General features: G+C 41.1%; 3 protein-coding genes across 3 annotated transcripts; all 3 read right to left on the bottom strand.

Annotated features, from left to right (window-relative positions):
- Positions 1-29,833: 29,833 nt before the first annotated feature.
- On the bottom strand, positions 29,834-53,574 carry TXN2 (thioredoxin 2). Its single transcript, XM_060776976.2, has 4 exons — positions 53,462-53,574; positions 47,551-47,828; positions 44,994-45,117; positions 29,834-30,550 (listed from the first exon to the last, which is right to left on the bottom strand). Exons 2-4 carry the CDS (start codon positions 47,826-47,828, stop codon positions 30,434-30,436), a joined length of 519 nt encoding a protein of 172 aa, XP_060632959.2. The 5' UTR covers positions 53,462-53,574; the 3' UTR covers positions 29,834-30,433.
- A 3,378-nt stretch (positions 53,575-56,952) lies between these two features.
- FOXRED2 (FAD dependent oxidoreductase domain containing 2) lies at positions 56,953-78,752 on the bottom strand. The gene is made up of 9 exons (XM_060776977.2): positions 78,533-78,752; positions 76,000-76,550; positions 74,760-75,011; positions 72,741-73,007; positions 71,532-71,698; positions 69,555-69,720; positions 68,105-68,346; positions 60,491-60,661; positions 56,953-59,639 (listed from the first exon to the last, which is right to left on the bottom strand). Exons 2-9 carry the CDS (start codon positions 76,524-76,526, stop codon positions 59,377-59,379), a joined length of 2,055 nt encoding a protein of 684 aa, XP_060632960.2. The 5' UTR covers positions 76,527-76,550; positions 78,533-78,752; the 3' UTR covers positions 56,953-59,376.
- Positions 78,753-84,388: 5,636 nt separating this feature from the next.
- EIF3D (eukaryotic translation initiation factor 3 subunit D) lies at positions 84,389-97,563 on the bottom strand. Its single transcript, XM_060776981.2, has 15 exons — positions 97,439-97,563; positions 94,582-94,715; positions 94,302-94,347; positions 92,952-93,088; positions 92,455-92,540; positions 90,974-91,046; positions 90,715-90,827; positions 89,522-89,654; positions 88,355-88,502; positions 88,021-88,151; positions 87,361-87,446; positions 87,103-87,232; positions 86,151-86,293; positions 85,577-85,857; positions 84,389-84,524 (listed from the first exon to the last, which is right to left on the bottom strand). Exons 2-15 carry the CDS (start codon positions 94,702-94,704, stop codon positions 84,511-84,513), a joined length of 1,644 nt encoding a protein of 547 aa, XP_060632964.1. The 5' UTR covers positions 94,705-94,715; positions 97,439-97,563; the 3' UTR covers positions 84,389-84,510.
- Positions 97,564-144,179: the final 46,616 nt, after the last annotated feature.

Raw genomic sequence — 144,179 nt, 5'->3', positions numbered from 1 at the left:
GGTGTTAAAGGAAAGTGCTGAGAGTGCCTTGGACTGCGAGAAGATCCAACCAGTCCATCCTCCAGGAAATAAAGCCCGACTGCTCATTGGAGGGAAGGATACTAGAGACAAAGTTGAAGTACTTTGGCCACATCATGAGGAGACAGCAAAGCCTAGAGAAGACAATTATGCTGGGGAAAGTGGAAGGCAAAAGGAAGAGGGGCCGACCAAGGGCAAGATGGATGGATGGCATCCTTGAAGTGACTGGAATGACCTTGAAGGAGCTGGGGGTGGTGATGGCCGACAGGGAGCTCTGGCGTGGGCTAGTCCATGAGGTCACGAAGAGTCGGAGACGACTGAACGAATGAACAACAAAGGTTTTCTGGACCTGTGGGTGTGTGACTTGCCATCATTGCTGAAGTTCTAGCCAAACTTCATAAACACTACATCAAAAACACTCTGTCATAACCCCAAGTAAACAAATTAGAAGTGTATTGTTGAAGGCTTTCATGGCTGGAACCACTGGGTTGCTGTGAGTTTTCCGAGCTGTAGGGCCATGTTCCAGACACATTCTCTCCAGACGTTTCGTCTGCATCTATGGTAGGCATCCTCAGAGGTTGTGAGGTCTGTTGGAAACTAGGAAAGTGAGGTTTATATATCTGTGGAATGTCCAACGAAGGATTCCCTTAGGCAGGAAGTAGCCAGACCTTGAAACTGCACGGCCATTAAATGCTAATCAAGGTGGGCAATTGCAACATTCTCACCTGCTTCAAACAGACAAGAGGTCCTTCTCCCACTTTGGACATTCCACAGATATATAAACCCCACTTGCCTAGTTTCCAACAGGCCTCACAACCTTTGAGGATGCTTGCCATAGATGCAGACAAAATGTCAGGAGAGAATGCTTCTGGAACATGGCTGCACAGTCTGGAAAACTCACAACACAAATTAGAAATGTTTAAAATATTTATTTACTTTTCCATTGAGATGGCTTCTAGTTGAGAACTATTATTGTATTCAGGCTCTGTCAATCCATGTTAGCCCAGTTATCACCACTGACCACATAAGCAACCCACATAACTTTGGGAAATTTAGTTGTCTTCTGTAAGTAATGTGGATGTTTTATGTTCAGGTTGTATGTCATATTATAATTTTTGATTGATTAAATTTCATTTAATTTATAGATGTTAGGTTCTAAGTTGTTTTCACATGTGGGGTTATTTTGGATTATTATGTTAGTACTTGTTATTTGACTGAGGTTTGCCTTTTTGTATGTTGGAATCCGCCCTGAGTCCCATGGGGAGATAGGGCAGAATATTAAAAAAGTATTACTACTACTACTATTCCTACTATGACATCTGCCTCTGAGCAATATATAAGAAGCCTTCCAATCTGAGGAGCAAATTTAATGTAGGTTATATAAAACCTTGGAAACATATCTTTTTTTGAATTACAGGTCAGAACATACATAACTCAGCACCACAACTGTTCATGGAGTTCAGGAATTGTAGTATCCAGTGGCACAGTGGGTTAAACTGCCAAGTTGCTGAACTTGCTGACTGGAAGGTCAGTAGTTTGAATCCAGGGAGTGGGGTGAGCTCCTGCTGTTAGCTCCAGCTTCTGCCAACCTAGCAGTTTGAAAACATGCAAGTGTAAGTAAATCAATAGGGACCATTCCAACGTGAAAGTAACAGCACTCCATGCAGTCATGCTGGCCTCAAGACCTTGGAGGTGTCTACGGACAATGCCAGCTCTTCACCTTAGAAATGGAGATGAGCACCAACCCCCAGAGTCGGACATGATTGGACTTAATGTCAGGGGAAAACCTTTACCTTTACCTTAGTGCCCTAATAGAAACATTTCTCAGTTCCTAGTTAAATCACTGTTGACAGGTTTTGTTTTCAAAATACAGGTTCCATCAATGGGAAGGGGACCGATAATGTACAGGATTCCCTTTTGGGCATTGAAACTGGGGTATACATTGCAAAGAAGCATCTTACTTACATTGCATTGCATCAGATTACCAGTCCCAACTTTAAAAAGTGATTTTTCTCAGAGCTCTACCAAGAAAACAAAGGGTTACATTTCTCTTCCAGTGCCTACTCTTGATGATCATTTGCTTTGCCATATGCAATTTTCATTTTAAAAGGCATTGAATGTCAAGACTCTTTGACGTCTTGTTAATTTCTCCTTTGACAGCTACATTCATTTTTTTCCACACCTGAAGCAAAACCTCAAAATTACCCACCTTTCCCAATTGCATTTCTTTTCCTGAACACTGCCAAAGGTGAAAGGAGGCAAAAAGAGGTTTGTTGGTATTTGTCGAAGGCTTTCATGGCCGGAATCACTGGGTTGTTGTAGGTTTTTTCGGGCTATATGGCTATAAGGAGAGAATGCCTTTGTTGGTATTATTTGCTGTCAAGTTGATTTTGATTTACAGCAGTTCAATGAAACAGAGTCCTCCATCAATTGTCCTTCTTGGGTCTTGCAAACTCAAGGCTGTGGGTTGTTGTAGGTTTTTTGGAATGTATGCCCATGTTCTAGAAGCATTCTCTCCTGACATCTACATCTATGTCAGGCATCCTAAGAGGTTGTGAGGTCAGACCTCTGAGGATGCCTGCCATAGATGCAGGCGTAACGTCAGGAGAGAATGCTTCTAGAACATGAACATACAGCCTCAAAAACCTACAACAACCCAATTATTCTGGCTATGAAAGCCTTCCACAATACCTTACATCACATTACAGATGGATTGATTCCATCAAAAAAGCCACAGGTGGAATCAATCCATCTGTAATGTGGTGTAATGTAATCCTCTTTTTCTGCTGCCTTCCAGTTTGTTGGAAGATCTTATCCCAGATTATCTGTTTATCCCAGGTTATCTGGCAGTGGGGATTCATATATTTCAGTTTATCTGGCAGTGGGGATTCATATATTTCAGTTTAAAGCATATAATCTGCTTTATATCTAAAGATGTGGATGTTCCGCTGTGCATTTGACTAGGCCATTACCTCGACAGCTGGTCCCAGCTAGGACCCAAAATCTTGTCCTCGCACTTCACTACTGTTGTATCCAAAGTTATATTTATCCTTTTTATATTGCTCTTATCCTTACTGCTGCTATATGACCTATGCACTTTATTCACTAGCCCTATCCTCTACATTGTTTTGCACCCATACACGCACCCATAGTGAAACATGAATTATACTATTGTTGTTGGTTTCGATGCTTGTTTTAGATATAGTTATAATGTTGTTTTAATGTTGTTTTATATTTATGCTATGCATTTTAATGTGTTATGTTTTAACTCTGTTGATTGGGTTTGGCCTCATGTAAGCCACCCCAAGTCCCTTCGGGGAGATGGAGGCAGAGTATTAAAATAAAATTATTATTATTTGAAACACAACAAGATAAGTACATAGCAAACAAGATTCCTATGCTAGTTGTTGTATTGGATCACACGTCGGACACTTCCCAAGTGTGATGTATCAGCGAATAATGCATGCAGCTCCCAGTAGGGTGGACATTTGCAGCTGACATATGTTAATTTTGTTAGCACTGATTGTGTTCAAGTGCAAGCCAAGGTCGTTAGGCACTGCACCCAGTGTGCCAATCACCACTGGGACCACCTTTACTGGCTTGTCCCAGAGTCTTTGCAGTTCTATTATTATTATTATTATTATTATTATTATTATTATTATTATTATTATTTGGCATCATCCTGGGATAAAGGGCAGTGTGGAAGAGCCCTCAGACATGGAAATCCACCTTGGGCATATTTCACACTCAGTCTTGGAATATACTGTCACAGAGTCGACTTAAGGCTACCATAAGTCAGATATGACTTGAAGGCATGCAATAACAGCAAGAGTGATAACAGTGGTTGCCATCTCTGAAAGATAATTCTTCACTTCCACCCCAACTCTTGGTCAATGCCGATGCATGGAGGCCAAAGACAGTTCAAACCATAGCCAACCTGCTGAATTTAATGGCTCAAGAATTGGTCAAAAGGAGGCTACCAGCTCAATTCGACTGATAATAGTGACAAGGTTTTTTGTTTTATGTATTGTCGAAGACTTTCATGGCCGGGATCACTGGATTGTTGTAGGTTTTTTCGGGCTATATGGCCATGGTCTAGAGGCATTCTCTCCTGATGTTTCGCCTGCATCTATGGCAAGCATCCTCAGAGGTAGTGAGGTCTGTTGGAACTAGGAAAAAGGGTTTATATATCTGTGGAATGACCAGGGTGACTTTTGTCTGCTGGAGCTTTTTCCTAGTTCCAACAGACCTCACTACCTCTGAGGGTGCTTGCCATAGATGCAGGCGAAACGTCAGGAGAGAATGCCTCTAGACCAGGCCATATAGCCCGAAAAAACCTACAACAATCCAGTTTTTTGCTTTCCTTCCTGCGTCATCCTTCCAACCCCAGCTGTTCCCACTTGAAGGAGGACAAAACTGGGTGTGTAGAAAGTGCTAGTCCTCTTCAACTACAATTCAGCAAGCAAACCAATCAGTTTCTATTATTTAGAATGGGGTAGAAGGTGACATTTTGCCCACAATGGGCTGCAAAATATTTTGAGCCAGCCCTCAATTCCTATATTTCCTTCATCCTGCAGAAATACCCCCCAAATCTCCCCTGTGACTCTGATGATTTTGAGAGCAAGCAGCTTTGCTGCCGTATTCCTTCTTGTAGCCGGAGATTAAGGGGACGTCAGAGTCAACATCTGCAAGGGAGATAACATTCCTGTCTAATTAGTGGAATAGGAGCAGCGAGGACTTCCTGTTTTCCCCCTTCTCCCAAGTCCTCATCCTCAAGGGCAGGGAAAACAGCTCAGCCTTCACGCAGGCCTCCCGATGTGATGTGTCCCATAGAACGTTGGATTGGAACTCCCTGTAGGCATCTCGGGGTCTCTCGTTTCCCACAGTCTGAGTTCATCCTCTTACCACAAAGCTTGCAATTGCTATTAAGAAACATATTTGTAGAGTGAAGCAGTTTTTGAGTGTTCTGGAATACTAGACAAGCCTGTTCCAGTGCTGGCTTGGTTGCAGATATCTTGGCAAGGACATTTTGTTATATTTAGGACATCATTGGGGTGGGGGAACCCCAGATTCCAGGGCCCAATCTGGCTGCCTTGGGATCCTAATTTGGCTCTCTCAGGGTTCATCAATACTTTAAATTACTGTAGTTTGACACTTTAAATGCCATGGCTCAATACTATGAAATCATGGGAGTTTTATGAGGTCTTCATCCTTCTCTGCCAAAGAGTGCTGGTGCTTCACCAAACTACAAATCCTAGGATTCCATAGCATTGAGCCATGGTAGCTAAAGTCATGTCAAACTGCATTAGTTTGACAATGTCTATGTGCTTCTCTACATAGACTAAACACCTCTTTACTCACCTCATAGGCACTGTTCTCCTGACTCATGACATTCATAATAATGTGCTTGCACCGTGGTCCTGTGAGTTTTTATCTGATTCAAATAATCTTGCCTTCAAACCTGTAGTTTTACAGAAAATCTGGATTTGCAGATGTGTGGCTGGCCCTCTAGGCAGTATCACTTCACTATGGAATTGGGAAGTGGATCTGGTTGGTGGGAGGTGAGCATTTCCATCAGAAAGTGGTTGTTTCCCGGATTTAATTAATTTTTTTAACTTTTAAAAAGACTTTTGTGAAACATACTAATATTAATATTACCTCACATGTGCTTAACAAAAAATACATATATTTGCCTGCTAATGGGGAGGAGGGAAGCAGAGCATCCATGGCTACATGGTTAAAAGTAATGAGAAGGATTGGAAATGTGGATCACCCATAAAAGTGAGGTGAAAATGTGTGATTGGTCATGTCAATCTCACTACAGTGTGATCTGTCTAATTTTAACAGAGTCATTGCAGAGTCAACATGGACCGGGAAAATGTAGTGCCAAGCAGATTTTTTTGTCTTTGTGGACAAACCTCAAGACTTCTTTCCTGTGATATTATTACCTGGTAATTTCTGAACTTTTATGAAGCTTGCTCCCCAGGCTAAAATGTTAAGATGTCTTTCATAAGGCTTAATTACTGCTAGTAAGAGCTTTGAACTAAACTATGTTGGAGGCGGGGTTGATCTTACTCTTTCTATCTTTGACATCACATGTCACTGGATTGTAGCCTCTGAAAACATGAACTGAAAAAGATTTTACACCCATGGCATACATTAGACCTGCACAATATGTTCTTCTTAAGGTTCTTTGGGATCCCAACTCCCAGAAGCCCTAGCCATTTTGTCCAATGGCCAGGAATTATGAGAGCTGAAGTCCAAAACCCCTTGAGGGCTATAGGTTGTGCAGGCCTAACACACATGCACATATGTCAGCTGCAAATGTAAATTAGCCATGCCTGGAAGTACTGGAGAAGCTGTTTCTTCCAAAGAAAACAAACAATTTGATTTTGCCTGTCTTGTAATTGACTACAAAATGGCTTAGAGTAGTCTTAATTCTCCTATAGATCTTTGACATTATGTTTAAAATACTATTTAGTGAAATTCAAAAGATAGTCTGGGCCACATGGACGGGAGCCTTTGGCTCTCCGTGTTTTCAGCTTCAACTCCCATCAGGCTCAGGTAGCATGGCTAATGAATTTGGGCTGACGCAAAACATCTGAAGAGTCAAAGAGTCTCCATATTTGTCAGTGTGTAGCAATGAGATTTACTTCCTTCCATCAATTTTTTAATACAAGTTATCTCGTATATGGTGTTTTGGTAGTTATCTTGAAGCAGGCTTTTTCTTTCCCCGAGCAATTGCCCAGGGGCTCAGCCAAAATGCTCCGTTTCAGTTCAAATTGCGGACGCAGATGAGTCAGGAAAGACAGCCAACTGGGTTCAGCAAGAATATCATAGTTTATTTATAGCAGCTGCTAGTGGCCTTCCGACACAACATGGCGTCTCTGGGAAAGCCCACCAGCTTCAAAGGTAGTGTTCCTTTTATACATCAAAAGGGGTTCGGCTTTAAGAGCCGCCCCGAAGATTAAATCATTGGTTAAAAAAGCTGTCAATATTATAATTATATTAAGCAATTAGCTCATATATTTTTAAGTTTCGCTTCGCAATAAGCAAGCCCCTTCTTGGAAACATCTCAAGATGCCGACATGCAAAATACAGCTGAAAACATCTGCTGATCTTGGCAAGTTCTAACTTTAGCCTTGGCTATTTCCTTTCTGCAAAGTTGGCAAGTCTCATGACCGATTTTTCACCCTTTCAAAAAAACTCATCTTGAGTCTGTCTTTGTCTCCCATATATGGTCAAGTCCATCCGTTCTCTTTTCTTCATGCAAACCCCGACAGCTTTAGTAAAACTACAGCTGTGCTTTTTACCTTTTCTATAGCTGTACCTTTCTGCCTTATTCCCACATGTTTTTGTTTTGCGAAGCGGTTTACAAAAGCGAGAGCAAATCAGCAAGGGTTAGATATTATGGATCTCTCCAATTATGCCTTTTAATGAGAGCTATCTTTTCTACCGAAGCTGCCTGATGCATATATCTCTGGCAAACTTGAAGCAAAATTGGAAAACAGCACATTAGCAACAAAAAGACAAAACCGCATAGCATAATCACAAGTATTATTTCTCTAAGCCATGATGCTGAAGGAAGCAGAGACGTTAACCATGAGAAAGGTTGCCATCCATCTTCCTTTACGTTATGATTTATTAACTCTTGCAATTTTTCCAAATCATCTTCAATTGTTTGGTTCAGATTATGAAATTGGACCACGCACTGGCCCTTTATTATAGAACAGAATCCTCCTTTTGTTGCCAACAAATAATCTAGGGCTAGCTTGTGTTGCATTGCCATTTGGCTTAGTTCTTCAATTTCTGATTGTAATTGTCTAACTATTTTTCCTGTGGCATTTATGCTTTTCTCTAATCTACATGTGAGTCCCATGATACTCTTTCTGTTTTCTTGGGCCATTATTCCAGGATAGGACCCGAGGGTTAGGAGCCCTGTTATTAATCCTCCTCCTATCCTTGAGCCTCCAGTTTCGGACAGTTGTGAGTCTATAATCACTTCGTCTGAGCACTCAGGTCCTAGGGGTGCTATGGCTTTCAAAGATCTCTGAAGCCTCCTAGGGTGTTTAAGGACTCGTACAGGGAATGTCAGGTATCCTACCCCAACACACTGGTTTCTTCCTGGATGAAAATTGGTTGCCCATTTATCAAAGAAAAACCACATATTGGGATCTCTAATATGCCATCCTGAACAAATACTGCCTCCATTTCTCAGGGATGTGTAATTTGACTCAAACAGTGGGTACTCAGGGTACAGTTCCTTCCAGTCCGTGTCGGCCAGATTTTGTTTGTTAACATATGTAGAGTTATAGGTTCCATACAAATAAAACTTGTCCTGACAGTGAGTGTAATTTGTCAACCTTGTTAGGAAGGCTTTTCTGTGCTCCCAGCCTTTCCATTTTTGATTCCATGTACCCTTGTTTGCACAACAAAAACACATTCCTCTCGTGGTGGCAGTATATCTTATTCGTCTAAATTTAATGTGTTTTAATCCATCGGGGACCTGAGAAAATATGGTGGGATTTTGAATAGTTCCTTGTAACCCCCCGAGCACCACCTGGGGGTCAGCTATTAGGGTAGGGAGGAAAGAGAAGTCACCTACTTTCTCTGGATGTTCATATAGGAGGGCCACATCTTTTCCATGCTGATCAAACATGAATCTAGCATGCTCTTTTAGCCAATTTCCCTGTATCATAGTGATCATGTTTATAAGCATCATATATCCAAAAACCGTTCGAACTCCTATTGGTTTTCTAGGGCATCTTTCCCTCCTCCCCATTATAATCTCTATCCACCACTTCCAAGATAGGGCTTTCGTTGGGCCACACTGCGTCATACTTGACCTGCGACGATCTGTTGTTCCCGAAGAGGTCAGCTTCATGGCCTTGTTGACCCCTCAGGGAGTTGCCGGACGATCCTGAGTCTCAGGTCACTCTGATCTGCCTTTTTTATCTCCCACATGGGGGGTGCCAGCTTGGCACGGGTGTAATGTATCCAAGGTTTAACTTCCTTCACTTTAATGGCAGTAGGGGTTGATATCAGCACAGTATAGGGCCCTCTCCACTTAGGTCCTAGTGGGTCAATCTTCCACTCTTTCACAAGCACCTCGTCACCTGGCGAGAAACAATGCAAAGGTGTGGTAGGATAGGGTGGATTTAACTCTGAAGTATATTGTGCAATTTGTTTTATCTGTCCAGCCAGGGCTTGCACTTGTTGAATGGTTTGTTTATCTCCAATCACATGTTGGTCTCCCCCTTTGTCCAGTATCGACCTCAAATTTAATGGTGGTCTGCCATATAGTCTCTCATAGGGGGTCAGACCTGTTCTTTTGTGAGGGGTACACCTTACTCTCAATAGTACCATGGGCAGTATTACAGTCCAACCCAGCCCTGTCTCTTGACAGATTTTTGACATAGCAGTCTTTAGAGTCCGATTCATTCTCTCAACTTTAGCTGAGGACTGGGGCCTATAAGCGCAATGCAATTTCCATTTTGTGCCCAATATTTGACACAGTCCTTGAATCACCTTGTGTACATAAGCTGGACCGTTGTCAGACCCTATTTCTAATGGTATTCCAAATCTGGGGATTATGTCCTTCAAAAGTGCTCTTGAAACTTCTACTGCCTTTTCAGTTCGGGTTGGGTATGCCTCTACCCACCCGGTGTAGGTGTCCACAAAAACAAGCAAATATTTGTAGCCCTTTTGCGGGGGCATCTCAGTAAAATCAGTCAAAATTGCCTCGAATGGGACGTTGCCTATGTGTTGAATTCCTGGTGGCTTTAAGGGTCCTTCTCGAGGATTATTCTTGGCGCATGTCCAGCATCGGTGTGCTGCTGCTGCTGTCAGGCTATGGAGTCCATCAATGTACATTTGCCGTTCTAGCAGCTTAGCTAAGGCTGTCTTACCCAGGTGTGTGTTGGAGTGCATATGTCGGACTATGTGCCACGCCATATCCTTAGGGACATAAACGCGGTTATCTGGCATCACAATGACCTCTCCCTTCCATTCTCCTTTTTCCCCCAAAGCCCAATTCTCCTCTTCTTTTGTGTATATAAATTTTTCTAATGGGGGATCTCTTATTACCGTCACAGCCAACAGGTGCTGCTTATTGTGGGGGTGCTTAGCTGCCTCTCTTGCGGCCAAATCAGCTAGTCTATTACCCTGTGTCACTGGGTCTTCTCCCCTTTGGTGTCCTTTGCAATGCATTACAGCCACTTTGTCCGGGTCCCATACCGCCTCCAGGAGGGCCACAATCTCAGCTGCATTTTTAACGCCCTTTCCAGCCGACGTAAGGAGTCCCCGCTCCTTGTACAAAGCTCCATGGGCATGGAGCGTAGTAAAGGCGTACTTTGAGTCCGTGTAGACATTGACCCGTTTTCCCTTTGCCAACTGCAGTGCTCTGGTGAGGGCTATCAATTCAGCCCGTTGAGCGGAGGTTCCCGGGGGGAGCGACTCTGCTTCCAGAATCTCTCCCCCCCCCTGTACCACCGCATATCCTGCACGCCTCTCACCGTTCTCCATGAAGCTACTGCCATCCGTGAACAGGGTCATGTCTGCCTTGGACATTGGTACGTCCTTTAAGTCAGGTCGGCTGGAATATACCTGTTCCATCACCTGAATGCACTGGTGGACTGTTTCCTCTCCTGGGGCAGGCAACAAGGTGGCCGGATTTAAGGTGGCACAAGTTTCTAGGGTCACCATCGGGTTATCACACAACACCCCCTCATATTTTGTCAGTCTCTCATTTGTGAGCCAGCGCGGTCCCTTGGTGTCTAACAGCGCCTTTACATGGTGTGGTACTTTGACGGCCAGTGGCTGTCCTATAGTCAATTTACTTGCTTCTTTTATCAAATCTACTGCTGCTGCCACTGCACGAAGGCAGGGCGGCATTCCCTGTGCTACCGTGTCTAACTGTTTTGACAGATAAGCCACTGGTCTCTGCCATGATCCTAATGTCTGGGTAAGCACCCCTATAGCCACTCCTTCTTTTTCAGACACGAACAAGTCGAACGGTTTTTCCAAGTCTGGGAGCCCGAGCCTCCATTCCTCTTCCATGGGTATTGTCAATTCCATTTGGCCATTGTCTAAAAATTGGATTTGTGCTCTTAATTTTGACAAAATGTCTCTTCCTAATAATGACACTGGGCAATCAGGGTGATATAGTAATTTATGACTCACATTATGGCCTGCCAGATTACATGTCCGTTCCTGTAGAAAAGGGCATTTCTGAATTTTTCCTGACAGCCCCACCACTTTGGTGACTTCTGCGCTGGTAGGACCAATAAGTTTGTTCACCACCGATCGTTCTGCCCCAGTGTCCACTAAAAAGTCAACTTGCTGGTCCCCTACTTCTATAGTGACCATCGGCTCCCCGGGGTCCAGCAAAACGAGAGCCTGGTCGGTTCATTCCTCTTCCTCCGCATCCTCCCATTCTTCTTCTGCTATTGCAGCCACTACTGCTTCCCTCTTCTGGTGTGGAGTATAGCCTCCACTGTCTCTTCCACATCCTCTATCTCTTTCTCTGCCTCTGTCTTGACCTCGTCCTTCGCCTCCTTCTTCTCCTGACACCTTCTCTGTACATTCTCTCTTTTAGTGCCCATAGCCACTGTTAGCGGGGGCGCATTGGGAATTGCATATCGCTGTCCCCGGTAACTATGTTCTTCCGCCGGCTCTTCTTCCTGGGCAAAGACCTTAACCTTGACTTTCCTTTCTTTCTTCCTTATCATCATATACTGCACTTTTTTACACTTCCGGACCCAATCAGGATTTTGGGTCACCACGTTGTCCCAGGCATCAATATAAGTATATTGATCCAGATGATGGTTAGCACAAAATTTTTCTACCTGCCTAATCTTCTTTAGGTCCCACGACCCCTCTGCAGGCCACCCAAAAGGAAAGGTGGGCCATTCTCCTATGCACAGATTCCTTAATCTGTGGTCCTTAAAATCCCCTGGATCTCCCTGACTCGATGCAGCTACAAACTTGTCAAAGTTGTCTAGCATACACTGAAGCGGAGACACTGTCTTTGAGTTCCTCCCACCCATGGCCTCTAGTGGGGAGCAAACCTTGACCTAGACGCCCGGACACTCGACGGCACGTTTTAGGAACTGCAAGGTTTGCCCCGTCCTCCCACTACCCCACGGGATACTTAGTGGTCCCCCTTCCCCCAGCGCTGGTGTGTGTTACCTAGTGTCTTACTTGACCACTTATACTTGCCGGGTCTCTGTAGACGTTGGAACAACCTTCGTCCCCCGGACTTTCCTCCTTTTGGATCCTTCTTATCACTCCTCCACTCCCAGTTGATTTCTTGAGAACCCGAAGAGTTGCGATTTACCTTGATCAGCAGCACTGACAGAAGAGGGGAGTGTCGCAGCCGGCTATTAGTAGTCGGGGGCCCCCTTTGTCTCGGCTAACGACAATCGCCTCTCGCGCCCCTGATGCTGATCAAAAATCGTCTTGCCAACAAGATCCGTCTCCCCCGACTCTGGCCCGTCTGAATCAAATCTCGGTGGAACCTCCAAAAATGAAGCAGGCTTTTTCTTTCCCCGAGCAATTGCCCAGGGGCTCAGCCAAAATGCTCCGTTTCAGTTCAAATTGCGGACGCAGATGAGTCAGGAAAGACAGCCAACTGGGTTCAGCAAGAATATCATAGTTTATTTATAGCAGCTGCTAGTGGCCTTCCGACACAACATGGCGTCTCTGGGAAAGCCCACCAGCTTCAAAGGTAGTGTTCCTTTTATACATCAAAAGGGGTTCGGCTTTAAGAGCCGCCCCGAAGATTAAATCATTGGTTAAAAAAGCTGTCAATATTATAATTATATTAAGCAATTAGCTCATATATTTTTAAGTTTCGCTTCGCAATAAGCAAGCCCCTTCTTGGAAACATCTCAAGATGCCGACATGCAAAATACAGCTGAAAACATCTGCTGATCTTGGCAAGTTCTAACTTTAGCCTTGGCTATTTCCTTTCTGCAAAGTTGGCAAGTCTCATGACCGATTTTTCACCCTTTCAAAAAAACTCATCTTGAGTCTGTCTTTGTCTCCCATATATGGTCAAGTCCATCCGTTCTCTTTTCTTCATGCAAACCCCGACAGCTTTAGTAAAACTACAGCTGTGCTTTTTACCTTTTCTATAGCTGTACCTTTCTGCCTTAATCTGAAGGAAGACGAGTTTGCAAACTAAATGGCATCAGAACATGCTATACCTATACTTTATGTGCTTTCAAGTCATGGGCTTACAGCAATCTTATGAATTTAATAGAGCTTTCTCATACAAGGAATATTACGAGATCATTTTGCTAGTTATGTCTTCTGAAATGAAGTCGACGTCCCTTGGTATTCATTGGTGATCTTCCATCTGAGGGCTAATCAGAGTAGATCCTGTTTAGCTTCTAAGATCAGACATGATACCATGCCTTTTATTCATGGATGATTTTGTATTTGTGGAGCAACAGCCCAAAATAATAGTAAAAGGTAAAGGTTTCTCCTTGACGTTAAGTCTAATCGAGTCTGACTCTAGGGAGTAGTGCTTGTCTACATTCCTAAGCCAAAGAGACAGCATTGTCCATAGACACCTCCTAGGTCATGTGGTCAGCATGACTGCATGGAGCGCAGTTACCTTCCACCGGAGCGGTACCTATTGATCTACTCACATTTGCGTGTTTTTGAACTGCTAGGTTGGCAAAGCTGTGCCTAACAGCAGGAGCTCACCCCGCTCCCCGGATTCGAACCACCAACCTTTCTGTCAGCAAGTTCAGCAATTCAGTGGTTTTACTTGCTGCACCACCAGGGGACCCAAAAGAATAGACAGTGTAAATCTCAAAATTCATGTCCCAAGGCTTAACCCAGTTTATCAGGCAACACTTCTGATGCTTTCCAGTTCTCCTGGCACATTCAGGGTGTGGTGGAATTGCCTTCTTTGGAGACTTTTAAATAGAGGCTGGGTGACTATCTGTCAGGGGTACTTTGTTTGTGCCTTTCCTACATGGCAGGGGGTTGGACTACACAACCCATGCAGTCTCTATTATTCTAGTATTTTATGCTTTTTATAATCAGACAGGGCAAACTAATTTCACTCTTTTTCCACCCTGGGCATAGGTGTAATTCAGAATAAGTTATGAAATACCTCTCCTTACAAATAGACCCTTTTTCATAAACTCCATATAGAAATATGAAAGATGGGCCTTTCTTTTAGGTCCCAACATATACTTGTCCTCCTGATGCACTTGATCTTATTTCCAGCGGGAAATTAAACCCCATAGCTTGTCCCTCCTGTACATCCCACCAGATAAATCACTCCAGTTTTCCCATCTCGCTCTATGTCTCTTGTTTTTATCCTTGCATCTGGCCCAGCAGACTTTGATTAAGTCTTTGTCCTTAATTTTTATTTTACTTCATATCCTACTGTGTTGTTTTTCTTTTATTTTTTGTGTGTTTTGGTTTTTATAGCTGTATTTTATTTTAATTATTATTTGCTGTATATATTTCGCTTGTTTACTGTATTCTTTGGGCTTGGCCCAAAGCTGCTCCGAGTACCTGAGGGGAGATGGTGGTGAGGCATAAATAAAGTTTAATAATAATAATAATAATAATAATACACTGAAAGAGCAGTTCTGTCCCCAACTGTCCAAGTTATATTGATGAAATACCACAGCAAAACGTATGACAATATTATACCAGCAGAGCTATTACCCAAATTCAGAGTTAAATTATGGCATGTGCATCCAATGCTCTGATAAGTTTTGACACTCAGCAACCCATATCCCAGGAAAGAAAGGGCTGGAAAAGTAGAGGATGGGAGAATGTGTTGGGTGGTTTGTTGCCCAGGGGCAAAGATGTGCAATTTTACACCCTGAACAATATACCCCCTTGTTTCTGGGACTGCTAAAGCAGACACCTGCAGAACTCCCTACAACCAAGAGGCTGAAGGATGACAAGGGCTTTCCTATATATGTACTTCAGAGTTTTGTTTTTAATCTGCAGGCTGGTTTACATTCTAGTTAATCTCCTTTGTTCCTTGCAGAGTTAGTGCTGAAGCAAAATATTTCAGCCTCAGAAAGGAGGATGTGGTTACTTGCCCTGCCTCTTTCAAGATGTATTCTCATCTTTCAAACATGTTTTTCTAACCAGCCAAGGGGGAGATTTTCTGCATTAACCCTGAATGAGCTCTTAGCCTCCTGCAGAGAATAGTTTCCCCTGTGTTCGTCACTCATGGCCTTCCAGGGAGGAGGCAAGATCCTCCGGGTACTCAGGTTTTTCTGCAGGATGGATTTGCTAGCCAGAAAGCCTATTTTAAGGCACGGTTTATTTCTGTAGCACACTCCTGTTTCAAAGTATTTCACAAACATCTGCCAGTTGGCACTGATCTCGGCAGCAGTTGAGGTTGCAAAATCATTTGTTCTCTCCTCCCATCCTCAAACCCCACACGCTGTTTCATGGGAGAGCGGCATATTAACATTCACCATTATTTTTTATCTCTCTCTGCACTCTCCAACTCAAGGTGAACATTTCTGGAACAATCTAGAAAAAATGCTTCTAAGACCGTTTAAATATAGAAAAGCATTGTATTTGAAAAACCTCCCTTTTCTGCACTGCGTTACAACAAGTTGCAATCATTTTTCTAGCCAGTATGTTTTTAAAGAAGGAACTTGGCCTATGAAGAAGAATCCCCACTGCGCCAAGCTGGCCTTGCCAATGGCTAAAAATTCAGATAAAGAATAACACAGTTATATCAACATTAGAAGACTTCCCTCAGCATATGTGTGTCCTGTTATTAACAGTGAATTCTTTTATTGCGGGGGGGGGGGGGTACTGTCAGAGTCCCACCATACAAAGTGGAATGCAAACTCCACAATAAATCTGAACATCTGTGCACCTAAAAGCAAAGTTAAAGCCATTAGATATATTAACAGGTTAGTGTATACATGCAAATGATTATTGCCATAGTGAAAACAGAACCATATTTTTATGAGGATCAGTGAATATAATCTGCTATTGGGAAATGTAGTTTATTTGCATCTTCTTTGTGAGTACTGTCAGCCCAACATACTTTGCTGCCTGAAGGGCAAACAAATATTTTTATTTATTAAAAAAATAAAAATGGCATTATGCCATAAAAGAGATAAAATTTTACATTTATTGAAAGAATAATCATCGTCATCACAATTGTAGAAAAGAAAAATGTTTAGATTATTGATGTCGCCATACCAGGTGACAGTCAAATTGAGGAAAAACAACAGGAAAAACTCATCCGTTATCAGGACCTCAAAATCGAACTGCAAAGGCTCTGGCATAAACCAGTACAGGTGGTCCCAGTGGTAATCGGCACACTGGGTGCTGTGCCAAAAGATCTCAGCCGGCATTTTAAAACAATAAACATTGACAAAAATCACGATCTGTCAACTGCAAAAGGCCACTTTACTTGATCTGCGCAAATAATTTGAAAATACATCACACAGTTCTAAATGCTTGGGAAGTGTTTGACTTGTGATTTTGCTATACGAAATCCAGCATATAGATTTCGTTTGCTGTGTCATACTGTGTTTTTGTGTCAGTAAAATAATAATAATAATACACTTTATTTATATTCTGCTTTATCTCCCTGGAGGGATTCAGAGTAAATCACAATACATACATGAGGCAAACATTCAGTGCCTTTTTACACACACAGTGAACATCGACATACAACACAGACAAAGGTAAAGGCCTTCTCCCTTTTTCCTTCTCCGGCACCTGGAGGTAATGTTCAACTCTGGCCATTTTCCATGGACATCTCCAATTGTGTTGCCCGCATGTCTGCATATCTACATGGGGTGCCCTTTTATCTTCTCACCGATACCTATTGATCTATTCACATCGTATGCTTTTGAACTGCTAGGTTGTCAGGAGCTAGGGTTGACAATTGAGAGCTTACCCCGACTCACAGCATCAAACTACCAACCTTCTGGTAAGCAGCTTTCTTGCAGCTAGCGGTTTAACCTGCTGTGCTATTGGTGCCCCAGTAACTGAACTATGGGAAAGAATGTAAAGGAAATCCAGAACCCAAGTAGTCAGAGGTAAGTCATGCGGTGCATCTGCAGCGTAGAATTAGTGCAGCTTGACAGAATATTGTGATCTGATCTATCGTTAACTGCTGTGGCTCAATACTATAGAATCCTGGGAGTTATCCTTCTTTTTCCAAAGCCTGCTGGTCCCTCAACAAACTACAAATCCCAGGATTCCATAACATTGAGCCATGCCAGTTAAATGGTGTCAAGCTGCATTAATTCTGCAATGTAGATGCATACATGGTCACTGGATTGCCAAAAGCTTGTGAGAAATGCTAGTTTTTATTTGACAGCAAAACAAGGTCGGTGTCAGCATCCAACTTCACAAGAAGGTTACCACAAAAGAGAAGCAAGGCATACGGCTCCCACTTGGTGGGGCACAGAGCATCGTCTTCCAAGTTGATCTAGGTGCGTGGGCTGGTAATATACATTATGAGAACACATCTTCCTACTCATAGTTTGGAGACTCAAATATCAATCATACATCACTTTAGAATAAAATGTATTCAAGATCATAACACAGAGTAAATTCCAATCCATTTGATTACATAGAAACATAGACTTGGAGGAGGCCACATGGCTCATTCAGTCCAAACCCATACTTGCCCATACTTCCAATTGTATATATATTAAATCTAACTTTATGAGACCACTATCACACAATCTTTAACTTGTTCCTCTTCCAGCTTGTAAACAGCCCTGAATTGAGATTTTGAGGGGGGAAAGATGTGTATAGATGATGCTGATGCTGACAATGACAATTTAGAAATATCTCCATTGGAAAGAACCAGTTGCTCTTGGCTTTCCAGGACATGTATGCATATTAAGTTTAACAGTTACTTGTATACACTAGTGAAAGAAATCACCATGTGGATGACACCACTGCTTCTTATGCATAAGTAACTGCCATGAGAAGAATTTAATTATGTGTCAATGGCATGCTGCCATAACTCTGCATGGAGAAATTATACAACGAATTGTCCATTTACACATATGAATTCATTTCAACATATGCAAATTTGATACAATTGCCAGGCATCTGACAAAAAACAAAACAAAAACAAAACCCAGACATTATGTATTTGCAGATGAGCATCCTACAGACAGGAGGTGTTTCTTCCACTGAGATAGGCCTGTGATTGTATTACATTGGCATTTATGTATATTTTTATGGGATCCTTTCTCAAAATGTTTTGGATGTGCTTAGGCAAACAAAAAAGGTTGCTTAGAAATATTGTGATCTGATCTATCATTAAGTACTGGATGAATTGGTTCTGCAGTGCTACCAGAATTACAAATCACTTAATTTACATAGGTGAGTCAGGAACACTTCCATACATGGCTTTTGTATCATGCAATCATACTGTTTTCAATTATACCAGGGCTCTGGGCAAAGCATGGCCTGTATGTGGCTCTTAAAATCTACTTTTGTGGGCTCAAAACCCACCCCATCCATGCCTTAAGTTTGCTTAATTGCACAAAATTGTTTTTGCCCTGATAGCATGTATGAAGCCTTCAAATGCATTTTAAACATTCAAAAAGACCCCTCTCAAACAATGCAGAACACCACGCTATCCTCAAATACTTCGATTTTCCTCTGCAAGCCCTTGTACCCCCATACATCGTGAAAGTGGAGAGCCCACTACATTAAATCATAGAATCCTAAATTGGAAGCTACTCCATTCTGTCATGAAGCAACACACAATCAAAACCCTCCTGACAGATGGCCATCCAGACTCTGGCTATTGAGATGTTGGCCATGATACCCTGACAGCAAGCTGGACCTACATTTTGTGCAATGATCAGCTATAGAGATCTCATGCCACCAAAGCCCGGGCAAAGATGAACTGGGCACTAGAGACAACCTGGCAAAGAGCCTTGTTCACAACCATTGGGACAAGAAGAACATCTGTTGGAAAGATTGCATTCTCCTATACAAGGCTGTCTTTGTTCAAAAATGTTTTCTCTTGCTCCTAATGCCATTAGAAGCACAACACATCAGAGAGGCTCTCAGGTTCTGGAAACCCTCTGCTAAGGAAGACTAGGAATGTGTTATTGAAGGCTTTCATGGCCGGAATCACTGCAGGAGTCCACCACATACCATGCAGCTGTGGACAATTCAATAAGGACCATCAAACACAGTTCCCAAACATGAATCAAGGAACATAGAAGGCACTGCAGACTAATTCAGCCTGAGAACTCAGCCATAGCAGAGCACCTGATGAACCAACCTGGACACAGAAATGCTGGACCATGCTAGCAACCACCATATTAGACTACACATAGAAGCCATTGAAATCCACAGTCATGTGGACAGTTTCAACAGAAAGGAAGAAAGCATGAAAATGAACAAAATCTAGCTACCAGTTTTAAAAAGCTGTAAAATCAGGACAGTAAATAAAGAACAACACTCAAAAGCAGGGGAATTCCAGACAAGAATCAATCTGGGACAGCTAACACCTCCAAACAGGCAGCAATCCCCCAGGCAGCAATCAGCCAAGTTTTGAAGCTGCAAGATCATTAAATGCTAATCAAGTGGACAATTGCAATATTCATACTTGTCTCCCGGTCGTGGGAGGCTGATTCATGAACATACAACGATATCACTAAAAGACTGTACAGAACTTATTTCATACTGCTTAATTTTGTGATTACTGTGAATTGAACAGTCTAAGTTTCACAATTTACCTATTTGTTGGACTTATTCATTATCTTATCCTTATAAGTGGATTATTTGTGTTTAATATTCATACTTGCCTCAAACAGATAAGAGTTCTTTCTCCCACTCTGGACTTTCCACAGATATATAAACCTCATTTGCCTAGTTTCAAACAGACCCCTCAACCTCTGAGGACGTCTGCCATAGATGGGGGCAAAACATCAGGAGAGAATGCTTCTAGAACGTCGCCATACAGCCCAGAAAACTCACAGCAACCCAAGACTAGGAATGCACCTACACTGTAGAATTAATGCAATTTGACACTACTTTAACTGCCATGGTTCAGTGCAGTGGAATCCTGGGAGTTGTAATTTTGTGTGGCACAAGCACTCTTTGGCAAAGAAGACCTTTAAAACTACAACTTCCACGATTCCATAACATTGAGGCATGGCAGTTAAAGTAGTGTCAAACTTCATTAATTCTATAGTGTAAATGCATCCTCAATTGCCCCCTTCATTGTGATTCTACTCTTGTCAAGTAAACACATTTTTTTCAGGCAAGCCTTTTCCCAAATACCCTGTGACCAATTTAATTGGTTTGGGTCTGGAGAAATCTCGAGAAATGGGTTCAGTGGACCAAGTGACTTTTAGACTGACCACACTCAGTGACAACCCTATGATAAGTTGTTGACTGTTGAAAGGGAAGAAAATAGTAAATGGAAAGGGGAAATAGAATGGAATGTCCTGGGTGAAGGTGTAATTGTCTGCACACCAAACGGCCACTCCACTCTGCAACATTTAGTAGCATGAGGTTCCATAGGTCCTCCAGCTTCATTTCAGTTGTAGTCAGCTCAATATGTGTTTCAGCGTCAAGAGTGAGCGATACCAAAGGTTACAAAAGGGACAGGAACTTTTTAAGTGAGCTATTTTGGGAACAGTGAGGTTTCAAAGTCAGTGGTGCATTGATACATGAGTTCTGATCTCTGAAGCAGAATAATCAAAGGCAACATTGTAATGGGGCTATTAAGCAGCAAGGACTTTTCCCTCCAGTAAAAATAGAACAGAAGTGGCACCTGCAAGAATTGTTGCAGTGACCTCCAATTTAATATTTGTAGAGTTGGACGAAACCCCAAGGGCTATCCAGTGCCTTGCAGGAACACACAATCCAAGCACTCCCAACAGATGACAATCCCACTTCTGTTTACAAAGCTCCAGAGAACCCAACAAATTTCAAAGCAGCATATTCCACCACTGAACAGCTTTTACAGTCAGGAGGTTCTTCCTAATGTTTAAGGCAGGCTGTATAATAGAATATTTTATCTTCCACTTCTCTGCAATTTTAAACGTAGAATTCAAAAAGTTGCCCAAGTATTTGACAAGTTACTAAGGCCTCTTCTACATTGTCCTTATATCCCAGGGTCTGATTTTAGCACCCTTCCACACAGCTGAATAAAACCCCACATTATCTGCTTTGAACTGAGATATATGGCAGCGTGGACTCAGACAATCCAGGGCCCTTCCACACAGTCATATAACACAGAATATCAAGGCAGGAAATCCCACAAAATCTGCCTTGAACTGGAATATATGACCTCAGGTAACCCAGTTTTTTTTTTTTGTTTTTTGTTGCTTTTTTTTCGTGTCAGGAGTGACTTGAGAGACTGCAAGTCGCTCCTGGTGTGAGAGAATTGGCCGTCTGCCCAGGGGACGCCCAGATGATTTGATGTTTTTTTATTATCCTTGTAGGAGGCTTCTCTCATGTCCCCACATGAGGAGCTGGAGCTGATAGAGGGAGCTCATCTGCCTCTCCCCGGATTTGAACCTGTAACCTGTCGGTCTTCAGTCCTGCCGGCACAGGGGTTTAACTCACTGTGCCACCGGGGAATCCTAGGTAACCCAGTTCAAATCAGATATTGTGGAATTTTTGCCTTGATATTCTGGGCTATATGGCTGTGTGGAAGGACCCCCCAGATTATCTGCTTATCCTGGATTATATGGCAGTAGAGACTCATACAATCCAGTTCAAAGCATATAACCTGGGATCAGATCCTGGGATATAAGGACAGTGTGCCAGGGTCCTGAGGGAGAGCAAATGAAAGGAGGTGCATGCTTTTGATTTCCTCTCACCAAATATTCAGGTCTCCCAACATTATATATATACAAAAACAAGCAACCATGTCTTTCATAAATGATGCATGTATGAAGGTTTGCCAGTAAATCTCCAGCTTGTCCTGACAGTGTACAATACCACCCAGGCCCCAGAGCCTTGGAAGGAAATGATAAAACAGCCAATTTATGCAAGCTCTTAAATACACAATGCAAAGTCACAGTGCCTACAGATGTTTTTTTCCTGTTCTGTATTTATGAACATCGAACCACTGTAGAAACATACCAGGCTTGTTCTCTCTCCCAGACTTTTCCTGCAGTCTCTGATAATACTCCCCCCTCCTTTTTTTGTGCTTCAAGTAGGAAATGTGTTTGTTCCAACTGCACACAAAACAAGCCCAACTCTAAAGTTAAAAGTCTTAGGATAAAACTTTAAGTTTCTGCCTTTCATTGTTCTATAGAACATTTTCAAAATACAGACATACCTCTGTTAGCAAAACCTTTGAGAATGAAGTTCCTTTTTACAATGGCTTTCTATGCCTGCCTGGACTCATATTCCTCCTCATCCTCTGTCAAGCTGGAAGCATTTTTTTAGCAGCATCAGCCTCAGGAGGATGGTGAAGAAGGTCTGGATAAACATGCATATTGTTCATTTTAAATAAAAGGTTGCTTAAATATGTTGGAACACTCTTCTTTTTTCCTTACAGTGTAGGAACCTAATCTATGCCTATTCTTTCCATGCTGTTTCTGACTTCAGCACCAAATTTTCTGTTGAAGAGGTAATGTTCAGAAAGACATTTGGACATCAGTGCTCAGCACATCTCCCAGTCTTCCTCTCCTTTCTTGTAAGAAATGCAAAAATTACTCAGTCAGTAAAGTGTTGCCAGCTTGCAGACTGGAGATCACATCTTTTTAAATTAATATGCTGGGAAGTGAGAAGGAAGGAACAGATTGGGCTACTTCTGCTACACTACACTTGACCTTGTACAAAAAGCAGAGAAGGAGGGATATCTAGTTTGCTTACTAGTACTATGTAATACTATGGCTGTGCAGTCTCTCTGTGTGTGTTTGTATGTGTGTATGAGTGTGTGTGATCTGTTTTAATTGTTCTTGTTTTGTAGTAAAGGTAAAGGTTTTCCCTTGACAGTTGTGTCCCTTAAGTCCAGTCGTGTCTGACTCTGGGGATTGGTGTTCATCTCCGTTTCTAAGTCGAAGAAACAGCATTGTCCATACATACCACCAAGGTCATGTGGCTGGCATGACTGCGTGGAACACTATTACCTTCCTGCCGGAGCGGTACCTATTGATCTACTCACATGTGCATGTTTTTGAACTGCTAAGTTGGCAAAAGCTGGGCTAACAGCCAGGCTCACCCCACTCCCCGTGTTTGGACCGCCAACCTTTCAGTCAGCAAGTTCAGCAGCTCACTGCGCTGGGGCTTGTTTTGTATTTAACAGTAAAGATATTTTCTTGCATTTTTAATACAAGTATTTGTCCATATTCTGTTATATCCTACTCTTCCATTCCAACGTGGATTGTTCATAGTGCTCAACATGGTGTGTACACACTTCTGTCTACATGCATTTAAGAAAGATATAACGGTTTGATTGCCTAATGGTTTGTTGACTGTAAGAAACATTTGCATGAAGTTTGCTTCTGCTTTTATTCTGCATGTTGTGTGAAAAACAGAAGTCCTGGCTCCTCTGACGACTAATCTGATCCCAGTTTTGCAGCACTGGATCCACTATAGCAGTAGTTCCCAACCTTTGGTCCTCCCGTTGTTTTGAACTACAACTCCCAGAAATCCTAGCCAGCTCAGCAGCTGTTAGGAATTGGGTAAGCTGAAGTGCACATGCAAGCTTTTGAGACTTTAGTAGCTTCTGCATCAGTCAAATATGTTTAAAATCATGCATGAGAAAACGGTGATAAGAGCCATCAGCCTACTTTCTGTGTATGATGTTGTGGGTTAAGATGGTATTGAGGAATTGCAATGCAAGCAGAGGCCACTCTCCTCCTTGGCCGTGTGAGCCTTAGGAACAAAGAACAATAAATGTTCGGTAATAAAATTTCAGCATCGTTAGCAACAGAAAAGCAACTTCTCTTGAAATCTAGACATATCTGTCCTATGCAACGTCTACAACTCAAAGCAGCTGAAATTTTATTATCTGTTTTTATTACTCCTCACCTTCAGTCTTCACATGGCCAGTAAAGGGAGTGGCTCCTATTTGCATTGGGATCCTTCAACACCATTTTAACAGACATGCCAAACAGAATGCATCATAATATTTTTTCTTCTGTATGATTTTTAAACATATTTTCCTGATGAAGAAGCCAGTGAAGCTTTGAAAACTTGCAAGAAGAGTTGGCCCAATGACTCCTTGTGGATTTTTTGGACATTCCTTTAGGCCAGTGGTTCTCAACCTGTGGGTCTCCTGGTGTTTTGGCCTACAACTCCCAGAAATCCCAGCCAGTTATTAGGATTTCTGAGAGTTGAAGGCCAAAATATCTGGGGACCCACAAGTTGAGAACCACTTTTTAAGCATAGCGCAGTGTATGTGTATGAATAGGATGGGGCAGTATGCTGGCAGCATGTAGGCCTGAGACAAATAATAGATAGGGATAGAATATTACTCTTTCTTTTCTCTGCTACTGCCTTCTCAGCAAGATGCCAGATTTCAGTGGACTCATTCCGGTGACAGGTTTGTACATCACTTGCCAAAGGGCTTTTGAAATTAAGGACTATAGATTGCCCAGCTCTGCATGAAAGAAACAGGGACCAGGTCCAGGTTAACACCTTGCAGCCCTAAATCAGAATTAAGTTGATTTGCTACTTGGTAAAGGTAAAGGTATTTTCCTGACATTAAGTCCAGTCGTGTCTGACTCTGGGTGTTGGTGCTAATCTCTATTTCTAAGCCGAAGAGCCAGCGTTGTCCGTAGACACCTCCAAGGTCATGTGGATGTCATGACTGCATGGAGCACCATTACCTTCCCGCTGGAGCGGTATCTATTGATCTACTCACATTTGCATGCTTTCAAACTGCCAGATTGGCAGAAGCTGGGGCTAACAGCAGGAGCTCACGCCACTCCCTGTATTCGAAATTGCAGCCTTTCAGTTCGCAAGTTCAGCAGCTCAGCGTTTTATCCCACTGCACCACCGGGGCTCTAATGTCTGTAAGCACACACTGTACTTATCATTCACATTAAATTGCAAAACCTAAAGAGACAAGACAATAGCATTTTTTAAAAGCCTCACCCCTTCAAACTATGGCGAGGAATCATACATTGCAAATAAATAATAGTTTTGCTTAAATCTTTTTTTTTTTAAAAAAAAAGCCTGTTTCCCATCAGGAAAAAAGTCAAGGCCTTTGTTCAGCCCAAGGACAGAGTTAAGAGTCCAATCTCCTCCTCCCTTTCCTGGCACCATTTCCTGGAGGTGGCTATCACTCCCCGCTTGAAGAAAGCTGGCAGGAACATTGCTGCCTGGGTAGTTATGGACTACAGGAAAACACTGAAAAGGACATCAAATACTGCTCCCTCCTTTAACAGTTTATTGCCTGTTCTCTGATGTTAACAAGGCAGGTACAACAAATCCTTAAGATTTTTAGATGCTGTATGCTGACCAAAGTGATGCACGTCTAGAGCCAACAGCATTAGCAGACTTTGGAAAATACAGTCTTTCTAAAAATGGAGTGACAATAAACTAATGCATTCACAGCAGTATAGGAATGAGCTGTTATGAGACTTTGATAGGTTGTTCAGAGGCAACACCATTTCTACATCCCAAATGGGTGTGGCATGCTGACCACATTAAGGCAGCAGGCAGGTGGTTGGAGGGAGGTAGTTCCTAAGAAAAAAGCCAGAGGAGAGTTACGAGGAAGGCGTCATTTTAAATTACAGGTAAGAACAAATAAACCCAGTAGTCATAGTCTAAAGGTTACATGATTTAACAGCCTGAAGGTATGGATGATAATCACCCAGCAATATAATAGCTTCTCAGTATGATTAAGGCTTGACATATCATAGTATTGCTTTCTTAAGTTGAGATGAAATTCTAAATAATTCAAAAAGTAAGACCATTACTAAACTATAAGATAAGAAAAGAAAACCTCCCAGCTAGCCAGAAGACTGTGGTCCATTTTGCCCAGTGTTCCTCCTGAACCTTTTTGGTTGCAAATAGCTAGTCTAAACAAAGTTTCAAAAAGTCATAATAGTTATGAGTGGTTAGTTTGCAAACATAAGTGGACAACCCGCTATGTTCTAGATGTCAATAGCATCTATTCATTATGTACTCTAGTTACTATTGATAGAAGTTGTAGTTCAACAATAACTTGAGGGACACAATTTGCCCCATATAAAACTTCACTCATCACCATCTCTGTATTTTGATCACTGCTGGATTGGTAGTCTATAAAGCATGTTCTGGTCTGGAGGATCAAATACATCAATGGCCCAGCTCTGCTATGTGTCCATCTGTGGTCCAAAGTGTACTCTCAGATCCACACAGTAGAGCTTTTGCATAACTTAATAATAATAATCATCATCATCATCATCTTTATTTATACCCCGCCACCATCTCTCCAAAGGGGACTCGGGCGGCTAACATGAGGCCAAGCCCAAAATTACAGCAAAATAAAATAACTTTATTGAGTCAGATTTATTATCATTTAGTTAGTGTAACTTCTTTTTTCCCTAACAATAGCCATTTTAGGAAAGAGTATTCATCATACCATTTACCTTAGGGGAAGATTATCACCCTTCTATTAACTGGAAAGAATGTTGGTTTAAGGTAGTGGTTCCCAGCCTTTTTTTGACCAGGGACCACTTTGACCAGGGACCACTCTCCAACATTAGTACCAAAAGGGTTACGAATCCGTTTTTGGTCAACTTTACATTTGGTTTTGTTCTTTGGGGTGCTGATTCAGAAAACTGGAGCTGATGGATCAACCGCATCAGCTCTAGTTTCTGATATAGAACATATGACATCCAAGTCACAATCTGCTCGCTCACAGAAAATCATATTGAATAATCTAGAACTGATGTAGCCTATCCAATCCAATTTTATGAATCAGCACCCCAAATAACCCCAGGAACAAGCCTAAAAACGAAGGCACCAAGGCGCCCCTGCTTCCAGGTGTCACATGGAACAGCTCTGCTCAGGGGGAAGGAGGAGGAGAAGCAGCAATCAGGAGGCTTGTTGCACCTTTCATGAGTAGTCAGCCTCTCCCCTCCTAACATCTCCATTGCCTTGGCTCTATAAGAGGGTTTCACGCAACCAGTCGCTCTCATTGCAATGGTGTAGTAACGGTGAGGCCGTGGACCATGTTTTAGTTCTTGGGGATCACTGGTAGTCCATGGACCACATGTCGGGAACCACTGGTTTCAGGAGAGAACCCAGAATCCTGCTTTACATTTGGGCTCTAACACTACCCCCCCCCCCATCCGCCCGCCCTTTGGAACCACTCTTAACAAAAAGGAGACTCCTTGGATCTCCTGAAGTGCTTTGCTTTAATCATCAATGTTTTTATTTTGTATAAACTAGCATGTTAGCAGCTGTGGTTATACTTACCAGAGTTCCAAAACAAAGGTATTTTGGTTCAATTCATTCAACAAACATTGAACTTTTAATTTAATTTCACTTGGTTGCAAATAGCTTCAGGGTCTGACCCTACCTGGAAGGTTAGGGTAAATCAGGCCACCTCCAACAGAAGCTTGGGTGCTGTTAAATGGCAGGAAACTGTCAATTCTTGTTGCTGTGTGCCATCAAGTTGCTTTCTGACCTATAGCAATACTATCATGGGTTTGTTTGTTTGTTTTTTTTGCTAAATGGGTTCAAAGGTGCTTTTGCTTTCCTCTGAGACAAAAGGAATTCCAACAGAATGTATGGTACTATGTAAAGGTAAAGGTAGTCCCCTGACATTAAGTCCAGTCATGTCTGACTCTGGGGTGTGGTGCTCATCTCCATTTCTAAGCCGAAGAGCCAGCGTTGTCCGTAGACACCTCCAAGGTCATGTGGCCGGCATGACTGCATGGAGCGCCGTTACCTTCCCGCCAGAGCGGTACCTATTGATCTACTCACATTTGCATGTTTTCAAACTGCTAGGCTGGCAGAAGCTAGAGCTGACAGCAGTAGCTCACGCCGCTCCCCGGAATCGAACCTGCGACCTTTCGATCAACAAGCTCAGCAGCTCAGTGCTTTAACCCACTGCGCCACCGGGGGCTCCATGGTACTATACCAAGGCAGAAATAGGAAATGCAGTGATAAAGAATGTGAAACACCTGACTTAACAGTCACACACATTAGTCTTAACAGCCCACAAGCTGAACATGTTAAGTGTGATGTGGCAACTAAAAACAACCAATGTGACCAATGGAATAGACCTCTTGCGGCCTTTTCCATCTCCACAATCCTATAATTGTTTCAGTAGTCTAGTCAGGAACCTCGGCTTAGGTCAGACTATTTGACAAACTACATCTCCCTCTACAGACCAACTTAGACACTGCGGTCATCTGAGGTCCTCCTCTCAGTCCCACCCCCGTCCCAAGCATGGCTGGTGGGAACGAGAGAAAGGGCCTTCTCCGTGGCTGCCCCCCACCTCTGGAACTCCCTTCCTAAGGAGTTAAAGATGGCCCCTTCCCTCCCCGCTTTCAAAAAACAGCTGAAGACATACCTTTGCTCACCGGCTTACAAGGAGGAGGAATTGTAGTTGGTAATTCTACCATTATATCTCAGATTAATAGTTGCCATCCATATCTGTGCCCTGCTCAATCCACCAGCTCAATAGATATCTTGAGCAATGATTAATCTATTTGCCCCAAAGAAATGGGAAATTATAGTTTCCATTTGATGTTTGATGTTTTGTCTTATGTCTGTTATAGCAGGTTGTGCTTTTTATTTAATTTTAGTTTGTTAAGTTATAATTCGTATTTATATGTCGGGTTGTATAAATTTTGTTAGTATCAATGTATTGTTGTTGTATTCGGGCATTGAATGTTTGCCTTTTATGTTTGGAATCTACCCTGAGTCCCTTTGGGGAGACAGAGTGGAATACAAATAAATTATTATTATTATTATTATTATTATTATTATTATTATTATTATATCTTCACTATATCTCCAGAGATTACTAACTCTGACCCTCTGAAGGCTGTTGGAGTAGAATTCCCATGAATATCTGACAGCATAGCCAATAGTGAGGAAACATGGGAATTGGACTCCAGATCATGACATCCTGGAGACTTGAAATTCTCAGACAGGAAGTTCTAAATTTATTGTATTGTTGAAGGCTTTCATGGCCGGAATCACTGGGTTGTTGTAGGTTTTTTCGAGCTATATAGCCATGTTCTAGAGGCATTTTCTCCTGAAGTTTCACCTGCATCTATGGCAAGTATCCTCAGAAGTAATGAGGTCTGATGGTAGTAGGAAAATGGGTTTATATATCTGTGGAATGCCCAGGGTGGGACAAAGGACTCTAAAGTTATTGTTCAGTGTTAGAAAACTCCAAGTCTTTTACTGAATTAAAAAGGAGCCCTGGTGGTGCAATGGGTTAAACCCTTGTGGCAGCAGGACTGCCGACCGAAAGGTTAGTGGATTGAATCCGGGGAGTGGAGTGACCTCCCATCTGTCAGCTCCAGCCTCCCATACGGGGACATGAGAGAAGCCTCCCACAGGATGGTAAAACATCCAGGTGTCCCCTGAGCAACGTCCTTGCAGACGCATAATTCTCTCACACCAGAAGCAACTTGCAGTTTCTCAAGTCGCTCCTGACATAAAAAAAAACCTGAATTAAAAATTACAAAGATCCCTAAGACAGAACAATGATAATCTATGTGGTATTGAACTGCTGCAACTGTGCAGCCTAAATACCTTCCTGGAGAGCTGTTGTGTGCCCACCCACCCAATCAAAGCCAGAACTCCAGTTGAAGAACTTTGGCATTGCTATTGAAGATACATCCTTTATTGCTCAAGTCACAAACAAGTCTATACCAAAGAGGAATTAGAGAAATTAGTAAAGCTGACTTTATTACTGATTAATCAAACAAAAGAGGAACATAGAGAGAGAGACTGAGAGAGAAAATGAGAGAGAGAGAGAGACAGGAAGGAAGACTCCAAACAATGTTACTCTTTATTAACTTTATAAACAGCAGCAGTAAGTTTTGGGGCAGCAGCCAAAGAACTGCATATGGTTCAAAACTATCACCAAACAAAGAGGGAAGACAACAATGTCTGGAGAGAAAAGGCTGATTATATCAACCACTCTCTCATGGGCTGCAGTTATTCACTACCTTGGGTCCAGAATGGACTTGGTAGCTGAGGGAAGCTTCTCCATTCTGTTAATAATAGTTGCATATTTCTTGCCATGTTTCTTTTAGCCAGTCAGCTCTTCCTTTTGCCCTCATTACACAGTGACCAGACCTACTGTTGTTTCCAAGGAGAAGGAAGGTAGAGAATGGCATGATCCAGTCCCTCCAGAATCACACACTAGTCCCTCTCTTACAAAATAGTTCACAATTTCTCTCATTTCCCTCCAAGGAAAAAGTTTTCTTTTATTAAAAGGAGAGATGCAAGAGGCCTCGGCGCTTGTCACTCCGTTGTCCTTGGTTGTTCAGGGCCCAAGGAGCTTCTTGAGGAAGGCTTCCAGTTGGTCCTCATCTTTTATCCCCACAAACTTGTCCACAACATCCCCATTCTTCATAGCTAGGACTGTGGGCACTGCAGACACCTAGGAACAAGGACACCAAAAGAAAGACACAAGGAAAATAATAGCTGTGCTTCACTGACCCGTGAACATCATTTCAAGAGGCAAAGCAAACATTAAAACAAAAGGTAGGCTCTTTCAAGAAGTCAATGATTAATGTTTCCTTACATTGGAGCAGACTTGGAGAATTTATCAGGTACACTTGATTCCTTTTTATTGTGCTTTTACCCTCACTGTTCCAGAGCCTGGAAAAGTTATTTTGGGGATGACAGGCCCTTGAATCTCCCTGGTAGTATAGGCACTGAGTATGCAAGCTAGGGACTATCAGAAGTTGTATCCCAAAAAATATAATGTAGCCAAGCCCTGCTGCCAGTCATTTAACTTTAGTGTGGAGTTCATATTTTGGGGAAATGAAATTTTGATAAAAAGGGAAATATCTTCTTTTATACCCAGGAATCTTCCAAGTTTCTGATACATTACTGTGACCCTTTCACATGAAAGCAGTGATTCCCAATTTTTTTGACCAGGGACCACTTTGATCAGGGGCTACTCTGAGCAGGGACCACTCTCCAATATTAGTACCAAAAGGGTTACGAATTGGTTTTTGATCAACTTTAGATTTGGTTTGGTTATTTGGGGTGATTATTCAGAAAATAATAATAATAATAATAATAATAATAATAATTTATTTCTAGACTGCCCTCTCTCCTCAAAGGGACTCAGCGTGGTTTACAGACAAAATAAGACAAATATTCAATGTCCTAAATAAGTACAAACACAATGTGAAGAATGTCTGCATTTTAGGAAGTGTCTGACAGTGAAATAGACTGCCGCAGAGGATGAGTTTCCTTTTTTAAGGTCTTTAAACAGGTTGGGTGGGTATATTTCGGGAGTGCTGTAGTGTTTACCTGAATGGTAGATTAGACTAGATGGTCTTTGCACCTCTATGATTCTTTCACAGCATTTTGAAATAGGGAAATAGCACATTTTATTCAATATAATGGTTCTGTTCCAAGAGTGTCAATGAAACTTGATATTCCTCAGTTTTGACATGCTGTCTCATTCAAGTTATATGCTGCTGAGATACCAAAAGCAATAGCAGCAGCCACTTGCAGTCCTATATACAATGTCCATCCTGCCTCTGCACTCATCTCCATTCAGGAACCTTCTCAATTTTCAGACCTAGACAAGTATGCCCAATGCAAAGGCTATCAGGATAAAGAACTTTTTTCTCCAACATTGGATAGACCACATCAGATCTGTTCCTGATACAGAACATATACCATCCAGTAGTTGCCATCTGCTCATTCACAGAAAAACATATTTAATAATCTAGAGCTGATTATCTTTCATGGGTAGTCAGCCTCTCCCCTCCCAACATCCCACTTGCCTCAGCACAATAAGAGGGTTTCGTGAGACCAGTTGCTCTTGTTGCCACGTGGTTTTAAGGCAACGGCGTAGTAATTGTGAGACTGCAGTCCACAGGTTGGGAACCACTGCACTAAAGCCATAGCTTAGTTAATAAAACCTCAGACTAAAAAGGTCCTTTTTACTAAGTCTTTTTCTGATAACCCAGCCCCTTCTCCTCCTCCTATTTGGGAGTTTGTTTTTAACTGGAATTGGGAGGATTGGAAATAACTGAAGAAACATACACTTTCACTTGCTGAAGTTGCAATGCCGTATCTACAGTAAACAGTGCAGTATCAGGCAAACCTACGCTATTTGTGTGTACTTGCCTACAACAGGCAGAGTGAAAACAATTGCCTCTAGAATCCCTTATTGAGTATATGTAAATATACTCAAATGTAAATATACTCAAAACAAAGGACAAGTGGGAAAACAAATTAGCCTGCCTGATCATCTACCCACAGCATGTTTAAAAAAAAACAACAACACACAGAGCTGTAAGTTTGGCTACCAAAATGGAAATCTAACAAAACTAGTGTCTGGTGAAAGAAAAATATTCTTTGGGTGCATGTGGTATGTCGTCTGTAGAAGGTTCACAAAGTTTGTATCTTCTTTTCCAAGGCTTACCTGACCTGGTAGTTTCATTTCCCATGCAATTACTGTTAGTTTTGAATCGAAACTTTGGTTTCGTAGACTTAAGTCCGCAAATGCTTATGCTACCTACTTCTTTCTCTCAGTTAGCATCAAAGGTGCTGCAAGATCCCTTTGCATACTGACCCACACTAACATGGATATGCCTTGGAATTTGGTGAAACATGTTGAACTGGACTTTTTTTTCTGTGGCAAAGTAACCGATCCCTACCCTTTCCATTTTACTTCTGCTTCTGTTACTAAAGTTTCTGTAAAAGACATAAAGCTCAAGGACACTTTACTTTCATAAACTGAGGCGCATTTGAATGTGTGTGTGTGTCTTTAACTCACTTGTCAACTTATGGTAACCTCATGAATTTCACAAGAGTTTTCTTAGGCAATGAATACTCAGATGGAGGGTTGCCATTTCCTTCCTCTGAAATGTAGCCAGCCTACAACACCTGGCATTCAGTCGCCCAATCAAGTATTAACCAGATATGGTGCAATTAGGGATAGTAAGGCCAAGTACTAAGGTAACAACAACAACGACAACGACAACAACAACAACTTTATATTTATATCCCGCCTCCATCTCCCCGAAGGGACTCGTGGCGGCTTACATGGGGACCAAGCCCAATATAAACAAAGGTTACAAAGTAACACTATTAAAAACATATAACAGTAAAATATATTAAAGTAATAAAACCAATAAAATATAAGACATCATAAAACATGAACCAAACATCAAACAACCAGTAGCCGAGAAAAGTGGGCATGTGCAGATTTGAGACTAATAGGGCAGGACAAGGGCTTGTGCAAACGCAAACTGTACAGCTGCGGATGGGAATAAAATGCTAGAGATTCAACCAGAAAATTAGGGCTAGGCAGACTTAATCAGCAGCAAAACCATTATTCAAAGGCACACTGGAATATCCAAGTCTTCAAGTCTTTCTGGAAGGTGGACAGGGTGGGGGCTAATCTAATCTCCCTGGGGAGAGTTCTAGAGCCGGGGGGCCACCACTGAGAAGGCCCTCTCTCTCATCCCCACTAACCGTGCTTGCGACTGAGGTGGGAGTGAGAGAAGAGCCTCCCCAGCAGATCTTAGAGCCGCGCTGGTTTGTAGAGGGAGATACAGTTACGAAGATAAGCAGGACCCAAACCGTTTAGGCCTTTATAGATAATAACTCGAACTTTGAATTGGGCCCGGAAACTTATTGGCAGCCAGTGGAGCTGCTTCAGTAGAGATGTAACTAGCTCCAGTTAACAACCTGGCTGTTGCCCTTTGCACAAGTGGCAGTTTCCGGGCCGTCTTCAAAGGCAGCCCCGCATAGAGTGCATTGCAGTAATCCAATCTGATGTAACTAAGGGGTGGACCATCAAGGCCAAGTCAGGCTTCTCAAAGTATGGTCACAGTTGGCGCACAATTTTTAACTGTTCAAAGGCTCTCTCGGCCACTGCTGACACCTGAGCATCAAGTGTCAGTGCTGAGTCCAGGAGGACCCCCATGCTGCAGACCCGTGTCCTCAGGGGGAGTGAAACTCCATTGAGCACAATCCCATTGAGCACAGGTTGCCACCCTACACCCTGATCAAACTCACGACTGACCAGGAGGACATCTGTCTTGTCTGGATTAAGCTTCAGCTTGTTAGCCCTCATCCAGTCCATCACAGCAGCCGGACACTGGTCCAGGATCCATGGGGCTTCCTTAGAATTAGGTGGAAAGGAGTACTAGAATTGAGTGTCATATGCATAGTACTATGCTATGCTAGTACTACGCTATGTGGTATGATTACACCCTAACAGCCATCCTATGGAATCCTGGGGTTTGCAGTTTATGGAGGTGTATTTATTTATTTGTTTATTTACAACATTTATATGCCGCCCTTCTCACCCTGAAGGGGACTCAGAGCGGCTTACAAGATATATACAAATATATTATATTATTAGCATAATACAATATCAGTATTATATATTACTATATTGTACTATACCATTATATTGTAATATTATTAGTAATATTACATGTAATATAAAATATATAATTATAATATCTTATTATTATTAGTAGTAGTAGTATTATATTGTATTAAATTATTGTATTATAAATATTATATGTATATACAATATATTATATTACATTATACTGTATTCTATTATTAGCATAGCGCAGGAGACAATTATTTAGAGTAATAATAATAAATAATAATAAACTTTATTTATATCCCCCCACCATCTCCCCGAAGGGACTCAGGGTGGCTTATTAGGCACTCCAGGGTGCACATATAATATACAACAGATAAAAATGGTACGCAAGTATAAAAGAAGTCACATAAAATTATAACAACAATCCCCATTCTCAATCTTAAATGCCTCACCAAACTACAACCCCTCCCCCATATTGCACATGATACAGCCATAACATGTAAAAGTGGAACCATAGTGCTATAATGCACACAAGAGTCCTAGTTCTGCAAAACCCAGTAAAGGCTACTACTACAGTTTCTCATGTTTTGAAGGTCTAGTTTCCTCAATTAGGCTTATCAGACTGACGATCAGGTTCCTTAAGTTAATAGTACTGGTTGAATATAAAAAGGCCCGAAGACAGGAATGATGAAACATCTTTCACAATGAAACACATCTGTTTCCTGGCCATTTTCTAAAAAGATTTAGACACCCTGCCCTTGTCCTCCCAGCACTGAAAATAATAGAATTCTTGACTGCTTAGGAAAGACTGGAAAGAAGGAGCAGACTTCACTGAAGGGTTAGACCACTACAATACTACACTTTAAAAACAGGGACAAGGAACACTTAGCCCTTAATATAGACCAGTGGTTCTTAACCTGTGGGCCACAGACCTCCAGTGGGCTGCAAAGATGAAAATCTGGTCCACGAGCCTCCTTCCTCTTTATTTCATTTTATTTATTTCTGCTTTTTTTGCACCACCTGCCACTCCTTCCCTGTCGCTGGCCATGGCATATGTTCTGTATCAGAAACTAGAGCTGATATGGTCTATCCAATGCAATTTTCTGAATCAGCACCCCAAACCAAATCTAAAGTTGACCAAAAACTGATACTAATGTTGGTCAAGTGGTCCCTTCTCAGTGGTGGCCCCTCGGCTGTGGAACTCCCTGCCCAGGGATATTAGATCGGCCCCCTCCCTCCTGACCTTTCGGCGAAGAGTGAAGACCTGGCTCTTCGAGCAAGCGTTTGGAACTTCAGTGTGATCAGATAAAACACAAAACTGGAATATGAACACGGAAAGGCTAAGATTATTTTTTATTTATTTACATTATTTCTATCCCGCCCATTTGAGCCCGAAGGCGACTCAGGGCGGTATACACAGTCGGCACAATTCAATGCCGAAGATGATGTAAATGGACGAGGAATTGGACTGGAAGACATTATTTTTATAGATTTATATAGTTTTTATAGCTGATGGTTTTATTATGTATTTATGATGTGATTTAATTGCTTTTAACCTATGTATGTATGTATGTGTGTGTGTGTGTGTGTGTGTGTGTATATATATATATATATATATATATATATATATATATATATGGGGCATCTGTTGCTGGTCTGTATGCCGCCCTGAGTCACCTTCGGGCTGAAATGGGTGGGATAGAAGTTACGTAAATAAATAAATAAAGGTTGGGAACCACTGCCATAAACATACTGGTTGTAGCTTCTGGGAGTTGAATTCTCTGGCATTTAGAGGGGCAAATGTTTTCTACCTGTGCTCTGAAAAGGAAGCTCTTAGACTGTTCATAAGTGCATAAAAACTCACCATATGAGGAGGTATGATTGTCTGTCACCTCTGACCACGTGTCAAGGAAATATTAACTATAAACACCTGGACATATTGGATCTTAAAATATGTCTCGAGGCTGGGGAGAAATCACCTATATCTATAGGGATATAGCTACCAAAAGGAAGCTTTTAAGCTGTTCCTTTTGGGCTGCCCATTATCTATTTCCAGTCCACATCTGCCATCAAGCTCCCATACCAAGAACAGTTCTGCAGAGGCTGCTATTAGGCCAAATAGTTTCCCCTTAACTGAGTGCACACAAGGAAGTGGGGCGGATATAAAATGAATGAAAACATATGCTTTCACATGTAGGATATACACGAAACATACAGAACAGGAGGAAGAGGTGTGCTGTTTAAATGGATGTAGGTGCAGAAACACCGCAAAAGATAAAGACCAGCTGTAATGTTGCTTTCTTCTGCGCAATACAATCCAGTGACAACAAATCGATTTTTGTGTGTCAGGAGCGATTTGAGAAACTGCAATTTGCTTCTGGTGTGAGAGAATTGGTCGTCCACAATTACATTGCTCAGGGGAAGTCCGAATGTTTAATCATCCTGCGGGATGACATGTATAAATATGTGGGGGAAACTCATAGAAAGGAGGGAACAGGCTTGTTTTCTGCTGCCCTGGAGACTAGTGCGTGGAACAATGCCTTTAAACTACAAGAAAGGAGATTCCATCTGAACATTAGGAAGAACTTATTTACTGTGAGAGCTGTTCAGCAGTGGAACTCTCTGCCCCAGTGTGTGGTGGAGGCTCCTTCTTTGGAGGCTTTTAAGCAGAGGCTGGATAGGCATCTGACGGGGTGCTTTGAATGAAATTTTCCTGTTTCTTGGGAGGGGGTTGGACTGGATGGCCAACAAGATCTCTTCCAACTTGGCATCCTTCCCTCATGGCAGATTCCATCAACCAATGCCATGCTGGTTGGAAGAGTCTATGGGCCTTTCCACACAGCCCTATATCCCAGAATATTAAGGCAGGAAATCCCACATTATCCGAGTGTGGACTCAGATAACCCAGTTCAAAGCAGATATTGTGGGATTTTCTACCTTGATATTCTGGGATATAGGGCTGTGTGGAAGGGACCTGAGAGCTATACTTTTCCAAATTCCAAACTGCTTGTTTTTTAAAATAGTAAAGGATCAGGCAAGAACAGGAAACTGGGAGTGAAGCAGAGGCAGCTCTCCTGGCTCAGACCAAATTCCTGCATTTACATTGCAAGCCCTGGAAACCACAAGCCCTGGCCCATATGATGAGTAAGCCCATGGAGAGGCCAGAGAATGGCCAGGGAGGCACTGGGAAATATTTCAGAAGGGGCTGACACATTCCACAGCTCCTCTGGCGCCCTTATCTGCAGACAGTGCAGCCACTGGGTCATGTCCCATCCTTATCTTGCATGCTGTCCATCCCAGGAATGCACTCTCTCATCAAACAACGCTCCCAGCTGCAAGGCATTTTGCTGCCATCAGCAATTTTCCACATGCAGATATCCTCGGCTCAAAGACAGCAGTTGGGAAAGTTACTTTTTTTGGGGGGGGGGGGGGAGACGGAGTACCAGTTTGGTCCCAAGGGGATGCTGGGAATTGTAAAAAAAACCAAAATGTAAAACTGTCTTCAAGCTTTGCTCAAAGGCCTCTTCAATGAGCACCACCCTTTCCTGTCTGTTGGCCAATGCAAAGCAGTTACTCAATAGGGTTACATCCAATGGTTAACCCAGGAAGGTATAATTAGGCAACAACCTCCCTCATGACCCCCCTTGCTCAAAATAAGAATTCAGCATGCAAATACTTGGATTTTTTTTTGGTTTGGTGTTCTAGTGACGCCTAGAGGTCAGTATGAATCTTTGTTATGAGCCTTGAAAAACACTCCTCTCTTTATTTGCAAGACTTTCAGTATTGGAAGAAGCAGGGCAGCTCATTTTACTGATGGAGACAAGTAGGATAACAACCATCAGTAGTGGTGCCACACAGACCTAGGATCCAATCCCCCTTTCCCATGGCCACGGTTCAGCTCCAGAGCATCCGGCTGCATAGGTAAAAGTAAAGGTTTCCCCTTGACATTAATTCTAATTGTGTCTGACACTGGGGGTGGTGCTCACCTCTATTTCTAAGCTGAAGAGCCAGCGTTGCCCATAGACACCTCCAAATTTATGTGGCCAGCATGACTGCATGGAGCGCCATTACCTTCCTGTCAAGGCAGTACCTATTGATCTACTCATATTTGTATGTTTTTGAATTGCTAGGTTAGCGGAAACTGGGCCTAATAGTGGGAGCTTCCCGGATTTGAACCACCAACCTTTCGGTCAGCAAGTTCAGCAGCTCAGTAGTTTAACCCGCTGCGTCACCAGTGGGTACTTCTGGCTACATAGTTTCGCCCAATATAGAATACCTATGATGGGCTAAGGATTTCTGGGTAGAGCAGCATAACATGATAAACGGATTTGACTCGTGTGCCATAGAGGCTTCACTGACTGCATACATGTGAGTAAGTTGACTGGAGACCACAAAAAGCTTTGAACAAGAAACAGCTCCTTTCTCAAGGCCCTTCCACACAGCCTTATAACCCAGAATTTAACTCAGGAAAAGAGATTTAAAGATGGGCTCAAAGCCAACCTTAAAAACTCTGGCATAGACACCGGGAACTGGGAAGCCCTGGCCCTTGAGTGCTCCAGCTGGAGGTCAGCTGTGACCAGCAGTGCTGCAGAATTTGAAGAGGCACGAGTGGAGGGTGAAAGAGAAAAACGTGCCAAGAGGAAGGCGTGTCAAGCCAACCCCGTCCGAGACCACCTCCCACCTGGAAACCAATGACCTCACTGTGGAAGAAGATGCAGATCAAGAATAGGGCTCCACAGTCACCTACGAACCCACCGCCAAGACACTGAACTTGGAGGGCCATCATCCTCGGACTACGAGGAATTGCCTAAGTAACCCAGAATATCAAGGCAGATAATCCACAATATCTGCTTTGAATATCTGAGTCTACACACACTATATAACCCAGTACAAAGCAGATAATGTGGGATTTTACACAGCTGTGTGGAAGGGGCTCCATCTCAAAAGTGGTACATGAATCCTATGTATAAATGACTGAGGGCCTTTTCACATAGCCATATAACTCAGAATATCAGGGCAGATAATCACAATATCTCCTTTGAATTGGATTATCTGTGTCCACACTGCAATATAATTCAGTTCAATGTGGATTTTATACAGCTGTGGGGAAGAAGCATGACGGCTACAGGTTGAGTCAGCTCCTTGCTCTACCTTTTTGGTAATCCCTATAGGAGCTGGTGGCACAACGGGTCAAACCGCTGACCTGCTGAACTTGATGACCCAAAGGTTGGTGGTTTGAATCCGGGGAGCACTGTTAGCTCCCACTATTAGCCGCAGCTTCAGCTAACCTAGCAGTTTGAAAACATGCAAATGTGAGTAGATTAATATGTACCACTTCTGTAGGAAGGTAATGGCACTATGCAGTAATGCTGGCTACATGACCTTGGAGGTATCTATGCACAACGCCGGCTCTTAGGCTTAGAAATGGAGATGAGCACCAACCCCCAGAGTCAGACACAACTAGACTTAGTATCTGGGGAAACCTTTACCTTTACCTATAGGAGCTACATATGAAGGACAGGTTTCTAGCCTGCAAGGGCAGAAGAATAGACTAAGGGAGCATCTATACTGCAGAATTAATGAAATCTGATACCACTTAAACTGCTGTGACTCAGGGCTATGAAATAATGTGAATTGTAGTTTTCTCTGCCAAAGTGTGCTGCCACCTTATCAAAATACAAATCCCACAATTCCACAGCTATTAAAGTGGTATCAAATTGTGTAAATGCTCCTAAAGGAACGGACATGGGCGGGAATGGCCCACTCCTTGAACAAACGGGGTATTTGTGCCAGGCAGAAAAATAGGCACTTTGGAGATGTCAAGCAAAGAGTCGCAGCAAGGCTGTCCTCCAGCAGCACAGCAGCAAAAGCACCAGGGCTTGGGTCAGAGTGTGTCCAAGTGCCTTCCCTCCTTGAAAATCAGAGAACAAAGCTCTGGCTTGTACAGAGTTGGAGTGAGTTCTTGTGAAGTCCTCCCACCCTTGGTTTCACAGCAGGAAACACTTCACGGATGGTTGCTCCGCTGGGACAGCTTGGAGCCAGGGCAGGCCAGGACCCATGTGAAGGAATGCAAAGGCATTCCAAGGCTCACAGAGGGGGTCTCTCCCCCTTCCTTCCTTCCTCCCTTCCTTCCTCTCCCTTTGAAAGAATCCATTGCTGCTCCAGCCCGGGGTTGTTGTGAAACTTGCAGCTGGGATGTTGCCTGCTGTCTTGTAAACAGAGGTGGGTGAGGGAGACAGAGAAGTGTGGGAGGCTTACTGGCAATCTGTAGAGAATCTACAGGAACAGAAAGAAGAAAGCCTTGAAAATCCCCAAAGGGGAGTCATTAAAAAAAAGGATCAAAGTATTTTAGGGTCCCTGGACAAAAAAGATCTCTTTGGCCAAATGAAGCTGAATTGTTCCTAGAAAATATTGCTGATCTACTTAGCCCAGTGTCTTATTTCTGAATAGAAGTAACTCTAAGACAGATGAATTCCTTAAAGTAGAGACTCTAGCAGTATCTTCTGACCTCTAGTGGAAGTAATGTGGCCATAATAGTATTTCTAGGAACTGTAGTTCAAAAATAGTAATGTTTTCAAGCTCTGGATCTGAACTCTCACTTAATGATAAATGAGGGGTTAAGAGGACTAAAGTCCCTTCTGCACTGCCATATAATCCAGAATATCAAAGCAGATAATCCACATTATCTGCTTTGAACTGGATTATCCGAGTCTACACCAGGCATGGGTAAACTTCGGCCCTCCGGGTGTTCTGGACTTCAGCTCCCACAATTCCTGGCCTCAGGTCCACTTAAGCGGCTGAGAGAGGAAAGGAAAGGGCCTGATGCCAGGAATTGTGGGAGTTGAAGTCCAAAATGCCCAGAGGGCCGAAGTTTGCCCATGCCTGGTCTACACTGCCATACAATCCAGTTCAAAGCCAATAATCTGGATTTTATATTGCAGGGCAGAAGGGGCCTAAGAGATCCCAGTTACAATTCGCATCACCCTTGAAATGTGTAAAAAGGAAATTTGTAACTTTTCTACAACATAAAAGCTGAAGTTCTGCCTGAAATAGTGAGAAGGGGGTTGGTCAAAAGCAGTGTTTCCCAAACTCTGGTCTTCCATATGTTTGGAACTTCAGTGCCCAGGATCCTTAATCACTGGTCGATGGCCAAGGATTTGAGGAGCTGAAGTCCAAAATACCCGGAATACCAGTTTGGGAAGCATTTGTATAGAGCAGTGGTTCCCAACCTGTGTTCTATGGACCACCAGTGGTCCATAAGAATGAAAATATGGTCTGCGGCCTCACAATTACTACACTGTTGCCTCAAAACCATGTGGCAACAAGAGTGACTGGTCTAATGAAACCCCCTTATAATGCTGAGGCAAGTGATGGGAGGAGAGAGGCTGGCTACCCACGATAGATTACTACTACCACATCAGCTCTAGATTATTAAATATGATTTTCTGTGGGCAACCAGATGGTGACTATTGGATGACATATTTTTGTATCAGAAACTAGAGCTGATGTGGTCTATCCAATGCAATTTTCTGAATCAACACCCCAACCAAACCAAATCTAAAGTTGACCAAAAACTGATTTGTAACTCTTTTGGTACTAATGTTGGAGAGTGGTCCCCGGTCAAAGTGGTCCCTGGTCAAGTGGTCCCTGGTCAAAAAAAGGTTGAGAATCACTAGTATAGAGAAAGGGAAGGCAATCTTGGCTGTATTGATGTTTCTGGATTATGGCTTCCAATCTCCTCCATTGCTAACAATATTAGCTGGAAATTGCAGTCCAACATCATCTGGAACATAATATACTCTCTACTATTGTAACTCTGTCAATTTTCTATGAACTGAATCTGAAAGCTAGAAAATTCCTTAAAAAAATGAAAAATATACTTACATTTTCCCCTTTAAAAGCTTTTAAAAGTTGTTTTGGTTATTTAAAGAAAGGTTTTGCAAAGGCTGTTTGCTTCCTGAAGTAAAATTTATGATCACCATTTGAAATTTTGCAGTCTTCCTGTCTACTAACTTAGGGACAGGGACTACGTGGTGCTCTGGATTTTGATGGACTGCAGCTCCTTTCACTTTTCTCTATTGGCTCTGCTAACCAGGGATCATGGAACAAGTAGTCATCCAAATCTAGAGGGCCCCTGGTTTCCCAATACTTGTTCTAAGCTATCCAAACCAGGCCAGTTTGCCTGTCTCTGCATCACCCTTCACTATCAAGTCAGCTCCCCCACAACTTCACTAGTTGATGGAAAAACCCATTCCTAAATTATCTTCCAGGGGATTATCTCTTTCTGTCTCCCCTCTAAGCCTTTCTTGGCCCCAGCAGAGCAGCATTCCTTCTGCAACGTCTCTTTTTCTAATTTATTGAATTACATCATGTCCCATCACCTTTCTATTTCATTTGGATACTAAACACTCTGGACAAGGATCTGCTCACAAGTGTTTTTTGCACAGTACCTAACACCCAACTGCTCTCCAGTAAGTGCTAAACTGCAATGCCAGGAAATTGCTTAGAAAGCGTGGTAAGCTATGAGCTTAGAAACCAGAGATAGCTATGGGCAAAAGTGCTAAACACCAGCATCTTAACATTCTCTGACTTCCACTTTCAACAAACTTTCTTACTTGGATCCCTACCAGATTGAGTAGTCTTGTTTCCCCAGACAAAAAAAATTCTGTATCTATTTTTGTGCCCATCTTTCAAAATTTACACACAGAAATGGATACTTCTGTTAACTGAGGTGCAGTTGTGTACATTTCTGAACTACAAGCATACTATTTGCCTTTTAAAAATGTGATACTTTGTAAATGCATTTTGCCCCAGGGAAAAATTGTAAGCTAATGCATGCATATATTTGTGACCATAAATGGCATTTAGTTCTCTTTTGTGCTTGGTGCTGAGGGTTAACCTTATGTTAATACAAGAACCTAACAAATTGCTCACCCATTATATACCTTACAACATCTCACAGAGAAATGCTGGGAAATGTGAGGCCAAGCAACAACAAGAGTGTGGTCCAGATGGCAAAAGTTATGCAGAGGAAAAATATACACAAGCTAGAAGAGACTGAAACTGTTAGCTTTTGCCTGAACCCCCTGCTAAGTTACCGCATATACTTGAGTATAAGCTGACCCAAATTTAAGACGAGGCAGCACAAAAAAACTGGGGAAACGGATTGACTCAAATATAAGCCCAGGATGGGAAATGCAGCAGTTACTGGTAAATTTCAAAATAAAGATAGATACCAATAAAATTACATTAATTTAAGCATCAGTAGGTTAAATGTTTTTGTTAATATTTACATAAACTGTAATTTAAGATAAGACTGTTCAATTGTGATTAAATCATTATTCTAACCTTCTTCAATATAAATGTGCTTATGTACCCTTCCAATAATAATGAGAGTGAAATAATAGATGTAATAATAATAATAATAATAATAATAATAATAGAGTAAAATAATGGAAATGTAATAACAGTAATAATAGCGTAAAATAATAAATGTAATAATAATAATAGAATAAAATTACGTAAATGTAATCATAACAATAATAAATAGAGCAAAATGGGTTGCTGTAAGTTTTTTGGGCTAAAAATAATAAATAAATGTAATAATAACTAGAGTAAAATAATAATAATAATAATAATAATAATAATATCACACAGTCCTAAATGCTTGGGAAGTGTTTGACTTGTGATTTTGTGATACAAGATCAAGCATATATATCATGTTTGCTGTGTCATGCTGTGTTTTTGTGGCAGTAAAATAATAATAATAATAATAATAATAATAATAATAAATAGAGTAAAATAATAAATGTAATAATAAGAATAATAACAACAGGGTAAAATAATAAATAACTTTGTCTTCAGTATAACCCGCTTTGGGGGGGGGGGGGCTTTTTCAGTCTAAAAAAAGGCAGAAAAACTTGTCTTATAGTCAACTATATATGGTAATTGGGTGCAAAGTACCTACTTAAAATTTTAAACTTAAAATTCAGTTTGCTTTGGACAAAGTAAGTTGAGGAAAAAGGAGAAAATTGGAGGAGAGCGAAACTGGGCTATGTTAAAAGCAGCTGAAAAAGAGGGATGACAGAGAATCAATTGGGATGATCTTTGACAAACTGGGACTACTGGAGGGCATGCAGCTGTTTGAGATTGTAGTTTTCTGCTCAGTATCCAAGATGTTCATTTCTATCTGTTCATACGCCCTTATTGCTCCATAGCAACGATTCCTTCTCAATCCAGGTATACTTTTAAAGAAAACAGATATAGAGACTTCTATTTTTTTTTTGCAAGCAAAAAGAATTTCCCCATTAATTAGGAAGATAGAGATTGGAACAAATAAGCATAAATCAGAAAGAAAACAGATAAAGAGACTTCTATATTTTGGCAAGCAAAAAGAACTTCCCCGTTAATTAGGAAGAGATTGGAACAAATAAGCATAAATCAGATTGGCTTCATAAAAATATCATATGCACATAGCAGTATGTGTGTGTTTCTAAGGAGCACATACCTCATATTCGAGGGCTAAATCTGTGTGATCATCAATGTCCACTTTTGCCATGAGCACCTTTCCCTGGTGCTTGGCCACCATCTTTTCTAGCCTAGGACCCAGGATCTTGCAGGGACCACACCACCTCCAAGCAAAGAAAAAAAAGGGTTTAATTGGAAAGAAGATAGCACTTTCCAAAACACATGGAACACTTTTCTGATCTTAACTGGTGTATATACCTGAAACTGGTGTATATACCTAAAATTTTCCAGTGTTGCTAGACCAGTGGTTCTCAACCTGTGGTCCATGGGCCACCAGTGGTCCACAAGAACAAAAATATGGTCTGTGGCCTCACCATTACTACACCGTTGCCTTGAAACCATGCGGCAAGGAGAGCCGCATGGTTTCAAGAGAGCCATGCGGCAGTGTTTTTATGAGTGATGGTCACTCGTTGGCCCGATAGGTGCATTGTGTCCAAATCTGGTGTCAATTCGTCCAGTGGTTTTTGAGTTATGTTAATCCCACAAACGAACATTACATTTTTATTTATATAGATTACACGACTATTGTGCATATATCCAAAGCCAGATAATCAGATAATCATATTCATCAATCCAGAGCCAATTCCAACTGTATTGCACAGATAATTATGCTGGGCCAAATGCTTGCTCCCAAAGCCAAGTTTTCATTTGTTTGCAAAATGAAATGAAGAGAATATGGCTCCCTTGGTTGCTAAGCAGCAGCTGACATGCTTTCTCGCTTCTTTCCTCTCCCTCAACCTTTTAGGCAAACAAAAAATGTCAGAGTCACGCAAGAGCTGTTATAATGGCACAGACCAAACAAGTTAAACTTTGATTTTCTACTGTTCTGATCCAAAGGTCAAGTAGCTTCATTAATTTTTTATAGAGTTTGTTTACTGCTAGGAAATATCCCTTGTAATAATGTCAGCTGGATCTGGGTCCTCTAGAACAGCAAGCACAAACACAAAAATATGCATAAAATTGAACAAAAATGCCTGGTATTTGCTACCCAGGGCAGAACTCAGGAATGAAGAAGAAAGGCAGATGGGGACACACATTGCCTGTATTTCTTCAGTTCTAAGATGCGTTTACCCCCCTATATAAACATCTCTAAGAATGGGGGGCATCTTATAATCACTAGTCGTTTTTTTTTATTATTTACTAGCCATCCCCTGCCACACATTGCTGTGGCCCAGTCTTATGATCTGGAAAACAAAGTAATGAGAAAGTGTTGGTTTCTAATATATGTAATTTCTTTATGCTTGTGGGTAACTGTATTTCTTGTTTCTTTGTCAGTTTTGATGTAGAAATTGTCTGGTTTACCTACTCTACAACATGCAATATAGCCCTTCTTTAGGGGCCCCTTTCAGATCTATGATACTATATCTGTCATATATATGTGTGTGAGTGAATCCTATCTATCTATCTATCTATCTATCTATCTATCTATCTATCTATCTATCTATCTATATCTATGGTGGGATGGCTCTTTGTCAGGAGGGCTTTGATTATGTTTTCTTGCCCTGGTGAAGGGAGTTTGACTGGATGGCCTTCAGGCAGCATTTCTCAACCTGGGAGTCTGGACCACTGGGGGGGGGGGTTGCGAGTGGGTGTCAGAGGGGTCGTCAAAGACCACCAGAAAACACAGTATTTTCTGTTGGCCATGGAGGTCCTGTGAGGGAAATTTGACCCAATTCTATCATTGGTGGGGTTCAGAATGCTCTTTGATTGTAGGTGAACTATAAACCCTAGCAACTGAAACTCCCAAATGTCAAGGTCTATTTCCCCCAAACTCCATCTGTGTTCATATTTAAGCATATGGAGTAGTCGTGCCAAGCTTGGTCCAGATCCTTCGTTGTTTGAGTCCACAGTGCTCTGGATATAGGTGAACTACAACTCCAAAACTCAAGATCAACGTCCACCAAACCCTTCTAGTGTTTTCTGTTGGTCATGGGAGACCTGTGTGCCAAGTCTGGCCCAATTCTATCATTGGTGGAGTTCAGAATGCTCTTTGATTGTAGGTTAACTATAAATCCCAGCAATTACAACTCTCAAATAACAATATCATTTTTTGAGCTATGGTCACTCCTTGGGTTAGTAGGCATTTTGTGGCCAAATTTGGCGGCAGTTCGTCCAGTGGATTATGAGTTAGGATGCCACTCAAAACGAACAGAGCAGTTTTATATATATTGATAAATTAATAGAGCTTTTTCTGTTGGTGACCTTATTTATTTATTTATTTATTTATTTATTTATTTATTTATTTACTGTATTTATATACCGCCTTTCTCATCCCTGAGGGGACTCAAGGCGGTTTACAACATAGTAATGGTAAAAATTAAATGTCAACATACAGTACACAAAGAAATTATAAGCAGGCCTTTCCATGTTTTGAGAAAAGACTTGGGGGGGGGGGGGGACTGGACTGGCACTCCCCAAATCCTTGTCAGTATGGCCAGTGTCCAGGCTGACAGGGAATTCTGGAAGTAGCAATCCCAAAATATAATGTTGCCAAGCTCTGGTTTTAAATCAAGAAGAAAAACACCTCCTGTACTTACTGGGCATGGAAGTCAATCACCACTGGCTTTTGGCTTTTCAAAACTCGGTCTTGGAAGTCATCCCCGTCTTGGACGTTAAAGGTGTTCCTGAAGACCTGAGTGGTGGAAAATGTCCTTCTTGCTGCAGGTGTGTCAGTAAAGGAAAGCGGCTCGTGCCTGGCAACATTGTATGGCACAGCGGAAACCCGGCATAGGAGCAGAGAAGTTTGAGGACTAAATGGCCTTGAGAGGTGCCTGGCAGAGAGGGACATGAACGGTCTCAGAAGTTTATGGGCCATCTGCAAAAGAAACCACATAATCATCACAAGGGAGATGCAATAACCAATGTGGACACTTTGCCATTCCTGGCAAATGCATCACATTTGTGCATTCCTTGCTCCGGTCTAAGTCTTTATTACACTATTTCATAGCCACTTTCCTATTCCATTGGATTTCAACTAGATCTAGTTCACACTATCCAAGTAATTGTTTCCAATTTAGGTTGACTAAACCAATTCTTAAAGGGCCCCAGTGGCAGGAGGTTAAACCCTGAGCTGCGAACTTGTTGACCAAAAGGTTGACGGTTTGAATTCAGGGAGCGGGATGAGCTCACACCGTTAGTCCCAGCTCCTGTCAACCTAGCAGTACAAAAACATGCAAATGTGAGTAGATCAATAGGTACTGCTTTGGCAGGAAGGTAACAGCGCTCCATGCAGTCATGCCGGCCACATGACTTTGGAGGCATCTACGGACAACGCTGGCTCATCAGTTTAGAATTGGAGATGAGCACCCCCCCAGAGTTGGACACAACTAGATTTGATGTCAAGGGGAAACCTTTACTTTTAACCCAATACTTACTACATTTTCCCATGGCAAGTAGTTTCTTATTCATGTTCTTTGACTTGCAATGCCCCTTATAGATGCTGTGTGCTATCTCTGATACACTAATGATACATTTTTAGGATACAGGGCTGAATGTGGCCAGCCGTACCATTTATGTGGCCCTCCAGATGCTGGACTACAACTCCTGTACTCCTCATCATTAGACATCAGGAGTAAAGGTGATGGGATTCAAGATACAGCAACATCTGCCTGCTGTTTGTTCTGTTTAGTCAAGAGAGTAGGGTTTGAATGTAGATGAAAGGCTTGTGGACAGGATGTCTGATATTTCCCAACTTCAGAATCACAAGTGTTGTTGGACTGTAATTCCCATTATCCCCATCTGCATGACAGATAAAAAATGATGAGAGTTGTTATTGTTGTATAACATCTGGGGACCCAAACTGGATAAAAACTAAAGCGTATTGATGAGTATGTAAAAAAAAAAATACAGTTGGTCCTCTGTATTCACAGATTCTCCATCTGTGGATTCATAAACCCTTTGGAGGCAATCATAAGATTGATGTGGCCCTCAATGAAAGTTTGACATTCCTGGACTAGCGCATCAAGAAACTCTAATATAAATAATAACATTTCCAGGCTGTGTTTATTGCAGATCTAACAATATCCCCTACTCTTATTTCTGTAGCTCAGATTCACTATTCCATCTGAGTGTTTCAATGTGGCAAAACAATTCAGAATTCTTTTCTGCTTTCGTAACAACTTGCAAAGCGCAACTGTTTTTAATGCCTGTAAGCAACTTGTTCAACGAGTTCTCGACCGCCTCTTGGTGGAGCTCAAGTTACAACTAACTGCCATAGCTGTTTATTCTTTGTGTAATATATAGTCCTTCAATTTGGACTTGTAGTACTACCAAGCACCTCTATTATATGGAGCCCCCGGTGGCGCAGTGGGTTAAAGCCATGTGCCGGCAGGACTGAAGACCCACAGGTAGCAGGCTCAAATCCGGGGAGAAGCGGATGAGCTCCCTCTATCAGCTCCAGCTCCTCATACGGGGACATGAGAGAAGCCTCCCACAAGGATGATAAAAACATCAAATCATTTGGGCGTCCCCTGGGCAACGTCCTTGCAGACAGCCAATTCTCTCACACCAGAAGTGACTTGCAGTTTCTCAAGTCACTCCTGACACAACCAACCAACCTCTATTATAGCTGCGACAGTAATATAAACTGTGGCAGCTGAAAAAAAAAAAAGAAGTAAATTGTAGCAGTTTAAAAAGCCAACGGGATTTTGGCCTGCATAAATAGGAGTCTAGTGTCTAGATCCAGGGAAGTCATGCTACTCCTCAGTTCTGCCTTGGTCAGACCACGCCTGGAATCACATTGTGTCCAATTCTGAGCACCACAATTGAAGGGAGATGTTGACAAGCTGGAATGTGTCCAGAGGAGGGTGACTCAAATGATCAAGGGTCTGGAGAACAAGCCCAATGAGGAGAGGCTTAAAGAGCTGGGCATGTTTAGCCCACAGAAGAGAAGGCTGAGAGGAGACACGATGAGGGCCATGTATAAGTATGTGAAGTCATGGGGAGGAGGGGGCAAGTAGTTTTCTGCTGCCCTGGAGACTAGGACACAGAACAATGGCTTCAAACTACAGGAAAGGAGATTCCACCTGAAGATGAGGAAGAACTTCCTAACTGTGAAAGCTGTTCAGCAGTGGAACTCTCTGCCCCAGAGTGTGGTGGAGGTTCCTTCTTTAGAGGCTTTTAAACAGAGGCTGGATGGCCATCTGTTGGGGGTGCTTTGAAGGTGATTTTCCTGCTTCTTGGCAGGAGGTTGGTCTGGATGGCCCATGAGGTCTCTTCCAACTCTAATTCCCCCTCAGCCGCTTAAGTGGCTGAAGGTTAAAAGGAAGGGGCCTGAGGCTGTTAGGAATTGTGGGAGTTGAAATCCAAAACACCTGGAGGGCCCAAGTTTGCCCATGCCTAGTGGGTAAACTAAATGAATTGGCCTTTCTAACCATAATTCCTAGCCCTCCTAGCTATAACCCATTCTCAAGTCTTGCATTTTACTATTGTCGCTGCCCTGGAGCTGTACTGTATTAATCTGACTTGGCCCTTTCAGCCTTAATGCATTACCTATCTCTCGCACTTTACCATCAGCCCTTGTTTTGGGCAGTCGTATTGCAGAAGCCTTCTCTCGCTTCTCAACTTGGGAACATCCATTATGCTCGGCTAATGGTTGTTGTATGATGAATTATGTTTTAAATTATGTGTTATAATGTCTGTCTATGTATTTTATTTTGTGTTTTTAAACTCTGTTTGACTGGGCTTAGACCTCATGGAAGCCGCCCTGAGTCCTTTCAGGGAGATGGTGACGGGTGGCAAAAATAAAGTTATTATAATACTATTATGAGAATTCTAGAGCCAGAGAAGCAGATGGCGAAAACAGAAGAATGGCCTGCCACGGGGAAGTGTGCTTGCTCCGTCAATGTTCAACATTTACACAAATGACCAGCCACTGCCAGAAGGGACAGAGAGTTTCATCTATGCTGATGATCGCGCCATCACCGCTCAAGCAGGGAGCTCTGAGGTGGTTGAACAGAAGCTTTCCAAATCTTTAGGTGCCCTTACTGCCTATTACAGGGAAAACCAGCTGATCCCTAATCTATCTAAAATGCAAACATATGCTTTTCACCTTAAGAACTGACAAGCATATCGAGCTCTGAGGGTCACCTGGGAAGGTATCCCACTGGAGCATTGCAGCACACCCAAATACCTGGAAGCTACCCTGGACTGTACTCTGACTTACAAGAAGCACTGTCTGAATATCAAGCAAAAAGCAGGTGCTAGAAATAATATCATATGAAAGCTGATTGGTACAACCTGGGGATCACAACCAGATACAGTGAAGACATCTGCACTTGCGCTTTGCTACTCTGCTGCTGAGTATGCATGCTCAGTGTGGAACACATCTCACCACGTTAAAACAGTGGATGTGGTTATCACAGGCTGTCTGCGCCCTACACCACTGGAAAAATTACACTGTTTAGCCAGTATTGCATCACCTGACATCCGCCGGGAAGCAGTAGCCAATAATGAAAGGACCAAGGCAGTGACATCTCGGCCCATCCCCTGTTCAGATATCAGCCAGCAGGCCAATGCCTTAAATCAAGAAATAGTTTTCTAAGATCTACAGAGATACTCACAGGAACACCTCAGCAAGCGAGAGTCCAAAAGTGGCAGGCTCAAACCCAGAACGTCAATCCATGGCTGATACCAAATGAGAGAAACTCCCTCCTGGACACACAGAAAACTGGGCAACTTGGAAGGCGCTGAACAGACAGTGCTTTCTCATCACGAGATGCAGAGCCAACCTTAGGAAATGGGGCCACAAAGTGGAGTCCACGACATACACATGAGCCCTGCCACATGTACAATGGAGGACCTTCTTATAGCAACACCAGAGAGAGACTGCAAGTGGCCAGCTACTGGTCAAAGGACATTTAGTATAATGCCAAGTTTTTAAACTTTGTGTTTTTAAATACATTACAACTGTACCCTTGGTTTGCTCCTGATACGATAAATAAATTATGGGAGGAAAAGCAGAGTAACCATTATATTAAAAATATTTAACAACATCATCATTTTGTTCAACAGATGTCAGTTTTTTCCATTAGTAACATTTCCCATTTTTAAATATATCAATCTCCAGATTCCCTCCTACTCTCCGATCCTGATCGGTATCAATCCATACACTTCCTACAGGCCCTCCTCCTGCCAAATGTAGATGCACCCACGGTCCAATTAATGTAGTCTGACACCACGTTAACTACATTGGCTCAAGTTTGCCCATTCCTGGTGTAGATGAACCTTTAGTTTCAATTCTGGAGGGGAAAGGTAGGGTAATACCCATAATATTAAAATATTTATATTAACAACAACATCATTTTGTTCAACAGATGTCAGTTTTTCCATAAGTAACATAAGACTTTGTATTTCTAGGTGCAAAGATTACTGCAGATGCAGACTGTGGCCAGGAAATCAGAAGACGCTTACTTCTTGGGAGGAGAGCAATGTCCAGTCTCGATAAAATAGTGAAGAGTAGAGACATCAGACTGGCAACAAAGATCCGTCTAGTCAAAGCCATGGTATTCCCTGTAGTAACCTATGGATGTGAGAGCTGGACCTTAGGGAAGGCTGAGCGAAGGAAGATCGATGCTTTTGAGCTGTGGTGTTGGAGGAAAGTGCTGAGAGTGCCTTGGACTGCGAGAAGATCCAACCAGTCCATCCTCCAGGAAGTAAAGCCCGACTGCTCACTGGAGGGAAAGATACTAGAGACAAAGTTGAAGTACTTTGGCCACATCATGAGGAGACAGGAAAGCCTAGAGAAGACAATTATGCTGGGGAAAGTGGAAGGCAAAAGGAAGAGGGGCCGACCAAGGGCAAGATGGATGGATGGCATCCTTGAAGTGACTGGACTGACCTTGAGGGAGCTGGGGGTGGTGACGGCCGACAGGGAGCTCTGGCGTGGGCTGGTCCATGAGGTCACGAAGAGTCGGAGACGACTGAACGAATGAACAACAACAACAACATTTCCCATTTTTTAAAATATCAAACTCCAGATTCCCCCAATTCTGATCAGTTCTCAATCTTGCAGCACAACAACACAGATAAGCAGATCTTTATGATTTAACGCTTCATAGTTGTCACAAAATATTGGGGGGCAGAGAGAAATCTATTTGGGGTTCGATAAGAACTGCTTGGCTGAGTGATGAATTTACTGCAGTACTTGCGCATGCCCTTCCTACAGGCCCTCCTCCTGCCAAATGTAGATGTACCCGAGGTCCAGTTAATGTAGTCTGACACCACTTTAACTACATTGGCTCAAAGCTAGGGGATCCTGGGATGTGTAGTTTGGTGAGACACAAGCACTTTGTGGCAGAGAAGCCAAAAGACCTTGTAGAAAAGGGAGGGGGGAGGAAACACAACTCCCATGTTTCCCTAACACTGAACCAGAGCAGGTAAAGTTGTACCAAACTGCATTAATTCAACAGTGTGGACATACCCTCGGACTAATCAACATCCCCTTCTCACCTTTCACGCCCCCGAAGCGTTCCTCGCACAGGAATCCTACGGAACCGAAAGCTCAACTATCTTAGCAGCTCATTGGCTGGAGAAGGAGTTTCTTCCTTGGCGGTTGGCTAGCGAAAAGGAGGCTTCCAGAATTCTAGAAAGCGATTGGCTAAGGCGCGCAGAATGTTCGCATCCTCTGCCTCTATTGGCTAAGACGGCTGTACTTCCTAACGTCGTGTAACTTTTTCCCCCTTTGCCTGGATGCTGATTGGCTGTTGGGGAGGCCTGACCTTGCTTCAGAGCCTGATTGCGCCAATAGAAAGCGCCTACTTTCAGTGAGGTCAGCGTTTCCAGTGTCTGTCCTTGACATTTTGGAGATTTGTCAACTGAGCTTGTTTGGCGGCGTGGTTTTGACTATAACTCAGTTAAATCACAACTTATGCATTCATCAGTGGGTGCGTCTATATCTTAGAATTAATGCTGTAGAATTAATGGCATGGCTCGATGCTGGGGAATCATAGGAGTTGTAGTTTGGTGAGGCACCAGCATCCTGGCAGAGAAGGCTAACGACCTTGTAGAACTACAACTCCCATGATTCCATAGCATTGAGCCATGGCTGTTAAAGTCGTGTCGAACTGCGTTAATTCGACAGTGTAGGTCAGGGGTCCTCAAAATGCTTAAACAGAGGGTCAGATCACAGTCCCACAAACTGTTGGAGGGCCAGATTATAATTTGAAAAAAGCATGAATGAATTCCAATGCACACTGGACATATCTCATTTGTAGTGCAAAAAACATTTAAAACAATACAATCATTAAAATGAAGAACAATCTTAACAAATATAAACTTTATTTATATTATATAAGATATAATACTATATATTATATAATATATATATCATACACACACATATATATTATATAATATATAGTATTATATCTTATATAATAGATAATACTTCATCTTATTGATGGGAAGCTTCCCACCAGAGTGGAAATCATCTATTGGACAGATGGCAAACTATTTAACCTCAGCAGACTGACAGCCAAAATACCTGTCTGACCGCATCTCGGCCTATGAGCCCACGAGGACTTTGAGATCGTCCGGGGAGGCCCTTCTCTCGATCCCGCCTGCCTCACAGGCACGCCTGGCGGGGACGAGGGATAGGGCCTTCTCGGTGGTGGCTGTGGAACACCCTCCCTGTAGACATCAGACAGGCGCCCTCCCTTATGACATTCCGCAAGAGACTAAAGACGTGGTTGTTTAAGAAGGCGTTTGACTAAGTGCTACAACAATTGGCAATGATGATTGGAACGGAATATGGATAACGAGATTGGATTGTGATTCTATGATGAGACGTCGCGAATGATTTAGTGCAATTGTATCATTGATAGTGATGTTATTGTTGTTTGTGATATTGCCTTTATTGTAAATTGTTTTTATATGTTGTACACCGCCGTGAGTCGCCCTAGGGCTGAGAACGGCGGTCTACAAGTGCAGTAAATAAATAAATAAATAAATAAATTTATATAATGTACTGCAATATGATAATAATAATAATATATTTATATATTTACATTACTTGTAATATTACTAATGTTGAGACTCAGCATTCTGGCACCATACCTACTACTAGTAGTAGGAGAAGAAGAAGGAGTGATGCAGAAGCAGAGGAGATTTGCATCTCAATTGCTGTTTAAGACAATCTGTGTTCTGTGGGTCGCGACAACTAATGATATTACGATATAGTGGTATGGTGCAATATAGCAATGTTTAATGCTGATATTGTACTATGCTAATAATATATTGTATGTAATATACATTGCAAGCCGCTCTGAGTCTCCTTTGGGGTGAGAAAGGCAGCATATAAATGTCGTCCGTCACACACACACACACACACACACAAGTCTTTCATTGGGAAGTATGGGCCTGCTTTGGGCTGATAAAATAGGGTTGTTGTTGTTGTTGTGTGCTTTCAAGTAATAGAATCCTAGAATCCTAGAGTTAGAAGAGACCCCGTGGGCCATCCAGTCCAACCCCTTTCTGGCAAGAAGTAGGAAAATTTCGTTCAAAGCACCCCCGATAGATGGTCATCCAGCCTCTGTTTAAAAGCCTCCAAAGAAGGAACCTCCACCACACTCTGGGGCAGAGAGGAGGGTGGAGGAGGCTCCTTCTTTGGACATCATTTCAGATTTAGGGTGACCCTCAGCGAGGGCTGGGAAAATGACCTTGGAGGGCCATATCCAGCCCCCAGGCCTTAATTTGAGGACCCCTGGTGTAGATCCACCCAGTAACTGAGTCTTTCAACATATCATTCCATGTCTGTTCTAAAGAACAGTCAAATATCTATTTTAAAATGTTGCCCATTACAATAAAGTTACAAATCTCAGTTAAATCAAATACTATATTATGAATGCCAAAACTCAAAAACTATACATTTTTTTAAAAGTGTGCATCCACATTGTAGAATTAATACTTTGACATTGTCCTGGCTCAATGCTATGGAATCATGGGAGTTGTAGTTTGACAAGTGACCAATTTAAGGTGGAATCAGATGTCAAACAGGGATGTGCTATTGCCCCAAGCTTATTTTCCATTTTTCATTGCTATGATACTTCATCTTATTGATGGGAAGTTTCCCACCAGAGTGGAAATCATCTATCGGACAGATGGCAAAGTATTTAACTTCAGCAGACTGACAGCCAAAACCAAGGTCACAAAAACATGTTATAGAACTCCAATATGCTGATGATTATGTAGTTTGTGCACATTCAGGAGAAGACCTACAAGCCACTCTAAACACCTTTGCAGAAGCATACAAACTCGGCCTGTCATTGAACATCAAGAAAACCAAAGTGCTCACCAGGCCAGAAATACAGCTTAATGGTGTAACATTTGAAAATGGCAAATTGCCTCTAAATAAAACTGGCCAACAAGATGGAAGGTGATCATATGATCATGTAACTAAATAATGTATAATAAAGCTTATATTACAATAAAAATAATTAAAAATAATAATAATGAACTCTATTGAAATAGATTACTTCTGTCAGAAGCTACCATCGTGGTGTAGACCATTCAGAGACTCTATAGGAACTTCCTGCAGAAATATACCATGGAATTTCCTGTAAACTGTAGGAAATTCCTAATAAGGACCTATTTTGTTGGATATGGGTAGGAGAAACTGTTAAAACACACTTTTCCCTTCTTCAGTGCCACTGAACATTTGTCCAAACCAAACTTCATGCTGATATCAGTGCTAAAGATTTGGACAATGTTAGTGTTGTGCCAAAAAATCTCAGCCAGCATTTGAAAACAATAAACATTGACAAAATCATGATCTGGCAACTGCAAAATGCAACCTTACTTGGATCTGCACACATCATTTGAAAATACATCACACAGTCCTAAATGCTTGGGAAGTGTTAGACTTGTGATTTTATGATATGAAATCCAGCATATATATCTCATTTGCTGCGTTATACTGTGTTTTGTGTCAGTAAAATAACAACAACAGCAACAACTTTATTTGTATCTTGGCCCATCTCCCCAAAAGGACTCGGAGCGGCTTACAAGGCAACACAGTGCAAGACAGAATACATAAAATACACAAAAAATAACCCAAATCAGTAGCAGCACCAAGTAATTTAAAATTATAACATACAGGTGTAAATGAAATAACATAAAACACAAAACAGAATTGTAATTAAAAGCAAATTATACATGTAGTTTGCTTTTGTATGGAATGTATGCCCCCTACCAAAACACCATTCTACAATGCCCACCTGCCCTAACCAGACAACCAATGATAGAAAATCATGCAAGTTGAAGTCCATTCATGTTAGTATGGGGAAGAGATTCCTTATGTTAATCTCACCCTCCCTGCCCATGTTGTGAGGAAAGGTCACAGCTTTCAGCAGTATTTCTGTCAGTGCAGAAACCTCATGTTCATTTTTAAAAGTAGATGGCAGATGAAATAAAAGATATAGCTACAGTGGGCCCTTGGTATCTCCTGGGATTTGGTTTTAGGACCCCACCCCATAGATTCCAAAATCCATGGATATTTGAATACCATTATATAAAATGACTTAGTGCAATGGTGTACTTATATAAAACACCAAATCAAGGTATGCTTTTTGGATAAAAAAAATCAAGCCATAGAAAGTTGAATCCATGAGTACAGGACACTGTGGCCACTGAAGCCCAATTGTATTTTACAGATGAACAAGGGAGTTGATGGATCCTTGCCACTGAATACTGGAAAGGTGTCACAGAACCCCTATGAAAGTGGAAAAACAAGTGGAGGGCTTGAAGAGCAAGCAAAGCGAAGAGGCTCAAGGTTATCCTTTCCATCTGCAAAAAATAATGGGGAAACTAGAAAAGAGATAGTGTTGAATTCTTCCCATTTGTTTATCTCGACTCACTGAAAGTGAGAGAAGCCTGTCAACCAGAGGAAGGGCTCTATTAAACTGCAGATTGTCTTTCTACATAGCTCCCCTAAGATTGAAAATATAGTTGGTCCCTCACATTTGAGGGTTTGACTCCTATGGATCTGATTATTCGTGGATTTGACTTCAGGTGACAAACAAGATAGGTTCTGTAGGTTTGTTCTTAAGTTGAATTTGTATGTAATTTGGAACAGGTACAAGTATTTAGCTTTGGATAGCATAGGAATGTGGTGTTTGTTTTGCTGTCTGTGCCCCTGTACAGAAGATTTCACCTCACTTTCTGTCCCTGTGACCACTGGATTTTGAAAAAAAAATGGCTTGAGGTGGAAACAAGGCTTGCTGACAAATCTTCAGCGGAAATATCTTTCCTCCATGATAACTCTTTCAGGAATGAATTTCTCTTCCTAAGGGTAGATTTCTCTCACTTCCTGTTGCCTCTCCCCCAATCTTAAGTATGAGTCATTTGTAAGTCGGATGTTTGTAACTCAGGGACTGCCTGTAATATGTCCCCTTTATGAATTTCTAGTCTCTTCAGCATGACTATATGGTCAATCTCTGCCAGAAATTTCTCAGAGTTGCATTGGAGAACTTAAGGGTATATTTTCTCAGTCTAAAAATAAAACAGCAGTGTTTTTGTTTATGTTTTTTCCACCTTTGCAGGGGCCCTGTGTCCCTAACCCCAGCAAATATGAAGGGCTCACTGTACAGGGATATCAAAACCACAATTGCAATTGGAAATACAATTTCATTTTAACTAAATGGAATCATGTAAAGTTTTCTAACATTATATAGTGCAAATCAGAGGAAAATTTGTTAAAGGTACAAGAACTCTCCTTATTGAGCAGAGAAACTGAGACAGAAGAATGGCATTTCCATAGAATGATCTCACAATGGCAATATAATAGCTTGTCAAACTGGTATGAATGGATCCAGGTTCTGCTGCTCATATAGAGCCACAAGACCTGCCTTGTAGACAATAGAAAAATATTTCCACAATTTGGACTTTTAACACCAGCCCTTGAATTGCTTGCCAAGCCGATATCAACCCGATTGTAGAGTCATGCACATACACATCTGTAAGTATATGCAGAAACACAATACACATAGCACCTATGACTGACTTCTTTTGTGGATCACCACAAAGCATGCAATTGAACATTCATGACTGGTCACCTGTGTATCTTATTTAAGGTAGTGCTCAATAAACCCGAGACTGCTCAATATAAACACAAATGCAATACCATTGGCAAGTAATGAGGCTAGGAGGAAAGGAATGTCTCAGCATTATTGAGCTGCAGCCTTTGCATACCTCCTGTAAAGCATCACCCCCTTCACAAATAATAAATGACCTACAGAAGTCTTTGGCAAGCCATGGTCCCTAGAAAGAAGCAGTAACATACAAGTGAACATACAAGACATTGAAGAACCTCTAGAGATCTTGGCATCATGACAGCAATCTCTGTGGATTTTGCTATTTTTGGAAGAAGGTTAAAGTTCATTTCTGGTGCCCGTGAGAGGGTATCGTCGGTGGTGTGATACTATGTGATTGTCCAACAACTGGTGATAGGATAGGCTGCTGGCCTCTGCCTGCTCACTGGAGGAGTCCATAGCAGCATAGTCCTCAAGGTGTCCAGTTTCTACTCCGTTGCGATGAAGTCTCTCATTACCCATGAGCCCCTGCATTCTCATATATCCCTGCTGGCAGAAGGGAGGCAACTTCTGGTGGGTAAAGGCAAAGAGGAAGCAGGATTCTAGACAAAAGGGAAGAAAGTTTTGAATTACAATCTTAATTGAATGTTTAAAATTACAGATCCCTGGCAGAGTGAACCAAAACAACTAGTGATTTCCCCCTATGGCCTAATGAAATAACATTTATTTAACTGATGAGGGGAGGGGAAAACTTTGAGGTGATTATTCCAAGGCACAAAACACTAAAAACTCGAGGGCTAAGAGTCAGAGGTGGGACATGCGATACTCCAAAAGTAGACGGACTCTAACCTCCAGGTCTGGGGTGGGTGCAAACTGTAAGTCAATATCATTCTCCAGGACTGCTTAGGAGAAAGGACCTTAGCTCAATGCTAGAGTAAATGTTTTGCATACATAGCATATACAGATCCCTTCTCATATACCATATTTCATCACTTGAGTTGCCACTACGTAATAATTGCACCCCCATTTTTTGTGTGCCAAAATCGTAATTATTTTGTATTCCTCACATTATATTCACACCCTTCGTTTGCTCACCTGCACACCCTCTTTTTTGTTTGAAAAAAAAAAGGATTAAAATTGTGAAGAAATATGGTACTTCCAAAGCTTTGGTACTGTGAAACACGCATATCCAATTCAACAAGGTCCCATTCCACTGCATGGCCACTCTGCTCTGAAGGCCAAAGTGGTGTCTTGTTAACCAATGGCTGGCAAATTATGCTGCCATGTTCTTGATATCTGAGCAAAGTAAGAGATGAATCCATTTCAGAGGGTGTGTGTAAATGTGGTTTTGGCCAGGATTCCTTTCCCAAGCCAAAAAGGCCTCAATTATTAATTGGTCTGCTTGCTCCCTTCTGTTCTCTACCCACTGGTTCCTTGCCAGCCCTCAAATTACCTCCATAGAATCTGCGCAGATCTGTTTCCAGGCAATTCTCCAAAAACCGCCGGAGTGGCAGGATGTGGGCATTGGGCGCAGTCCACTCTGTCAAGAAGTCCTCCACCATATGATGGATAGCGTCTGGACGGGGCAGAGGCTGGTCTGGTGGGCAAAGTCTCATCTCACGTTCTGAAAAGTGGGATAAAAAGGGAGGAAAGTGGACAAGCAGTTCCTCAGTACCAGCAGAGCTAGCCCTATTTATTTTTATCGTTTCAGGAGCGATCAAAGGGTACAGTTGTAATGTGTTTTAAAAAACCATAAAGTTTAAAAACTTGGCATTATATTAAATGTCCTTTGACCAGTAGCTGGCCACTTGGAGTGCCTCTGGTGTTGCTATAAGGAGGCCCATTATGCATGTGGCAGGGCTCAGGCTGCATTGTAACAGGTGGTCTGTGGTTTGCTCTTCTCCACACTCGCATCTCGTGGACTCCATTTTTTTTTTTAAATCATCTTTATTGAGAATTTTTCTTAAAAAAGTGAATATAGGTAAAATAAAGAAAAAAGAGAAAGAAAAAAAAAAGAAAAAAAAGAATGTAAAAAAAAGAAGGAAAAGGGAAAAAAGAAAAAAAAGATAAAAAAAAGGAAAGGTAATAATAAAAAAAAAAAGAAAAAAAGAAAAGACCGCTTCGACTCCCTGGTGTCTTCTGAGGATCTTCTATCCTTTCTTCTTCTAAGAAGAAAGGAGAAAAAAAATGCATGTATAGAAGGAAAAATAGTGAAGTAAAGTTCTTTATTTTCCTTCCAATCTCTTCGTTCTATCCCCTCTCTTCTTCTATGTTCACCTATTATTTCTGCTTCTTTTCTACTTTTTAGATCCAAGTCTCTTTTTTCTTTTTCCTTAGGTACTCGATGACCTCCTTCCAGTCTGTTTCTTTTCTTCCTGTTTCTTTGTTTTTCAATAATAAAAAAGTCAGTCTGTCCAAGTTGCTAATGTCCAGTAGCTTTATTACCCATTCTTCTTCCTCTGGTATCTCCGTTTGTCTCCATTTTTTTGCAAAGCACATTCTTGCAGCTGTGAGTGCTAGAAATAGTATTTTGTCTTTCTCTTTTTCTATACTGTTGTCATACATTCCTAATAAGAACAGCTCCGGTTTCATTGGCATCTTTATTTTTAACATATTTTGAATTTCTTTTTGTATCATCCTCCAGTAATCTTTCGCTTTTTCACATGTCCACCATAGGTGGAAGAAGGAACCCTCCTTCTTCTTGCACTTCCAGCACATCGAGTTTGTATTGTTATATATTTTCCCTAATTTTTTTGGTGTTAAATACCACCTTAATGCCATTTTAATCCAATTTTCTCTAAGCTCCGTGGCATATGCATATTTTAGTCTTTTTTTCCAAATTTTTGTCCATTCCGTTTGTTTAATATTTCTTCTTAAGTTTTCATTCCATCTTCTCATATAATTTTTGTCTTCTTTAGTTTCTAATTGCCATTCTAGTAGTTTTTTGTATATTTTTGTTATTAATTTCTTTTCTGTTTCCAAGATTTTATCCCAAAAATCTTTCCCTTTTGAAAAGCCCAATTCTTTATCTGTTTTATATTTCTCTTTGATTTGCCAATATTGTAGCCATGATATTTTTTTGTCAATAGTAATTAGTTCCTGCTGTTCTTTTAGTATTAGTTCTCCCTGATAAATTTTTAAGATTTCTTTGTATTTTGGCCAATCGTTCCACCCCATACATCTCCTTTGGCTAGCCTCCAGTGGTGATACCCATAACGGCGTTTTTGTATAGAATTTCTTTTTATATTTTTCCCATATTTTTAAAATTGCGGATCTCACAAAGTGATTCCCAAAATTTTTTTCCTTTTCCTTCCCTTTATACCTTGTGTAAAGATGCCACCCTCCCCTAAGGTCTATTCCTTCCAGCGTCAGTAACTTCTTCTTTTTTAACAATGCCCAATCTCTTGCCCACACTAAAGCACTTGCCTCATAATAGAGTTTGAGGTCTGGGACTGCTAATCCTCCTTTTTCTTTTTGTTCAATTAAATTATTATAATGAATTCTTGGCTTTTTATTGTTCCAGATAAATTTCGTTATATCCCTATTCCACTCTTTAAATAATTTCATATTTCTTATTATTGGTAAATTTTGAAAGATAAATATCATTTTCGGCAGTATATTCATTTTGATTGTTGCCACCCTTCCTAGTAAAGATAAATTTTTATTTTTCCATTTCTCCATCTCTTTTTTGATTTCCTTCCATTTATTGAGATAGTTATTTTGTAACAAATGTAAGTTCTTCGCTGTGAGGTTAATTCCCAAGTATTTTAATTTTGTTACTATTTGTACATTCCATTTTTTCCCTATTTCCTCTTGTTCTTTCTTATCTATATTTTTTGTTATTGCTTTTGTTTTTTCCAAATTAATTTTAAAACCTGCTACTTCTCCAAATCTTTTTATTTCATTTAGCCATTGATCCAATTTATTTTTTGGGTTTTCTATTATACAGATTATATCATCTGCGAAGGCTTTGTACTTATACTCTTGTCCTTGAATTTTCGCTCCCACCAGATTTTTTTCCTCTCTTATTTTTCTCAATAGTACCTCTAGTGTTAATACAAATATTAAGGGGGACAGGGGACACCCCTGTCTTGTTCCCTTCTCTATTTTTATTGTTTCTGTTTCCTGACCATTTACTATCACTTTAGCCTCCTGATTTTCATATATCGCTTCCACCGCGTTTTGGAAGTAAAAGCCCATATCTATTTCTCTAATTAGATGTTTGAAAAAATTCCAGTTTACGTTATCAAACGCTTTCTCAGCGTCTACTGCCATAAACATTACTTTTTTTTGATGATTAATTTCAAAATATTCAATTAGATCAATTATAGTCCTGACATTCTCTTTTTGATATCTATTGGGTAGGAATCCTGCCTGATCTTCATCTATATATGCTGCAAGTACTTTTTTTAGTCTGTCCGCTAGTATATTACTAAAGATTTTGTAATCTACATTTAGTAGGGATATGGGTCTATAATTTCTTACTTCTTCTGGGTTAGAATTTTCCTTGTGTATTACCGATATGTTTGCTTGTTTCCATGAATTTGGAATTTCTTTATTTACTCTTATATTGTTCATTATCTCTTAAATAGGGCACCAATTCTTGTTGGAATGTTTTATAATAGCCTGAGGATAAGCCGTCAGGGCCTGGAGCTTTGTTAGGTTTTAAATTTCTTATTGCTGTTTCTATTTCTTGTTCTGAGATTTCTTTATTCAAGATTTCCCTTTGTTCGTCAGATATTTTTGGTATTTTCTGCTTTCCTAAATATTGGAGGATTTTTTCTTGTTCAATCTTTTCGTCTTGATATAATTTTCTATAGAAATCAAAAAATTGTTTTCTTATTTCTTCTTCCTGTGTATATATCCTATCTTCGTTTTTTAGCTTTTCTATGTATGTTTTTTCTTTCTTTTTCCTTAGTTTGTTTGCTAGCCACTTACCTGACTTGTTTGCATTTAAAAAGTAATCTTGCCTTATATATTTTATCTGTTTTTCTCTCTCTTCTAACTCTAGATGTTCTAGTTGTTTGTGTAGATAGTCTAATTTTCTTGTTATTTCTTTTTTCTTTGGGTTCCTTTTTAGGTTTTCTTCTTCCTTTTTTATTTCTCCCATAATTTCCTTAATTTTCTGATTTTTTTGCTTATTTTTTATTGCTTTTTGTTGTATAAAGTTCCCCCTGATCACTGCCTTACTTGCTTCCCATAGCATTATTATATTTGTTTCCCCATTGTCATTTAATTCAAAATACTCTTTTAGTATCTTTCTGTTTTTCTCTATATCTTCTTTTTTTATTAGATTCTCATCGAGTCTCCATCTCCTTATTTTTTCTGTCCATTTTATTTTTAATTCTATGGGACAATGATCCGAGTCTAATCTGGGTTTGATTTGTATGTTCGTCACTTTCCCTAAAATTTGTGATGATACCCATACCAAATCAATTCTTGACAAATTTTGGAATCTGGCCGAATAGTATGTATAGTCCTTTTTGTCCCCATTCTTAATTCTCCATACATCCTTTAAATTTAATTTTTCTAGTAGCCTTATCATTGTCTTTGGAAGGTTACCTTTGTCTTTACTTTTTTTTGTAGCATAATTTTGTTTGCTTCTGTCTAAATCTCTGTCAATTACCCCATTAAAGTCCCCTAATAGTACTAATTGGTCATAGGATTGGTCCTCTATATTTCTCTTAAGGTTTTCTGTAAATTTTGTTTTCGAATCATTGGGAGCATAAATATTACAGATTAATATCTTTTGGTTTCTGATTTTGATGATGACTCCTATCATTCTGCCCTCTTCATCCGTAAAAGCAAGTTCCGCTGGGATATTTGTGTCTATATATGTAACCACCCCCCTTTTCTTTTCTTGAGCGGCAGCTATAAATGCTTTTCCTAATCCTTTATTTTCTAAATGTTTTATGTGGTCTTTTTTAATATGTGTTTCTTGTAAAGCCACGACATGAAACTTTTTCTTTCTCAGTCTATTAAAGATTTTATTTCTTTTTCCCGGCGCATTAATCCCATTAATGTTGTTTGAGTATATTCTTAACTCATTCATCCTTGTCTTTCTTGTTCTTGTCTTTTTTGTTCTGTTGTGTCTTCCTCTCCTTCTTCTCCTTCTCCTTCCTCCTCCTCCTCTTCTAACTCCTTTCCGTCCTTGCCTTCTTCCTTTTCCTTTTCTGTCTCACCTCCTTGTGCACCTCCTTTTCTTTGTCCTTCTTCTCTATAGTCTTTTCCTTCCGATTTGCTCTGATTATTGTTGTCTTCCTTTTTTTCTCTGTCCTCTTTATAGTCTTCCTTCTCATTGATTAAGGTTGGTTCTGCAGTTTGTGGTGCCAGAGTGCAATCTGTTCAGCACCTTCCAAATCACCCAGTTTTCTGTATGGCCAGGAGGAAGTCTCTCATTTGGTATCAGCCATGGGTTGAGGTTCCGGGTTTTAGCCTGCCACTTTTGGACTCTCGCTTGCTGAGGTGTTCCTGTGAGTATCTGTAGATCTTAGAAAACTGTTTCTTGATTTCAGGCACTGTCTTGCTGGCTGATATCTGAACAGGGGGTGGATCAGAGATGTCACTGCCTTGGTCCTTTCATTATTGGCTGCTACTTTCCGTCGGATGTCAGGTGGTGCAATACTGGCTAAACAGTGTAATTTCTCCAGTGGTGTAGGACGCAGACATCCTGTAATAATATGGCATGTCTCACTAAGAGCTACATCCACTGTTTTAGCTTGGTGAGATGTGTTCCAGATTGGACATGCGTACTCAGCAGCAGAGTAGCAAAGCGCAAGGGCAGATGTCTTTACTGTGTCTGGTTGTGATCCCCAGGTTGTGCCAGTCAGCTTTCATATGATATTGTTTCTAGTGCCCACTTTTTGCTTGATATTCAAGCAGTGCTTCTTTTAGGTTAGAGAATTTACAGAGGACCTACACGTATTATATGAAGTCATTGAGACAGCACACCATTAGCAGTGGATTAGAGGTACCATACAAAAACCAAAGAGTTCCAAAACAAGAAGCATTTTTATTTTGCCACCTTAAAGGATCCAAATTTGTCTTGAAATTAAAGATCAATGCTGTCATTATTCAAGAACTCTTTTTAATTCCAATAGGCTTCATTATCAGCTTTCCTCTTGATACTTTCAAAATCAGAGCATGTAACTCTTCTGAGAAGAATGTTTTATTTATTTGCTTTCCAGCATTTATTTGCCCCATTCTAAGGGCAAAATACAAGGAAAGTTATTATTTTTTGGGCTTTAACTTTCAGAATTTCTCTGTCCATTCCTGCTGGGATATTTGCTGGGTTATATTCTAAACGATACCCTTTCAGGCTATGCTCTTGGGATTGAAAGAAGCATGAACAAAAATTGTTATAACGGTACACATCTACTTTATATTGGCCTTGGTGGCTGGGGGCTTCTGGGAGTTGTAGTCTGGAAAAGTAACTTGCCAAAGCTATGCCCTTAGGATATGAAGAAGCATGGCTATCACTGTGTACACAAACAGGTTTATATTTTTGTCAACATCTGTTTTAGCTTACTAGTTCTCATTTCCAAGATTAGCACAAAATTTCAATCAAATGTTCATACACACACACACATATCCCTTCTGAAATGGTTAATATACAAGTATATCTTCCTCCCTCTCAGCGGAGAAGGAGCAGGACAGATTGCTCTTGCCAGATGTTTGAACTGCTTGCTGGCATGCTGGCAGAGGGTTTTTGTAATTAGACTGAGAGACATAGAAAGGCTCCCTCCTTGCTGTCCTTCTGCCAGCAAGTAAAAACATTTTATTCCAGCAGGATTTTTAGAGCTGACTGCAAGGGGCTCTAATTCTGTATGGTCATGTTGATTTTATCTTGTTCTATCATTTTAGATCTATGTATTGTTTATATGCAGCACTTCGCTGTTTTTTGTTAGCTGCCCCAAGTCCCTTCAGAGAGATAGTGGCGGGGTAGAAATAAAATTTATATTATTATTATTATTATTGACACAAAAACACAGTATGTCACAGCAAACAAGATATATATGCTGGATTTTGTATGACAAAATCACAAGTTGAACACTTCCCAAGTGCCTAGGATTGTGTGATGCATTATTATTATTATTATTATTATTATTATTATTATTATGGATTGTAACTGATTTTAATTTTGTAGATTATTTAAATATGTTTTGAAATAGCATATATTCTTAACTAATGTTCTTGTATATATTTTAATCTGCATTTCTTTTAATATCTTTGAAGCTGCCTTCAAGAGTCAAGACAGTATAGTGATTGCAGCATTGGCCTAGGAGGCAGCAGCAATGAACATAAAGTAAAATGGAATTTTTTGACAGGTTGGGGTTACATGAGAATAATAATGATGATGATGATGATAACAACAACAACAATAATAATAACTTTATTTATACCCCGCCACCATCTCCCCAAAGGGACTCAGGTGGCTAACATGAAGCCAAGCCCAAGAATTACAATAAAGTTTACATGGTCATTGGACCAAATCTTGCATCATGATAGTGCAGAGACTCTTGGAGTTGTGAGCCAAGAAAGTAACTTTTGAAAGATATGTCTCATATATTCATGGCTTTTCTGGATTGTTAATCTTAGCATGTTTTTATTACTTTTTTTGTAAATCCCCTGGTACCATGAAATGAAGGGTAAAAGATTGAGGATATTCTATATACTGTACATACTAAGTCAAGGGCTGGTTTTGGGACCAAAATTTTCAATTTTGCTATGACTCAAGTTGAGGATAAAAGCTAACTTTGACCACATGAGGCTAATTTTGATGGTTTTATCAGTTCTTCACTGGCTCTGGACTGCAAATAAAGCCTAAAAAGTCTCCAAATAAATGTTTTAGCAGCTTCTTTTACTTAAATTCTTAATTTATCTCAGGTTTTAGAATCTCCTCTGCAAGCTATCCCTTCCCTTCTGAATATCCATTGTTTGTTCTATTTAAAACAATAACATTGTCCCACAGACCATGTCCCACAGATACAGAAGTCTTACTGTAGCTAAGTACCACAAACTAATAAATAATGGATGTGGATAGGAACAAAGAAACCCCCTCACTTACCAGTGGGAAGGCGCTTATAGTAATAAATGACAGGATGCAAGAAATTGGACTGCCAGGCGTGCTGTGGTTCCCCCACGGCACGATTGTAATAGAAGACATCCTTGTCTGGCCCAGAGAAGTTCTTCCCATAATCCATCATGACGACAAAAAGTCCATTCTGAACCTTTCTTCCTGTGTGCGATTCCAGGTCTTGCAGGACCCCAACTGGGTATTCTTCCAGGTATTCAAATTCTGTGGCATTTCTTAAAACAAGCAGAAGGAGTAAAACTTAATACTAGATTAAAAAAGGAGTGGGGATGGTGGTGTTTGGTATTTTAACAGACTAGTTTGGAGCCCCCAGTGGTGCAATGGGTTAAATCGCTGAGCTGCTGAACTTGCTGACCGAAAGGCTGGCAGTTTAAATCTGGGAAGCGGGGTGAGCTCCCGCTGTTGGCCCTAGCTTCTGCCACCCTAGAAGTTCAAAAACATGCAAATGCGAGATCAATAGGTACTGCTCTGGCAGGAAAGTAATGGCGCTCCATGCAGTCATGCCAGCCACATGACCTTGGAGGTGTCTACGGACAATGCCAGCTTTGGCTTCGAAATGGAGATAAGCACCACCCCTCAAAGTCAGACGACTAGAATTAATGTCAAGAGGAAACCAACCTTCTGAATGGGAAATTTCAGGTGTGGTTGCATCCCTCCCCACATTAAGCTGATGGTTCAAACATGGTACTGGCTGCTGTTTAGGGCTGAGTGCTGAAAGCTGTGGCCTGAGATATCTTTTACCTTGTTATCAACAGCCCTGATCAGGTGGTCTTCCACTTTTCCTACTGCTATCTCACTTATCAAGCATCATTCTCAGCAGAACTTTCTTCCAACACCATAGCCTGGGTAGCATAAGGTCTAAAATGCCATAATTCTATTTCATAAGTATTAGAATTGGGTTGAAACTTGGGATTTGCCAGGTTCTGCCAGTTGATATCTACAGTATATTACATTTGCAGGTGGAAGAAGAATGTATTTGTGGCCATTTTAGGTCTCTTCCAAATATTTTTAAACCAAGAAAATAGTTTGCTGAGTTAATGTAAAGGGAAAGTTTTCTCTTTCCTGAATGTTATTTTCCCCTTAGAATTATAGTGCATTTTCTCTGATGTTCTCATGGACCACAATATTTTATCTCTAAAGAAACATTATTTTAACAAGGAAAGGAAATAAGAAAGATAAGTTTTTGTTATGACTCTTGTTAAAATTAAAAGGAACCCCATTTAAGGTTGGGAATAAAATACTGAAGGTGAAGTTGAGAATTGCCAGAAAATAATCTTGAAGACTAAGGATGTTGTTTGGATGTATTTTTGTTTAAATCCCATAAAGATTGCAACAACAAATAACATACGGTAACCTCCCAATTTGTCCCATCTGGAGGAGCTCAGTGTCTTCAAAGGAGAAGAGGAAGGAATATATGACTCACTCTTTTAACAGGATGACATCTGCCAGCACACTGAACATCTGGTAAAGTCCAGATGCCTCGTTTAGTCGCTTCACAATGGCATTTGTTAGCTGAGCAATGGGATAGACAGTGGAAGGCCAAGATGTTTTATGGTGACGGGCCTCTAATAAGCGATGAACTACACGAGCTGCATAAGATGGGAAGGAAAGAGAGACTTAGTAAGTGGAAGCAATTAAGAAGTGAGCCTCTCACAGCAAGGCTGCTGAAAAGCCATCACAAGAGAGTGCAGACACTACAGTCAAGCCACACAAAAGCATCTGTTAATGGTTTCACACTGAGCAGCAGGCATGTAGCAGGGGGGGGGATGAAGCCCCCCAAGGCCATGGTGGTCCACGAGAAGGCCTTACTGGTACATAATCCAGACAAAACATACGTGCTTGCCATCAAGGATCCTAATCTGAGTGTGCAGATGTGTCAATCAGTTCTGCAGGGGGTTATACTCCCCCTGAAAGACTGTGTTTACAGCTTATTCATATCATGATATGATCACCATGCTCAATATATCCCATATGCATGGGGGTATTGGGGTAACGATACAAAAGGTTTGCTAGGGTAGACCCTCTTTCACTCAGACTCAGCCCCCCCCCGAACCAAACTCAGCCCCCCCCCCCCAAAAAAAAACAACAACAACAAAATCCTGGCTACGGGCCTGCTGAGCAGGTACCTGGTAGAAGATAAGTCCGAACTTGGGATATGTACTGTCTTTGTAATAAAATCCCAGAATTCCCTAGAGCACAAGGCCAAAAGCAAAATCCTTTCACCAGTTCTGGGAAAATTAATCAAGATGATGGCAAAGGATCATTGCTTCAGTGCTGGTGGTCTTTGCTTCCTCCAAAACACCAATGTTTGTCACCTGTCATACCAAGAGATGTGCAGGATTCTTTGGAGGCAACACTGATTGAATCTTTCCAGAAGTCAAGACTGATATTTGTAGATGATCCATGTTTCACAGACATCATCTACAAACAGAGTTAGGAGGACAATGACTGTATAAACAAGCATCTTGATATCCATACGAATGTCCTGATCTTCAAACACTATCTGCTCCATGTGAAAAAAATGTGTTCTCAGAGCTCAGATGGTGTAATATTTCTGCATATATGTCAACTTTTGGGGAGAGATGACTGCTTAGGTAACAGAAATTGTGAACATTTTCTAGTGTTACATCATTAAACTTGATTGCTGGCATTGTAGAGGGATTGGTTGGTGTCAGCTGGTAGAGCACTTTGGTTTTCTTAATGTTCAATGAGAGGCCAAGCTTTTCATATGCTTCTGCAAAGGTGTTTAAAGTGGATTGAGCACAGACTACATTATCATTAGCATATTGGATTTCTATAACAGAAACCGATGTGTCCTTACTTTTGGCTTTCAGCCTGCTGAGGCTAAAGAGCTTGCTCATCTGTCCAATAACTGATATCAGTGGGAAGCGTCTTGTCAACAAGGTGTAGAATCATAGCTACGCAGATGGAAAATAAGGTTGGGGCAATAATGGATCCCTGTTTCACCCCTGATTCCACCTTCAATGGGTCACTTTGGGAGCCATTTCTTTCCAAGATTGTTGTCATCATGTCATCATGGAGGAACCATGAAATGTTCACAAATTTATATGGGAATCTGTTTTTCAAGAGGATGGTCCAGAGAACATTACAATTCACTCTGTCAAAGGCCTTTGAAAGGTCAATGAATGCCATGTACAAAGGTTGTTTTGGTTCTCTGTATTTTTATTGGAGCTGTTGTGCAGTGAAGATCATAGCCACTGTTCCTCTGGAGGTGAGGAAGCTGTTCTGGGGTTCAGGGAGGATGTTTTCTGAAATACCTTGCCACCATGGAGACCCTGCTGGGAGTATGTGATTCCTGACAACTTTGCTCACAGGTTCACTGAAACACACAAGCCCCTCACCATGACAAGGTGACGATCCAGTGAGGAGGCAAACTCACCTGTATATCGAAATCCATGAATAAAGCCACCAGCTGATTTCCTGAAGTCAACCGAATGGCTTGCAGTGCCCAGAACAAAGAGACCTCGAGTGGCTTTGGCTTCATAACTAGGCTTGATCAAAGGATATTTCTTTTTGTTGTCTTTGCCTCGCATGAGTCTAACAGACCTAGATGGATGGAAAGGGGAAACAAAGCAAGTCAGAGATGAGACAGGAGTCCGGCCAGATAATTAGAATGGAAGAGTGATGAGAAGCTGGTTCTAGGAATGGGACTTTAGGCCAGAAACAATGTATGGGCTTTGTATGCAGATGGTCCTTACTTTATGTCATTCCCAGTATCGCCAGTTAAAAGGGCTGGAAAAGGTCTCAAAAGCCTGGGTAAGGAGACTTATCCCAGACAGACTTTTATATGGAAGTGTTTTTTGTTTTGTCATAGATATGATCAAGAGACATTGCCCTTCCGAATAAGAACATCCCCACATGATTTTTTTCTTCAGTCCCCAAATTTCTAGCATTGAAGAAACTGAAATTTTGATCGGACATTTAGAAATATAGTTTAGGCACCCCAAGAAAAGGGACAGGTAATGACACCAAGGAAACCCACAAATGTTAGTCTCCCATATGAAAACAAAATGCAGAATTATGTGATTCACATCACGGTGCATATCGAGATGGAGAAGGACCAATGCAAAAGTCATATACCTGCTTCTGAGATAGGCTATTTTCCTGCCACTAGAAGCAATACAGTTGAGGGACAAGGAAGATTTGGAAAGGTTTAACTCTCCCTCTTCTTCTACATTGAGAATGGTATGTCGGTTTGTGGGGAATGCATACATACATGTACAACCTCAAGAAATATCAGATACAGCTCTTAGGATCTAACCTATCAAATTAAGCAAACATCCTACTATTATATCTGAATCCTGCCAGATATAGGTTGAAGGAAAGTCTGAAAATGTTGAGACAAAGTTCAGACGACTCAAATCCACATACAGTGGTTAATATGTTATTCAGCATTGCAGCAGTTTAAATATATATAATACAAATACATAAAATATATAGTACAAATTGAGGCATCTGGTGTTGCATAAATTTCATTCTTTGGGTTGAGAGGTTTTCAGTCATGCTGCATACTCTCTCTCACACACACACATACATGCACACATGTATTCAGTCTCTCTATAGATAGGGAAGTTGAGTCTTGTCTTACTTGTTGAATATTGAGAAATCAAACTTCCAACCCAAGCAGCGAATTGCACGGTCATAAGGTGCTCGAGCAGCAAAGTTGTCCAGCTTGTCCTGTGGGAAGAGGACTGGCTCTCCTTCACTTCTATTGCTGTTTTCCAGGTAGAACCGGAGGGTGATTTTCAGCTTCCCATTTTCATCCTTGATGAGGACCAGGTCTTCTAAGTCACCTTCCAGGAGCCCATCTAGAGACTTCAACTGGTATGTATCTAGGAGGCCATTGTTAACTGCTCTAAAGAAGGAAGAGGCGAGAATGTAAGAGACACATACACAGAAGGCACATGGGTATTAGTAGAAATATCAGTGTCTGACTACATAGTTGACAATATTATTGATATATAGAATCATAGAATCAAAGAGTTGGAAGAGACCTCATGGGCCATCCAGTCCAACCCCCTGCCAAGAAGCAGGAATATTGCATTCAAATCACCCCTGACAGATGGCCATCCAGCCTCTGTTTAAAAGCTTCCAAAGAAGGAGCCTCCACCACACTCCGGAACAGAGAGTTCCACTGCTGAACGGCTTCAGCAGTGGAACTTCTGTTTAGATCTCGGAAAATGTACTCAATTTGACCTCCCAATTCTGGGGACACTAGAAGTTGTTGTCCAAAAAAAAGAACTTTTCTTCTAAGTACTGGTTTCAATGTTGTGGGATAGAAATGTGGTCTCAAGTTGTTTATAGATGGTTTGAACTATGAAAAACTACTGCTGATGCAACGAAAATAGCCAATGAGTACACAAGAAGGCATCAGAAACTTAGCTCCATGCTTGGAAAGGGGGCTAAGATGACAAAACTTGACTCCTATTTCACAACTCTCAAGAAGCAGTATTTGGCAAAAGATGCACTGAAGAGCAGCTAGGCATAAATCATGAAGGAGCACAATGCCAATATAAAAACCTCTAAATAAGTCAGATGTCTTTCAACATTTTCTATCTTCTTAGTATCCAGTAAAAAAACAACCCTTTACTGCATAAAATATTTCCAGCCACATCAAAAACCCACAATCTGGAATTAATACTGTACACTCCATAATGCTCATTTGTTGTTGTTCATTCGGTCAGTTGTCTCCGACTCTTCGTGACCTCATGGACCAGCCCACACCAGAGCTCCCTGTCGGCCGTCACCACCCCTAGCTCCTTCAAGGTCAGTCCAGTCACTTCAAGGATGCCATCCATCCATCTTGCCCTTGGTCGGCCCCTCTTCCTTTTGCCTTCCACTTTCCCCAGCATAATTGTCTTCTCTAGGCTTTCCTGTCTATAATGATCATAGTCATATTATTTTTACTTTTTTTACTTGCTCTAGTTGAAAAGGAGGACGAACATCCCTAAATGAGCTCCACATTGAGTAGTTTCTCGCCAGTGACAGAGAGGTCAAAGGCCCCTTCTACAGTGCCATATAAAATCCAGATTATCTGCTTTGAACTGGATTATATTGTTGTGTAAACTCATAGAACCAGTTCAAATCAGATAATGTGGATTATCAGTTTTGATTATGTGGATTATGTGACAGTGTAGAAGGGGCCAAAACCTCCATCCACCCCTCACATTTTAATGCCTACTTAGAATGATCAAAGAGTGGATGTCAAGCACGTTGTAAGCCACACTCCATGTCTTACAGGGTTTGCTTGACTTGGCAGGTTGCAAGTTGTGTTATCCTAGATTGTTGCCTGAGGAGAAGGTTCCCAATTTCCATCTAAAGAACATTGATTGGATGGACACATTATTTTTGCCAGAAAGGAAAAAAGCAGCATCAGATTGAAAGAAGAGGTCAATTTAAGAGACTTAGGAAGGTTTTATGGCATATATTGCTCTATTCTCCAATACAATAGAACAGCTCAAGACAGGAGTTGAAAGGGCCACCCCATTCTGTCCAATGATGGGGGAAATCCTGGAAAGTGCTATGCGAAGGACAACTTAAAGGAAGTACATATTTATTTGGCTACAGCTTTCGGTATCTTTAATACTCAACTAGCTCAGACTCTTACCTCAGATCTCCAACATAATGAGTAGCCCAAGAAAGGCGAACTCTGGAGCGGCTGACCATGTGTATGAAATTGGTGACACCTAAAATATTATCTGCCGTCTCAAAGGCAGAGTTCCCCCGGCCCAAAATCAAAACAGACTGGCCAATAAAATCTTTTGGGTCAGTGGACATAGACTCATAGCCCTCAACGTATTCCGAACCGGGGAAGTTGACTTCATGAGGGATCCATGTTCCTGTGGCCACCAGAAGAACGCTGAAAAAAAGAGTACAATGTAAGACTTGATCAATATGTACAAAATCAGTTTCTACAGCTCTTTCCAAAACTCCTCAGGATCATGATACGCTGATCCAAGGTTTGCCAAATATGCAATGTGGCATTCTGGAATTGGAAACTAATCAAGCACAAACTGAAAAATCTCCTCCCAATACAATACTAATACAGGTGATATTAATGAAGATCAGAGATTAATTTTCAAGGAAGAACCACAAGGAAGCAGGTTTGCAGTTAACTCTGGATAGGTTGTCTCAGTGTGCAGTGACAATTAGTTGTCTATTTATTACCTCACCACACTAGAGAATGAATCCACTTCAAATCCGGTTTCTGCCTCCTGCAGAATTCTGGGGTTTGTAATTTAGTGAGGCTGTTAAAGGCTCCTCCCTAAACTACAAACCCCAGAATTCTGCAGAAGGGAGCAACTAGATTTAAAGTGGATTCATTCTCTAGTGTAATGAGGTAGTAAGTAGACAACTCCACACTGATAAATAGGAAGGGCAGACCCTGCACGTGGGATAAAAACATAAGAAGAGCATCTTTAAACTAAAACTACTATTATGTTCCTTGACTATACCATTTCACACTGAAGGTAAGACAGGGGCACCATTTCATTAATTTTTTTAATTCCTTACAGACACTAACATAGCAAGCAGAAATCTGGCCTCAAATCTTTGTCTCTGTCATGTTATACCTGCAGATGATGAAGGTAATTCAAAACTTTACAAAAATGCTACTCCTCAAACAGTTAGATCTTCTGTGTCTCTCAGAGCCTCACTTTAAAGTCATGCAGTACTTCAAATTGGTTTTATTCTTGTTATGTAAATATGTAGGAGAAACAAACATACTAGGACTACAACCAACAAAATCTGTATTTGTTGGAAATCACTGTTTCACGTGAGCCAAAGGGAACTGTGACATTTCACATCCCTTCTAACAAAATAGGTGCCCCCCCCCCCCCCTTACTTACCTGCATTTATACAGCTGAGCATTCTGATCAGTGAGGATGAAATAATGATCATTCCATGCCTTGGTGTCTTTTTCCAGCGTCACATGAGTGATAGACATGTTATATTGTACCTGGAGGTCTAGCATGGAAGCAAAATCAGCGAGGTAATGCACCATGGCATCCGCATGAGGGAAAAAGTCCTGAGAATAGTGTCGGAAGAGTAGTCGGCTGTCATGACTGAGTAGTGAATTCCAGTCATGGCGAAGGTTGAATTCCCTGTTGGATTTGCCAGTGTACAGTTTGTTGATGCTAATTAGCTTGCGATGGCGCGGATACAAAGTAAAGAAATGTCCTGGCGCCAGTTCGCGTTCAAAGACCACATAATAGTGCTTTGCGTGCTGGAGGAAATAAGCCATTTGAAGTCCTGAGGGGCCAGCACCAATAATGCAATAGTCATGGTACAGAAAGTCATGGCAGCAGGAAGAAGCCACAGACAGAGCAAGGATTAGCAGATGTACCTGAACATCCATGGAGGCAGATGGCAGCATATTGGTGGCTATGAAGTGAAGGCACTTTTAAGAGAAAGGAAGGAGAAAAAAATCAACCAGAACTCCAAATTCTATTGGACAATGCAGGGTCATCTCTGTTTCAAGGTTCAACTGAAATAAAATCCTTCGAGATTGAACAAGGATTTATCTTCTGCAAACACTTATGGGGAAGAAGGTAAACAAACATACTCTCCGGAGTACTCCATGTGCAAAGAATCTTTGCCTAACACAAGTCAAAGTTTGTCTCCATTGGATTTGTTATGCCTGTTATTTACCTCTCAGATAGTTCACTTGAACAGTTGTTTCTCAAGTTGCCGTTAATGTACATTTTCTGCAGGAATATATTGAAAGGGGACTACTGGAGCAGGATAGAGTTGATATATAATTTAAATCTAATAATGTAAATCTTTATTTATACCCCACCACCATTTCCCTGAAGGGACCCAGGGCGGCTCACAGAAGCACTCCAAGTGCCTCATATAAACAACAATACATAAGTATATCCAATAAAATTGTAAAAATTATAAAATTTCCTAAAACACAGTAGAAGCCGAGAATAAAGATGGCTATCTGCAGTAACAAAGTGCGGAGTAACACAATTGGTCGATCATTGAATTGACCAGATTACACAGAGCCAAAAGCCTATCTGAAGACCCATGTTTTTAAACCCATCCAAAAGGCTTGAAAAGTGGGGCTAATCTAATTTTTTTAGGGAGTGTATTTCAGAGCCGGGGAGTCACCACCGAGAAGGCCCTCTCTCATCCCCACCAACCGTAATTGAGACAGTGGTGAGACCAAGAGAAGGGCCTCCTGAGCAGATCACAATGCCAGCATTGGTTTATAGAAGATGGAGTCTTGAAGATAGGTTGGACCTCAAGCATACAGGGCTTTATAGGTAATCACCTGAACTTTGAATTGGGCCTGGAAACATGTTGGAAGCCAGTGGAGCTGCTTTAAAAGGGGCGTAGTATGCTTCCTATTGCACTAACTGCAGTTTCCAAGTCATCTTCAAAGGCAGCCCCACATAGAGTGCATTACAGTAGTCCATTCTGGATGTAACTAAGGCCTGTATCACCATGGCCAACTCAGGCTTTTCGAAATATGGTTGCAGCTGGCGCACAAGTTTTGACTCTGTGAAGGCTCTCCCAACCACCGTCGACACCAGAGCTTCAAGCATCAGTAATGAATCCAGGAGAACCCCCAGACTGCAGATCTGTGTCCTTAGCGGGAATGTAACTCCATCAAGCATAGGTAGCTACACTCGCGACTGACCAGGAGGACCTCTGTCTTGTCTGAATTAAGCCTCAATTGGTTGACCCTCATCCAATCCATCACAGCAACCAGGTACTGGTTTAGGATCCAGGGAGCTTCCTTGGAATTAGGTGGACAAGAGTTGTAGAGTTGTGTGTCATCCATGTAGAAATGGCACCCAACTCCAAAACTGTGGGTGACCTCATCCAGCAGTTTCATGTAGATGTTGAAAAGCATGGGGGAAAGAATAGAACCTTGCAGGACCTCATAGGTCAAAGGCCAGGAATCGGAGCAGGTGTCCCCCAGCATCACCATCTGGGTACAATTCTCCAGGAAGGTTGCAAACTTAAATTCAGGACAAATATCTATTCTCACTTTACTGGCTGGAGGCCTGAAAGGAATGGAGCCTTTTCAGTTTAAACCAGGCTTGGGCAAACTTGGGCCCTCCAGGTGTTTTGGACTCCAGCTCCCACAATTCCTAACAGCCTCAGGCCCTTTTCTTTTCCCCCTGAGGGGAAACTGACATTTTAAAAAAAATTACAGTGGTGTCGAACCGCAATAACTCCCTAGTGTGGAGGCACACTGCCAGTCTCAGCCCAAAGAGGGGCCAGTCCCCATGGCAACTGCCTCGCCTCTCCTGGGTTCCCTGGCAACCGGGGAGGCGCGCGACCTCCTCTCGCTCCCTGCCGGGCCCCTTCTGCCCAATGGGGGAAAGGCGCGAGGTTCGAAGCCGCCCGCGTGACGTCATGACGTACCTGGGCATTCGGCGCCGGCAGCGGAACCAACAGGTCGGTCGTGGCTCCTGCCCGAAAGGAGCCTGACCATCACCATAGAGCCGCCGTCCTTCGAGTCCTCCAACAAGAAACCGGCCTTGGAAGGAAAAAAAAAAAAAGGAACGCAACGAGAGGCAGGGCTAGAGTGGCAGTGCTGCTTCCGAATCCGCTTGCTTGGTTGCTGAGCAGGAATGGGGCGTCACGTGACCCCGCTGCCATTTAAAGGGCCCGCCGGCAAAGAAGGAGGTGGTGGTGGTGGCTGGGCGGAGTGTATTGGCTCACAATTCCTAACAGCCGGCTGTTAGGAATTGTGGGAGTTGAAGTCCAAAACACCTGGAGGAAGGGCCCAAGTTTGCCCATGCCTAATCCACATTGTAGGGTTAATGCAATTTGCTGCCAAGGCTCAGCGCTGTGGGATCATGGGAGTTGTAGTTTTGCACAGTCTTAAGCCTTCTCTGCCCAAAAGTGCTGGTGCCTCCTAAAACTACAACCCTCCCAGGATTCCATCGTATTGAGCTCTTGCACTTAACCAGGTATCAAACTGCATTAATTTTACAATGTAAAAGGTAAAGGTAGTCCCCTGACATTAAGTCCAGTCATGTCTGACTCTTTTACAATGTAGCTACACCCCAAATTCCAACATTTTAATTTCACTGCACCAATTTGCTTTCATTTAAGGCAGGGGTCCTCAAACTTTTTAAACAGAGCCAGGTCACAGTCCCTCAAACTGTTGGAGGGCCGGACTATAATCTGAAAAAAAAGCACACCAATGAATGCACACTGCACGTATCTTATTTGTAGTGCAAAAAACACTTAAAAACAATACAATAATTAAAATGAAGAACAATTTTAACAAATATAAATTTAATAGTATTTCAAAGGGAACTGGGGGCCTCCTTTTGTCTAATGAGATAGGATTGTTGTTGTGTGCTTTCAAGTTGTTTCAGACTTAGGTTGACCTTGAGCAAGGGCCGGATAAATGACCTTGGAGGGCCACATCCGGCCCTCGGGCCTTAGTTTGAGGACCCCTGATTTAAGGGATAGGAACTTTCCACATTATAACTGGCTTTTACCCTCTTTTAAAAAAATCAAGCACCTCAAGGCATTAAGTGGAAGGATCTTCCTTCAGTCTTGAACTCAGCCATGTCTGTGTATCAACTGAATGGAGGCCAGTCTTTCCAAATTATATTTATATAGAGGGAGAGAGAAAGATTGCAGGTTTGAATCCAGGGAGCTCCCGCTATTAGCCCCAGCTTCTGCCAATCTAGCAAACTTCACAACCTCTGAGGATACTTGCCATAGATGCAGGCGAAACGTCAGGAGAGAATGCCTCTAGAACATGGCCATATAGCCTGAAAAAATCTACAACAACTCAGTGATTCCGGCCATGAAAGCTTTAGTCAAGATAGGATCTGTAGATTTGTTCTTATGTTGGATTTCTTTGTAAGTTGGAATAGATACATTTTAAAAGTGTAACTCCAGCCTAAAATATGTATTTTTAAGCTTTTGATAGCATAGGTAAGGGTTAACACCCCGTGTTGTTTGTGCCCCTGTTCAGAAGATTGCACCTTACTTTCTGTCCCTGTGATCACTGGATTTTGAAAAAAAATGGCTTGTTGTGGAAATAAAGATTGGTGAGAAAGCTTCAGTGGAGACACCTTTTCCCCATGTTAACTCTCTTGAGTGAATCTCCCTTCCTATTTGTTGATTTCTCTCTCCTGTTGCCTCACCCCGGTTCTTAACTATGAGTCAGATGTAAGTCGGATGTTTCTAACTCGGGGACTGCCTGTATATAAATAAATATTGTTTTCTGTTGGTGGTACTGAAATTAGTGTCCACTTTACAGTAAATGATGTCTTCGAATTGAAGAAATACAGTATTTAAGAATGAAGCTGTACATGAACTGTAGGGAGAGACTGTGGGTCCCAGCGCATTATTGTGTCGCTGCTCAGTTGGTTGCAGAATGTGTTCAGTCTCCAAAGTAGTGCACCTTCATTTTGACATCCCATGGACATCTATGACATCTGAGTTTAGTGAAGTTTTCTCCAAATCAAGCACTGCAATGACAAATAAGTGACTATTTTATAAAAAATAACATTGGCTTGAGAAACGTCTCCAGCATTATCGAGGAACCATGGAAATACATTAATTTTACCATTTTGTCTGCTAGGGGGATGCTTTTGCCTCAAACGAAAGTGACTTTTAGTCACTTGTTGATTGAGAAAAAAAGCTGCTACTGCTGGGTCTAAGGCAAGCCAGGCTTCCAGAACATCACCCCCAAATTAAAATGATTTTGTGTGTCAGGAACAACTTGAGAAACTGCAAGTCACTTCTGGTGTGAGAGAATTGGCACTTTGCAATGACCTTTCCCAGGGGAGCCTGGATGTTTAGATGTTTTACCATCCTTGTCGGAGGCTTCTCTTAAGTCCCCACATGGGGAGTTGGAGCTGATAGAGGAAGCTTATTGGCGCTCTCCCTGGATTCGAATCTCCGACCCATTACGTCTGTGCTGTCGCACGCTGGGCCTGTGCATAAGACTGTAGACAGGACATAAATTCTGTGTGCCCAACGGGACGCCGGGGCTGCCTCAGATTAAAGGCCTTTGGATTTCCTTAAACAGAGTCTTTAGATTGCTTAAAGGTTCAACAAAGTTCTTTATTATTGAAAACAAACAGGAACTTCAAGGCTTTCTTAATAGTCTATTGGCTCTCTCAATCTTGTTCAGAGGGGACAGGCACTTTCTTCATAACAGTATTTTAACTAATGGGGAAATCCTTAACCTCTTATCTGGGCAGTCTGTCTTTGCCTCTGTTGGCATGGAGCCCCTACACCCGGTACCAACTGCTTCTGGCTTCCGCGAGTGACCTTTACCAAGCAGAGCTTTGTAGACTTCCAGGGGAAAAGGTGTTCAAGTTTCAGTGATGGCTGGCTGAAGTGCTGTGGGACCGGATTCCCTCAGCAAAGGAGCTGTAAGGCTGTAAAATCCTCACCAAAAGAGCTGTGCTGAGACTGCACCTCTGTGGTCAAGCTATGGGGCTGCATATCCCCGGCCAAGCTATGGGGCCTTTTCTCCCTGGGCTAGCTGTAAAAGATGAAGCTTTCTACTGGAGCTCCTGGTTTTATGTCCTGTATGAAAGGCTTCTCTGTGTGGACTGGCCCAAAATGGCTCCTATTCCCTCCAAAACCCAAAAAGGGGGCAGGACCAGGGAACCTAACGATAATGGACAGGTCATAGATCCAATAAATGCAAACTATGGAAAGCCATCTAACTGCAAAGGCATAGAACTTTAAAATACATGCAGTAATCAACAAATAGCAAGATAAGCTGGAGCTCCTGGTGCGGCTGTCCCAGAACAACATCACCAGGCAAATGATAAAGAAACTATTCCAAGCCATGGATGAAAGGGAGGGGAAAGAGACAGGACCTTATAGGGTCCTTAATACAAACTATAGTATGTCCTACATTTTTGAACTCGTGCTTTTGTTCAGATGCAAGTGGATAAAATGCTGAAACGTATCAAGCTTTTTGCTAAGCTCTCCCCTGCCCCTTTCCTTCTTATCTCCAGATAAGCCAGTGTATATTTGTTTGCACCACAAATGCCCCCACCATGGTTTGGTAGCTCTGTACCAAACTTGTCATATATGGTCTTCATGACCCAAAAATAACTGAAGGATTGTGGGAGCATTAAAGCAGTGGAGCATCCCAACTCCAGATATGGTTAGATTACAATCCCATCATCCTCTAACTGTGGATCCTAACCTTTGGTCCTCCAGGTCTTTTGGACTTCAACCCCCAGAGATCCTAACAAGCTTAACAGCTATTAAGAATTGTGGGAGCTGAAGTCCAAAACCGGCTTTAGTTTGGGGGTGATGGGATTGTAGTCCAACCACATCTGAAGAGCTGTGTAAATTCCATCCATGATGGATCCTAAACAACCTTGTAAGCTTTTAAACAGAGGCTGGATGGCCATTTGTCAGGGGTACTTTGTGCTTTTCCTGCATGACAGGAGGTTGAACTAGATGGCCCATGTGGTCTTTTCCAGCTCTATTATTGTATGATCCAACTTAAAATATTTGGGGGGTTGGGGGAGGACAAGGGACTAATAGATGGGGGTTGGAGTCTAGCTACATCCAGAAAACTGCGTTGTTGCCAGTTCCAACCCAGCCAGATCTGAAGCCGATGGGATTTGCAGCCTGATCAAGTCTTGGCCTAATGGGATTTCCAATCCACCACTTAAACAATTTTATAAAGGTACCATTATACAGCTATAAATTTTCTAATGGGACCATTCAGAAAATTGTAAAGCTGAGTATTTCTAATAAATAGAAAATGCATACCTGGGCAATGTCAGGTACGTAAGCTAGTACTGGCAGGAAAAAAAGGGACACAGCCATCTCCTTGAGAACATTCAGAAATAGTCTCCAGAGAGATTACAATTTCAATCTTGTTCCTGCAAGTTTATTTGAGGTGATGGAAATATGCAGCTCTCAAAGCTTGTTGGGGAAGCAAATAATTGCCCACCTTCATCTATAGGATTGCAGCCCTTCATTAACAGAAACAAGCTGTGCATGAAGATAAAGCAAGGAGGAAGTGCAACACTTAACTGGTGGTGCATTGCCTCATTGCCAAAATGGCAGCAGTGGGGCAGAGCAATTACTGCACTGGCAGGTGAAATGGCTTATTTTGCGAATCACTTTTAAGGATCTAAGATGATAAAGAACTAGATCTGCTGCAGATAGCTAGCCTTCTAATAAAAGAACTCCCTGTTCTTTTTTCTGGAACTCCAGGCTTTTACACGTTCTTGCTGCGGAAACCGCAGCATCAAACCCACACGGGAGTTGTTGGAATATGATTAGAGAAAACCCTGGAGTACCTTCATCTGCCCAGTTCTGTTTGCCAAGGCCGTTAATGAGCATCATACAGAGGTTCAAGCCATCCCCCTCTGGCTCTGCGGCAGAAACATTCATTTAATTGACAGAGAGCTGGTTTCTGGCTTCGATCCAAGGCATGCTTTGGCCGATGGAAGGTTACAAATGGCATCAACTAAATACATAATTAGTTTTAATTTTCTTTTGTAACAGGGGAAACCTAGTCTTTCTTTTTTATTTTCTTCATGTGGCTAAAACAAGTAGAAGCTGCAAGTACTGAAATTTACTACTGAGTAATTGGGATTAGTTTTAATGCCACTGAACGTACAGAATTTGCCTCCCATCTTTTTAATCAATAAATCATTAATCACAAAACTTTAGAGCTGGTTTTGTAACAATTATTTGTACTGTATTATTACAGAAAGCATTGTATATAAGCCATCAAACTTCCTACAACAGTTGTACACACTCTCAGTTGTATTCTCTTTCGTATCTGAATAGGACATTTAAAAAGATGCTCTGAAACACTTCTACAGGATGACTTAGGGAGAATTACAATCAACAACTGTTATTGAGGTCACTCAAATACTAGAACCAAACAACACTTGTAAGGGAATGTCACAGCCTTCTCTGTCAGGTTGCTGGTTAGCCCTGTTTGTTCCCCTTCCAAAACAAGTAGAGCAAAAAGAAAATGATTCAAGTCTGGCTTCCTCAGCAACATGACTGCTTTCTAGTCTCTTTTCTTCCTGGAGGAAGTATTTAATCACCTTCTGTAAAAGCTCTTCAGTCTTTTCCAAATCTACTAGCAGATTATTCTGCTGCTCTATAAAATGAGCAGTTTACAATCATGAGATCACCATGAGATTATCAACTCCTCCCCCCCCCCCCCCCCAATTTATATGTTTTCCACCACTATATCTGGGCATTCCTCACATATATTTATTATCTGAACAAAAGAAAAACAAGCCCTGCAACTGATTACGCTTTTATTTATTTTCTTCCTTGGGGCTGAAGATTCAGCTTTGATCCAGCGAGATGAAAGTAGAACATGTCTTCCGGACGATATCACGGCGGCTGTCTGGCTGCAACGTTTAGCTCTCTTCCTCTGCAACACAAAGAAAAACTGAAATGGAGCACATTATACTATCCCAATGAGGCTATCACAAAGAAGAGACTCGGCAACAATTTTCAGTCACCACACCCCAAATACTGATCCTATACAGATCAAATATGACATAAGCTGCAGCCAGACATACAAATGTGAATTAAGCTGCAACAATACAAAATATTGTTTGTGAAGAAACCCTTTCAGTGATTTCCACTCTGTAGGAAGGCATATGCCCATTTGCAAAAAAGAAGTAAAAATAAAAAAAGTTCCACCCAGTTCTACACTTTCACTTGAATGTATCACTGGTCAAGCAGTACAATGTTAGTTGGCATCTTGATCAGCAGCATAACCACCTTTTGTACTTTTGTGTCTTGACATCTCTCTAAACCAGAGGTAGTCTTCCTAGTGAGCTCTAAATACCTGGGCTCCAACTTTCACGATTTTTTGTCCGCATGGTCAGTGTGGTTTAATTATGGATGTTATGCTTTAAAAAACTTGGAGGATACTGGTTGACTGAACCCTTACTCTACACCTCATGTGTCAAACTCAAGGTCCATGGGCCAAATCTGGCTCACCATATCATTTTATGTGGTGCTCCAGAGGATGAATTACAATTTCTGTATTCCTCATCATTAGGCATCATGACTAAAGTTTAGGGAGCTGTGATGCAATAATATCTGGAAGGCTGCAGTTTGTTCTGTTTAGTCAGGATACTGGGGTTTGAATTTAGAGACAAAGCTTGTGGATACGATGCTTGACTTTAAAGTGTCCTTCAATCTTTCCACAACCTCATAACGATAAGTGCTATTATCCCCAGTCTGCATTGCATATAACAAAAAGTAATGGGAGTATCTGGGAACCCAAAATGGGTAAAAACTAAAGAGCACTGACCACAATGTAAAAAAAAAGTTATCCCTTTGTATCCACGGATTCAAGAGCCCCTTTAAGGCAACCATAAGGCTGATGTGGCCCTCAATGAAAATGAATTTGACACCCTGCTCTATACAGTATCAGTAAACAATCCTGACGGGGCAGCCAAAAACCATTACCTTCTTCCTCTTCCTCCTCCTCCTCATCATCATCCTCTTCATCGGAGCTGAAGGTGCCATCTGGCAGGCTGTAGACACGAATGACCTGCTTATTAGGGTCTTTCAAGATGAGGTATTTGCCCTCATCTAGTTTCATGCAGATGTCAATGACACAGCGCAGGATGCCCCAGGCGTTCTCCATGCTTAAATTAATCTGGCTGGCAAATTCATTGGGTTTGAACTGCTGTGTGCCCAGAATCACATGCCGTGCAGAGTCTTTCACGTGGTACCGGGATACATACCTGGCACAGAAAGAGAAACAAGAGAATCAGGAAATGCCCATTAACGTGTTATCTTAATGAACCTTCTGTTTACAGGTCTGTTAAAAGTATTGCCTCTCATCAATACAATAAAAGATTTAAGCAATTTCCTTGGCAAAGTGTTTCAGATATTTTTCTAATATTTGAGAACTTAGCTATGAAGATCTGCTTTGCTCCGTGAAGTATTTCTTCCCTCTTCTTGCATACTGACCCATGGGTTGAAAACAAAAGAACCATATCACCCCCACCCCCTTATTTGACAGACTAAGTCTCACCCCAGTTTGATATATTCTGATCCAGCCAGCAAGGCACAACATGTCCAACGGGCAAGTTTGTAGCTGTTGTTTTTCAGTTCAGTGGCAATCACAGCCCCTCTCTGGGAGTCTAGTTTCTGACGCCAGTCTACACCATTACAATGCTGGAAAAGAAGACATTTTAATTAGAAAAATGTTTAGCACTAATTCTGCCATGCTACTACAAATTAATATCTAAACATAAAGTTGAAAATGTAATACAGTGGTATTTATTTCAAAATGGCTTGTAGTCCTTGATGAAAAGAAGCTGTGATCTTGAGAAATATGACAAAAGTGAGGATCTAGTGATCTTCTTCCATCACTGACAAGGAAAAGAGAAGTCAACATTTCCTTTTGTATTGAATAGGACTAAGGAAAATAAGTTAATGGTCTGAGATGGTAATCAAGAGTAAGCTACATTCAGTACAATGTGAATCCAGAAAATGCTACACCATACTCTTCTAATCAAGTTTGTGATATAACATATATACTCAAGTATAAACCAAGTTTTCAGCCTTTTTTTAGGCTAAAAAAGCCCCTCTCGGCTTATACTCAAGTCAAAATTATTTATTATTTTACCGGGGTATTATTATTATTACATTTATTATTTTACTCTATTTATTATTATATTATTTTCTCTATTTATTATTATTACATAGCACATATCGTGTAGTGCAAAAAACTATGAAAGAACAATACAATATTTAAAATGAAGAACAATTTTAACCAACATAAATTTGCCACTTTCAATGAGAAGTGTTAGCTTGCTTTTGAATGATGAGACAATCAAGTTAATTAGGGGTTGTTGTGTGCCTTCAAGCCATTTTAGACTTAGGATGATCCTAAATCTGAAGTTCAATGCAGGGCCTGGATAAATGTTTTTGGAGGGCCACATCCAACAAGATTGATACTTCAATGACTTTGTCCTCCTTACCCTTGAATCCCACTCATTCAGTGTTTTGATGTTGATGAACGACACTTCTCCATTGGCTCCAGTCATCACTCCATCATGCTCACAGCGTACTATAAGGTCAATATCATCTCCCAGCTTCCATCTTCGGTATCTACAACCAAGAACAAGGCCATAACATTATGATTTTATATTGTATAATTAAATTATGCACAGGTGATGACAAAAGAACATTCATGGAAGCTGTAGTAAATCTGAAAGTTACAGGAAACAACAACCTACCTATAGGCAACAGAAGCCACTTCATTCTTGTCCATATCATCTTCTACAAATGGGTTTGGATTGGGAAATGTGTATTTTTCTTTCCCCTGTAAAACAGCCCACACCAGAATATTACCAATGGCATCAGGTTACACAATCAAGAAGGTCAGGAATGCTTCAACAGTTCTCTCTAGAGTAGGGCCAAGCCCTTCTCCAGCAATATTTTCATCAACTAACCCCAAGGTCTCAACAGATCTCACCTACCATGAGGGTTTCAGGTATTATTTCGACTGTCAGTTTATGATTTAAGTGCCCAGGTCCCTTTTCCCTATAAAATGATCAATTTCCCCTATAAAATGTCAATTTCTCCTATATTTATCTATTTCCAACATAAAAGGATCTATTTTTTCCTACAAAATGATACATTTCCACCATTCAAAGGACCCATTTCCCCTATCAAAATACCAATTTCCACCATAAAATGACCCACCATACTATGCCCACTGAGGAAATCTAGGAGCCCCATACAAGCAGAAAGATGTTTCGGAATATATACAGCCCTCTTTTGTGATTGCTGAACTAGAACAGTGCTTTGCTAGTAACAAATTCTAAATGACTACAATGAAGTTTCCTTGTCAAAGGTCTCTGTGCTACTGAGACAACTGGATCTTCTACCCTTACCATTCTCAAGCATTGCTGGGAGAAGTTGTGGTTGATGTAGGTTGCTTCCATTGCAAGGTTGCGTGGTGAATTGAAGGAGTTGCCCTCATCCTGAGGTGGTTCATTAGCAGTCTCACTCACGGTCAGGAGATCTAAGGACACAGCCAAACAAAAATGATGAACATTTGAATACACTTGAATACTGCTCTATAAAAACACAGTGCTGAGATAATTTGCTTCAAACCCTGACACAATATTAATGCCCCATATTAATTTTTGTTCAAATATCAGAAAGATTCTCATCTATCACTTGCTCTCCTGCTCTTCTCTGCAATCCAGGTGTGACTAGACTCACCAAAGTCAGAATTGTCCCTTTTGTCAAAGAAGAGCTTGGATCCAACTCTTTGCACAATGATGTCCCAGGAATACACGGAACGGGTGCAGGCCATAAGGGTGGCTAGGATGGCATCCGTAGCAAATACATTTCCTTGAGTCTTGGCCAGCTGAGGAGAGAGACGCAACACAGATGAGAACAGAAATTGTTGCTCAAATGAACCAACGAGGTGTAACCTAATTTATATTTGTAGCTTTACTGCACAATTTGTAGGCTTTGCTGGAACAATATCAAAGCTTTCCTTTCCTGGATTAATGGTCTATACACATCATTACCCAGTAATTAAAATCCAAGGGAAGGAAGACAGAGGGGTGTGCCTGAATGCAAATAATTTCCCTAAAACAAGCAAAGGTGAGATCAGCACCCCAAGCTTTAATTCTACTGTAATCCCAAGTTTCATTTCATTCCTTTTAAAAGTCTTCCAGAAAACTTTGACTGTTGAGTTAGAACACACATGGGCAAACTTCAGCCCTCCAGATGTTTTGTACTTCAACTTCCACAATTCCTATCGGCCAGTCTATTACCTGCCTAATTAATTCTCGTTTTCTCACTATGTGAAATAATATTATCTTACTTTAAAACACACAAGGCATGCCACTAATTCAGTACACATGAAAATTCTCATTATGAAGTAGTAGTTCAAATGAGTGCTCTATAATTTAATAGGTAGAGCAAACCTTAGTGATTCTTTATTGGAGGGATTCCAAACCAAAAACACCACTCTCTGTCTACTGTAGAGTCAACCAGACACATACTATTTCCTGGCTGAATATATTTGCTAAAATTCCTCATTCCAGGCTTGTTGGTTGTGTGCCTTTTAAGTTGTTTCTGGCCCGTGGCCACCCTATCATGGGGTTTTATTGGCAGGATTTCGTCAGGGGTGTTGATTTTGCCTTCCTCTAAAAGAGAATGTGATTTCCATGGCTGAGCAGGGATTTGGATCCTGGCCTCCAGAGTTGTAGTCTAATGGTCATGTTGGCTCAATAATTCTGGACTTATGAAATGACATTTTATGAAGACATTCTAGTCTTTTCCATAACAAAATGTCCTACTCTCTGCAGTTCAAAACACTAGCTATTCTCTTTTAAAATGGAAACAAAGAGTAAATTAAAGAGAAAGAAATCATACCTTGCGGATGACTGGATCATCAGTGGTAGTTACGGTATGGAAGATGCGCTTGATGCTACGAAGAGTCTTTTCATTTCTTGTGGTGACACGGTCAAAACCTTTGTCATAATATTCTAGGGCACCACAGCACTCTCTACAGGCGCAAAAAAGGATGATAACGAGCACAGTTTGAGTAAGAAGAGTATCAATAATACAACAGTTACAAATAACACAGATCATTATCATAAGTCTACCAGTGCTTCAAGATTAGATGTTTCTTTGGCTCTCCAACAACCTTAAACTGGCAGAATCAGGAAATACTTCATCTTATAATAAGAAGCAAAATATTTTACACACTAGAGAACTATATTTATGCCCACCATACAGTCTGGACTTTAGACTAGATCTACTGGAGCCCCCGGTGACACAATGGGTTAAATCCTTGGGCCGGCAGGACTGCTGACCGAAAGGTCAGTGGTTCAAATCCGGGGAGTGGGGTGAGCTCCCATCTATCAGCTCCAGATTATCACGCGGAGACATGAGAGAAGCCTCCCATAGGATGGTAAAACATCCAGGTGTTCCCAGGTAACGTCCTTGCAGACAACGAATTCTCTCACACCAGAAGCGACTTTCAGTTTCTCAAGTCACTCCTGACACACCCACACACAAAACTAGATCTACTAATAAAACTTGAGTTTTTGACATTGGCTGCCTGCTCACTACTTAAGACTATTTCTGATTTAAAACCACTTCAAGCTAGAATAGTAACTAAATCAGATGATAAACCTAGACTTATGTAATGTCCCTTCTACACTGCCATATAAAATCCAGATTATCTGCTTTGAACTGAATTATACTGGAATGTACTCATATAATCCAGTTCAAAACAGATAATGTGGATTATCCATTTTGATAATCTGGATTATATGGCAGTGTAGAAGGAGCCTTAATCTCACTGATTCAATTGATCAATTATACAGTAGTTGTGACTAGAAAATAACTTTAGACTTCTACAGCCATGTGTCTGAGCTCAGAACAAATGGCAAGGTTACGCTGTCTAATGAGAGAAGGGACTATAGTTGATTTTGGTCAAGGCCCAGTGTATAATATGTGGCTTTACAAGGACTTTAGAATTCATAAACAAGCTATGAAACACATGGGAATAGAGAGAATATGTAGTAGATCGCAAATCTCCTGATGTCTCCAAGGCTTACATGTCCTGAGGATCTGAGACTTCCAAGTATCTCATCTTCATTAGCCTAGGAAAATCCATCTCCTCTTTCACTTCCCAGTCACTACGAACCTCCACAGAGGAGTCACGAGGCTTCTATCAAGCAGACAGGGGCAGTACCAGGAGATGGGAAAAAGGGAAGAGACAACACATGAGTATTCAATATAGGAGTAACAGCTGAATATATAACAAGTCATGCCTAATAACAGAGAACCTTGTGGTTAGAAAACAATTTGCTTTACCTGAGATTTTTGGTCCCATTTCTGTCTCACTCCAAATTGCTTCTGAAACTTCTTTTGTAAACGTAGCCTATCTCTGTTAGGATATAAAAAACAAATAAATCCCATGATGAAAAAGCAGCCAGATGATCCTAAGTCTTCACCCACAGTAGATAAATTAAAATCTAGGAAATAACTCGTAAGGATATTTATTGACCTGGAATTCTATTTTATGGAAAGCAGGATAAAAATGCAATAGATGCAATCAAAATAAATAGCATTTCTTTGAGCCAGAATATTTCCCAACAGAGCCTATTCAGTTATTTAATGTAGATTCTGCTTTTGTTTCAAATGGAATCCATGGTGGCTAATAACATGCATTAAATTAAGGTATGTGAATGAAACATTTGTAAGGAAAAGTTTTAGAACCAATAAAAAAGATGCTGTATTAAAGTGCTAATATTTTAAAATAAAATCATATAAAATCATAACACGAAGCAATAAATGCACAACATGTTTCTCCCATTAAAAACCACTTCATCACTAAAATGCTTATTCAAATAAATAAGTCTGTATCTGCTGGTACAAGGAGAGCTGGGGAACAAGCCAGCTTAGTCACCTGTGGCAGCAAGTGGTTTACTCACTGACTTGCTCTTTCAGGACAATCAATCAATTTGTTCACTCAGCTTTGCTGGACAATATTCAAATTCTATGCTCTCTTGTATTTTTTTTAAAAAAATGCTATTTATTATTTTACTCCACTTCCACCCTTGACCCCTCCCCCTGGATAAACAGTATGCACAATAAACTACAGAAATTACATTTGAAATATCAGTCTTAATCTCAATTTTCCACTCCACTTCTTAATACATTCTCTAAATCAGGGGTCTTCAAACTTTTTAAACAGAGGGCCAGGTCACAGTCCCTCAAACTGTCGAGGGCCAGATTATAATTTGAAAAAAAAAAAAGAATGAATTTCTATGCACACTGAGCATATATTAGTTATAGTGCAAGAAACACTTAAAATAATACAATAATTAAAATGAAGAACAATTTTAACAAATATAAACTTATTAGTATTTCAGTGGGAAGTGTGGGCCTGCTTTTAGCTGATGAGATAGGATTGTTGTTGTTGTGTGCTTTCAAGTCGTTTCAGACTGAGGTTGATCCTGAGCGAGGGCCGGGTAAAAGACTTTGGAGGGCTGTATCTGGCCCTTGGGCCTTAGTTTGAAGACCCCTGCTATAAATAAATCCTAACTGGATTTCACATACTCTTAATTATTATAACATTTTCTATTGTATCTATATTGTTCAATTTACCATTCGTTATTTCCACATTTAACATATTAGTTAAATAATTATACCAATTTGTCAGAGTCCACTTTGTTTTATCTTCCCAATCTCTCACTAAAACAATTTGCACACATGCTATTAATTTGTCAACCACTCTTTCCTTTTGCACATTATGCGAACTGTATGTTCTCTGACAGACACAGCATACTTACCTCTCCTTTTGCTTGGCACTTTTAGGCAGCGTTTGCATGTTGAACTGAAGTATATTCCGGCGGTCTTTGTCTCTCCGAAGGTTCCTCTGAAAGAAAAGCAAAGTACAGGATATACTGTAATAAGCATCACTTAGTGTTACTGGCCAATTCATAAAACAAAAACTTCAAGGTAAAAAAGATCATATGTAGCCAAACACTGATAGTTTCCAAACATTGGTCTTCCTAATATTTTGGATATCATTCTGGGAACGAATGTCCAAAACACACTGAAGACCAAGGTACGAGAACCACTGCTATAAACTACCAATTAACACTGGTCTCAGGATGGTTTGGGTGAATTCTCAATGAGAGAGAGAGAGAGAGAGAGAGAGAGAGAGAGGGAAAGAAACTACTTTCATGAATCCCAGTAAAACCAACCATTAATGTATTTTCAAATGTTTAGAGACAGATACAACACCAGGCACTGGGCCTTCTATCTAGGTTGAATGAAACCATACTTGTGCAAATCGCATGCGATTCCTCTGGTATGCAGTCTTTTGTGTGCGTGCTGTATCCACGAGCTGGAAACTGGTCTCATCTTCCTCATGGAAATACGCATATTGGCTTCCTCCTCCAAACTGGGATGAATATTTATCTGAAAACAGAATTATTTCTATTATTTCAGAACTCAAGCTTGGGATTTCCTATTAGTTTTAAGACTGGAATCATTATTTTTATATATAAATAAACTGTGGGACAATAATCTATTATGTTCCCACTTCAGCAGCTATATGATGATGCCACCCTTTGCTGATCTGTATAATTAAAAATGTAATGTTCGTTTGTGGGATTAACATGACTCAAAAACCACTGGACAAATTGACCCCAAATTTGGACACAATACACATATCAGGCCAACAAGTGACCATCACTCATAAAAACACTGAAAAACACAGCGGAAGGGATGTAAAAAGGCAAAAAACCAAAAAAATACATTGTAACGCATGCACAAACCCACACATATATACAAATATATATACACATACAATATATATACAAAACACATATACACAGACTGGGCCACAGCAACTCGTGGCAGGAAATAGCTAGTATATAAATAAAAATGTAATGTTCACTTGTGGGATTAACATAACTCCAAAACCACTGGCCAATGAGTGACCATCACTCATAATAACACTGAAAAACACAGAAGAGACTTATAAAACCAAAAAATAAAAAATAAATTACAACATAAGCACAAAACCACACACACACATATGCAAACACACGTATATACACAAATATATACACGAATAAAACACATATACAAAGACTGGGCCACAACAACGTGTGGCAGGGGACGGCTAGGCACAAAATAAAAAGGAAAACCTTATTTTAAAACCCAAGAAAAGAAAGGAAGCTACACTTCTGCAATGAATCAGTGGAGAGACAGGTATGTATCTTGGCTTCCTCCTTATCTGAATTGTAATACTCAAACTACATCAGTGTTTGCATGATCAAATCCCAATATTATATTCTGAGTCAGACAGCAGACACTTTTCTAGGGAGATTACATATGAATGTTTCAGCATTCAAGGAAAAAAGGGAAGAATTATGAAAAACTAATTAGCTACTGACATTTTATCCTCTAAAGAAAGAACCACATGGATATAACTCCCTCAGAAATCTTAGCAGAAAGATATAAAATTCTATTTTATTACAATGAAACAAGGACATTAATGTTCCCACAGCCCACTTTAGCCCAATGTAGACTCAATGTCTGCTCGGCATGCCAGTTATGCCCATTTTATGCACAAATAATCTTCTCTGTGAAGTATCCCATGCAAGGAAAACCATTCTGTACTCACTTGTGTAACGCTTATCCTGATAGGTAGCTCCTGTCCAGTCTGCAACCTAGTGTTATAAATACATTTTAAATTTAGATTGAAATAATGTACACAACTAACAAATTACAAATAATAATAATAATCATCATCATCATCTTTATTTGTATTCTGCCCTATTTCCCCGGGGGACTTAGGGCGGATTCCAACTATTTGCTTGAACATCCAACAAAGGATCAGGTCCTCAGATGGAAAGCTGTAAGAAGTTATTTGAACTTCTGTAAAAAGCTACAAGTGAACATACCTTCCCCAGACGATCTCCTTTGCTGAAGGGCTGATAAGGCATATCTTTGAACTGCTCAGGGATAGCACATGGACCCCATCCTGATGGATTGTCTTGGATCACAGGTATCATGAACCTCGCCATCTTTTATATTTCTAGTAAAAAAAAGAAAAGAAAAGGTAGAAAATGATGTTCTCACAATTATAAAATACAAAGGCATTTTGAAATACTAAGATCAGCTGATAAGGTGTTTTCATGGAGCAGACTAAAATATCTTTTAAAATACCTTCAGACTATGTGCACAATTGTGTATATGAAACATAAATTAATTTCATGTTTAGACTTGGGTCCCATCTTCAAGATATCACATCATGTACATATAAGCAAAGACAGTTATTCCCAAAGGTGGATGAAACAGAAATCTCAAACACTTCTGGTCCCTAATAAGGAATACTCAACTTGTATAAAGGAAATAATAATAATAATATATTTATAACCTGCCCTCTCTACCTAAAGGGATTCTGGGTGGTTTCCAAAGTATAACAAAAATGGCAAACATTCAATGCCAAGAACAAAAATAATACTAAATTTTTATTATTTATTGGTTGTAGGTTAGTGCTTAAAGTATCAGCACAACCTTACACTTTCAAGGAAGGATTTACAACTGACTGCATAAACAACATCCTGAATGTGTATCAGAAATAACAAATCCAATACCAAGCAGCACAAAATTTTACATTCTCAGAGACTCTTTAAAAAACACCACCTCCTTCAATTTCTACAAGTTTATTAAACACAGCTCTTTGATGAGATCCAATCCATGATCCACTGTTCATTTTTGGACACATGAATTGAGAATGTAGAATTAGGTAAAAGTGTTTTTTGAGGAAAAATTTCAAGTCATTCAGCTGCACTGAATACCACAGAGTCAGCACTTAAAGTCCTGTATATCTTTTTTTCCTGCTACCCTATAACAACCAACCTTCTTATTAACAAGCATCACTAAAATCTTCTTAAGATGTCAATTATAGTCCTGGATACAAAATCATTTTAATCACATTCCTGTGGCCACTGTCGCCCTGGAACTGCATGAAACTACGCAGAAAAGCAAGAGGAATGGAGTGCAAGGTTTTTCAGTCAGCAGGCATACAGAAAAGTCCTTCTATATTATAGTATGCTAATAATATATTGTATGTACGTATAATATTGATCATAATACTGTAATACAATATAATACTAATAATACAATATAATAACAATAATTATATATTACATGTAAAATTACTAATAATATTGCAGCATAGAAGTATAGTACAATATAGTAAGATATAATACTAATATTGTGCTATGCTAATAATACAATATATTGTATGTACATATAACTTATAAGTTGCTCTGAGTCCCTTTGTGGTGAGAAGGGCGGAATATAAATGTCGTAGATACATTTATTTATTTATTTACAGTATTTATATTCCGCCCTCCTCACCCCGAAGGGGACTCAGAGCAGATCACAATATACATATACACGGCAAATAATCAATGCCGTTTCTGAAATAATTCTATAATGCAAACTATCCCACATATGATTAAACACCGCATAACTATTATCCTGTTTAATGACAGTGTGAATGAGAAATGTGTTTTATAGATCAATACTATTACATACTAAAAATGCCTAATTTCTCTTTGTCATTTCTAGCATTTTGCAAAATGAGTGTGATGACGTGTTCATTCCTTTTGAGCATGTGATAAAGAGACCTAGGGCTCCATCACACTGCAGTATAGCTGTATAGTACAATATAATACTAATATTGTGCTAGTTAATATAATAAGATTATTAAGAATATATTTGGACATAACTTAATAAAAACCCGGGTGCCCCCGGAGGCACAGTGGGTTAAACCACTGAGTTGCTAAACATGTTGACCGAAAGGTGGCAGGTTCTAATCCGGGGAGTGACATGAGCTTCAACTGTCAGCCCCAGCTTCTGCCAACCTAGCAGTTTGAAAACATGCAAATGTGAGTAGATCAATAGGTACCACTCCGTCGGGAAGGTAATGTTGCTCCATGCGGTCATGCTGGAGGTGTCTACGGACAACGCCGGCTCTTCAGCTTAGAAATGGAGATGAGCACCAACCCCCAGAGTTGGATATGACTGGACTTAATGTCAGGGTAAAACCTTTACTTTTTAAAAAGAATTAAGAATATGCTACTTTCTAAAGAGCCTAAGCTCTTACAAAGAGCAGTACAAAATAAAACATTATACCAACACAATACAAATATGTCTACTTTGTACTATGCTTTTGGCAACACATTCATCGTCACAGGTATTATTCCATGGCGATATCCTAAAAAGTCCTGGGATTTGCAGTTTAGGGAGGCGCATGGATAGTTCTCAGCTCTTGAGACTCACTAAACTATACCTCCAGAATGCCAAGGACTGTTGCCATGGCAGTTAAAAGTGGAATAGTAGTGCTATAATAGTGTAGTGTGACATGACCCTTAATGACCAAGGGAGTATCTAGAGCAGGTATGGGCCAACTTGGGCCATCCAAGTGTTTTGGACTGCAACTCCCACCATTCCTAACAGCCTCAGGCCCCTTCCTTTTGCTTCCTCAGGGGAGGAAGGGGCCTGAGACTGTTAGGAATGGTGGGAGTTGCAGTCCAAAACACTTGGATGGCCCAAGTTGGCCCATACCTGCTGTTGAGCCTGGAACAGGGCTGAAATGGGCCTTCCCCCTCCGCCGAATCCATTCAGCAGCCGCCGCCCTTCCCTCGAGGCCCGGCAAGACTACAATCCAAGACTCGGAGGGAAAAAATACTGGCGCCGGAGGAGAGCGAAGGCTCCCCGGTCCTCCCCCGTGGCCGCCTCGCTCACCTCTAGGACCCCAGTGGGCCCCGATGGCAGCGGATTCGGCCCCGAAAACACCGACGACAGATAAACCACCTTCCACAAGGATTGCGCTTTACGGCTTCCCCGGCTTCCGGCGCGGCGGCCCTGGCTCTCATGACACGTCACTCCAGCGCGACGCCAAAACTGTCGCAAAAGCCGAGTTAGGAAAGGAAAGGCCTGGCAGGGACGTAAAAACGCTGGGTTCTCTCTCTCTGTGTTATTTGCATTCAGTGCCTATCGCCTGCGGATTTATGGCAACAACGCCATGAATTTTATAGCTCTTTTTTTTTTTAAAGGAAAGGGATTCTCAGAGATGGTTTTGCTAGTTTCTTCCCCCCACAGCACCTGCCTTTTGTCAGTGATCCCCTCCCTCCATCCAATTACAAACCAGGGCTGATCCTGCTTAGCTACCAAGATCAGACAACCTGGTGCCTTTTGGGCTATTTTAATTTGTGTTATTGCAACTAAAGGCAGTGTGCTGCTTTACAATCTAGGAAATACAATAAATACTGCAAGTGTGTGTATGGAATAGATCAAAAGGTGCATCTATGCCGTAAAGTTAATGTAGTTTTATACCACTTTAGCTGTCTTATACCTGTTTGGGTATCAGCCAGCACGTCAACGACTTAAATCTAGAAATAGTTTTCTAAGATCTACAGAGACACTAGCTGGAACACCTCAGCAAGCGAGAGTCCAAAAGTAGCAGGCTCAAACCCAGCACCTCAACCAATGGCTGATACTCAATGAGAGACTCCCTACTGGGCACACAGAAGACTGGGAGACTTGGAAGGCGCTAAAGACACTGCGTTCTGGCACCACGAGATGCAGAGCCGACCTTCAGAAATGGGGCTACCAAGTGGAATCCTCGACATGTGAGTGTGGAGAAGAGCAAACCACTGACCACCTGCTGCAATGCAACCTGAGCCCAGCCACATGCACAATGGAGGACCTTCTTGCAGCAACACCGGAAGCACTCCAAGTGGCCAGATACTGGTCAAAGGACATTTAACCAACTACCAAACTCACAAGTTTTGTATTTGTCTGTTTGTTTACTTTGTTCTGTTAGAAATGTAATATAATGGACTGGTTGCTCTGACACGACAAATAAATAAGCTGTCTTAAGATCAAGGCTAAGGATTTGTGGGAGTTGTAGTTGTGCAAGGTCTTTAGCTATCTCTGCCAAATAGTATTGGTGCCTCATCAAACTGCCTTACCAAACTACAAATCCCAGAATTCCATAGCACTGAGTTATGGCAGGAAGCGGTGTCAAACTGCATTAATTCTACAGTGTAAGAGCACCCCTATGTACTGCACCATTACAATCCTATTATTTTACTGTAATAGCAGGTTACTGTGGAATCATGGAGCCCCCGGTGGTGCAGTGGGTTAAACCCCTGTGCCGGCAGGACTGAAGACCGACAGGTCGCAGGTTCGAATCTGGGGAGAGGCGGATGAGCCCCCTCTATCAGCTCCAGCTCCTCACACGGGGACATGAGAGAAGCCTCTCACAAGGATGATAAAAACATCAAATCATCCGGGCGTCCCCTGGGCAACATCCTTGCAGACGGCCAATTCTCTCACACCAGAAGCGACTTGCAGTTTCTCACGTCGCTCCTGACATGACAAAAAAACAAAACAACAACAACAAAAAACCTGTGGAATCCAGGGATTTGTAGTTTACGGAGAAGCATTTAGATTTCTCAACCAGAAAGATCTCTGACCTCATTAGACTACAAACCCCAATATTGCATAGGGTGTTGCCATGGCAGTTAAAGCAGAATATAGTGCTATAATGGTTTAGTGTAGTAAGGACCTAGAATCATTGAGTTGGAAGAGACCTCGTGGGCCATCTAGTTCTAACCCCCTGCCAAAAAGCAGGAAAATCGCATTCAAAGCACCCCCACAGATGGCCATACAGCCTCTGTTTAAACGCCTCCAAAGAAGGAGCCTCCACTATACTCCGGGGCAGAGAGTTCCACTGCTGAACAGCTCTCACAGTCAGGAAGTTCTTCCTCATGTTCAGGTGGAATCTCCTTTCCTGTAGTTTGAAGCCATTGTTCTGCGTCCTAGTCTCCAAGGCAGCAGAAAACAAGCTTGTTCCCTCCTGCATATAATTTTCCTTCATATATTTATACATAGCTATTATGTCTCCTCTCAGCCTGAGTGTAAACCTGAGTGTAAACAAAAAAACAATATAATGAAACACAATGTATTATTGTACAGCCGCATCTAATTGCACTGGAGTGACCATTCGTAGTCAAAGGGACCACAACATTGGTATTCTAAAATTTCTGATTTTACTATAATTTCTGATTTTGATACAGTGGGGCTTCACCAACTACAGCTCAAAAATATCTGGGGAGAAAAATTCCAAAAAGCAAACCTATTTTTGCCTCACTATTTTACTATACCATTGTGTAGTGATTTCAGCTAGGACCGCAGTCAAGGGAGGGATTTGACCAATGTCCCCTTTCCCAAGAGATTACGCAAATGTTACATTTTGATATGTATAACAAACAGATTATACACTTCATATACTAAATTGATACAGTTCTTGTTGTTCATTCGTTCAGTCGTTTTTGACTCTTTGTGACCTCATGGACCAGCCCACGCCAGAGCTCCCTGTCGCCATCACCTCCCCCAGCTCCTTCAGAGTCAAGCCAGTCACTTCAAGGATGCCATCCATCCATCTTACCCTTGGTCAACCCCTTTTCCTTTTTCCTTCCATTTTCCCCAGCATAATTGTCTTCTCTTAGCTTTCCTGATACAGTACACAGTAAGAAAGATACAATTTACATAGAAACCATCAAATAGTTACATTTTATTAAAGGGTTCAGAACTGATAGAGTTTGTAGGGTACAGCTGTCACCCCAATCTCTTAAAAGGTGCAAGTGTAGAAACACGGCCAGCAAAGTAACAAGGTGTTTATTAGTCTCAGAAAGAAAGTTTTATTCTGAAAAACTATCAGAAGAAGTAGAAAAAATACAGAGAACTGGACCTCCAGTGATGCTACCGAAATTCAGGAAGCCTGAGCAGTGACAGTACATTTGCTTTTATAGTTTCACAGTTCTGCGCCACCTTTTTGGGGTGTCACTCAATCATTGTCAAACTCAAATAGGTTAAATGTAAATGGGGCAATTTCACATCATGGTCCATGTCCCCACCATGTAGCCTCCCTTTGTACAGTTTGTATCAGTAGGAACCCTTCATCCTGATCTACAATCTGCAAGGTGAGCGGATAATGAAGGTCCATTGTGCAGTCTTTTATTTTTCTTATTTCCTCTTTGGGTTGGATGGGAAGAAAGAAGTCAATTAAACATCACAATAATTGTACGTACATCAGAAAGGGATAAGGAATAGTGAATGGACCAATGGAACGGCTACAGACTCTATTATGGATTTGATTTTAATAACTTTTAAAATCGTGTTGTTTATTGGTGGGTTTTAATATAAATGTTATTATTTTATCAATGTTTAATTGTTTATTCTTTAAGTCTAAATGTCATTTTATGTTTATTTTTTAATTTGGTTAGGTTAATTTATAGTTATATGTTATCGTCTTGCTATTATCTTTTGGTTTTCACATGTATGTTTGGCATTGAATTTTACCTTTATAATGTTGGAAACCACTTTGAGTTCCCTTAGGGGGAGAAAAGCGGCATATAAATGTAATAAATAAATAATTAAATTTCAGCCTCAGCATGATGTCCCAAATATGTGTCCTATGCAGCAGTCCATGGAGGCATCTGCTATTGAACTATTCTTCCTCCTCCTCATTGTTACAGGAAAACTGTACATACTGTATTTACTCAAATCACCTTTTAAAGCTAAACTACCTTGCCAAAATCAGGATGTGTATTAGATTCGCGTAATAAGATAATCTTGCTGAGCCATAGCAAAAGGGTAAGCTGCTTCAGGAGCAACTGGAGCTTCTATTTGCGGGGTGTCATCTGTAATTTCATTGTCATAGCTCAATGCTATGCAGTCCTGGGATTTTTAGTTTGATGAGGCATCTGCACTCTTTTGGCAGAGAAGGCTCAAGGCCTTGTAAAACTACAGCCCCCATAACCCCATAGCATTGAACCAAGGCAGTGAAAGTGGATTCATTCTGCACCATACATGAACACCAAGGTTTCTTTTCCATTGTTGAAAGCCTTGATGTTTTAACACAATGGTTTTTACGAAGGAATTCTAAGCAGGTAACAACTGTAAAAGGCACATTGCAAAGAGTGCAACTTTTGCTGCTGCACATTGTATTTGCTAGTAAATACTTTTTTGGTTTCACGGTTTTCAAAATTGAGGTGTGCATTAGATTCGATGGCACATTAGACTCAAGTAAATACAGGTATTCAAGGAAAAATATGTATTTTAAAACTACATTAGACAAACCAAAAATTAGGATATCACATCCAACTGTTTCTATCAGAGCCACCTCAGAAATATGCCATTTCAAAGTGGAGAGTGTATGTTGTAAGGAGAAACAAAAACACAGTGAGCACAATAGGAGCCTCACGCAATCGAAAATAACTTCTGGTATATAGTTATCTTTGGATGCAAAGGAAATTCTTCAGGAATTATAAGGGTGTAATGGAAGTGATTTTATTCCTATGCCAAAAGGGGTTATAGTGGCAAGGATTACTACTTCACTTGATTATTTTAGGTGAAAGTACCAGACTCTAGAAAGCATTTAGTGCTGGTTACAGAGATGAGCAGAGGAGAGGAGACCATGGATTCAGTAGTATATCTAACTGAATGTGGTTGAATTTATTGGTAACAGTTATACCAATTGTATAAAACTTAATTTATGTGTAAATTATATATTTACTTGTAAATTACAAACACACATATGGGAATTCCAATATTGGATTCTGAGAAAAGGAAGGTTTAGATCAGAGGTGTCCAGACATTTCATGGTGGAGATATACCTTTTAGACGTGCATCATATTGTGACACAGTAATTAAGTTTTACCAGCAAACTGAAGGTAACCCCTTATAAGGTATATGGACATATACATAAATTATAATAACAAAATGTATGGGGACATAACATAATTTATGAAAACCTTTTATTTATATTTTTTAAATGTATAAATGAAAGATTTTCATGAATTATGTTAGGTCCCCATACATTTTGTTATTATAATTTATGTATTTTCTTCAGTCTAATGTGCCATCGAATCTAATGCGCACCTCAATTTTTAAAACCGTGAAACCAAAAAAGTTTTTACTGGCAAATGCAATGTGCAGCAGAAAAGGTTGATGTCTTTGTAATATGCCCTTTACAGTTGCTACCTGCTTAGCATTCCTTCTTTAAAAACAATTGTGTTAAAAAAACAAGGCTTTCAACAATGGAAAAGAAACCTTGAGGTGCAGAATGACATGTTAACTACCTTGGATCAATGCTATGGGGTCATGGGGGCTGTAGTGTTACAAGGCCTTGAGCCTTCTGTGCCAAAGAGTGCAGAATCTCAGGACTGCATAGCATTGAGCTATGACAATGAAATTACAGATGACACCTCTCAAATAGAAGCTCCAGGTGCTCCTGAAACAGCTCCCCCTTTTGCTTTTAAAGTATATGATTGGTAAGATAATTATATACATTTGCAAGGATTTGGTCATTTCTTCTTACATTTGCGCAACACACCTACACACTGATGCACAAATGTGTTGTGACACATAGTTTGGTAAGATCTGGTCTAGACTTTGTTGACAAATTATAAAACTGTCATGATATTGGGTGCAGATGATGTCTCTTAGGGAAAACTACCCTAAAATAATAGAGCATCCATAAACAAACAGGATACAAGTTGAGCAATCAGCTCATCAGCAAGCAAAGCATGAAGTGCCGTGTGATATGGCTGTAAAGAATTCAGAGCCTAGGAGGCAAACATGCAGAGTTCAATCTTTTAAAAAACCACAAAAAGTTTATTTACAATAATAAAATAACTGTATTTCTTAATAATCAAGCTGGGTCTGAGCTACTGTAACACTCTTCTCTTCTAAGGTTTGTAGAACAGGAAAATCACTCGAGCACTACATCTCTACACAGCTCATACATGCCATACTCTCTATACTAAAGGGTAAGAATTCAGGAGTCAGATTCAAAAGGCTTGCAGTAGAAAAATATCAATTTTAAACAACCAATCAGAATGAGAGCAGAAAGAGAGAAGAGAGAAGAAAAATAGACACCCCCAACGATCATACAGGAGACATGGGAGAAGGGAAAATCTCAGACTAGTCTAATGTTAATTAACTTCTCATTGAAGACTTGGGATTTCTGCAGTGTGGGGTTGAATTCCAACAATATCCACTAAAGAGTTTTGGAAGAACTCAAACATGATATTCCTGAACATCTTAACTTAAGGGATGGAAACTGCGAGGCCATCTATTTCGAACTGCAGCTCCAGCGTTTCTCACGTTTACTATGTTGCTAGGACTGTTAGGAATTGCAGTTCAAACAATACCAGGAGGACCACAAAATTATCACCCCATTCTAATTATAATATGAACATATCTAAAATCAGCCTCTGTGTCAAAGGACTGGTAATTTTTATTAAAAAATATTGAAATGTGCGAATCAGTGGGCTTACAATTTCCTCTAAGTAACCTGATGGAACATTTTATTAAAGATAACATTGTCTATTACAGAGAGAGGCATTCCTTGATATGTCCCCCCCCCCCCTCAAAGTTAAGCACTTTCTCAACATTTTAAGATTCTTTGATAGTATCAGAAAAAAATGTAGATAGGAATGGTCAGGCAGATGTTGTTACTTTGATTTTGCAATGGTTTTCTATGTAATTCTTCATCAAGGACTTCTGAGCAAACAGTCATGAAACAGTCTTTTTATGGAAAGAAAACTGGTTAAGAAACAAGAAGCAAGGCCAGGAATGAATTCTTAATGCTTGCCATGGGCTGATATATACCATCTTTCAGGAATCTTTATCGACACTGGTGCTTTTTAATATGTTCGTAAATATCCTAGAATTAAAGGGTGAGTAGTGAGATGGCCATATTTGCTGACAACATGAAATTATTTCTGCATGATAGAACAAAACAGATTGTAAATAGTTGTAAAAGGGCCTCTCCAAGTCAGATGGAATGGACATTAAAATTGCAAATGAGATTCAAAGTAAGTGTTCTGCCGGAAGGCAGATGTTCCTTACTTTTCAAAAAGATAATGACCGCACCAGCATTTTCTTTCCAGCATATATTTTTTTTCCTAAAGGAGAAGGAGAATAATACACAAAAGAAAAACATAGGGAAATAGATCCTATCAGGACTCCTCTAGACTAGCTAAAGGTCTTGGGATTTGGCAGTACTTTTAGTTGTATAGGCTGAGTCCCCTTAATCCGGGGAATCTGAAATCCAAAATACTTCAAAAACTGAAACTTTTTGCTGTTAGCTGCCCACTTCTGCCTTTATGGAAAGGGGGTTAGTTACATGTCCAGTGCCAGCCTATGATGGCATGCTACTTCTGAGATATTTTGCTAAAAGGGTGGAAAATGCATAGACAACCCAGGAAGTGTCTAGGACAACTTTTTGCAGGGGCTTTGTGTAAGCAGGGGTCCCCCTATTTCCCCACCTTCTCTTCCCCTATGTGGGGTTTCTGGCAGTCATTGAGCAGCAGCTCTAGGAATCAGTGGAAGTTGGATGTGTAATTAACTCCCCCACCCATTCCTTATTCTTGTCATGACCAGCAGTTTGGTGGGTTGGTTCAACTGCTGCTGACTGCTTGGAATTTGGGGGTTAATCGCTTTCCTGTTTGGAAGAGATCAAGTTGACCTTCCCTTCCAAGTAATGTTTCACAGTCTGCAGAGATTATTGGTGAAGAACTGCTGATATGACATGATTATTTGCATAAAAGAGGTAATACCTGGATATCTTGAAGCTGAACTCTGACTTTCTGGCTTAACTTATTTGACTTGAATATCAGTTTGTGCCTTGGATAACCTTGCTTTTCTGTCTTGTGTTTGGAATCCTGACTAAAATCTATACCTTTGGAACATGGAATTTTGTATTATCTCAGCCGGATGCGATATTTCTGTTCTGTAATCAGTCCTTGGAATGAGGCTGGATCTAATCCTTTGGGCTGCCATCACTCACACGTTCCTCCCTTAATCCCTTCTTGGATTGGGTACTTGGGCCTCAGTGGGATCCTTTAGATCAGCGTTTTTCAGGTCAGTATCTGGGTGGGGGGTCGTGAAGGGGGTGCCAGAGGGGTTGGGGTTTTCTGTTGCTCATGGGAATTCTGTGTGGGAAGTTTGGCCCAATTCTATCGTTGGTTGCGTTCAGAATGCTCTTTGATTATAGATAGACTATAAATCCCAGCAACTACACCTCCCAAATGACAAAATCAATTTCCCCCCAACCCCACCAGTGTTCACATTTGGGCACATTTGGGCATATTCATGACAAGTTTGGTCCAGATGCATCATAGTTTGAGTCCACAGTGCTCTCTGGATGTAGGTGAACTACCACTCCAAAACTCAAGGTCAGTGCCCGCCAAACCCTTCCAGTATTTTCTCTTGGTCATGGGAGTTCTGTGTGCCAAGTTTGGTTCCATTCCATCATTGGTGGAGTTCAGAATGCTCCCAGCAGCTACAATTCCCAAATGACAAAATCAACCCCCGCAACCCCACCAGTATTCAAATTTGGTCATATTGGGTATTTGTGCCAAATTTAGTCCAGTGAATGAAAATACATCCTGCTTATCAGATATTTATATTACAATTCATAATGGTAGCAAAAATACAGTTATGAAGTAGCAACAGAAATAATTTTATGGTAACCACAACATGAGGAACTATATTAAGGGATCGCAGCATTAGGAAGGTTAAGAACCACTGCCTTAGATGTAGATTTGTAGGTGTGTTGTTTTGGTAAGCATGACCTCACTCTTTATCAAATTTGATAGAGAGAGCCAGAGACAGTTTTAAAACAAAGAAGTGGTAATTTCTAGTCTTCTAACATTGTTTTTTTCCCCCAGGGCTATTGCCAAACCCTAAAAAAGAGAAATAAACCATGGGTGAAAACGACAATCCTGCTTGACTCTTCTATTTGGAAGTAATTCTCTTCAATCACAACCATTTGCTCCCATTATTTCTCATGCTCTGAGAGGTGAAGAGCAATTCAGAGAAACCGATTAGACTATTACAACATACACTAATGTAGAACAGTTTTAAATATCACACAATTAACAATTTAAATTACTACTGTTGCCCCTTGTGTCAAATATATGACACTTTTAAAAATGTGAATAGAAAGGGGAGACATCACAGCTGAAATGTCACCTTTTTCTCTGGCTCCTTGTTCATCACAAGAGCTGTTCCTTTAATTCTTTTAATTCAGTCCCCTTCATTAAAATCCCGAATGTGCTTTGTAAAGAACAAGCAACTTGCTTTGCTAAAGTCTTCAAGACAGGAATACCTTCTACAGACTACAAGCTTCAGCCTTTGTAAGTCTTGTTCACTCAATCTCTGTTTTGAAGTATGCAGATCACAGTGCTGCAAGATTTTTGAAAAATCTTTTAAAATTAAACATTAGAATAACTTTGTTTTGTAGCAAGCTGTATTAACATAAATTTATCTCAACTTCTTGGCTATTTTTTACATTTGTTCATTGTGTATGGAACATATCCCCCTTTATTTTCCTTTGAATTAACAAAAAGTTAACATATAACAAAAGAGATATCAGTTTTTGTAGTTCCTCTCAAAGCAGGCACAGAAGCTCTTTGCATTAAATCTTTATCTGATGTCACAGGGGCCATGGCTAGACCAACGGTGACATCTGCAAAGTTGGTACTGATGATGGCAATGGTACTATCATTATGGGTCTTGTTGATTTTCTTTGCTATTTCCCGATTGCAGCATTCCTTGTGCCCTAAATAATTTCAAGAGAGTAGGGAAATTATTAGTGGTGATTCCTGTTGGAGCATGTAAGAAATCAGTTAGTGTGTGTGTGTCAACTGTAAAATAAGATGCACAAAGCTGATTGGTTGGGCTACGCCTGGGGAGCTGGCTTAGCCTGGGACTTTTGGATACTGTTCCATTTTTTTCAGGATTGAGCTATGCAGGTGCTTGCAGAGAAGCACAGAGAGAAGCAGACAGAGACAGGTTGGAGTGTGCTCTTGTTTCATAAGCTACTGAAGGAAGATTCTCCATATGGGCAAAGAAAGACAATTTTAAATCTCTCAAAAAGGACATTACATGAGTCGATGTAATTGATCACATGATTGTACATATGTTGTTCTGAATTACGAAAAGTAAACTACTTGTTCCTTGTTGATCATAGGGAGGAGGGAAGCAAGCTTGTTTTCTGCTGCTTTGGAGACTAGGATGCAGAACAATGGCTTCAAACTACAAGAAAGGAAATTCCATCTGAACATGAGGAAGAACTTCCTGACTGTGAGAGCCGTCAGCAGTGGAACTCTCTGCCCCAGAGTGTGGTGGAGGCTCCTTCTTTGAAGGTTTTTAAACTGTGGCTGGATGGCCATCTGTAGGGGGTGCTTTGAATGCAATTTTCCTGCTTCTTGGCAGGGGGTTGGACTGGATGGCCCATGAAGTCTCTTCTAACTCTATGATCATCTGCATGGAATATTTTCTCTGGCAAGGCAGTGTGTGGACCGATCAAATGTGAACTACACGTGGTTTATTGTACATGACACCACAATTATGCCACAATTATGCCACAATTCTTGCTTTGAGGCCCCTTCCACACAGCTGTATAAAATCCCACATTATCTATGGATTATATGGCAGTGTGGACTCAGATAACCCAGTTCAAAGCAGATATTGTGGATTATCTGCCTTGATATTCCAGGTTACATGGCTGTGTGGAAGGGCCCTGCATCTATATTTCTTTGAATCTTTATATATTAGACTCCTTTTGGGATGAAACTGCATGGGTGTTTACATTTTTCTTATCAACCCAGAGAAACAAGGCTTTACAGTTCAGGAGGGATGAAGGCAATTCCTTTGAAGGATAATTATTTAATTTTTTTTGCCTGGGAGGAGCTTGTTTTGTGTTTTGGTTACACATATTAAGTATTTTAAAAGTGTTATGTTCATTACAATGGTGTAACAGAAATAACTTGCTCTTTTGCTTGCGGAGGACATTCTTCACAAAACCCACTTATATAACAATGGATGAAATCTGTAGAACCATAGAGTTGGAAGGGACCACAAGGACCAAACAGTCCAATCTTCTCTGGTTGAAGTCAGAGATTCTCTGGGATCTTCTCACTTCTGCAGGAGTCTACCGTATACCATGCAGCTGTGGACAAGTCTACATAGGGACCACCAAACGCAGCGCCCAAACACGAATCAAGGAACATGAAAGGCACTGCAGACTACGTCAACCAGAGAAGTCAGCCATAGCAGAGCACCTGATGAACCAACCTGGACACAGCATATTATTTGAGAACACAGAAATGCTGGACCACTCTCACAAACACCATGCCAGACTACACAGAGAAGCCATTGAAATCCACAAGCATGTGGACAATTTCAACAGGAAGGAAGAAACCATGAAAATGAACAAAATCTGGCTACCAGTATTTAAAAACTCTAAAATTAGAACAGCAAAACAACAAAGGGAAAACAATCTGGGACATCCGATCACCTCTCAACAAAAGATTGCTCCAGGCACTGCCAGGCCATCAAATGCTCATCAAGGCAGTCAGTTGAAACTTTAACACCTAGCTCCAGCAGACAAGAGTCCTTTGTCCCACCCTGGTCATTCCATAGAGATATAAACCCTTTTTCCTAGTTCCAACAGACCTCACTACCTCTGAGGATGCTTGCCATAGATGCAGACGAAACGTCAGGAGAGAATGCCTCTAGAACATGGCCATATAGCCCGAAAAAACCTACAACAACCCAGTGATTCCAGCCATGAAAGCCTTCGATAATAATAATAATAATAATAATAATAATAATAATAATAATAATTTTATTTCTTACCCACCTCGCCTCGTGGCTCCTCCACTCCCTCTGCTCTTCACTAGCCAGGAAATGGCTGTGTTGTGTGTGTATATATACATGGGGGTGGGGGGCTATAGCAGACAGGAGTGGCGGATCATAGTTTTGAATGTATTTTACAGATGCACTTACACTGTGGAATTAATGCAGTTTGACACAACCTTAGCTGCATGGCTCAATGCTATGGAATCCTAGGATTTGTAGTTTGATGAGGCAAAAAAGCAAAAGACCTTATAAAACTACAGCTCCCATGATTCCATAGCATTGAGCCAGGGTGGTTAAAGTGGTGTCAAACTGCACTCATTCTTTAATGTAGATGCATCTTAAGTCTCCCAATCCAGAATCCTGGCTTTTTGGAAAGGATTGTAACTCGGTAGTCAAACACATGAGTTGAATGCAAACATACCAGCTTCAATCTCCAGTGTTTCCAGGTAGGGCTGGGAAGGACTTCTATCCGAAATCCTGAAGAGCTGATGCCAGTCCATGTGGGCAGCACTGAGTTAGATGTACTGATGACTGACCTGGTATAAAGCAACTTCCTTATATTCGGAAGTTCTGTAATTGTGTGTCCTGATAATTGCACCTGTTAGAGCCATTATGTAAGCTGCTTTGATTTACCCTCTTCTAGGGAAGGGCATAGCACTGCAGACTTAATCAGTGCCTTGTGTACGCTGCTCACATAAGAATGGGACTTTTTCAAATCCCCTTCATCCTGGATCTGAATTGCCTCTATATATTTTTTGCAGGTTTTAAGGTTTTGCAGAAAGATTGTTGTTGCTTTCAACTTGTGCCAAGATTACAAGCCATCTAGAGAGATGGGAATGCTTAGAGTTACGGAAAGTTACTTCTTTTGACAGCAGCTCTCACCAGCTGCAATGGATAAAGACTCTTTGTGCTGTTTTCTAAGAAAAAGGTAACACTTCCAAACCCTGGTTAGGTTTGGAAATTTATTTATTTACAGTATTTATATTCTGTCCTTCTCACCCCACAGGGGACTCAGGGCAGATTACAATGCACATATGGCAAACATTAAATGCCATAGACCCACAACATATATAGACAGTCACACAGAGACTATTTAACTTTCCAGCTTTCATGAGGGTATTCTGGCCACTAGGGGCGCTGCTGCTTCACTGACCATTTGTGACACTGATGGAGTACTTCCTCATTCTTTGCAGACTTGCTGGAGATTTTATGGCGTCGTAAATTAGTTAAATTAGCCTCCCTGCTTAGGCAGTACCCAAATTTCCTACTTGACAGATGCAACTGTCTTTTGGGCTGCAAAGGTCAATAGCATGCTACACAAATGGTTGTAAGCTCACTCCGACCCAGGCTGCCTTTGAACTCATGACCTTTCGGTCAGTAGTGATCTTAATGCAGCTCACTCCTAGCCAGCTGCACCACAGTCCTGATGCGAGACTGGGAAACATTTGGTCTCAGGTTCGTCAGTGTGCTGTTCTATTGTTGATGTCAAGAAACACACCATTAAAATACAGTGCGGTCCCTATATCCACAGGGGATGCATATGGATATGCAAAACTTTGGATAATAATGAATCCTATTGAAGCACTTCCAGGACAAAAATGCCATAGAATCACACTGGAAAATCTAGAAAATGCCTAGAGAGGCTATTGTTGTGTCAGAAGTGGATAAATTATGCTGGGTACTGGAGCTATGAATTTGAAGGTCATATTGTATCTCATTGTAGTCTTATTTAAGAAGATATCATAAGCATGATTATAGAATCATTAGGTTGGATGAGACCACAAGGGCCACCCAATCCAAACCCCCACCATGTAGGAACTCACGATCAAGGCACTCCTGACAGATGGCCACCCAGCCTTTGCTTGAAAATCTCCAGAGAAAGAGACTCCACCATACTCAAGGCAGCATGTTCCACTGTCGAACAGCTCTTACTACCAAGAGATTCTCCCTAAATATTATGATTACACCATGATGTTTTTGCCACAACACAGATTGTGCATGGCCGCACAGAGCCACACTGCACCACTGAAATAAAGGATGCTGAGAGGCAGGTTTGAAGATGAAAGACTGCCCTTAGTTGTCCTTCATGAGCAAGCGTGGAGGATGTAGAGATGGGCAAGTGAGAATTGCAGAAGGGTCCTGCTTCCGCCAGAGGGCACTGCTTCCTAAGGAATGAAATGGTGCTGCATGGGGGTTGGAGCGGGTTGGTGGAGATCAGCATCTTGACAGAAATTAATAGGAGGCGAATTGTTTTGATTGACAGGCCCCTGAAGAGCTCCTTCCTATCTTTTATTTATAGCTTCTCACATGCCTTGCCCCTGCTCGTTTCTTCCTTACTTAAGTCATTAAGGTCCTGGCTGGAGAGAGGGGACTCCATTTTCTCTACCCTTTTAACTCTCACTCTCTTGCTGAAGGCAAGAGGACAACTGTGGCCTGAGATGCCTCTCAGACATTTTGATCCCATCCTCTTTTTGCTCTGCGTTCAGCAGAGGCAGACAAAGTGTGGGCCAAACGTTGTGCACGACCTTCAGTCTTCCTTATGACACTGTCTCTCATGCCTCGGCTTTGAAAGAAGGATTCCCTACTTCGAGGCATTTCTAGGACCAGGAGTGGTGATGGTGGCACAGAACAGGGCATAGGGTCACTCAAAGCAGGAAAAGAAACGGCTAGAATTGGCTTTCAGGTTTTGTTTCCTCATATTTCCTGACCCAATGCCATGGGTGCTAAGGATGAAATCTAGCCCTTTTAAGCCTGCTAAAGTTGCTCAGGTTGTATGTTGACTGTTGACAACAAAGTAATGTTTAAGCTCAAACCTGACCTTTTGTTTCATGCCAATGACCAGTCAAGCACCAGGTATATGTTCTGAATAGGGTTATGAAATTGACAACTGAAGAGGGCTTCTGAACTTTGGATGACTGTATAGAAGAGGGACTTCCAGCAGATGTTGCTCCTTACTGGGCAGAATGGGGTTGCAGGGAAGAAAAGTTGCAGTGACAGGTCAGATAAGGAAATGGTGACACAGAGATAGAGCTGGATTTCAAGAGATAGGTCTTTAATTTCTGCAACAGAGACAGCTTAGTCAGTCAGAGGGGAGAACTCTGGTTTTGGATGACTGTGAATAGATGGTATATTCAGGGGTTAACATATTATTTTCTTGCCTTAATACAGTGGTTCTCAACCTGTGTCCCCCCAGATATTTTGACCTTCAACTCCTAGAAATCATAACAGCTGCTAAACTGGCTAGATTTCTGGGAGCTGTAGTCCAAAATACCTGGGGACCAAAAGGGCTGAGAATCTCTGCCTTAATAAATATCTATGCATTTGTTTGTTTCAATACTCTATCTGATTATCTCTGTCGAGCCTGATGAAATAATAAAGATATTTATCACAAATACTCAGGAAATAACGCAGCCATAGGTTCACCTGGGGGGACAATGAGGCCCTAGAACCCAATTCAGGAGGGAAAGGACAGGTTTGGAAATGGAAGCCTGGAAGGGGGATTGGTCCAGTGACCTTGAGCGAGTCTTACTCTCTCAACCTCAGCAAAAGGCAAGCCATCTCTGATCAAATCTTGGAGTCATGGCCAGTTCCAATAGTGAGGACAGAGAGTTGCTAGAGGGGCCAGCAGAGGAGATGGAGACCAGCAGCTCCCTGCTTAGCTCAGCTACCGCTGAAGATAGACCTTTAGTAGCAGCATTCGCTCCCCAGCAGCCTGAGCAAGCTGAGGCAAATACATTGAAACAGGCTAGTGTTTTCAATGTTAAGTCCCACCTTTGGCACACAGGAGAGACTGTGCAGAATTTCACATGTCTGCAAGATTAGCCGAGAAACAGGCATTAAACAAGCAACAGCCAAGATCATAGGATAAAGAGACTCTCAGTGTAAAGGCTTGTTGTGTCAGTCAACGTCATTGTTTCTTGGCTGACTCCTGATTCTGCTGCTCTTCAGACTTGGCATTTTGGACCCTGGATTGAGACCTTGGTTATCATTTGTTCCTGACTTGACTATATATTTCTTTGGCTTGACTTTGCAAATTGGACTTTGGCATTAGCCCACCCTATTGGTTTATTGTTTAGACCTCATGCTTTTGATTCTGGACTATGGACTTTGGCTCTCTTACTCCTTTCTTTTATTTGTTTTGGACTTCATTTCTGATAAAGCAGTATGCTCCTGACGCTTGCCAAGAAAACCCAATCGTATGTTTCTCTTGGGATCTCCTTATTTTGGAAATGACTTGAAGGCACAGAACAACAACCATCATGTTCCTCTCAGTCTCCTCTTCTCCAACATAAATATACCGAGCTTCCAAAACCATTCCTGTTAGGACTTGGTTTCGAGAAATATGTATCTGCATTTCCATGACAATGGGTTTTTGTATTTCTATGTGGCTGGATGGTAGCATTCCTACAAATGGTCCTTTCAAGTTAGAGATGCTTTTGCTAAGGAACCAGACTAAATGAGCCAAGCACCTACTGGGCAGGAGCAATAGCAGGGGATGACAGAAGTAGAGGAGCTCTCAGAAACAATCGCAATGGCACTTTAGCTAACTCTTGTTAGTAATGTTAAAAAGAAGGCAAGGATAAATGAATGCTATGGCTGACTTCTCTGGTTGAAGTAGTCTGAAGTGCCTTTCATGTTTCTTGATTCTTGTTTGGGCACTGCATTTGGTGGTCCCTATGTAGACTTGAATGGTGAGAGAATCCAAAATAGAGAAAGAGATAGGGTTGAAAGACAACATGTCCAGGTTGGGATCACTCAACCAGCTGCTATATTAGTAGCAGCAGTAGAAATTACTATTGTTAGTGGTAGTATTAACAGTATCAGTAATAGTAGTAGATGTTATTCATTATCCTAAATGTTGGGAAACAGAAGTGTTTTGAGTCTCAGGTTTTTAAAATGGTTGAGATACCCGTATTTGTGTGTGTGTGTGTGCATAATCAGGTATCTTAGAGATGAGACCTAGCCTAAACATGAAATTCATTTATGTTTCATTTACACCTTATGCATTTAGCCCAGAGATAATTTAGACAATAGTTTTAACATTTTTGTGCATGAAGCACAGTTTGTGTATGATGACCCATCAGAAAGCAAAAGTTTCACTATCTTAGGCACTCATATGAACAGTTTTGGATTTTGGAATATTTCTGATTTTGGAATTCTGGATAAGGGGTGCACAGCCCCCCCCCCCCACCTCGTACCTTTCTCCTAAAATTGGTACTCAAAGCTACTGGAGATGAATGGAGTTCACAGAGACCGCTCATTTGTAGGATCACTGTAGGTGAAAGCCAACACAATGGCAGTTAACAATAATGAAATCAGAGCTAGTTTTTCTCATTGATGAGGTACAGTCCCTGATTTATGGAGGTCACTCATGTTTTAGAACATCATTGTAGTTTCAAAATGGCACCCCTGGTCACTTATTCTTTCCCTCCAGTTTGAAAGGCTCTGCTTGAGTCAACATCACAGCAGGGCCTTGGAGGGAACGAGACAGCTGCCAGCAGATTCATCTTCGCTGCTCATCAGTTTCATGAGATTCCTCTTCTGCTCCTTTATGCTGTGATTTCCATGCAGATAGGCTCAGGCACAGTTTTGCCTATTGCTCTGGGGATATTTCAGTGTCTTCGCAGTAAAGTGAAGTCTCCAACAAAGAGCTTTGTACATTTATCATAAAGGAAGCAAATGCTGCTTTGGAGTTAAAAGGCCATAGAGTAAACACAGGGAAGAGGGTGTGTCATTCTTTCCTTTTGCAATGCAAATGGTTTCCCACTTTTTGACTCTCTTTTGCTTAGCTCACAACACTTTGATGGGGATCACTGTTTATTCCCCTTGGAGGGAAGAGAGTTGAGGTTAATACAAGGCAGGGCTTATCAAGATCAGCTCTAAAGCCTGTTTTCAGTAGCAGGGCTCAGCCATAGAATATATGGAACAACAAACATGAGAGTGGTACTTGAGTATGTCCAGAGAGCCTTTCCACTAGTGCTGGGTAATAACATCAAAAAGGAGCAGAGGGGTTTGCTACATACAAGCTTAGGCTATTTGTTCATGTAGCACAGTGTTTTCTCTCTCTGGCTGTAATCTTCCAGTGAAGAGGTGTAAAAACTTCAGGCTGGATTCTAATAACGTACTAGTCTGTAATTCCTACTAGTTGGATATATTTCTGTTCAGAGCATTATGGCCAACAACAAGTAAAAAGAAATAAAGGTATGAATGACAATGTAACCATCGGTGTGTTGAGTTGTTGTGTGTTTTCTGTGCTGTATGGCCATGTTCCAGAAGCATCCTTTCCTGATGTTTCACTTGCATCTATGGCAGAGTTTGTGAGGTCTGTTGAGAACTAGAAAAAATGGGGTTTAGGGTGAGAGAAAAAACTCTTGTTTGTTTGAGGTAGATGTGAATGTAGCAATGGGCCACCTTGATTAGCATTTAATGGCCTAGCAGTTTTCAAAGTTTGGCTGCTTCCTGCTTGAGGGAATCTTTTCTTGGGAGGTGATTAGCTGGCCCTGATTGTTTCTTGTCTGGAATTCCCCTGTTTTTGAGGGGGTGTCTGCCGTAGATGCAGGCAAAATGTCAGGAGAGAATGCTTCTGGAACATGGCCACACAGCCTGGAAAACACACAACAACACAGGGATTCTGGCCATGAAAGCCTTCGACAACACATCAGTGTGTTTTTGTTCACCACCTCCAAAATTAATTTAAGAATGTGAATTCATTACAAATGTTGGCGCTACTGTTGGCAAAAGCCCTTTCCATTTGGAGCTGATATAAAACTGGAAAGTAACCTGTTCCACGGCCCTTGCTCTCTGATCTGACAGAGTGTGCAACTGTGCATCTCTACGCTATAAAATTAATGCAATTTAACACTGCTTAACTGTCATGGCTCAATGTTATGGGATCATGGGAGGTTTAGTTTTACAAGGTGTTCAGCTTTCTTTGCCAATACAGGCAGCCCCCAAGTTAGGTTCTATATTTATTTATTTATTTACTTTATTTCTATACCGCTTTTCTCAGCCCATAGGCAACTCAAAGCGGTTTACATAGTACAAATTATCACAAGACAGTATCATAGGCAATTAAAACACATTATACATAACAGTCAATATCAATAAACAATCATTATCATAACGCCTCAGCACCAAATCAGAACCATTCTCATAATCCTTGTTCCATGTTCCTATGTCCGATTGCACCGTATTCCTATAATCAATTGCACTGTTTAGCCAAACGCTTGTTCAAAGAGCCAGGTTCTATAGGTTTGTTCTTAAATTGAATTTGTATGTAAGTCGGAACAGGTACATTTTAAAGTGTAACTCCACACACACACATACATGTTTTGGAAGCATAGCATAGGGAAGGTAACACCCTATGGTGTTTGTGCCCCTGTTCAGAATATTTCACCTAATTGTCTGTCCCTGTGATCATTGGATTTTGGAAAATGTGGCTTGTTGTAGAAACAAGGATTGGTGAGAATGCTTCAGTGGAGATACCTTTTTCCCATGATAAACTCTTTCAGGACTGAATTTCCCTTTCAAAGGATAGATTTCTCTCATTTTCTGTTGTCTCACCCCCATTCTTAACTATGAGTCTTTTAAAAAGCTGGGTGTTTGTAACTCAAACTACATATCTCAGAATCCCATAGCACTGAGTCATGACAGTTAAAGTGGTGTCAAACTGCACTACCTCTACAGTGTCAGTGCACCCAAACAGAGGTACTAGTTGGCAAGGCCACAAAAGGATGCCCCCTTTCCATGATTCAGCTGCCTGAAGCCATTGCTTTAAGCTGTTTCATGATTAAAACAGCCTTACTTGTTATCTCATCACCTGGCAGTCTTTGACTATAATGCTTCAATGAGCCTCAAAGTGAAATAGAGAGCACAATGGATCACATTCATTTTCGCAGGGTACAGGTCACTGTTTAATGCCTTTTTGGAGTGATGGAAAGGTATCTGACCTATATCTTCATCACTTTGCATTGTGCAGTTGAGCAGCAAGATTCTGCTAGTGACTTGGCTAAAATGGTTCTTGAGAATTACTCCTGTCCTTCTAGGCTTTTCATCACTTCCAAAGGGAACGCCATTCACAGCAAGCATATGAAAGCAATGAGGAAAGGGAGATAGTGACGCTAGAGGAAGAGGTACTTCTCACAAGGAGAAAGAGCAACTGCTGTGAGAAGAGATAAATCAAAGAGCTCATTGTGAGGTTCTCCCCTCACAATCTTGTAGCTGCCACAAAAAAATCTGTGGTTCTCCAACCTTTGTGTGAGCAAATGAAGGGATTCATCTCAAGCAATCCCACTACTGTAGCCAGATCTGGAGTCTAAAGTCACCCTAATGTGAAGACTTCAACGGTGATTGCTGAAATTACCAAGAATGAGGGTTTCCTTGATGGGGCCGTGGTAGTGCAGCGGGTTAAACTGCTAGCTGCAGGAAATCTGCTGACTGGATGGTTAGCAGTTCAAAGCCGCAAGTCGGGGTAAGCTCCCGGCTATCAGCCCTAGCTTTTGCCTACCTAACAGTTCGAAAGCATGTGATGCGAGTAGATCAATAGGTACTGCCTTGGTGGGGAGGTAAAAGGGCACCTCATGCAGACATGCTGGCAACACGATTGGAGAAGTATATGGATGTCCTGATTTGCCCTTCAAGAACAGCCTTAATACCACGTTGAAAGTAAATGAAAAATGCTTTACTTCAGCAAACACAAGAGAACAGCAGACACAGTTGAAAAATGCAGATGAAAGCAAGGAAGTCTTAATGCAGACACAAAACTCAAGTCTCTGATAAAGACCAAACTAAACAGCAGTCTTATATCAGACAACAAGCAATGATCACTAAATCCTTAGAAGCAGACTGTTGGAGCAAAGGCATAAACATCATAGTCCTTTGTTACCAGTGAAAGCTAACTGCTCCTGCTTCTGATTTATAGTCCTGAATTCCCCACGCAGGAGGTGCTAGGGCGGTCCCCAATTACCTCGGCATTTCTAGCAGCTATTCTAGCTGAATGCCGTCTGTGCTCTGTTTCCTTTCGTCTTTCCAGAAATGTGGGCACTTGCAAGACCTCATCCTCTGATTCCAATTCCCTCTCTAATTCTTGAACACTTTCCTGCTCCCCTTCCTCTTCTGAAGATGAGGAATCCCTAACAATTGACAACAGGCTTCTCGGCATGGAAAAACAGAACAAGTGCACCTCCCTATGGCCACAGTGAGTATTGCCTCCAGACGCTGGAGATGGAAAGGGAGGGTCTTTAACTCTGTCTGTGTAATGTATGTTGTTGTGTACTGTGTAAAACGGCATTGAATGTTTGCCTTATATATAAAACTGTAATCTGCTCTGAGTCCCTTCGGTGAGAAAAAGGGGAATATAAATAAAGTATATTATTATTATTCCAAATCTGATACTCTTATGAGGACTTATTCCATCAAATATGGGTACAGGCTAAAAGGCATAAGATTCTGTTCAGGATTTCTACAACTTCCATTTGCAATGGACAGTGCTCCTTTTTATTCAATGCTGCCATCACATACATCTTGCCTGAATCCAAGTTTTTATTTTGATAGCATTCCCAGAGGCCAAAATAATTCTTTATTTAGTAAAGGGAAAGGTGTTCCCCTAACATTGTTCCCCTAACATGTCTGACTCTGGGGGTTGGTGCTCATTTCCGTTTCTAAGCGAAAGAGCTGGCATTGTCCGCAGACACCTCCAGGGTCATGTGGCCAACATGACTGCATGGAGCGCCGTTACCTTCCCACCAGAGCTGTACCTATTTATCTAATCAGATTTACATGTTTTCGAACTGCTAGGCTGGCAGAAGCTGGGGCTAACAGCTAGAGCTCACGCCGCTCTCTGGATTTGAACCTGCAACCTTTCAATCAGCAAGCTCAGCAGCTCCCTAATTTTTTATTTACAGAAGGTAAAATGTAGCAAGGTGGAATAATGACGGTTGGCCCTCTGTATCTACAGATCCGGTGTCCATGGATTCAACCTATTTTAAATGTTTATGTTGATGCTTTTATTTTAAGCCGCTTTGAGTTCCCTTGGGGGAGATAAAGCGGGGTATAAATATATCAACAACAACAAATATTCCCCCCTCCCCATTCCAAAAAGTAAACCTATATTTTCAATTTTACATAAGAGATGCTTTTTTTTTAAACTATCCTACTGTATATAAGAATACTTTGTTGTCTATAAGGCAGGGGAGGGGGCAGTCCTGCAACTAAACCCCAGATGATATCAAGGGGCCACTGTATAATATTTAAAACACTACATAGTTTCTCTCATTCCCCTCTCTAGCTATCTCCGACTCTTTAAAAAATGAGTCATTTATTTCTAAACCCAACTGACACTCTATCATAAATCTTCCATGCTTTTCACACAGAACATTCCTTCTCCTGTTTAACTACACTCCTCGTCTAACAAACTCCTGCAACTCTTATTCATCAATTTTATGCAAATCTATGCAAAAATTTCCACCAATCAGCATTCTCTCCATCACCCCAATTTATCTTTTCACTTGCAACACCTTCTTACATTATACTGTATTATACAACCAATATATTAAACAACATTGATCTTGTGACCTTGAGGACAAGCTGCTTGCTCAAGATAATTAGATTAATAACCACATGGTTATTGCACAAAATTTTGGATGTTGAATTAGAATATCACAATAAAAACATTGTTGTGCCACACATTTCCTCTCTCCTTCCCATCGATATTTTTTACCAAGACAGTTGTTACTCGGCTTTGATTAAGTGTAAACATTGATATTCCAGTGTGATTGTGCTTTTCCCATCTCCTCATGCTTTGTGTTTTCTCCAGGGAAATACAGGCAGACCTCAGTTCTTGGGCAGGAAAATATAAGGAGACGTATAGGGAATAGAGAGCCAGCATAAGGTAATGGTTTTAGTGTTTGACTATGACTCTGGAGACTAATGTTCAGTTCCCCACTAGGGCACAAAAACCCTCTGGGTGACCTTGAGTTTAACTGCATTGAATTGCATTATATGAGTCTACATATGGCAATGTAGATGGGACCACAGTCTCGGCCCCAGAAAACCATGTAATAGGTACACTCCAGAGTTGCCATAAGTTGGAAATGACTTGAAGCACACAACAACAATGGACATTAGTCTCCAGGAAAATTGATTATGGGTTGAAAATCTCCACCATGGTCTGGTATTGAAATAGTTGCATTTGAAGCTCCTTCCTTGGAAGCTTTTAAGCAGAGGCTAGATATCCATCTGTCAGGGATACTTTGATTGTGCTTTTCCTGCATGGCAGGGGGATGGACTAGATGGCCCATGTGGTCTCTTCCAACTCTATTATTTTATTACTGGAGCATTGGGTTAATCCTTGTGCTGGCCAAACTTCTGACATGAAGGTCAGTGGTTTGAATCTGAAAGATGGGGCGAGCTCCTGTCTGTCAGCTCCAGCTTCCCATGCGGGTACATGAGAGAAGCCTCCCACAGGATGGTAAAACATCAGTGCGTCCCTTGGGCAACATCCTTGCAGATGGCCAATTCTTTCACACCAGAAGTGACTTGCAGTTTTTCAAGTTGCTTCTGACACATTTTTAATGTTTCTTTGACCTTGAATTTGGATGCTTGTAAGGTCTCATACATTTTCAATATGTTCACATCTTCTGCTACACAAGCTTGTCTATGTGCAATTCTCTTGGTAGACCTGTAATAGTAATGGAGGACCTGCTATGTATTTCTCTTTCTGGTAAAAGGATGAGCACACATCTGTAGTATTGTGCAGATGATGAAACCATTACTCCTTGAGATTTGCATACTTGGGTAGGAAGCTTGCATCCCTCCAGATTATTTCTTTATATTCTATCTTGTGTTGCCAATGGTCAGACTAGCTGAGGCTGATGGAAACTGGAGTTATGCAACCTCTGAAAGGATGCACACCAGCCACTAGCTGTGGATTACAGGAGTTGTAGCCCATCCTGGTGCTGTCCTGATGTGGATGACAAGAGGGTGTCAGGTTGAGTAATGCTGAACTTGTACGCTTTCCATCTTAGCTTAAAGGTATTAATGCATCTTTTACAAAGATGTATTCCAAGTCCATTTAATCTAAAACTTCACTTGGAGTGTTTATCACTGCTGCAGGCTTTGTTGCGATTGCCTTTTAAACTGCCTTTATTGTTTTCTTTTATTGATTGTATGGTGTTTCTGATTCTGAGCCACCCTGAAGGTTCCCTTTCCTGCAGGAAGGGTCACAGAGCTGAAACCCTTTTAGCCATAAATGTATAGAGGATTATTAAATAACCAAACAGGCAATCATTTTGGCTGCCCTTGTCTGGGTCCTTTTCAGCTCTTTGACCTTGTTTGTCAAATGGGGTGACTAAAACTGTACACAGTTTTGTAAAATGAAGTTGCACTATGGATTCCACAAAAAGCATTGATTTTCAGTCCCTTCCTTAATAATATTTCAACATGAATCCTAGATTCTTGGTAATGAGCCACTATGCTAGGGGATGTTATCCAATTCCTACTGCTGCAAATAGGAGTGGCTACAGATAGCCAGGAATATCATCGTTGTTTGTTTATTGTGACATCCATACCTGGCACTCCAGCTTGTCTCTTTGCCAACAAGCCAGAGAAATAAATTTATGATTCTCTAGCTTCTCAGGGGAAGGACAAGGCAGATTGCCAGGCCTTATTGGGTTTAGATGCCAGAATAAACAAGATACAATTTGAAGATTTGTGGTTGATTCAGGTACACCTGCCCATTTACTCCCCCATCTGCAATTCTGGTTTATGATGTTCCCTAAAGTTACTGCTAGTTCAGATCCCATCATTTAGCATGTTTTACCACCAGTAGTCATTACTTTTCATCTGCGTAACATCAAGGATTTCCTATTTCATTGTCTATTGAACCTAGATCTTTTGTCACTATGAAACATTTGCCAGAATTAAGGAAATACGAAATTTTACATATTGAGCTGAAGTGGATGCCCATCTTGATTCAGGCAGAAGGCTTCCATATTGATTTGTTGCTGTTGTGTGCCTGCAAGTCATTTCTAACTGATGGCGATCTTAAGATATTCCCACTACAGGTTTTCGTGGGAAGATTTGTTAAGATGTATTGTCGAAGGCTTTCATGGCTGGAATCACTAGGTTCTTGTGGGTTTTTTCGGGCTATAGAGCCATGTTCTAGAGGCATTTCTCCTGACATTTCGCCTGCATCTATGGCAAGCATCCTCAGAGGATGCTTGCCATAGATGCAGGCGAAACGTCAGGAGAAATGCCTCTAGAACACGGCTCTATAGCCCGAAAAACCCCCACAAGAACCTAGATTTGTTAAGAGTTAGTTTGCCTTTGACTTCCTCGGAGGCTGAGAAAGTGTGACTTGCCCAAAGTCACTCCGTGGCTGAGTGAAGATTCAAACTCTGGTATCCAGAGTTGTAGGCAAATGCTCAAATTAATATGCTGATGGATTTCACCCTGAATATTAAAAGAACTATCCAGGTCCTGAACACTATCTGAAAAATAGTTTTACCATCTTGAATAACTTCTTTAAAGTTCATATTTAAACCTAGGGAACATTCACCACCCATGTGATTATGAAGGCCATGAGCTACCACTGTTTTTTGATTCTCACAATCTCTCCACTAAATCTGATGACTGTGTCTTATGCTGATGAAAGTACCTTCCACCTTACCTGAGATCACTCGTAATGTAGTGCTAAAGGACAAGCTTGTATGGAGGCGGCGGCACTGGTTTAATTAATTAATTTGTATCTAAAGCATTGCATAAATTAGTATAAAACTGATAAAAATAGAAGGAGCACAAGCGGCTAAATATCTTTCGACCAAAAAAGGGCAACAGCAATGGCATTGTCTGTAGCCTCCAACAATTCTTCCTCTGTACATGAGGCAGGGCATAGTGGACAAGCATGCAGATGCGGAGTTGTCTGTTATACTCCACAGTCACACAACATGGGGGATTCTTTTAGGTAGTGCCATTTTGCCAGGTTGTCTTTTGTTCTGCCCACTCCACTTCTGAGTCTTGTCAGGGACTTCCAAGTTGCCCATTCTTGGTTTGCCCCTGGAGGAAGACCCTCGTGGGGGGCCACCCAATTGTGATTTCCCCATTTAGTTGCCCAGTGGGATGCTCTTGCTGTTTCTGGGAGGACGTTAAGAGGAGTGGTGGTTCTCATGAAGCTTTTCCTTCATTTGAGTCTACTGGGAGGTGGCTGGTAGCCATGCAGTGGATGGCTTTCCCAGTGTTCAACCTTATTTCTATTACAGTTAGCAGCAACTTCCCATCACACATCAGGGGCGGCAATGCCAGCAAGCTTGTAGAGTTTATCAACAGGTGTAGGTTTAATACATCCTGTGATTATTCTCCGTGTTTGGCTCAAGGCTATGTTCACCTGCTTTGCCTGGGCAGACTTGTGCCAAACAGGGCAGGCATACTCAGCAGTTGAGTAAGACACGGCCAGGACTGATGTTCTTATTAATTTTGGGCCTTCACCTCATGTGCTGCCAGTAAGTTTCCACAGGATGTTATTGTGTTCAGCTACTTTGTGCTTGGTGTTCATGTAGTGGTTCCCATATGTTAGTGTTCGATCTAAGGTGTCACTGAGATATTTAGGATGGAAACAGTGTTCAAGCTCTTGACCTTCCCAGGTAACTTTCAATTTCCTGTTGGCTTTGCATAGGTGAAAAGCACACATTTGTGTCTTGGCAGGGTTAGGCTTCAGGTGGTTATCTTTGCAGTAGCTGTAGAGATCTTTCAAAGTATTAGTAAGTTGGATTTCAAGTGTTTCAAAAATTTAATTGAAACCTTCTTCTTATGACCAAAAAATAAAATAAAATGGCAGTGTGTTTTGGTCTGTAGGTGGACTGTGGAAAAGCCAACATTTATATATTACTAGCCGTTCCCTGCCACGCGTTGCTGTGGCCCAGTCTGTGTATGTGTGTTTTGTGTGTGTATATATGTGTATATTTTTTGGCTTTTTAAGTATCTTCTGCAGTGTTTTTCAGTGTTTTTATGAGTGACGGTCACTCGTTGGCCTGATAGGTGTATTGTGTCCAACTTTGGTGTCAATTTGTCCAGTGGTTTTTGAGTTATGTTAATCCCACAAACTAACCTTACATTTTTATTTAAATAGATTGACACAAGGCTCCCTGTTGCAATTGAATGGGTAGCACTATATTGTAATATATTCAGTAAGGTGAGCATGAGAAGCTTGTTGATCTCTTCATATTGGAAGACTGGAGCTTCAATCATCCTTTGCTGATCAGGACTGATAGGACTTATAGTCCCAAACATTACCAGACCCACGGTTTGCCTACCCCTGCAAAATTGGTGAAAGTGTTAGGAAATCATATGATACAGCTGCAGCCTGCCACCAAATGTTGTAGTGAAGAGTGATGCTTTTCAGACCTTCAGTCAGCCATACTCTGTCTCAGTAAACTCCATTCCATTATTTAGAATCCTGATTTCTCATCCAATAAAAAGTATTCCATAGCCACAGAGTCTGCTTAATTGTCAATGTCAGGTTTCTTTTCTCCTTTAGAACCCACACTGCACATGCCAATAATCATTACTTGTATTATCTGCAAACACTGGGAATCTCCTGAGGCTGTTGCTTCCTCTCTCTGGAGCTTTAATGTTGCTATTTTAGCTAGAAAAGGATCCATGCTCAGAAAATGAAATGAGTTTGTTCTTGGTGTACGGGATTTTGATTGATTGAAAAACCAAGCAGCCAGCATGGGAAGAGATCAACTCCCAGGAAAATCTGACTTTACCTCTGAATATGAGCTCAGCACCCCCAAGAGACCTTGCTTTGATCAACAGCCCGTTAAAAGCAGCATTTAATATGACAGATTAATTACTGGATGTTTGTAAAGAGCTTTGAACATGAAAAGTGCTCTATAAATGCGGAGTATTGTTATTAATCACTATTACATGGAGCCTGGTCCCTGCCCTTGGCTCTGCTGGGAGGAAGGCAGCCCTGGAGGCTTGAGCAACACAGCTCCTGGCCCCAGGGCCTCGTTGCTTCCCGGCTTCTCAGCTCTGATTACCTCATTGCTTTGCAAGAATCCTTCTGGGCTTAGCGTACACACAGTAGGCACGCGCTCCATATTCATGGCACAAAGATCAAGCTGTTCCTCTTTCTCTGGAGAAAGGAATTGCTGATCCATCCTCAACCTGGGGCCAGTCGCCTGCTGACAGGGAATAGCTGGCTGATTTGTGGGGCTCTTTGGGGGATACCCCCGTTCCAAAGGCAAGCGATGCGTTTAGGGCTGCAAGGGCTCAAGTTGTTATGCATGGGCAAGAGCAGGCTTTTACTGTCAGGAGGAAGTGTGACAAGCCAACGTGTGCAAGCAAATTGAAGGTTAAATGTCTGCATCACGGACAGTGTGATGTACAAGACCGGCTCTCCCATTAGGCAGCATGAGAGAGTTGCTTTAGAAAGCAGATCCAGGAATAAAGAGGAGCTGGTGGAGGGACAGAAATGCCTGGAGGATAGAGGTTCTGGATATACTCTGTGACCTGCCATGTTTTCCCTTAAGGTAGTCCTCAGGTAAAGTACCGGTAGTATTAAACCTAGATGATACAACTACCAGTCTGGTTAGATTCTATAAATGGAATGCAGGATAACCACTTTGCCCTTTCCTTCAGGAGAAATGGGGAATGTTACTGTTTTGGATATTAACTGTCTGAATCTCCAGCCATTGTCAACATTAGATTCTGGGATGTGTAGTCTAAAACAATAATATTTCTAAGCTATGCATGCCAGGCAGCAAAATATCCTGGGCCAACCTTGAGAATGTAGTGGCTGGAGTGTTTGGCTGCAGAGAAAACAGTGACTGGGAACACTTGGCTCGAGAGCAGTACGTGTGAAAAAAATCTTGGAGTCCTCATGGACAACAGGTTAAACATGAGCCAACAATGTGATGTGGTGGCAAAAAAAAAGCCAATGGGATTTTGGCCTGCATCAATAGGAGTATAGTGTCTAGATCCAGGGAAGTCATGCTGCCCCTCTATTCTGCCTTGGTCAGACAACATCTAGAATACCGTGTCCAATTCTGGGCACCACAATTGAAAGGAGATGTTGAGAAGCTGGAATGTGTTGAGAGGAGGGTGACTAAAATGATCAAGGGTCTGGAGAACAAGCCCTATGACAGTGGTTCTCAACCTGTGGGTCCCCAGATGTTTTGGCCTTTAACTCCCAGAAATCCTAACAGCTGATAAATTGGCTGGGATTTCTGGGAGTTGTAGGACAAAACACCTGGGGACTCACAGGTTGAGAACCACTGCGCTATGAGGAGAGGCTTAAAGAGCTGGGCATGTTTAGCCTGAAGAAGAGAAGACTGAGAGGAGACATGATAGCTATGTATAAATATGTGAGAGAAAGTCATAGGAAGGAGGGAGCAAGCTTGTTTTCTGCTGCCCTGGAGACTAGGACACGGAACAATGGCTTCAAACTACAAGAAAGGAGATTCCATCTGAATATTAGGAAGAACTTCCTGACTGTGAGAGCTGTTCAGCAGTGCAACTCTCTGCCCCAGAGTGTGGTGGAGGCTCCTTCTTTGAAAGCTTTTAAATAGAGGCTGGGTGGCCATCTGTTGGGGGTGTTTTGAATGCCATTTTCCTGCTTCTTGGAAGGGGGTTAACTGGATGGCCCACGAGGTCTCTTCCAACTCTATGATTCTATGACTGGCCACGGATGTGGAAAAGTTTGGTTAGTTCATCTATAGTTCTTAATGGGTGACCTTGGGACTATCTAATCACTGGATTTTTATTACGATTATATAAGCAGGGAATGCAACTATACATGCCATCTGAAGCTGATAAAGCATATTACATGAGAACAACAACATCCATCAAAGAACACTACAGTAGAGTCCTGCTTATCCAACCTTCGCTCATCCAGTGTTCTGTATTATCCAAGAAAGTCTGCCTCCCGCCTGGATCCACAACTATTTCAATACATTGTGATGTTTTGGTGCTAAATTCATAAATACAGTAATTACTACATAATGTTACCGTGTATTGAACTGCTTTTTCTGTAAATTTGTTATAAAACATGAAGTTTTGGTGCTTAATTTGTAAAATTGTAACATAATTTGATATTTAATAGACTTTTCCTTCATCTTTCCTTATTACCCAACATTTTCACTTATCCAATGTTCAGCTGGCCCGTTTATGTTGAATAAGTGAGACTCTATTGTACCTTCTACAGCCTTATCTGCAATACCTTAAAGGTACCAGAACCCATTTACTTTTGGAATCTAAGCAAAGTCAGCCCTGGTTGGAACTTGGATTGAAATTTTCCAAGGAATACCAGGAGTATAGGCTGTATTTCAGAGAAAGAACCTGCGAACATTTGCTTCTTGCTTCAGAAAATGCTATTAAATCCATGGAGTTCCTATGTCAACTGGTGACTTGAAGGTACATGCATAAAACTCTTCTTCCAGTGGGGACATGTTGGTCTCATGTCAGTGTGGTGGATACTTTGCTATGGGATTTAGTCTGAGCATTAAAAGAGCTAACCATTGTGCTGACTCTTTTTGGGTGGATAGGATTTAGCACCTTGGATATCTCTTCGTACTATAGTAAGAAAATTCATAGTAGGTTCACTTGCTCCACTGTCTTGAAACTCACCAACTGTCTGATCTTTTCCAATTCATCTCAAGCAGGGCCGTAGCCAGAAAAAAAAATTCGGGGAGGGTTGAAAATTTGGGGGGGGGTTGAAAATTTCAGGGGGTGTGTGTGTTGAAACCTGCCTCCTAGCTCACACTGAAGCAAAGAGCACAGCAGGGGGCAGAGCAGCCTCCTGCAGCTCCGCCCCTGTCAACCACCTCCACCAAGTCTGGCCTCCTTAATGAAAGCATTCAACACTCTTCCCCCCCCCCCCCCAACTTGGTTGCTTCACTACATCGGCTATTGCTGCAAGTAATGACAGCGTGAATAAATGGTCAATATTTGCTTGAGATCGTCCTTGCAGTTCTGGAGGGACTCTTAATTTTTTTGTGTCTCATAGACTTAGCATGGGGATTTGGTTAACTAGTTAAAATTCATGAATAAATCAGGTTTTTTTTAACCTGAAAAATGGGGGGGGGGGGTTGAACCCCTAAAAACCCCCCTGGCTACAGGCCTGATCTCAAGAGTCCCTTCTGCCATCTTTTTAATGACTTCACTGATGAAATTATATGAATTGTGATCAAAGCCTTTGGATTGGCCTAATTCATGCTTGTACATTTACAGGTTTGAACAACAGAGTCCAGAATCCTCAAACAGCATGAGTAGTGCTTCTACTGGATGAGAAACTCAAGGAACTGTAGTCTTAAAAGTAAGATTTCCGAATTTTGGAATAAAGAATTCGATTATGGATCCTGGATCTTTTCTCACTACCAGAATGGGTCACTTCTTCTTTTGTGTGTGTGTGTGTTTGTGTGTGTGGGGGGACACAACAACGACGACGACAACGACGATGACAACGATGTTCCTAATTTGACATAAAGGAATGAGGAATATTGATGGGAATAACACTTGCATGAATGTTATGAGTTGAGGAAGGGTTTCTGCCTTCCACGTTGTTCAAGAGTACTGCAAAGGCAATTTAAGATGTCTTTCAGGAAAAGAAAAAGATTCAAATGTATTTCTGAATTTATTTCGAGAACCTAATCTTAGTTGAGTATGATTATGATGTTTCCCCTGGGAAGGGAGATGGGTCAAATGCTACTCAAGTTGTAATGTAAAAAGAACCATTTCGTTCAGCATCTTAGGCCTATCCCTGAAGAGAAAATGAGATCAGTGCTAGGTTTGTGATGCATGCAATATATATTCATTATATTTTTCTAGCATTATAATGCAACCACATAAGCTGGAAATGAACCAGAGTTTGGGAAAATTACTTTTTGTAAGTAATTCGTTACAGCTATGTCTCAAAGGTCCAGAAAAGTTGTTATTTAGTAGTAATGACAAAAAAGTAATACTTTGCTTCCCTATTTCGTATGGCCCTTCCATACAGCCATATAACCCAGAACATCAAGGTAGGAAATTACACAATATCTGCCTTGGACTGGGTTATCTGAGTCCACACTGCCATATATTCCAGTTCAAAGCTGATAATGTGGGATTTCCTGTCCTGATATTCTGAGTTATATGGCTGTGTGGAAGGGCTCACAGACGTAACTACAAGTTACTTTTAACTAGATTAAAACCTGAATGTAGAAACAGAAGAAGATACAGCGTAAACTAGCACTTGAATCATAAACAACATAAAAGCTCTCTTTTCAGCCATGGTTTCCATCAGATACAGAGTGGGAGGTTTGTTGTTATTTTTTTCTGTCGTTGTTTCTCAGTGTTTGTGTATTTTATTTTTCTCCCTTTCTATTTGGTTATTTTTATTTGTCACTCAACTGTAGCTTAGTAGTCGTAAATACTATGCAGATGTGTCAGTTTGGGTGGTTTTGCAAATCATCTGTGTTTTATTTTGTCTTTTTCCTTGAATAAAAATGTATTGTAATGAATGTTTCCTATAGTGTTTTTGCAGAATTTAGCAATGACTGTGCCCACAGGACACTGTAGAGACATAATGATTGCGACTTCCGGTTGGTCACCTCCAATTGGACTGTTTAGCGCTTAAGCTGAAAGTCCATGAGGGGTCTTCCATTATTATGATGCCATCGATGCTCCTGCTGATTTGGATCATTGCTTTCTGTGAGAAACCAACACCTCCGGTGGTTCCTCGGTTGAAGTATTGATCTGCAGAGAGTGAGTGGAAATGGGAAACTGAAAGCCTGTAATTATTAGCTCTGTGATAAGACTTCCCACTGGTTTCCTGTGGCAGCTCACCAATGTGAAGATCAAAGGGACGGTAGGGAGCTTTGTTTATGCTTTGATACTCCTTGCTGGAGCAGAGAGGCCTTGCTATGTACCAGCAAGCAGAAAACAAGAGAAAGCCAATGACTGGAAATGATTGCTATCCTGGAATGGGCAGTGATATCTTGCAAAGCAGTAAATCTGGATCTTCAGAACTAATGTAGAGCCTCAAAATCCCCTTTACTTGGATTTGGACATATTCGGAGGTAGCTGGTTGACCATGCAGCAAAATCCAACAAAACCCAACATCCAAAAAACAGTGATTGTTTGGGGCTAACAAAAATGAGCAAATACTTTTGAAGCATTGCTGTTTTCTTCATTGGGCAAAAATGTTAAAAATCATACTGGAGAATATTAATTATTTATCGTACCAGAAGCAAATTGAAGATACAGTTGTAATGTGTTTTTTTAAAATACAAAGTTTTAAAACTTGGCATTATACTAAATGTCCTTTGACCAGTAGCTGGCCACTTGGACTGCCTCTGGTGTTTTGTAATAGGTGGTCTGTGGTCTGCTCTTCTCCACACTCACCTGTCATGGACTCCACTTTGTGGCCCCATTTCTTAAGCTTGGCTCTGCATCTTGTGGTGCCAGAGCGGTCTGTTCAGCGCCTTCCAAGACTCCCAGTCTTCTGTGTTCCCAAGGGGGGAGTTTCTCATTCGGTATCAGCCATGACTTGAGGTTCGGGGTTTTAACCTGCCACTTTTGGACTCTCGCTTGCTGAAGTGTTCCCGCAAGTATCTCTGTAGATCATAGAAAACCATTTCTTGATTTAAGGTGATAGCGTGCTGGCTGATATCTGAACAGGGAATGGGCTGGAGATGTCACTGCCTTGGTCCTCTCAGTATGGGCTGCTACTTCCTGGCAGAAGTCAAGTTGTTTAATTTCTACAGTGGTGTAGGGCGTAGACATCCTGTGATAATGAGGCATATCTCATTAAGTGCCACATCCACTGTTCAGCGTGGAGAGATGTTTTTTCACACTGGGCATGTGCACTTGGCAGTAGAGCAGCAAAGCGCAAGGGCAGATGTCTTCACTGTATCTGGTTGTGATCCCCAGGTTGTGCCAGCCAGCTTTCATATGATATTGTTTCTATCACCCACTTTTTGCTTGATATTCAAGCAGTGCTTCTTGTAAGTCAGAGTAGAAAAGTGAGGAGTCAACAGGCCTACTTTTTGTCTCAGATGTCCTTTCTGTTGTTAGTTAATATGGTCAGAAAGGATTGGGATATAACTCTTTGAGGTTTCTACTTTCAGCAAAGATAAAATTATTTCATTTGGACTACATTTGGGAAGTATTACCTATACATCATATAAATGTTATGTCCGTATATTACAGTATGGAGACTTCTTAAGATACAATCTTCTCTGCCTAAGAAAGTTAGCGTAGGAAAGGACAGAGTGTGTCTGGATCTCAGTGGGAATTGCTGTGTTGCTGCTAATAGATTTGACATTTTGTTTCCTGTGTTTTATGCCCCACAAGACCATGAAAGGGAGGGGGTTCTCTTTCTGCATTGATATCCCTTTGGACCATCTAAGAAAAAACGAAGTTCTGTGAGTCTGTGCTTTCTGTAGAATTTTTTAAATATCTTTGCCTGATGAAGAATCTAGTGAAACTTGGAAAGCATTCATTATTGCTTTTAGCTAGCTCAATAAACATATCACTGTCCTGTGTATTTTGTATTTTGCTGTAGTTTGATACAGAAAGAGATCTCACAGATCTCTTATAAATGTGCCCAGGATGAATGTCCTAATTTCAGGGTGGGCAAATGCTGCAAAGATACTCTGAGAAACACCTCAGTAAGTGAGAGTCCAAAAGTGGCAGGTAAAAATCCAGAACCTCAATCAGTGGCTGATACTGGATGAGAAACTCCCTTCTGGGCACACAGAAGACTAGGTAACTTGGAAGGCACTGAGCAGTCTGTGCTCTGGTACCACGAGATGCAGAACCGATCTTAAGAAATGGGGCTACAAAGTGGAGTCCACGACATGCAAGTTTGGAGAAGGACAAAACACAGACCACTTACTACAATGCAGTCTAGCCCTGCCACATGCACAATGGAGGACCTGCTTACAGCAATGCCAGAGGCACCCCAAGTGGCCAGCTTCTGGTCAAAGGAAATCTAACATGATGCCAAGTTTTAAACTTTGTGGTTTTTTAATACATTATAACTATTCTCAATTTGCTTCTGACATGGTATATCTAAATCTAGGGTGGGCAAAATGAAAGCATCCAGATATTTTGGGCTGCAACTTCCATCAGCCCTTGTCAGTATAGGTTATGGTGAAGAATGATGGGAATTGTCCAAAAAGAACAGGAAAATACATTTCTTCCACCTTGCTTTAATTGCATTCAGAAGTTTCTTTGGGAGTTGCTGCTGCATAAGGCACGAGTTCTTCAGAACTAGCGAGCAAAGATATGTGAGAAATGCCGAGGACAGACTGGTGCCACCATCCCCAAAATTTGATTACTGATATTTAAAGGAGTGACTGTTGAAATTCCTGGGACAGTGGATTCCACACCTAAAATTGTTGGCACAAAGTAAGAATTATATATTCAACTGGTCTGTTGGAATTAGCCTGATTAACTCTATGTTGATAATAGTTGACATCTCACTCATTGTCTTCCTGAACTCTGACATTTGTGCTTTGTTACAAATGCTGCAACTGCACTATTGTGTACCCAGGGCCATCCCACCTGATGTTATGATGCGGAGGATATCTCTGTAAACAATAAAAAAAGAATAATTTGTATCTCCATCCTGTGCAGGTCACATAAACTTTAGATAAGAATCACCGCATATGCATTAGATCAGGGGTCCTGAAACTAAGGCCTGGGGGCCGGATACGGCCCTCCAAGGTCATTTACCCGGCCCTTGCTCAGAGTGAACCTAAGTCTGAAATGACTTGAAAGCACACAACAACAACCCTATCTCATCAGCCAAAAGCAGGTCCACACTTCCCATTGAAATACTAATGTTTATATTTGTTAAAATTATTCATTTTAATTATTGTATTGTTTTTAAGTGTTTTTTTGCACTACAAATAAGATATGTGCAGTGTGCATAGGAATTCATTCATTTTTTTTCAAATTGTGATCTGGCCCTCCAACAGTTTGAGGGACTGTAACCTGGCCCTCTGTTTAAAAAGTTTGAGGACCCCTGCATTAGATATTGCTCATGCATACTTTGGTTTTTTTGTAACTCTCAAGTCCAATATAATACTGATGCTTGAAATAAACTCTGTCTTGACCAATTCTTTTAGTATGTTGGATGGAAAGCAATATTATGCTTGGTAGTTTCTTCGGTCAAAGTTATTGCTTGTTGTCTGGGTTGCTGTGAATTTTTTGGGCTGTATGGTCATGTTTCAGAAGCATTCTTTCCTGACATTTTGCCCACACCTATGGCAGGCATCATCAGAGTTTGAGAGGTCTGTTGGAAACTAGGCAAGTGAGGTTTATGTATCTGTGTAATGTCCAGGGTGGAAGAAAGAACTCTTGTCTGCTTGAAGCAGGTGTGAATGTTGTAATTGGCCACCATGATTAGCATTTAATGGCCTTGCAGCTTCAAAGCCTGGCTGGTTGCTGCCTGGGGAATCCTTTGTTGGGAGGTGTTAGCTGGCCCTGATTGGTTCTTGTCTGGAATTCCCTTGCATTTTGAGTGTTGCTCTTTATTTACTGTCCTGATTTTAGTTTTTTTTAAAAAAATACTAGTAGTCAGTATTGCTTGTTTCTTTTTTGCTTTCCTGCTCAGTTTCAGGGTTTTTCTTAGTTTTGTCCACTTCAGAGGATACTATAAAGCTGATATTTCAATCCTACCCTACAAAAATCTTACTGTATTATTGCATGGTGGAAGCACAGTATTGCACACGCTCCTGAACATCTAACACAGGCAGCTGTATTCCTCTCTGACTTGTACAGACAAGGGAGTATGTGTCCCATGGGTCACCGAGGGAAGGGGGGTTCTTGTGGAGGTCAGCATATGCTCTCCATACCTCCCAATCCAGGAGTGAATGGGGATTACTCGGAGTCAGCAACTGAACCCTTGAGAGGTGCATTTAAAGTACCTGTCTTTGATATACAGACAGACATGCAAGTATAAGGAGAAAGGGAAAAAGGGAGATGAAAGATGTGTGACTGATGGGGAGGCAGAAGATGGGAGACAGGGGGCAGAGATAGTGTTTACAAGTGATTAAGTGAGTTAGTTGTGGGATTTTAATCCTAGGCCCTGGTATTGATCCGTGCGAAACGCAGCAGGCAAGAGCGGGGAATGGGAGAAGGAGAGAACTGCAGTGCTATTAATACGGAGGACACACTGTAATCTATCAGTGTCAGGCAAGGGAGCCAACCTGCTGCTTTAACCCTCTCCTGCTCTGGGATTCCTAACATTTTTGTCATTTCGTAGGAGGGGTGCTATCATAGCTGATGTTGGAGACAATTATTTAAATGTGCCGTCAACAGCCAGAGTGACATGACTAATTTTGCAAGTATTAATAGTGGCCTTCCCTAAGAAGAATCTGAATGCTATTCCAATTGCTTGCCAGTTAAAGTAATGTCGGTTTGTGATTATATTGAGGATGAGCAGGGACAGGATGAAAATGTTGCAGTGCATTCTGTCTCCAACCAGCAGAACATGGAAGGAGACTTTTTGAGAAGAATGAAAATGACACAGGAAACCCATAAGTGGACATAAGGGCATCATGTTCTCAGTTATAGATGGCTACAGCATGACATTACATTCATTTTACTTAAAAGTGACATTCTGAATTTTACCTGAGAAGAGTGGAGTCACCCTCCTGTCATTTTTTTCCTCAAGAAAGTACCTTGTGTACTCATGTATAAGTCTGGAAACTTTAGTCAAAAAAGCAACCCAAAAAATCTGGGCTGACTTATCCACGGGTCATTGTGAATTCTGTACCTTATCTTTTATATAAAAAAGGAATCATTTTCATCTTTTTCAAGTAGAGAGGAGAAAAGCAAGTGCTCAATCCTTCCCATGGAAAGCTAAATGAAGCCCAAACTCCCTTTACTCTCTTAGCTATGGTGTTATTTCTGACCTTTTGGAATGCCTCGGTGGGGAAATGGTGCTGGTGGCCAGGGGCAGCTTGTCCTCTGAGGCGGCGTTGCTACTTTCCCTTCTCCATGTAATCTCTTCATTTATCCATATTAAAATCCATAACTTTATCCCCCAAATCTGCCCTTGATTTATACATAATAATAATAATAATAATAATAACATCAACACTTTATTTATATTCCGCCCTATCTCCCCAAGGGGACTCAGAGCAGATCACAGTACACATATACGACAAACATTCAATGCTGTTTGGACAGACAGGACAGAGACAGACAGACAGAAAGGAGGTATGTTGTGTCAACATCCAGCATTTTGGTACCTTGGAGGTTGTGCTTGAATCCAGCCACAGGGGGTGCTATCACTCCATCCTCTATGCCAAAGAGCCATCAGGACTTCCTCCTTCCTTCTGATCTTTTTCTTTTTTATGGTGTCATAAAATACTTCCCTCTTTTTTTTTTAATGGTACATAATTTCTCTACTTACAGCTCTAAGCTGTTTTTGAACTGCTTAGGGAAACAGTGCGCTGGGCTGACAGTTGGGTGCTCAGGATGACTCAGGGCTTCAATCTGGCAACCTTTGCTGGTGATTTAACAGCTGTCTAAAGCCCGGCCCATTATGTCAACTTATTCATGAGTATATACAGTAATCTGTCCCTGCCTTTCAGGTGTGAGGGATGGCAGTGGTGTAGATAGCAGGGTGTGTTGGGGTTCAGCCTGAATTTGAACTTGAACCTGATTCTCTGTTTGTTCCTCCTGATGCTAATGAAAGTATATTTACTGATGCTAGTGGAAATGTACCTTTTGATGCCAATGCTCCTGAAATTAGTGAGGAAGAAACTGCTGTAGGTTTGGAAAATGCCAATGTTCCTGAAATTAGTGAGGAAGGAACTTCTGTAGATTTGGAAAATGAAAGTACCAGTGTTCATGAGAATGTTTCAGAGGGAGACCTTGAACTTTCCCTCCCTTCTGCACCTGTTAACTGTAATGACAACAGAAGGGGCCAAATTTGGGAAGACAGAAGTAAATCTCTCAGTTTGCGTCGATCCTCCCGAATTCAAGAATTAAAAACATTGGCTTCAAAACAGAAGGGCGGTTCACGGAACCAATTCTTGAGTTTTAATTGCAATACGCCGGGCTGATTGTCTCAGTTCAGGCATCGTTTCAGAATTGATGAAGACCTTGGCAGTTCTCCCGGTTCCCTGGCCATAGTTTGGGAAGATTTCTAGGATATCAAGTACGGTTAGTGGATTGCTAACAGATTCCAGTATTTCCCAGTGAGGCTTTTGGTTTTGCTTTGTCCATTTAAATTCATGTTTGCTGATTTTGCTGTGGCTTTTGACTTGCATTTTTCCTTTATTTTGTAACCATTTTTCTTCAATAAAAAAGGATTGTTTTTCACAGCCAAGTGTGGTGGATAGTTATCTTAGGGCCTCGTTCCCTGCTCTGGATTGCAACAGGGTGGAAGAAACAAGGAAAGGATGCATTATGAGGTTGCCTTGTATTCATATATGGTTTTACTGTATGTATGGGCAAGTGTGTATGCTTTGTATGTTTTGCATGTTTTGATATGGTCAAAATTGACTAATCAATAAAGAATTGTTGTTGTTGTTGGGGTGCTGACTCAGAAAACTGCATTGGATAGACCACATTAGCTCTAGTTTCTGATACAGAACATATGCCATCCAGTAGTTGCCATCTGCTTGTCTACAGAAAACCATATTTAATAAGCCTCCGCATTATATGAGGGTTTTGTGAGACTTGTCGCTCTTGTTGCAACGATGTAGTAATGGTGAGGCTGCGGACCATATTTTAGTTCTTATGAGCCACTGGTGGTCCATGGACCACAGGTTGGGAAGCATTGCTATAGAGGCATGGAGGACCTAAAAGCCCTAAAGAGATCCTATTAATTAAATCTTTGAATAATCATGTCTGCAAAAATTAAACCTGCAAATGTGGTGAGCTGAAAGTAAAACATTGTACAATAAGATCAATAAAACCTATGGACTGACATGTTTCTGGAAGTATAGCTGCCGTATATGCATCCATAAGCTCCTTGAGCAATTGGTTCTCTTTTGCTGTCAGTTTTAGACTGCATTTAGTTGATATGAACGGGAAATGAATTGTGGTGAGAGCATGCTTCAGTGAAAATGAATTTACAGATACATGCAAGCTGGCAGCATATATAGAGATGTATGGTATAACATTCCATTCCTTTGTAAAAGTAGTCATGCGTAAAAAGTAGAACCACACAATTTTGGATGTCCATAATTCACTTCAAGTTATTTTAGTCATGTGACTTTCAGTCTAAAAACTGTTGCTGATTTAACTTGCATACATTTGGATTTACAGAATTTGATTTGTTCTAAATAAAAACAAAACATCTTGTTAGATCAAGCTAGCACCATTAATTTTAATAGGATTCACTCCTGTTGAGATTTTGCAAAATTGAAGTGTCATTACTGCAATATCAACTGACCTAATTGGTCATTTTTTTCTTACTTAGATGAATCCTCCAAGAAGTACAACAAAGACCAGATATGTAGGAGAATCTTAATTTTTTTCCTCATTTAAAATTGTTTTTCAATATTATGACGTGTTTGAGATTTAGCATATCTTATTGTGTGCCTTGAGTCCCAAGTTTGGAGGGACGGTGGAATATAGATCAAATACACCAATTAATAAATAACTTCACATTCTTCCTGTCCTTCCATCCCAATGACGGAAGAGTGAAGTGGTAAATGTGAGCTTAGAAATGGTGGTGGTGATGGGAATGAAGAATGCTTATGTTAGAGTAGCAAAGGATCTTTTTAAAACCTGTTAAATGCTAACACCAGAAATGGTTTTATTTTCCATTCCCATCGCTTTTGAATCACCAAGGATTACAACATCTGCAGTATCTTACATTGCAGACATAGGAATCTGGCCTTTGCTGAATCAGTTCATATATATTTGCAGCTCATTATTTTGATGATTATGGTTTCTAACAAATGTCCTAAATGCTCTAAAGCAGTGGTTCCCAATCTTTTTTTAACCAGGGACCACCTTGACCAGGGACCACTCTTCAACATTAGTACCAAAAGAGTTACAAATCAGTTTTTGGTTAACTTTAGATTCAGTTTGGTTATTTGAGGTGCTGATTCAGAAAATAGGAACTATAAGGAACTATTTTTAAACAAGCAATGCAAGGAAGTGGAAGAAGATAACAGAACAGGAAGGACAAGAGACCTCTTCCAGAAAATTAGAAGCATTGGAGGTACATTTCAGGCAAAAATTGGCATGATAAGAAACAAAGATGGCAGGGACCTAACAGAACTCAAGAGATCAAGAGAAGGTGGTGAGACTATACAGAAGATCTGTATAGGAAGGATAATAATATCGAGGAAAGTTTTGACAGTATGTTGAGTGAATTTGAACCAGACACCTTGAGGAGTGAGGTTGAATGGGCATTAAGAAGCATTGCTAACAACAAGGCAGCAGGAGACGACAGGATCCCTGCTGAACTGTTTAAAATCTTGAAAGGTGATGCTGTCAAGGTGATGCATGCCATATGCTATCAGACTGGAAAAAATCAACTTATATTCCCATACCAAAAAAAGGAAATGCTAAAGACTGCTCAAACTTTCGTACAGTGGCTCTTATTTCTCATGTCAGTAAGGTAATGCTCAAGATCCTTCAAGGAAGACTCCAGCAATACATGTAGCGAGAGTTGCCAGATGTACAAGCTTGGTTTAGAAAAGGCAGAGGAACGAGAGACCAAATTGCCAATATCCACTGGATAATGGAGAAAGGTAGGGAGTTTCAGAAAAACATCTATTTCTGTTTTATTGACTATTCTAAAGCCTTTGACTGTGTGGATCATAATAAATTGTGGCAAGTTCTTGATGGTATGGGTATACCAAGCCACCTTGTCTCTCTCCTGAGGAATCTGTACAAGGACCAAGTAGCAACAGTAAGAAATGACCATGGAACAACAGACTGATTGTATACTCTCACCCAACCTATTCAACTTGTATGCAGAACATGTCATGCGATCTGCAGGGCTTGACAAATGCAAGGCTGGGGTGAAAATTGCTGGAAGAAACATTAACAATCTTAGATATGCAGATGACATCACTGTGATGGCCGAAAGTGAGGAGGAGCTGAGGAGCCTTTTAATCAAGGTGAAAGAAGAAAGTCCAAAAGCTGGGTTGCAGCTAAACATAAAAAAATCCCAAGATTATGGCAGCAAGAATGATTGACAACTGGGAAATAGAGAGAGGAAACGTGGAGGCAGTGACAGACTTTGTATTTCTAGGTGCAAAGATTACTGCAGACACAGGCTGCAGCCAGGAAATCAGGAGACACTTACTTCTTGGGAGGAGAGCAATGTCCAATCTCAATAAAATAGTGAAGAGAAGAGACGCCACAATGGCAAGATCTGCATAGTTAAAGCAATGCTATTCCCCATAGTCACCTATGGATGTGAGAGCTGGATCATAGGGAAGGCTGAGCGAAGGAAGAAAGATGCTTTTGTGGTGCTGGAGGAAAGTTCTGAGAGTGCCTTGGACTGCCAACCAGTCCATACTTCAGGGAATAAAGCCCGACTGCTCATTGGAGGGAAGGATATTAGAGACAAAGTTGAAGTACTTTGGCCACATCATGAGGAGACAGGAAAGCTTAGAGAAGATAATTATGCTGGGGAAAATGAAAGGAAAAAAGGAAGAGGGGCCGACCAAGGGCAAAATGGATGGATGGCATCCTTGAAGTGACTGGCTTGACTCTGAAGGAGCTGGGGGAGGTGATGGCCGACACTGAGCTCTGGCATGGGCTGGTCCATGAGGTCACGAAGAGACAGAAATGACTGAACGAATGAAGAATAACAAAAGACCACGTCAACTCTAGTTTCTGGTAGAGAACATATGCCACTCAGTAGTTGCTATTTGCTCGTCCACAGAAAACCAAATTTAATAAGACTTGGCACTATATGAGGGTTTGGCAAAACCAGTCACTCTTGTTGCAACGGTGAGACCACAGACCATATTTTAGTTCTTGAGGACCACCGGTGGTCCATGGACCACAGGTTGGAAACCACTGCTCTAAAGGCATCAAATTCTGTCTGATCTTGGAAGCTAGGTAGGGTCCACCCTGGTTAGTATGTGGACAGGAGACTGCCAACAAATAGTAGATGTGGTAGGTTGCCGTATATTCCGGCATATAAGACGACTGGGTGTATAAGACAATGCCAACTTTTCCAGCTAAAATATATAGTTTGGGATATATTCGCCGTATAAGACTACCCCTCTTCCAACGCACACCAAATAAAAATTTAAAAAGCATCAGATTTGATTTCAATATGGTAATTTTCCTATTACTGTACCTCCTTCTCAGTCTCTCAGATCTCACACATGCACACCTGCACCACTTCACTGCAGTCTTCAGCAGCAAGATCTGAGAGGCAGAGGAGGAGGTACGGTAATAGGATACAAGGGCGGGCCAGACAGGTAAAAGAGGTGTGTTTCTATAGGCCCAGAGCTACTCTATCTCTTTTACCATACCCCGGGCACCCCAGAAGCCTGCAGCTTGCTCTGCCCTTCACTTACACCTTCCCGGTGAGGCACCCCTTCACCTCACTATCAGGACCGCATTGAGTCCACGAATCCTGATGAATGGATTTTCTTCTACAGTATTTGTACAGCGTCGCCCTTCTTGCTTTCATACAGTCTCTGCATACGGCAGGGACACAGCCATTGCCATTTTTGAGCTTCCCCCACTATATGCTGGAACCACAATTATCCAATCCAATTGGAAGTTTCAGCACCCGCTGTATAAGACGACTCCTGCGTATAAGACTACTCCTGCTTATAAGACTACGCCCATGTATAAGACTACTCCCATGTATAAGACTACTCCCGCATGTAAGACGACCCTGCGTATAAGACAACCCCTGACTTTTGAGAAGATTTTCTTGGGTTAAAAAGTAGTCTTATACATCAGAATATACGGTACTATATTTCAAAGAAAAGAACTGGAAAAACCATCTTTATGTATTGCTTGTCTAACAAAATCCTATGAAATTCATGATCACTACCAAGCTGAAAACTGACTTAAACAAACAAATACACACACATGCTTTCTTATAGCTGCCTTTTTGGGTCCCATCCAGCTATGTTACTTAAATTTGGGAAGAATGGCCTGATGGCAAGATTTGTAATGGATAACCTCAGAAAGTGGTGAATTCTTCTTTACTGAAGGTTTTTCAAAGAGACATTTCATGTTTAGCTCTAAGGAACCCTTTCATTGTAGGTTCCTGCATGAGGGTTGAATTCAATGCACTTTGGATTCCTTTATAGTTCTTCAGTTCTGCAATGTTGTAATTCTCTCTCTAAACTTGTCTACATGAAACAAAGCAAAACAAAGCCTGGACTCACCTTGAATCCAACACTGGCATAGTGATACCCAACAAATAGCCTGTCTTAACCCGACTTTGCTTGTAGGAAACTACAAAGTATCAATAAGCAGCTGGATTGGGTCCATTTTGGTCTGATCCATTGTCCAGATTACAATCTTTTCTTTGCACTGATCAATGCAGGGGAAGGGGTGGGTTGTCCATGTGTTGCAGCCCCTGTTTCCTATTGACCACAAAGCTCCCTTGTGAATGCCTGGCCATTGAAGTTGCATCTGCAGATGTCAGAATGGAGTGCTTCAAGATCAGCCAAGATCACTCTATTCAAGATCTGTGGACCACCTTTTTGAGTACCATGTTTGGCTTTTAAACCAATCTTAGGTGACAGTTTGAATCTAGGTGTTATCCCCAGTACAATACACCAAACATACCTTCTGCCCCTTCAGCCTTTGGGGACGATATTAAAGGACCTCTGCTGAAGAATTCATTTGCTTGTGGAATCATACAAGGTAGAAATCTGCTGCTGCCTGGAAACAAACCATCAAAACCTGAAAAATGTATTGCATTTTGTAACATGACAGAAATGGGGAAAATTGACTAAAATGAGACTGATCTAAATTTTAGGATAAAAAATGTGCAATTTAGGTATACATTTCAGGTGCTGCCATTAATTCAATTAGGCCTATGTGTTTCTGTCTTTGCAAATGGTCTCTTATAACAGTTTTTCTTAATCTTTCACATCTTGTATACAAAATCCCCGGTCCCACCATGACAGAAATAAAAGTCCACTTTGCAGGAAGGACATTTATAAGATTACAGTCATTCTCTTATTATGTTCAGCAGTTTAGCTGCATGGAAATGGCAAAATGAGGGCATTGCTCCCAAATAGGAATTCTGTCCCCTCCAGTGACATTTTCACAAATTTCTAGCAATGCAGTCATTTAAAATTTCAGTTTGAGCATTTAGAAATACAATATAGGGGCGCAAAGAAAAGAGGCAGGCAAAGTTACAGAGACCAAGAGAACACGGCAAATATGAGTCCTAGGTGTGAATGCTTTTCAGTATTACTCTGCAGTGCTAGAAATTTGGTGACTGCTGAAAATTTCATGATAGGGACAGGATTTCTATCTAGAAGAAAAGTCTTTGACCTTTTACCCAGGGATATATCCCTAATTTGTATTAAACATATAGTTTCAAGATAATAAGTAAAATTGCTGTAACAAATATAACAGTTCATTTAATATTTGGAAATTGTTATGAAAACCTTCTGTCCCACATGAACCAAAACTCTGTACTGCCAACTGAGGCCAACTACTTTAAAAACAAACCTGTTGTGCATAGACTTTACATAGCTTCCCTTTTTTTCTCAAGCTCTCAATTCTTAAGCATCTCACACTATAGTATACCAGAGTGAATGCTGAGATTCCCATAGCCTGGACTTCTCAAACTCTCTGATGTGGAGAACTGGCATTTTCCTTCTAATGCGCTAGGATGGTGTTATATTTGTGCCATGTTATTATCATATTTGCTTGCTTTCCTGGAAACCTGTTGCAGCCTATGAATTGTGAACTGCTACTGTTTGGTATTTCCACTTGGAGTAGCCCTGCCCTAGGCCTTGAGTATCTAAAATGTAATGATTATGGTAAGACCTGTCATATCTAGAGGACCGGTATGCATGCTTTATACAGGTTCATCAAAATAAGTTCTCTCTATGCATCTTCTAGGTCCTCCATCATGACTTTATGGTGTTATTGGACCAGAAGTCCTTCATTTCAATGGTGTTCACTATTATCCACCATTTTGCATATCCACATGAAGTCTGGGAATATGTCCCTGGCAGATACAGAGGCTGTACTGAGTTCAGCTATACTTATGAAAGGGTGTCAGAGGTAGTTTGCCTTTGCCCTCCTCTGAAATGTAATCTATAACATTTGAGGTCTATTCACATTGCACAATTTTGACCATGTTATTCTACTTAACGGCTATGGATTCATGAGATTTATAGTTTGGTGAGGCACAATAGGACTTTGAAGTCTGAATGCCTCTCTCTATACTGCAAATTTCAAGATGCCATAGAATAATAGAGTTGGAAGAGACTTCGTGGGCCATCCAGTCCAACCCCTGCCACGAAGCCACAAAATCGCATTCAAAGCAACTCTGACAGATGGTCATCCAACCATCTGTCGGTCCCATGCTAGTTGGTCCCATGTTAGTTGAAGTGATGTGTAACACCACTATGGTAGTGTGGATGGGCCATTGGCATTCATTGGTGGTCCCTCATCCGTGTACTAATCAGACCTGACTCTTCTTAACTTGTAAGATCAGATGAGATGTGGTACCTTTGGGATATTTAGGCTTATCGCTATTCGTTACTGTCAGCACTTCTTAACTCTTCCTTCTTTGAACCATTCATGAAGTATTTATAAATAAAATGGGGCATAATCTTTGAAGTTAGGAGAT

Source organism: Anolis sagrei, chromosome 5, assembly GCF_037176765.1.
Source record: "Anolis sagrei isolate rAnoSag1 chromosome 5, rAnoSag1.mat, whole genome shotgun sequence".
NCBI lineage: Eukaryota > Metazoa > Chordata > Lepidosauria > Squamata > Dactyloidae > Anolis > Anolis sagrei.
Note: the sequence above shows the minus strand (reverse complement) of the source record. Positions and strands in the feature narration are given on the sequence as shown.

Excerpts from the sequence above, each read along its gene's own strand:
- TXN2 (XM_060776976.2), bottom strand. The coding sequence starts at position 47,828 with ATGGCCCATAAACTTCTGAGACCGTTCATGTCCCTCTCTGCCAGGCAC. Across the intron at positions 45,118-47,550 it reads GTGATTGACTTCCATGCCCA|GTGGTGTGGTCCCTGCAAGA; the intron begins GTAAGTACAGGA and ends CTTTGCTTGGAG. Across the intron at positions 30,551-44,993 it reads ATTTAGCCCTCGAATATGAG|GTGTCTGCAGTGCCCACAGT; the intron begins GTATGTGCTCCT and ends CCTTGTTCCTAG.
- FOXRED2 (XM_060776977.2), bottom strand. The coding sequence starts at position 76,526 with ATGCTGCCATCTGCCTCCATGGATGTTCAGGTACATCTGCTAATCCTT. Across the intron at positions 75,012-75,999 it reads GCTCAGCTGTATAAATGCAG|CGTTCTTCTGGTGGCCACAG; the intron begins GTAAGTAAGGGG and ends TCTTTTTTTCAG. Across the intron at positions 71,699-72,740 it reads GATTTCTCAATATTCAACAA|GTCTGTTAGACTCATGCGAG; the intron begins GTAAGACAAGAC and ends CCATCCATCTAG.
- EIF3D (XM_060776981.2), bottom strand. The coding sequence starts at position 94,704 with ATGGCGAGGTTCATGATACCTGTGATCCAAGACAATCCATCAGGATGG. Across the intron at positions 88,503-89,521 it reads ATGATCCAGTCATCCGCAAG|CTGGCCAAGACTCAAGGAAA; the intron begins GTATGATTTCTT and ends CTCTCTCCTCAG. Across the intron at positions 85,858-86,150 it reads TCAGAATATATCAAACTGGG|GTATGTATCCCGGTACCACG; the intron begins GTGAGACTTAGT and ends TTTCTGTGCCAG.